Source organism: Oncorhynchus masou, chromosome 25, assembly GCF_036934945.1.
Source record: "Oncorhynchus masou masou isolate Uvic2021 chromosome 25, UVic_Omas_1.1, whole genome shotgun sequence".
NCBI classification, from domain to species: domain Eukaryota; kingdom Metazoa; phylum Chordata; class Actinopteri; order Salmoniformes; family Salmonidae; genus Oncorhynchus; species Oncorhynchus masou.
Window position 1 is genome coordinate 13,474,857 of NC_088236.1, and position 144,179 is coordinate 13,619,035.

The following is a 144,179-nucleotide window of genomic DNA, read 5'->3' on the forward strand; positions in this document are numbered from 1 at the left end:
CTATCTGTTGTTCTATGTAGTGAATCTGTTATGCAATGCATTTGTATGGGCTAGTAGCAGTAATGCACAAAATAATGTGTTCTCAAATACATTTTACAGATTTTTTTTATACTTCAAGAGGTCTTCAAATTCTAAATCAAATACAATATACTGTATGTGTAAAAGTATGTGTACTCCCTTTCAAATGAGTGGATACGGCTATTTCAGCCACACCCGTTGCTGACAGCTGTCTTAAATCGAGCACACAGCCATGCAATCTCCATGCACAAACATTGGCAGTAGAATGGGTTTACTGAAGAGCTCAGTGACTTTTAATGTGTCACAGGCATCGGATGCCACCTTTCCAACAAGTCAGTATGTCAAATTTCTGCAATGCTAGAGCTGCTCCGGTCAACTTAAAGTGGCGCCAGAGGGGATGGCTAGCCTTTTACAGGCTCCTAACCAACTGTCCTTCTATGCATAGTCACTTTACAAATTACCTTGACTATCCTGTACACCCACACATTGACTCGGTACCGGTGCCCCCTGTATACAGCCTCGGTATTGTTATGTATTTTCTCGTGTTACTTTTTTTTTTTACTATCGTTTCTTTAGTAAATATTTTTTTTAATCGATTTCTTGAACTGCATTGTTTGTTAAATGGCGTGTAAGTAAGCATTTCATGGTAAGGTTATCAGCTCATGTGACAAATAACATTTGATTTGATGTGGAAACATCTAGGTTCAACGCGTACCGCACAACGTGTAAAAATCATCTGTCCTCGGTTGCAACACTCACTACCAAACTGAGTTCCAAACTTCCTCTGGAAGCAACGTCAGCACAATAACTGTTTGTTGGGACTCTGGAGCAGTGGAAACGCATTCTCTCGAGTGATGAATCACACTTCACCATCTGGCAGTTCAACAGACGAAAATGGGTTGGGGATGACAGGAAAATGCTACTTGAGCCAATGCATAGTGCCAACTGTAAAGTTTGGTGGATGAGGAATAATGGTTTGGGGCTGTTTTTCATGGTTTCGGGCGCTAGGCCCCTTAGTTCCAGTAAAGGGAAATCGTAATGCTACAGCATACAATGACATTCTAGACGATTCTGTGCTACCAATGTGTGAGCCCTGACCTCAACCCCATCGAACACCTTTGGGATGAATTCACATGCCTAATGCTATTGTGGCTTAACGGAAGCTTGTCCCCGCACAAATGTTCCAACATCAAGTGGAAATGGAGGCTGTTATAGCAACAAAGGTGGGACCAACTCCATATTAATGCCAATGATTTTGGAATGAGATGTTCGATGAGCAGTTGTCCACATTCTTTTAGTCATGTAGTGTAGCTAAATGATCCTTGGTACGCCCTTCTTAAAACAATTCCATATAGTTTAGTAGAAACCCCCATCTTAGAGAGGGCTTAGACTGTTATTGGTTAAGATATCTTGAAGCAATCAAAGCACATTTGACAATCCACTAATGTGTAGCTAATCAACACTAGAAATGAGTTGTGGAGGGGTTACACTGTTGTTTTAAGTAAATGTGAATTTAGCTAAGTATGTATCATTACAAGTTGGTTTGTTGACAGATTATAGGGCTGACATTAGACCTTTGTGGCTTTTAGACATTTACAGAATTAAATCTCTACTGCATGAGAAGGTGTTTGCACAACCAAATCAGTCATTGGCAATTACAGCAATTTCGTCAACATTTTTCTCAATTATACATTGCAAACAAACCATGTGATCCAAGTTGACTTAAAGCTACGGTCTTCAAGAATCTTGGTAAATATTGAGAATTAAAATGACCATAGAACAGACTCTCAGATCCCAGATTATACCTGTAAAATTGCTTTCCCTGATCTAAAAAGCTGTTAAACCAGTTGGATCACTGCTGGTAGTGAAACGTGTTAGAAACAGAGTGGTATCATCAGCATCTAGGCCTGTTTTTTCCACACGAGCAAAAGCCAGGGATTTATCCTGCAAATATGGCCTACCGTGTCCATAGTAATTAAACCTCACACTTCCATCGATCTCCGCTCCCTCCCTCCCTCCCTCCCTCCCTCCCTCCCTCCCTCCCTCCCTCCCTCCCTCCCTCCCTCCCTCCCTCCCTCCCTCCCTCCCTCCCCCTCTGTCCGTCCATCTCTTCCTCCCTCTCTGTCCACCCATCCCTTCCTCCCTCTGTCTGTCCACCTCTTCCTCCATCTCCCTGTCCACCCATCCCTTCCTGTCTCTGTCCATCCATCTCTTCCTCCCTCTCTGTCCACCCATCCCTTCCTCCCTCTGTCCTTCCATCTCTTCCCCCCTCTCTCTGTCCACCCATCCCTCCTTCCCTCTGTCCATCCCTTTCTTCCTCCCTCCCCTGATATTAGACTCTTTAGCTAGATCCTGTCCTCTCATGTCAATTCAATAGATATTCATTTTTGATTACAAACATTACATTTTTTATATGAAAATCATTAACCATTAAACATGCAATAACATACTACACAACTCAATTAAATACAATTGTACCTTTATTTGCACTTCCCTAATGACTCAAGTAATTTCATCTATGTCTGTGTCACATATTTTTATTAATTCTCTATGCTCACAAGCTTCAGTTTGTCACGTTCTGAACTTAGTTCCTTTGTTTTGTCTTTGTTTTAATATGGTCAGGGCGTGAGTTGGGGTGGGCAGTCTATGTTTGTTTTTCTATGTTGGTTTCTGTGTTCAGCCTGGTATGGTTCTCAATCAGAGGCAGGTGTCGTTAGTTGTCTCTGATTGAGAATCATACTTAGGTAGCCTTTTTCCACCTGTGTTTCGTGGGTGTTTATTTTCTGTCTTTGTGTATGTCGCCAGACGGTACTGTTTCCGTTTTCGTTCGTTCACTTTATTGTTTTTTTTGTATTTCAGTGTTCAGTTTGATTCATTAAATATTACATCATGAACACTTACCATGCTGCAAATTGGTCCTCCGATCCTTCTCGCTACTCCTCCTCAGAAGAGAAGGATGAGATCCGTGACACAGTTCCAAAGTTCATGTTCGTATGATGTAATACCATGTGCTGTTGCATGGAGCTACATGTAAGAGAGGTATATTTAGGAATCTGGGGTGGGGGATGATGAAATTGCGATGATAATATATTACTTACTGATTAAAGGCCAAAATTGCTGTCTCATTAAAGTAATTTGTAGATACAAAAATGCCTCAACACAATAATATTATAATATATATAATACATCTCATAACAAGAATGTATTGCTGTGAATCACAAAGTGGATTAACCTGAAGTAATCCCTATGCAGAATGTACTGAATTGTAGTTAGTGTCAAGATCTCCAATTCCCTGGGTCCTTGACTCAGATGTCGAAAAAGCTAAAATCCTCAGGCTTCCCCAGTTCCTCCATTCTCTTCTGACCTCACATCAACATCTTATGCAAAGCTGGTGAAGCGAGAGAGAGAGAGAGAGAGAGAGAGAGAGAGAGAGAGAGAGAGAGAGAGAGAGAGACTTATTAAGAGAGCAGATGAGGTCCTTGACTGATCCCTGGCCCTGCTTCTCTTACTTCTCTTTCATATCCAGCATAGATTTGCTGCCTGCTCATTGACATGTAAGAGCTGCCTGACCAGGGCTCGTTGACATGGGCATGTTCCTGGAATTGAAAGGGGAGATTGCCTCATCAGCCTGAGGTGATGAGAGAAGACGGAGAGGGAAGAAGGGGGAAGGAGAGGAGAAGAATGAGAGTGAGGGGGAGGAGAGGGAAGAAGACTGAAGAAAACAGAAGAAGAGAGAAGAAGTGGGACATGAGAGAATGAGAGAAAAGGAAAGGAGAGGAGAGGAGAGAGAAAGAGAGTAAAGAAGAGAGAAGGCGATAGTAGGACAGGAGTTGAGAGAGAGAAGGAGAGGAGAGAGAAGAGGAGAATGAAGGAGAGGAGAAGAGAGAGAATGAGAGAAAAGGAGAGAAAAGGAGAGGAGAGGAGAGAAAAGGAGAGGAGAGAAGGAGAGGAGTTGAGAGAGGAGGGGGGAGAAAAAGAGGAGAGAAGAGAAAAGAAATGACAGAGATCCTGGTCCTGTCCTGAAACGGCCCTTGCTTTCTGGACTTGAAAACATCTGAGAGGATTTGATAGATTTAAGCAGTGTGTCAAAAGCTGCACGTTGCCTATTGTGTTCACCTGTCCAATCCTCTCAGACACTCTGCACGTGTTTAGTGGGCAGAAGGCTAGTGTTTCTGGACAGGGACCTAAAACATCTTAGGAACTCTGGAAGATGTATCAGATTTATTCATTGGGATCGCCCACTGCAGCTAAGAGGCTCCTGGCTCCATTCGCTGCAAGGTAGATAGAGTCTCAAAAAAAAATGAATAGTTATGCAAGTAAATGTAAGCGATGAGCTCTCTAGTACTTATCTATGTTGTATATCTCTGCTGTATTTCTCTGTTGTACATCTCTGCTGTATATCTCTGCTGTACAGTATATCTCTGCTGTACAGTATTTCTCTGCTGTACAGTATATCTCTGTTGTACAGTTATCTCTGCTGTACAGTATTTCTCTGCTGTACAGTATATCTCTGTTGTACAGTTATCTCTGCTGTACAGTATTTCTCTGTTGTACAGTATATCTCTGCTGTACAGTATTTCTCTGCTGTACAGTATATCTCTGTTGTACAGTATATCTCTGCTGTACAGTATTTCTCTGCTGTACAGTATATCTCTGTTGTACAGTATATCTCTGCTGTACAGTATTTCTCTGCTGTACAGTATATATCTGTTGTACAGTTATCTCTGCTGTACAGTATTTCTCTGTTGTACAGTATATCTCTGCTGTACAGTATTTCTCTGCTGTACAGTATATCTCTGTTGTACAGTATTTCTCTGCTGTACAGTATTTCTCTGCTGTACAGTATATCTCTGTTGTACAGTATATCTCTGCTGTACAGTATATCTCTGTTGTACAGTATATATCTGTTGTACAGTATATCTCTGCTGTACAGTATATCTCTGCTGTACAGTATTTCTCTACTGTACAGTATATCTCTGCTGTACAGTATTTCTCTGCTGTATATCTCTGCTGTATATCTCTGCTGTACAGTATATCTCTGCTGTATATCTCTGCTGTACAGTACATCTCTGCTGTACAGTATATCTCTGCTGTACAGTATATCTCTGCTGTACAGTATATCTCTGCTGTGCAGTATATCCCTGCTGTATATCTCTGTTGTATATCTCTGCTGTATATCTCTGCTGTACAGTATATCTCTGTTGTATATCTCTGTTGTATTTCTCTGCTGTACATCTGTGCTGAATATCTCTGCTGTATATCTGTGCTGAATATCTCTGCTGTATATCTCTGCTGTATTTCTCTGCTGTATATCTGTGCTGTATATCTCTAATGTATATTTCTAATGTATATCTGTGCTGTTTATCTGTGCTGTATTTCTCTGCTATATATATCTGATGTATATCACTGCTGTATATATCTGCTGTATATCTCTGCTGTATATCTCTGCTGTATTTCTCTGCTGTATATCTGTTCTGTATTTCTCTGCTGTATTTCTCTGCTGTCTATCTCTGCTGTACAGTATATCTCTGCTGTATATCTCTAATGTATATCTCTGCTGTATATCTGTGTTGTATTTCTCTGCTCTATATCTCTGCTGTATATCTCTGCTGTATTTACATTTACATTTAAGTCATTTAGCAGACGCTCTTATCCAGAGCAACTTACAAATTGGTGAATTCACCTTCTGACATCCAGTGGAACAGCCACTTACAATAGTGCATCTAAATAATTTATGAGAAGGATTACTTATCCTATCCTATTTCTCTGCTGTATATCTCTGCTGTATATCTGTGTTGTATTTCTCTGCTGTATTTCTCTGCTCTATATCTCTGCTGTATTTCTCTGCTGTATTTCTCTGCTCTATATCTGTGCTGTATATCTGTGCTGTATTTCTCTGCTCTATATCTCTGCTGTATATCTGTGCTGTATTTAAACAACCCAGTGTGTGGGGTTGTGACATAAACTCACCACATTCCCAAGATGGCATAGCAGTCAGACGTCCTTTGTCCTTGTCGTGTCCCGTATATATATATATATATATATATATATATATATATATTTACACCTTACTTCGCATATCTTTTATATATTTTATTTTCCAAAAACTCAACTTCAAAACACTCTCCTGCAACCCGCCTCACCAATTTAAAAAAAGTATTATTTACCTCAAATCTGAAATCCACAATAGAAGCTAGCCAGAAGCTAACCAGAAGCTAGCCAGAAGCTAACCAGAAGCTAGTCAGAAGCTAGCCAGAAGCTAGCCAGTTTACTGGCTAATGTTAGTATTCAGCTAACCACGGTATCTGGTCATCAGCTATCCTTTAGCTCAAAAATCTATCGCTGTCTCTATTATGTTATGACAGACCAGCTAGATCTACTGTCTCTATGTCTCGATTTCTAAATCTGACAAAACGGATGGCACTGTGATAGACTGCATCCAATGTATTGAGTAGGGTATTGGAGGATATTAACTCAAATTAACTTTGGACAAACAGAAAAACTGTCTTCTCGATGAACTAAAACCTAACTGCTTGGGGTAGTGTGACAATACTTCAGAGGTAAGAAACATTGCATTATATTATGACAGACCAGCTAGATCTACTGTCTCTGATATATTATGACAGACCAGCTAGATCTACTGTCTCTGATATATTATGACAGACCAGCTAGATCTACTATCTCCAGTTTTGTACAACGCGTCTCAGACCAGAACATACCAGACCTATTTTTCTCTCCATATCCTCGGATTTCAATCGCAAGCTCTGGAAATTTACACCTGGATCTCGCAGCTAGCTAGCTGCTATCCGTGTGATTATTGGCTTACGAGAAAACATCAATTATTCCAATTATTCCAAACATACCCTTGTAAAACTGACCATCCTACCAATCCTCGACTTCGACGATGTCATTTACAAAATATCCTCCAATACCCTACTCAATACATCGGATGCAGTCTATCACAGTGCAATCCGTTTTGTCACCAAAGCCCCATATACTACCCACCACTGCGACCTGTACGCTCTCGTTGGCTGGCCCTCGCTTCATACTCGTCGCCAAACCCACTGGCTCCAGGTCATCTACAAGACCCTGCTAGGTAAAGTCCCCCTTATCTCAGCTTGCTGGTCACCACAGCAGCACCCGCCTGTAGCACGCGCTCCATCAGGTATATCTCTCTGGTCACCCCCAAAACCAATTCTTCCTTTGGAGGCCTCTCCTTCCAGTTCTCTGCTGCCAATGACTGGAACGAACTACAAAACCTCTGAAACTGGAAACACTTATCTCCCTCACTAGATTTAAGCACCAGCTGTCAGAGCAGCTCACAGATTACTGCACCTGTACATAGCCCATCTGTAATTTAGCCCAAACAACTACCTCTTTCCTTACTGTATTTATTTATTTATTTTGCTCCTTTGCACCCCATTATTTATATCTCTACTTTGCACATTCTTGCCACCATGTCCTTTTTTTGCCTTTACTTCCCTTATCTCACCTGACTTGCTCACATTGTTCATAGACTTATTTTTCTACGGTATTATTGACTGTATGTTTGTTTTACTCCATGTGTAACTCTGTGTTGTTGTATGTGTCGAACTGCTTTGCTTTATCTTATCCAGGTTGCAATTGTAAATGAGAACTTGTTCTCAACTTTCCTACCTGGTTAAATAAAGGTGATTTTTTAAATTTTATCTGCTGTATATCTCTCGTCCTCACCACAGTATATGATACACGCGTGTGTGGTACTTGTATTGATGTTGCAATACAATGAAAAAATACATATCTCATTATGATTTTAACATGTATTGTAATCCCCTTTGTGGGATATATAGTTTGCATATTACTTTCAATGTTTGCCTCTGAGAATTTGAAAGGATATCAATAAATAAAAGTTGTTTTGAAATCGCTGTGTGGTCTACAGGGCTCAAATTAACTTTGGACAAACAGAAAAACTGTCTTCTCGATGAACTAAAACCTAACTGCTTGGGGTAGTGTGACAATACTTCAGAGGTAAGAAACATTGCATTAACATTAAAGCATTGTGCATTTATTCAGCATCTGTAGGGAGTCGTGATAACTGAGATCTTGTATAATTATGTCTAGAGACAGGACAATGTGACAGAAACATCCAGATAGAAAACGATAAAAGGGAATAATCTGATAATCCTACTAAAATGTAAACTATGACGAGATTAACACAGGCATACACACGTTATCTTAGATTAGTGAGCACTTGTAGCGCTTGTCTTCGTCCTCCTCAGATGAGTAGTAAGAAATGTCAGACCAATGTGCAGCGTGGTAGGTGTCCATATTGTATCTAATACGAATACTGAACACCTGAACAAAAACAATAAAACGACAAAAACTAACAGTCCTGAACGATGAAGAAAAACACAGAACAGAAAATATTCATCCACAACTCAAAGGTAAAACCAGGCTACCTAAATACGATTGATAGCTGCCTCTGATTGAGATTCATACCAGGCCGTGCTCCCCGTAGCCAGGCCAGTGTGACTGGCGGGCGGCTCCGGCAGCTCCTGACTGGTGAGCGGCTCCGGCAGCTCCTGACTGGTGAGCGGCTCTGGCAGCTCAGGACAGATGGAAGACTCTGGCAGCTCAGGACAGACGGGAGACTCTGGCAGCTCAGGACAGACGGGAGACTCTGGCAGCTCAGGACAGACGGGAGACTCTGGCAGCTCAGGACAGACGGGAGACTCTGGCAGCTCAGGACAGACGGGAGACTCTGGCAGCTCAGGACAGACGGGAGACTCTGGCAGCTCAGGACAGACGGGAGACTCTGGCAGCTCAGGACAGACGGGAGACTCTGGCAGCTCAGGACAGACGGGAGACTCTGTAGGGAGGAGACGAGAGACAGCCTGGTGCGGGGGGCTGCCACCGGAGGCCTGGTGTGTGGAGGAGGCATCGGATAGATCGGACCGTGGAGGCGCACTGGAGGTCTCGAGCACTGAGCCTGCCCAACCCTACCTGGCTGGATGCTCCCCGTAGCCAGGCCAGTGCGACGAGGTGGAATCGACCAGATGCGCTGAGCCGGCTTCACGGCACATGGCTCGATGCCCACTCTAGCCCGGCCGATACGAGGCGCTGCTATGTAACGTACCGGGCTATTCCTACGCACCGGGGACACCGTGCGCCTCATGGCATAACACGTGCCAGCCCGGTCCACCTCTCTCCACGGTAAGCACGGGGAGTTGGCTCAGGTCTCCTACCTGACTTAGCCACACTCCCTGTGTGCCCCCTCCCAAGAACTTTTAGGGGCTGCCTTTCGTCCCAGCCGCGCGGCCTCCTATTATCGCCGCCTCTCGGCTTTCGCTGCCTCCAGCTCTGCCTTGGGGCGGCAATATTCTCCCGGCTGTACCCAGGGTCCCTTGCCATCCAAGATCTCCTCCCAAGTCCAGGCTGCTTGGTCCGGTTGTTTTGGGTGATTCTGTAACGCTTGTCTTCGTCCTCCTCAGACGAGGAGTAAGAAATGTCAGACCAATGTGCAGCGTGGTAGGTGTCCATATTGTATTTAATATGAATACCGAACACTTGAACAAAAACAATAAAACGACAAAAACGAACAGTCCTGAACGGTGAAGCAAAACATAGAACAGAAAATAATCATCCACAACTCAAAGGTGAAACCAGGCTAACCTACATATGGTTCTCAATCAGGGACAACGATTGACAGCTGCCTCTGATTGAGAACCATACCAGGCCAAACACAGAAATCCCAAATTATAGAAAAAAGTACATAGACCGCCCACCCCAACTCACGCCCTGACCATACTAAAACAAAGACAAAACAAAGGAACTAAGGTCAGCACGTGACAGCACTGTGGACTTCCTGAAACCCTCTGTATTTATTTTCCTTCTGTTGCCATCATTTTAGGATTTTACATGATGTATTGTTGCTTTTCACCTTCTGTTTTTAGTGATTATATATGCCATTGAAAATACTATTTGAATAAAGCCAGGTTACCAAACACACTACTAAAGGTCATGTTGGGTGAAACGTAAACATCTATCTGCCAATAGACGTGCTCCAGGACTGTGAACCCTAATTCACAGTAGTAATAGTAATAATTAACAACTCATAATAATTCCATTATTGTCTTCTGTAAGAAATACCTACATATCATAATATAATTACAATCATAACTTGTTTTAAACCATTTGTGAGAGCTAATGGTGAAGGGAAACATTACGTTTGCTCGTGCCATGGAGACTGAGGGGAGGATTGAAGAGATAACAGTGAATGAAGTGAAACAAATTACCTCATTCCAATTGGAGACGACATTTAATTGTCTTTATCTACCGAGGAGGTGGTATTAGACTTCAAACAATTGAGAGAGAGAGAGAGAGAGAGAGAGAGAGAGAGAGAGAGAGAGAGGATATTGTTGTTGTAACCAACAGATGATGCAGGCCAATAACAAGATGCCATTAGGATGATGGTTTGGGGTTGTCATTAAGGTGGTAGAATGGACTGTTCTTAATTTTGGCACATCTAACAGACCTGGTTTCAAACACTATTTGAAATAATTTAAAATATGTTATCGGTGCTTGAGAGTTTGCCTGGCCCAACAGAAACAATAAAATTCACACAACTGCAAACCCTGCCCATCTGTCACTTCAGGTAGGCTAAATCAAAAGCCTAAAGTATTTGAAATATGTAAAATACTAAATGATTGTCTTTAACCAACATGATGCTAGCTAAAGTACAGTACAGTACAGTAAGTGAGAGAGAGAGAGTACCAGAAGAGAATTGTTTTAAGAGAAAGTACAAATTAAACTCCATATGTGAGAGAGAGAGAGAGAGAGAGAGAGAGAGAGAGAGAGAGAGAGAGAGAGAGAGTGAGAGAGAAAAATATGTAGGACTGATTCTCTTTGTACCTTCACTTTCTCCTTGTCCTGTCCTACTTTGACCTAAAGTTACAGAAAAAGTGTTGTACTGTAGGCTTTGTTATATAAGGTTCTTATACTGTAGTGGAGTTGATTGTTCAATGTAATCTTGTTGACTCTGGTTGTGCTCAATCTGCTACACTGACACTAAGATCAAATAGGTTTTATATTCCATATTCCATCTCACCCAGGGTCACAAATAGTCTTAATAAACAATGTATAGAACCAATTCATGCTTATGCCCAATAAATGCTGATTTTTTTTACAACTTTACACACACACACAAACAGTTGCTCCCAGACCTCCCAGAGGTCTTGCCTGATTTTACCATGATGTCAAGCAAAGAGTCACTGAGATTTAAGGACGTCCTTGAAACACACACACACACACACACACACACACACACACACACACACACACACACACACACACACACACACACACACACACACACAAACACACACACACACACACACACACACACACACACACACACACACACACACACACACACACACACACACACACACACACAGAGAGAGAGAGATCCCAGGACAGGAACACAATTAGACCCAACCAAATCATGAGAGAAACAAAAAGATAATTACTTGACACATTGGAAAGAATTAACAAAAAAACAGAGCAAACTAGAATGCTATTTGGCCCGAAAAACAGAGATTACACAGTGGCAGAATACCTGACCACTGTGACTGACCCAAACTTAAGGAAAGCTTTGACTATGTACAGACTCAGTGAGCATTGCCTTGCTATTGAGAAAGGCCACCGTAGGCAGACATGGCTCTCAAGAGAAGACAGGCTATTGCACACTGCCCACAAAATGAGGTGGAAACTGAGCTGCACTTCCTAACCTCCTGCCCAATGTATGACCATATTAGAGACACATATTTCCCTCAGATTACACAGATCAAATAAAACAACAATTTTGATAAACTCCCATATCTACTGGGTGAAATTCCACAGTGTGCCATCACAGCAGCAAGATTTGTGACCTGTTGCCACGAGAAAAGGGCAACCAGTGAAGAACAAACACCATTGTAAATGCAACCCATATTTATGCTTATTTATTTTCCCTTGTGTACTTTAACCATTTGTACATTGTTACAGGACTGTATATATGCATAATAATGTCTTTATTATTTTTAAACTTCTGTATGTGTAATATTTACTGTTAATTTTTATTGTTCATTTAACTTATGTATATTATCTACCTCACTTGCATTGGCAATGTTAACACATGCTTCCCATGTCAATAAAGCCCCTTGAATTGAGAGAGAGAGAGAGAGAGAGAGAAGGCAGAGAGAGGACAGAGAAAGAGAGAGACAGATACAAGACACAGAGAGAGAGGTAGAGAACAGAGAGAGAGAGAGACAGACAGATAGAGGACAGAGAGAGAGAGAGTGAGAGAGAGAGAGAGAGAGAGAGAGAGAGAGGACAGAGAGAGAGAGAGAGAGAGAGAGACAGACAGACAGACAGACAGACAGACAGACAGACAGACAGACAGACAGAGAGAGAGAAAGATAGAGGACATAGAGAGAAAGAAGAGAGAAGACAGAGAGAGAGAAGACAGATAGACCAGATCCACAAAGAATTGAAAACAAATCCAATTTTGAAAAACTCCCATATCTACTGGGTGAAATTCCACACATCAGAGGACACTGGAAAGCAAGAGCTAAGACAGCAACAAGAGAGGAGAGCCAATAGTGAAGAGAGATGACAGCTTATTTATCAAATTGAGAAAATCTTAGAAATTACTTGAAGATTTGAGAAACTGAGAGTACAGACATGTCGAACAAACATTCGTCCATAGAGATGTCTTTTTGTTTTGCTTATGTGTAACAAAGATGAGAATCAACAATAAAGACCCCTTGAAATTGAATTGAATTGAATTGAGAGGAGAGAGAGCGAGAGAGCGAGAGAGAAAGAGAGTGCGCGAGAGGAGAGAAATGATCAAATAGCGAGAGAGAAAATAAATATTCTTGTCCTTTAAAACCAAGTGACAGTCTCAAGGAATGTAGCCTTGTGAGCCGATAAGGTATGACTTCAGCACCGGTGAGGATGACATGACATGTTTGCATATCTCCTCCTTCAAAACGTTGTGGCCGTCAGGCGTCATCTAATTTCTTGTCTACCTCCCAAATTGCACCCTATTCCCTACCTAGTGCACTACCTTTGACCAGACCGCTATGAGCCCCTGATCAAAAGTACTGTACTGCATAGGAAAAGGGAGCCATTTGTGACCCTTTTCCTGCCCATCGTCAGCCGCACTCAAGTACATACAGCGGACAACTGCTTCTTAATTTATGAGTCTTAAATGTCAATCCAATCCACACTGTCAAATATGAATCAGTCATAGAGCCCATTGCCCTTTATGGTTGTGAGGTCTGGGGTCCGCTCTCACCAACCAAGACTTCAAGCAAAAATGGGACAAACACCCATGCACGCAGAATTCTGTTTTAGAGGGGAAATCTAATGAAAGCAGCAAATGGAAAGGGGGGGAGGGGGGGTCAGTGTACGCACAGCTTAATGTGAATGAGTCCACGTTTCCTTTATTCCAATGACTTGGAGGTTCTGGACAGAGTGCAAAAACAATTCCATCACTGCTTTTGTCTTCTACAGACCAGTGAGGGAAAATTAGCTGTCAGGCGGATCTTAATGACAACAGGGGTTCGTCTGCTGGGGCACTGGTAATATATGACAAGCTGTGCACCCTGAATGTATGTGTAACGGCTGTTGGAAGAAGAGGACCAAGGTGCAGCGTGGTACGTGTTCATACTTTTATTAATGGAACTAAACACTGATTAACAAAAATAGCAAAGAGAACGAATGAAACCGAAACAGTTCTGTCTGGTGCAGACACAAAACAGAAAACAACGACCCACAAATCACAGGTGGGAAAAGGCCTAAGAATACCTAAGTATGGTTCTCAATCAGAAACAACGATAGACAGCTGCCTCTGATTGAGAACCACACCCGGCCAAACACACAGAATTAGAAAACATAAAACACAAAACATAGAATGCCCACCCCAACTCACGCCCTGACCAAACCAAAATAGAGATATAAAAAGGATCTCTAAGGTCAGGGCATGACAGTATGTACTTTTGACCCAGGCACTGGTAAAATGTAGCGCGCTACATAGGGAATAGGGCGCCATTTGTGATGCACTCATAGTCTCATTTTAATGAAGACACAACGGTGAATGTCCTACAAGTGTGTTTTTAAGTTGACAGAAAAGATTTGATGTCTCACATTGATATTGTGATCCTAACAGCTGCTGTTGAAAGGGAAGGATTGGAAGGAGGACATCTTGATGGGTTTGCATGGCTTCAATGTAGAGTGTTTCCTTATGGAGCCTGGTATGTAATCAATTCAGGGTACCTTGTAAAAGATTGATATCAACAGAATGAACAGCCAAAATTAAGATGATTCCAGTGATTTTGATGGAGGTGGGGAATAACACTCTCCAAATACAACTAATCTCCGCTGCATACTAGCTAGCACCACTGCACAAGACACTAATTATTACAATTTGGAAGAAATAAGGCTCGTACTGCTCATGTCGTTTATTTAATGATATCTCTCCAGTGGCAATACCCTCAAACTTTCTCTCCTACCAAAGGAAGTATTTTATCTGATCCAGCTCTTATGCTTGATCCTTCTGGTTGCTGATGAGATCATAGTATAGAACCAGAGCTATCTGCTTTGAAACTCCAACAGCTTGACTCCACTCATTCCATTACGTTCATGAATTAAATATTTTCAGATTCTGTCCCTAACGTTCATTCATATAGTGATGATGCTCACCTGCAGTAATGTACAGTCTCTTATTCTACGAAGGAGTCTATAGACTCCAACCTCTCCCACAAAATACCTGTGTCTATAGACTCCAACCTCTCCCACAAAATACCTGTGTCTATAGACTCCAACCTCTCCCACAAAATACCTGTGTCTATAGACTCCAACCTCTCCCACAAAATACCTGTGTCTATAGACTCCAACCTCTCCCACAAAATACCTGTGTCTATAGACTCCAACCTCTCCCACAAAATACCTGTGTCTATAGACTCCAACCTCTCCCACAAAATACCTGTGTCTATAGACTCCAACCTCTCCCACAAAATACCTGTGTAGACTCCAACCTCTCCCACAAAATACCTGTATAGACTCCAACCTCTCCCACAAAATACCTGTGTCTATAGACTCCAACCTCTCCCACAAAATACCTGTCTATAGACTCCAACCTCTCCCACAAAATACCTGTGTCTATAGACTCCAACCTCTCCCACAAAATACCTGTGTCTATAGACTCCAACCTCTCCCACAAAATACCTGTGTCTATAGACTCCAACCTCTCCCACAAAATACCTGTGTCCCTCTCAGTCCTGCAGTACCATTGTTTGAGTCTCAGATGGCACACTACAGGCCCTGGTCAAAAAAAAGTAGGGAACTGTATAGGAAATAGGGTGCAACTTGGAATGGATATTTATGAAAGATCCACTACAGTGGTAATGTGGGTATCTTGGAGTAGAGACTGTAGACAACAACACAACTGCCCCACTGACCCTCAAAACGGGGGCCCCTCCGGGGTGTGCTTAGTCCCCTCCTGCACTCCACTCCTGTTCACCCACAACTGTGTGTTTGCTGACGACACTACGGTGGTAGCCTGATCACCGACGATGATGGAACAGCCTATAGTGAGGAGGTCAGAGGCCTGTCAATGGGGTGCCAGGACAACAACCTCTCCCTCAACGTGATCAAGACAAAGGAGCCGAGCACATTCCCATCCACATCAATGGGGCTGTAGTGAAGTGGGTCTAGAGCTTCAGGTTCCTCTGTGTCCACATCACTGAGGATCTATCACAGTCCACACATACCAACACAGTCGTGAAGAGGGCAAGACAACGCCTCTTTCCCCTCAGGAAGCTGAACAGACTTGGCATGGGCCCTCAGATCCTCAAAAAGTTTGACAGCTGCACCATTGAGAGCATCTTACCTAATGCATCACCACTTGGTTTGGCAACTGATTTGCATCTGACGTCAAGGCACTACAGAGGGTTGTGTGTACGGCCCAGTACATCACTGAGGCCGAACTACCATCCATCCAGGACCTTTATATTAGGCGGTGTCAGATAAAGGCCCTAAAAATTGTCAAAGACTCCAGCCACCCAAGTCATAGACTGTTCTCTCTGCTACTGCAAGGCAAGCGGTACCGATGCATCAAGTCTAAAACCAGCAGGACCCAGAACAGGTTCTACCCCAGAGTCATAAAACTGTTAAATAGTTAACCAAATAGCTATCCTTTTTGCACTAACTTTTTGGACTCATCACATATGCTGCTGCCACTGTTTATTATCTATCCTGTTGCATAGTCACTTTAAACCAAGTTATATGTACATATCTACAGGCCTCCCAAGTGGCACAGTGATCTGCTAGCTGTGCCACTAGAGATTCTGTGTTCGAGGCTCAGGCTCTGTCGCAGCCAGCCGCGACCGGGAGTCCCATGATGAAGCGCACAATTGGCCCAGCGTCGTCTGGGTTTGGGGAGGGTATGGCCAGCAGGGGTGTCCTTGTCACATCGTGCACTAGCGACTCCTGTGGCGGGCTGGGCGCAGTGAACGCTGACACGGTGGCCAGGTGTGCGGTGTTTCCTCTGACACATTGGTGCAGCTGGCTTCTGGGTTAAGTGGGCATTGTGTCAAGAAGCAGTGCAGCTTGGTTTCTATCTCTCTGCATTGTTGGGAAGGGCCCATAAGTAAACATTTCACTGTTAGTCCACACCTGTTGTTTACCAAGCATGTGACAAATAGAATTAGATTAGATTTGATAATAAGGTGAGTGGAAGTGGTGTGATCAGTAAAAGTATATCCCCACCCACACACAGATGTATTGACATAATAGGAAAGAGTAACCTAGGCCACAGGTATGTTTACGCAGTCTATTTATTTACAAACTACTGCACATATAAACACTAATTATTTCCATTATTTCCACTAATTATTTCCATTATTTAAAATGGAAATGATCTACATGTGAAGGGAGTCTGCCATGTAGGGTAGAAGTAGGTTTTCATAGTAGCTACCCCCAGAACCCGTCTGGGATTTTAATTTACGATGGGAAAAACAGCTATTGTAAAACAAACAATGCATATTTTATTGAATTGAGACACAGGTGTAAGTGGAAACAGAGGTTAAAGTCTCTCCTTGCTTTTGTACAACATATGACCTTTGACCTTCCTGGTTATGAAGGTTGTGTATGTTACAATGTCAACTGCCGACCCATCCGGCCTCTACTGTAAAGAGATTCAGGGAAGGAATTAAATTAGTGTCATTCAATAGCAAAGGTGACTGTAAACAAGGGTTAAACCCAATCTACCCAATTCAATTTGATTCAACAATCAATCCATAATATAATGATCTGGCTGATATAGGCTGATATAGTATTCCTGAATTGCTTCAGTTGGTTTAGTGGCTGTTGCTTAAAATACACCATGAATTGTATTGTGGATTGCTGTTTCACCTGTGAAATCACCTGTGAAATGTTACAGGGCTCTCTATACTTCAGAAATATGAATTAAGGTTAAGGGTGAGGATAACATGCAGACTGTCATCTCTAATTTGAGGGTATTTTCATCTGTATTTGGTGAACCGCTTTGAAATTACACCACTGTTTGTACATAGTCCCCTCATTTTGGGGGAGGGGGACAAATTCCCTTATGTGTATTAAAGTTGTAAAAAGTGCTTACATCAAGCTTGTGACTACATATTTGTTGGATGCATTTGCTGTTTGTTTATGTTGTGTTTCAGATTATTTTGTGCCCAACAGAAATTAATGGTACATCATTTATTGTGTCATTTTGGAGTCACTTTTATAGTAAATAAGAATAGAATATGCTTCTTAACACCTCTGCATTAATTTCGATGCACCATGAATACAGATAATCCTGGATGAATTGGGAATAGTGATTGGTGAGAACATTACAGATGCACAAATATCATACCCCTAAGACATGCTAACTTCTTACTATTTCAATAACAGGGGAGGTTAGCATTTTTGGGGGAGGTATGATATTTGTGCATCTAACTTTTTTCACTCATCAATATTCATAATTCATTCAGGATTATCTGTAATCCTGGTAGTATCCACATTCATGTAGAAGGGTTTAGAAACACATTATATTCTTATATACAATAAAAGTGACTCCAAAATGACACAATATATAATTTACTATTAATTTCAATTGGTCACAAAATGATCTGAAACACAAACAAAACAAGCAACAAATGCATCCAACAAATGTGTAGTCACAAGCTTGCTGTGGTCATAACATGCTAGGACTTTGGGACCAAATCCTTAACTTTTTACTACTTTAATACACATACAGTATAAGTGAATTTGTCCCAATACTTTTGCTCCCCTAAAATAGGGGACATGTACAAAAACTGCTGTAATTTCTAAATGGTTCACCAGATATGAATGAAAACACCCTCAATTTAAAGCTGACAGTCTCCAATCCAAACTTTTCAAATCCAAACTTTTGGAGCATAGAGCCAAAATAATAAAAAATGCTTCACTGTCCCAATAATTATGGAGGGAACTGTAAGTTAATTACTATGTCAGAAGTGTAAACTAAAATCACTTTTTTTCAGAGTGCTAGCCCACAGGCTTCAGGAGAGGATTGCTCAATTGCATTCATATTTCATCATGTCCTTTGCATCTTCTACTGCATTTGGTTTCCATGAACAAATGGATTGCAGAAAGGGTACTAAAAAACGGCATGTATGTTACTATGACATCTGAAGCTTCAATTGCACTGGATCCCCTTTGTTGCCCCAAGAGTAGCCTAGGCTGCTACATGGTGAGAGCATTTTCACCACTGAAGCTGCGCTGGTGCTGTGCATGGGCTGAAATGACATCCTTACCATGTTGCAACTACACATTGACCTACCGCTAGGAGGCGCATGGTACTTAGAAATAACGGCGCGGGCGGTACTGATCTAATTCCCTTGGGTACATCTAGCCTGCAGAGTGCACAGCGAAGGGAATTTGTTTTCTCGGTCCAATCAGTCTCCGCAGCATGCATGCATCAATGGAGCTTAATATTCAATCACTTTTTAACTACGGTCTTTATTACATCAAATAGGTGTAATGGGCGCATCCACTCAAACGTTTCGCATGATCCCCTCAAGCTTTTTGTGCATTCCTGTGTACCCTACTACCGTCGTGTAATTGTAACCCAATGACGGTGCGCAAATTGATAAAACAATAAGCTCCGGTCTCCATTTTACCTTGATGGTTAATTTGGCGAATGCTAAACGGTGATGAAGATTTGGGAGATTTCTATCAGACTAGAATTGTGGACTACATTTTAATGTAATAACAAAAGCTTGTATATTTAAAGGAAGGAAATTAAAACCATGTTCAGGCAAATGCTGCTTCTCAAATATCCCTTTTCCGCTTATAATTATTTTCGGTCAGAACTGCGTTGCCCCTTCCCAACCATTATGCCTTGTCCCATAAGTAGGCTAGCCGTTCACCTGCAAGGTGTATTTTGTTGTGTATTTTCGTATGCATGTGCGTACTTGAGCTTGTTTGATCCAAAACAGATTCCCCGCACGTCAAACCACCCGTATCTTCTAAAACATTCATTAGCGCGCAGTCCCTGATCCATACCCATAAAACATTAATCTTTGAATCCCCCCCCCCCCCCACCCCCCCACCCTCTCTCTCTCACCGCACCGCCCTCTCTTTTATGCGACCCCATGCAAACCCATGTTGTACTGCGCTGGGCAGTGCAGCCAATATCCAAACACATATAGATGTACTTCCGAATACAGTCAGTTAGAAATCAGACAGGATGTGTACATCAGTAGCCTGTCCATGGATTCCTTTCTGATTTGTTCAGTCTCTTTTAGACTTTACCAATTTTGGAACTTAGTGCTCTTTGTGTGTTTTTCTGTTGATTGTTCGCGCGTCCTTTTGGGGTGTTGTTCTACGCTCTGCGCTCCCGTAGCCTACGTTGTGTGCTGGTTGAGTTTGGATACTATACACTTCTTGTCTCGCTCCCACTGGCCCAGATGACTGTGCGCCGTTCCAGCCGGAGACGTTGTTCTCCAGTCGGCTTCAGCAGGAAAACCTCTGGCTAAAGTTTGAATGTAACGGTGACTGGGAGGTCCGTGACAACACCGTGCCCTGGATTTGCAAGTATCTATCGATTGCAACTAAAGAGCGGATATACAGTCTCCGCAAACAGGCTTCATCTGTTGGATTTATTCAACTACTGGATTTATTCAAAAATCATGAAGACCAGTCTTGTTGAGGGTAAGTACACAGGCAACATCCCATAAAGTTGATTATAGGTTGCATTGACTAGAATGATACAGGTACGTGATTGTAAATTAGGATACCAATAAAATCGAAATCGAGCACCGTCATTGCCCTCCGCATGCTAATACCTTGAGAAGGTAACTTGGCGGAGAGCGCGCGGAACCCCTAGAAATCAACGGAAGGTTGTTTGGATGATTTGGACTAAGAGAAAACATTTCTCAATGGATTTCGATTTGGTGAACATAATGCAACTTGAATAAGTGCTTTGTGAAAGAAAAGTTATCATTATATTTGCGGTACTCTTACCTTCATAAAACTATATATTTATAAAATAGAATAATATATGTTAATCTAGCTCTGACAGTATTGGATCAATAACGTTGAATATGAACATTGAGGAGGGTAAGGAGGGTGAGGAGGGTCTATATCTCATGTTGGCTAGTCATCATTAATTGATTACCGTAAAACACATCCGCACACCATGAATGACTTTGATGTTATCAATAATGATTATATAGATATGACATTCTACCACTAGACTATGGCCAAGGGACAGTTGCGTCAGTATATTTACACACAGTTTGGAATAACAACATGCCCGAGCGGATTTAGCAACCTCGCGCCTCGCCCGTATCTTCTATTTTTGCGGTTTGTGCCATGGCCATTAGGAGATGCTCTTTGATGAAGTCTGCAGATGGTCTGCTTTAATGCTCATGCCGGTCGGATTATATCGCTCTTTTCCAACTGCTTTACCCATAATTAATGGTTTAGTGGTGGCCTGGGCTATGTCTGTAACCAGTGCGACAACAGGGGGCACTAGGGTTTAGAGGGAAGGTGATTCTTAATGAATGTGGGTCGGGAGAGATCCAGATTTGTGTTGGAGATCATGTAGCAGTAAAATGAATCATGTAATGACTGGATGGTGTGTGTGTCGAAGGTGGGGGCATATCATAACTTCACGCACACGGGCACTCACACACACACACACACACACACACACACACACACACACACACACACACACACACACACACACACACACACACACACACACACACACACACACACACACACACACACACACACACACAGACATTCAAGCCCACTCTGCTTACGCAATATGTCGTGTACACTCCTATGGCCTCATGTTGTTCATTACTAAAAACAGAGGATTATAGGAGGAAGGCAGCAGATTACAGTAGAGGACAACAGTGTATTCCACAACTACAAATCAGACAGGCATTTGTTTGTTTATTCCGTTTGATATACCCACAGCTAATGCTAATTCATTTGTATCCCATCTCATTGGCATGGAACTTGGAATGCTTCCCAGTGTTCTATGAGCTAAGGTTCATTCATCATGCACTTTCTGTTGTGGTCTAGCAGTAAGTGTAAAGTAATGCCAGACAGTGTCTGCTGATATTTCGGTGGGATTGTGCTGTTGTAATTTGTATACCTCCAAGGCCATTAGGCCTTCTTTGAATAGATTCATTAATAAGGCTGTCATGTTGTGTGTTTATTGAACTGTCACAGCTAAAGCAGGTTTAATGTATGCAATTTCTCATTCAGACAGCATATGATCAAATATCAGCCACCTGTCCTGGAATAACACCATTATGTGTATATACAGTGCATTTCAATTCTGATCTCTGACATCGCTCTTTCTGATTTTTCTTAATTTTGTACTTTTTCTGGATTATCTGTGTATTTTTTTAGTCGTCCTTTCTAGGTATTATTGCAATGTTGGAGATAACAAAACAAGAATTTCACTGCACCTTGATAACATTTGAAAATCTGTGTACGCGACTAAGAAACATTGATTTGAATTCATTTGAGCTGTTGCTCTGGGGATTCTTTCTTTAATTCCTGTCAAGAAAAGCCAATAGAAGACAAACAAATGGATAAAACCATTATATGGAGCTGAATGCTTTAGTTTCATGAGCTTTGAAACCAAACAATGAGGGCTTTTTTCAATTAGTTATTTTTTTGGCAACACTGGGTTTTGGCAACACTGGGTTTTGGCAACACTGTGCAAGGAAAATATACATTTTGCTGACTTTTTGCACAGAGAGAGAGACATAGAGACAGAGATAGAGACATAGAGACAGCGAGAGAGAGATAGAGAGAGAACAAGAGGGAGAGGGAAAGAAAGAGACAGAGAATGAGAGAGAGAACAAGAGCGAGAGAGAGAACAAGAGAGAGTAGAGAGAGAGAACAAGAGAGAGAGAGCACAAGAGAGAGAGAAAGAGAGAGAGAGCACAAGAGAGAGAGAGAAAGAGACAGAGAGCGAGAGAACAAGAGAGAGCAGAGAGAGAGAACAAGAGGGAGACGGAAACAAAGAGACAGAGAATGAGAGAGAGAGAGAACAAGAGCAAGAGAGAGAACAAGAGAGAGTAGAGAGAGAGAACAAGAGAGAGAGAGAGCACAAGAGAGAGAGAAAGAGACAGAGAGAGAGAGACAGAGAGAGAGAGAAAGAGAGAGAGAAAGAGACAGAGATAGCGAGAGAGAGAACAAACAGGTTGCCTCCACCATTTCCCCACCATGCAATGCAGTCCCATGTGGATCAATATAGTGCTGAGAAAAGGTGTTGCATGCGTGTGCTCCTACCCAGGATGCTCTAATTGAGGTTCTTCAGATAAGGCAGCAAGGCTAAACTGGATTGGCCGTGACTGGCATACGGCCAATGAAACAGAGGCAGAACTCTTCCCGTGAGGTTTGAGATAAACCTCCCAGGGGTCAATTGCAGTCAACAGGATTGTCTTCAACACAGCATATGTTTTGGCATTAAGCTGATACGCAAACCGAGACCCAATTACAGTTGGAGGAAGGAAACACAACACTTTAGCCCGGAAAAGTGACTCTATGCTATATGAAAAATACCAGACTGGCTGCAGCTGGAAAAGATTGGTTGAGTTACTTCTCACACTATTTCACCAGAGTTTCTTTTAAACGTAATCACATTCTATCACGTTGCATCAAATTACGTTTTTTAAATTTAATTTGCTAGACGTTATCAATGCTCATAGCTTGTCTCAATTTAAACCAGGTTTCAAGAATTGGTTGATTTCAAATTGAATTCATGTTTTAATGAATTGAAGGTTGATCTGTCTTTGCCCAGTGGGAAGTGAGTCTTCTTCAATAGCTATAGGAATATAAGGATGTAGGATCTTAATTTGAGCCGGTTTGCTACAGCAGGAAAATAATCCTGCAGCAACAGGTAATGTGAATTAATTATGTGGATTATAATGAATGGATGTTTTGTAGGGGTTGATGCATTTGTCATTAGGGCAAATCAAGTCTATCATTTTAAAGTGGAAATTACAAACTTTAGAAGCCTTTTTTAACCTGGTATTTTCATCTCTTCAGCTTGCCCTTGTGTTTGTGCACCTTGGCTGTAAAGCAAGGTAACAACAAGTATTCAACTTTTATTTTTTCAAGTACGGTATACAACAGGTTTTATAGCTCTTAAATTGATACCATCAGAGTGAATCCTTCTCCAAAGTCTCTGATGGCTATAATACAGTGGAGGTTGCTGAGGGGAGGAAGGCTCATAATAATGTCTGTAACGGAGCCAACAGAATGGCGTCAAACACATGGAAACCATGTGTGGAAACCATGTGTTTGATGTATTTGATAACATTCCACTGAGCTCATCCTCCCCAATGCAGGTGCCACCAATCTCCTGTGCAATAATAGACAAAAACACACAGAGACAACGAATGCTTAAAGGCAGTGGGTGGCAATTTCCCAACGATTGTACATTGATGTAGCTCGTTCTTCATTGGGGTGTGTCTTAAAGTCAAGTGTCTTGAAATGTGACCTAAATCCTGGGTAACAGAATCACATTCGACACCAGAGACCTCCTTCTTCCCATGTGCCTAAATGGCCAGCAAGACGATGCCCTCCCATAGGGAATACCCTTGGTCCTAGACGTGTGCAGGAGGTCGTAGTTAGTGCCTAGTTTTCGATTGCATTGGCAGAAAGTCTTCATAGATTGGTAATCTGAAGGATACTGGTTGCATCCCAAATGGTACTCTATTCCCTATATACTGCACTATAGGCCCCGGTCAAAAGTAGTGCACTATATAGAGAATAGGGTTCCATTTGCAACACAGTCAATGTTCAGTGAATCCTAATGAGCCCCAGTTCTTCAGGGGAACCCTTTTAATTGGCTCAGCAGGCTAGCCCTCATGAATCGCAGTGTTGTTTACACACACAGAGAGAGAGAGAGAGAGAGAGAGAGAGAGAGAGAGAGAGAGAGAGAGAGAGAGAGAAGAGAGAGAGAGAGAGAGAGAGAGAGAAAGAGAGAGAGAGAGAGAGAGAGAGAGAGAGAAAGAGAGAGAGAGAGAGACAGAGAAAGAGAGAGAGAGAGACAGAGAGAGAGAGAGACAGAGAGAGAGAGAGACAGAGAGAGAGAGAGAGAGAAAGAGAAAGAGAGAGAGAGAGGCCCCAGAACCATCCTGAAGGTTAGCCCATGTCTTCCAAACCCGTCATTACTAATCAGTAGACAGAGACTAAGAGGATAAACAAAGAAAATTGTATTTGTTTATGTGGAAGAAAAACCAAAGGTTGAACTGGGTAAATAGAATCTGAAACTCATGCAGATTATAGGGTTCTAATCCCCTCTTTGGGATATAGGGTTCTACCCCTCTTTGGTTTATAGGGTTCTAATCCCCTATTTGGGTTATAGGGTTCTAATCCCCTCTTTGGGTTATAGGGTTCTAATCCCCTCTTTGGGTTATAGGGTTCCCATCCCCTCTTTGGGTTATAGTGTTCCAATCCCCTCTTTGGGTTATAGGGTTCCAATCCCCTCTTTGGGTTATAGGGTTCTAATCCCCTCTCTGGGTTATAGGGTTCTAATCCCCTCTCTGGTTTATAGGTTTCTAATCCCCTCTCTGTGTTATAGGGTTCTAATCCCCTCTCTGGGTTATAGGGTTCTAATCCCCTCTCTGGGTTATAGGGTTCTAATCCCCTCTCTAGGTTATAGTGTTCTAATCCCCTTTCTGGGTTATTGCCTGACTGTTGGAATTTAGAATTTGTAAGGGATAACTAGAATTCGAATTCGAACGACAGATTTGTACCTTGTCAGGTTGTGGATTTGAATTTGCAACAGATGCTCAGTTTAGATATGATACACCATACAGCCAACAAACAGACTAACCACACGAACGCCCCTGGGGCAATCCACTATGTCACTATCTCCAGCAGGGGTGCAACTTTGGTTTTTCAAGTGGAGGGGGGGTCATCTTTTAATTTAATTTTTAATCCAGTCGGATAAACCCTCCAAACAGCCTACCCGACCGCTAGGAGCCGTCCGCATGGTCCTAAAGCACACCCTTTGCCTAATTTTGTATCACATTCCAACGATAACACTGGGGGGGAAGAAAATGCAATTTTAGAATGTGGCATGTCCCCCTGTCCCCAGTGAAAGTTGCGCCCCTGGTCGCCAGTATCCATCACATCTTTTGAATCTGATGCTCCTCTATATTGTTCTATCAGATATAACCACTTAACTCTTTAGCATGTGTTTATCCATAGGTGGATGGCTCTGTGAGCTAGCTAATTGATCGGCCTGACCATCTCGTTTTCCTCACACGCACAGCCACTCTCAGGGGCTTCAGCAGAGCACAGGCCTATCTGACATCTGACACACATAGTTAATACCATGTTATCGCTACTGGCATGAGCTCGTTACAGTGGAGTACCATGTCAACTAAATCAACGCTATCTGCCACATTGGGTTAATATTGTGTTCTCTACTGGCATGAGCTAGTTACAGTGGAGTACCATGTCAACTAAATCAACGCTATCTGCCACATTGGGTTAATAATGTGTTCTCTACTGGCATGAGCTAGTTACAGTGGAGTACCTTGTCAACTTAATCAACGCTATCTGCCACATTGGGTTAATATTGTGTTCTCTACTGGCATGAGCTAGTTACAGTGGAGTACCATGTCAACTAAATCAACGCTATCTGCCACATTGGGTTAATATTGTGTTCTCTACGGGCATGAGCTAGTTACAGTGGAGTACCATGTCAACTAAATCAACGCTATCTGCCACATTGGGTTAATATTGTGTTCTCTACTGGCATGAGCTAGTTACAGTGGAGTACCTTGTCAACTTAATCAACGCTATCTGCCACATTGGGTTAATATTGTGTTCTCTACTGGCATGAGCTAGTTACAGTGGAGTACCTTGTCAACTTAATCAACGCTATCTGCCACATTGGGTTAATATTGTGTTCTCTACTGGCATGAGCTAGTTACAGTGGAGTACCATGTCAACTAAATCAACGCTATCTGCCACATTGGGTTAATATTGTGTTCTCTACGGGCATGAGCTAGTTACAGTGGAGTACCATGTCAACTAAATCAACGCTATCTGCCACATTGGGTTAATATTGTGTTCTCTACGGGCATGAGCTAGTTACAGTGGAGTACCATGTCAACTAAATCAACGCTATCTGCCACATTGGGTTAATATTGTGTTCGCTACTGGCATGAGATAGTTACAGTGGAGTACCATGTCAACTAAATCAACGCTATCTGCCACATTGGGTTAATATTGTGTTCTCTACTGGCATGAGCTAGTTACAGTGGAGTACCATGTCAACTAAATCAACGCTATCTGCCACATTGGATTAATATTGTGTTCTCTACTGGCATGAGCTAGTTACAGTGGAGTACCATGTCAACTAAATCAACGCTATCTGCCACATTGGGTTAATATTGTGTTCTCTACTGGCATGAGCTAGTTACAGTGGAGTACCATGTCAACTAAATCAACGCAATCTGCCACATTGGGTTAATATTGTGTTCTCTACTGACATGAGCTAGTTACAGTGGAGTACCATGTCAACTAAATCAACGCTACCTGCCACATTGGGTTATTATTGTGTTCTCTACTGGCATGAGCTAGTTACAGTGGAGTACCATGTCAACTAAATCAACGCTATCTGCCACATTGGGTTAATATTGTGTTCTCTACTGGCATGAGCTAGTTACAGTGGAGTACCATGTCAACTAAATCAACGCTATCTGCCACATTGGGTTAATATTGTGTTCTCTACTGGCATGAGCTAGTTACAGTGGAGTACCATGTCAACTAAATCAACGCTATCTGCCACATTGGGTTCATATTGTGTTCTCTACTGACATGAGGCACGCACAATGTAAAGTCAAGGATAACCAGCCCTATCTGGACCGACCAGTGCATCTCTGTCTAACACAGAGAGGTAATGCTGAGTCATGTGTACTGGCACAAGGCACACACAGTATAGTACCATGTCAACCCTATCTGACAGGTTCCATGTCAAGTCAATTCACCCTGTATATACGGTACTGTTTTACAGCTGCTGTATCCTGTGTATGTGACATATAAGTGTTGAAACCTTATACTTGAAGTCAAACAGGCCCATTTGGAATGACTGTTCCATGTCCCGTTGTATACCATGTAACTTGTGTGGTTTAATCTATCTGGGTCCAACCTAACACAGCTAGGTGATGCTATCTAGTAGCGTACCATGTCCAGGAAGTTAACCCTATCTGACACAGCTAGTTAATGCTATCTAGTACCGTACCATGTCCAGGAAGTTAACCCTATCTGACACAGCTAGTTAATGCTATCTAGTACCGTACCATGTCTATGAAGTTAACCCTATCTGACATAGCTAGTTAATGCTGTCTAGCACCGTACCATGTCCAGGAAGTTAACCCTATCTGACACAGCTAGTTAATGCTATCTAGTACCGTACCATGTCTATGAAATTAACCCTGTCTGACACAGCTAGTTAATGCTATCTAGTACCGTACCATGTCTATGAAGTTAACCCTATCTGACACAGCTAGTTAATGCTATCTAGTACCGTACCATGTCTATGAAGTTAACCCTATCTGACACAGCTAGTTAATGCTATCTAGTACCGTACCATGTCCAGGAAGTTAACCCTACCTGACACAGCTAGTTAATGCTATCTAGTACCGTACCATGTCTATGAAGTTAACCCTATCTGACACAGCTAGTTAATGCTATCTAGTACCGTACCATGTCTATGAAGTTAACCCTATCTGACACAGCTAGTTAATGCTATCTAGTACCGTACCATGTCTATGAAGTTAACCCTATCTGACACAGCTAGTTAATGCTATCTAGTACCGTACCATGTCCAGGAAGTTAACCCTACCTGACACAGCTAGTTAATGCTATCTAGTACCGTACCATGTCTATGAAGTTAACCCTATCTGACACAGCTAGTTAATGCTATCTAGTACCGTACCATGTCTATGAAGTTAACCCTATCTGACACAGCTAGTTAATGCTATCTAGTACCGTACCATGTCCAGGAAGTTAACCCTACCTGACACAGCTAGTTAATGCTATCTAGTACCGTACCATGTCCAGGAAGTTAACCCTATCTGACACAGCTAGTTAATGCTATCTAGTACCGTACCATGTCTATGAAGTTAACCCTATCTGACACAGCTAGTTAATGCTATCTAGTACCGTACCATGTCCAGGAAGTTAACCCTATCTGACACAGCTACTTAATGCTATCTAGCACCGTACCATGTCTATGAAGTTAACCCTATCTGACACAGCTAGTTAATGCTATCTAGTACCGTACCATGTCTATGAAGTTAACCCTATCTGACACAGCTAGTTAATGCTATCTAGTACCGTACCATGTCTATGAAGTTAACCCTATCTGACACAGCTAGTTAATGCTATCTAGTACCGTACCATGTCCAGGAAGTTAACCCTATCTGACACAGCTAGTTAATGCTATCTAGTACCGTACCATGTCCAGGAAGATAACCCTATCTGACACAGCTAGTTAATGCTATCTAGTACCGTACCATGTCTATGAAGTTAACCCTATCTGACACAGCTAGTTAATGCTATCTAGTACCGTACCATGTCTATGAAGTTAACCCTATCTGACACAGCTAGTTAATGCTATCTAGTACCGTACCATGTCCAGGAAGTTAACCCTACCTGACACAGCTAGTTAATGCTATCTAGTACCGTACCATGTCTATGAAGTTAACCCTATCTGACACAGCTAGTTAATGCTATCTAGTACCGTACCATGTCTATGAAGTTAACCCTATCTGACACAGCTAGTTAATGCTATCTAGTACCGTACCATGTCTATGAAGTTAACCCTATCTGACACAGCTAGTTAATGCTATCTAGTACCGTACCATGTCTATGAAGTTAACCCTATCTGACACAGCTAGTTAATGCTATCTAGTACCGTACCATGTCCAGGAAGTTAACCCTACCTGACACAGCTAGTTAATGCTATCTAGTACCGTACCATGTCCAGGAAGTTAACCCTATCTGACACAGCTAGTTAATGCTATCTAGTACCGTACCATGTCTATGAAGTTAACCCTATCTGACACAGCTAGTTAATGCTATCTAGTACCGTACCATGTCCAGGAAGTTAACCCTATCTGACACAGCTACTTAATGCTATCTAGCACCGTACCATGTCTATGAAATTAACCCTGTCTGACACAGCTAGTTAATGCTGTCTAGCACCGTACCATGTCCAGGAAGTTAACCCTATCTGACACAGCTAGTTAATGCTATCTAGTACCGTACCATGTCTATGAAGTTAACCCTATCTGACACAGCTAGTTAATGCTATCTAGTACCGTACCATGTCCAGGAAGTTAACCCTACCTGACACAGCTAGTTAATGCTATCTAGTACCGTACCATGTCTATGAAGTTAACCCTATCTGACACAGCTAGTTAATGCTATCTAGTACCGTACCATGTCTATGAAGTTAACCCTATCTGACACAGCTAGTTAATGCTATCTAGTACCGTACCATGTCTATGAAGTTAACCCTATCTGACACAGCTAGTTAATGCTATCTAGTACCGTACCATGTCCAGGAAGTTAACCCTACCTGACACAGCTAGTTAATGCTATCTAGGACCGTACCATGTCTATGAAGTTAACCCTATCTGACACAGCTAGTTAATGCTATCTAGTACCGTACCATGTCTATGAAGTTAACCCTATCTGACACAGCTAGTTAATGCTATCTAGTACCGTACCATGTCCAGGAAGTTAACCCTACCTGACACAGCTAGTTAATGCTATCTAGTACCGTACCATGTCCAGGAAGTTAACCCTATCTGACACAGCTAGTTAATGCTATCTAGTACCGTACCATGTCTATGAAGTTAACCCTATCTGACACAGCTAGTTAATGCTATCTAGTACCGTACCATGTCCAGGAAGTTAACCCTATCTGACACAGCTAGTTAATGCTATCTAGTACCGTACCATGTCCAGGAAGATAACCCTATCTGACACAGCTAGTTAATGCTATCTAGTACCGTACCATGTCTATGAAGTTAACCCTATCTGACACAGCTAGTTAATGCTATCTAGTACCGTACCATGTCTATGAAGTTAACCCTATCTGACACAGCTAGTTAATGCTATCTAGTACCGTACCATGTCCAGGAAGTTAACCCTACCTGACACAGCTAGTTAATGCTATCTAGTACCGTACCATGTCTATGAAGTTAACCCTATCTGACACAGCTAGTTAATGCTATCTAGTACCGTACCATGTCTATGAAGTTAACCCTATCTGACACAGCTAGTTAATGCTATCTAGTACCGTACCATGTCTATGAAGTTAACCCTATCTGACACAGCTAGTTAATGCTATCTAGTACCGTACCATGTCCAGGAAGTTAACCCTACCTGACACAGCTAGTTAATGCTATCTAGTACCGTACCATGTCTATGAAGTTAACCCTATCTGACACAGCTAGTTAATGCTATCTAGTACCGTACCATGTCTATGAAGTTAACCCTATCTGACACAGCTAGTTAATGCTATCTAGTACCGTACCATGTCCAGGAAGTTAACCCTACCTGACACAGCTAGTTAATGCTATCTAGTACCGTACCATGTCCAGGAAGTTAACCCTATCTGACACAGCTAGTTAATGCTATCTAGTACCGTACCATGTCTATGAAGTTAACCCTATCTGACACAGCTAGTTAATGCTATCTAGTACCGTACCATGTCCAGGAAGTTAACCCTATCTGACACAGCTACTTAATGCTATCTAGCACCGTACCATGTCTATGAAATTAACCCTGTCTGACACAGCTAGTTAATGCTGTCTAGCACCGTACCATGTCCAGGAAGTTAACCCTATCTGACACAGCTAGTTAATGCTATCTAGTACCGTACCATGTCTATGAAGTTAACCCTATCTGACACAGCTAGTTAATGCTATCTAGTACCGTACCATGTCCAGGAAGTTAACCCTACCTGACACAGCTAGTTAATGCTATCTAGTACCGTACCATGTCTATGAAGTTAACCCTATCTGACACAGCTAGTTAATGCTATCTAGTACCGTACCATGTCTATGAAGTTAACCCTATCTGACACAGCTAGTTAATGCTATCTAGTACCGTACCATGTCTATGAAGTTAACCCTATCTGACACAGCTAGTTAATGCTATCTAGTACCGTACCATGTCCAGGAAGTTAACCCTACCTGACACAGCTAGTTAATGCTATCTAGGACCGTACCATGTCTATGAAGTTAACCCTATCTGACACAGCTAGTTAATGCTATCTAGTACCGTACCATGTCTATGAAGTTAACCCTATCTGACACAGCTAGTTAATGCTATCTAGTACCGTACCATGTCCAGGAAGTTAACCCTACCTGACACAGCTAGTTAATGCTATCTAGTACCGTACCATGTCTATGAAGTTAACCCTATCTGACACAGCTAGTTAATGCTATCTAGTACCGTACCATGTCTATGAAGTTAACCCTATCTGACACAGCTAGTTAATGCTATCTAGTACCGTACCATGTCTATGAAGTTAACCCTATCTGACACAGCTAGTTAATGCTATCTAGTACCGTACCATGTCCAGGAAGTTAACCCTACCTGACACAGCTAGTTAATGCTATCTAGTACCGTACCATGTCTATGAAGTTAACCCTATCTGACACAGCTAGTTAATGCTATCTAGTACCGTACCATGTCTATGAAGTTAACCCTATCTGACACAGCTAGTTAATGCTATCTAGTACCGTACCATGTCCAGGAAGTTAACCCTACCTGACACAGCTAGTTAATGCTATCTAGTACCGTACCATGTCCAGGAAGTTAACCCTATCTGACACAGCTAGTTAATGCTATCTAGTACCGTACCATGTCTATGAAGTTAACCCTATCTGACACAGCTAGTTAATGCTATCTAGTACCGTACCATGTCCAGGAAGTTAACCCTATCTGACACAGCTACTTAATGCTATCTAGCACCGTACCATGTCTATGAAATTAACCCTGTCTGACACAGCTAGTTAATGCTGTCTAGCACCGTACCATGTCCAGGAAGTTAACCCTATCTGACACAGCTAGTTAATGCTATCTAGTACCGTACCATGTCTATGAAGTTAACCCTATCTGACACAGCTAGTTAATGCTATCTAGTACCGTACCATGTCCAGGAAGTTAACCCTACCTGACACAGCTAGTTAATGCTATCTAGTACCGTACCATGTCTATGAAGTTAACCCTATCTGACACAGCTAGTTAATGCTATCTAGTACCGTACCATGTCTATGAAGTTAACCCTATCTGACACAGCTAGTTAATGCTATCTAGTACCGTACCATGTCTATGAAGTTAACCCTATCTGACACAGCTAGTTAATGCTATCTAGTACCGTACCATGTCCAGGAAGTTAACCCTACCTGACACAGCTAGTTAATGCTATCTAGGACCGTACCATGTCTATGAAGTTAACCCTATCTGACACAGCTAGTTAATGCTATCTAGTACCGTACCATGTCTATGAAGTTAACCCTATCTGACACAGCTAGTTAATGCTATCTAGTACCGTACCATGTCCAGGAAGTTAACCCTACCTGACACAGCTAGTTAATGCTATCTAGTACCGTACCATGTCTATGAAGTTAACCCTATCTGACACAGCTAGTTAATGCTATCTAGTACCGTACCATGTCTATGAAGTTAACCCTATCTGACACAGCTAGTTAATGCTATCTAGTACCGTACCATGTCCAGGAAGTTAACCCTACCTGACACAGCTAGTTAATGCTATCTAGTACCGTACCATGTCCAGGAAGTTAACCCTATCTGACACAGCTAGTTAATGCTATCTAGTACCGTACCATGTCTATGAAGTTAACCCTATCTGACACAGCTAGTTAATGCTATCTAGTACCGTACCATGTCCAGGAAGTTAACCCTATCTGACACAGCTACTTAATGCTATCTAGCACCGTACCATGTCTATGAAGTTAACCCTATCTGACACAGCTAGTTAATGCTATCTAGTACCGTACTATGTCTATGAAGTTAACCCTATCTGACACAGCTAGTTAATGCTATCTAGTACCGTACCATGTCTATGAAGTTAACCCTATCTGACACAGCTAGTTAATGCTATCTAGTACCGTACCATGTCCAGGAAGTTAACCCTATCTGACACAGCTAGTTAATGCTATCTAGTACCGTACCATGTCCAGGAAGATAACCCTATCTGACACAGCTAGTTAATGCTATCTAGTACCGTACCATGTCTATGAAGTTAACCCTATCTGACACAGCTAGTTAATGCTATCTAGTACCGTACCATGTCCAGGAAGTTAACCCTATCTGACACAGCTAGTTAATGCTATCTAGTACTGTACCATGTCTATGAAATTAACCCTGTCTGACACAGCTAGTTAATGCTATCTAGTACTGTACCATGTCTATGAAGTTAACCCTATCTGACACAGCTAGTTAATGCTATCTAGTACCGTACCATGTCTATGAAGTTAACCCTATCTGACACAGCTAGTTAATGCTATCTAGTACCGTACCATGTCCAGGAAGTTAACCCTATCTGACACAGCTAGTTAATGCTATCTAGTACCGTACCATGTCCAGGAAGTTAACCCTATCTGACACAGCTAGTTAATGCTATCTAGTACCGTACCATGTCTATGAAGTTAACCCTATCTGACACAGCTAGTTAATGCTATCTAGTACCGTACCATGTCCAGGAAGTTAACCCTATCTGACACAGCTAGTTAATGCTATCTAGTACCGTACCATGTCTTTGAAGTTAACCCTATCTGACACATCTAGTTAATGCTATCTAGTACCGTACCATGTCTATGAAGTTAACCCTATCTGACACAGCTAGTTAATGCTATCTAGTACCGTACCATGTCCAGGAAGTTAACCCTATCTGACACAGCTAGTTAATGCTATCTAGTACCGTACCATGTCCAGGAAGTTAACCCTATCTGACACAGCTAGTTAATGCTATCTAGTACCGTACCATGTCTATGAAGTTAACCCTATCTGACACAGCTAGTTAATGCTATCTAGTACCGTACCATGTCCAGGAAGTTAACCCTATCTGACACAGCTAGTTAATGCTATCTAGTACCGTACCATGTCTTTGAAGTTAACCCTATCTGACACATCTAGTTAATGCTATCTAGTACCGTACCATGTCTATGAAGTTAACCCTATCTGACACAGCTAGTTAATGCTATCTAGTACCGTACCATGTCCAGGAAGTTAACCCTATCTGACACAGCTAGTTAATGCTATCTAGTACCGTACCATGTCCAGGAAGTTAACCCTATCTGACACAGCTAGTTAATGCTATCTAGTACCGTACCATGTCTTTGAAGTTAACCCTATCTGACACATCTAGTTAATGCTATCTAGTACCGTACCATGTCTATGAAGTTAACCCTATCTGACACAGCTAGTTAATGCTATCTAGTACCGTACCATGTCCAGGAAGTTAACCCTATCTGACACAGCTAGTTAATGCTATCTAGTACCGTACCATGTCCAGGAAGATAACCCTATCTGACACAGCTAGTTAATGCTATCTAGTACCGTACCATGTCTATGAAGTTAACCCTATCTGACACAGCTAGTTAATGCTATCTAGTACCGTACCATGTCCAGGAAGTTAACCCTATCTGACACAGCTAGTTAATGCTATCTAGTACTGTACCATGTCTATGAAATTAACCCTGTCTGACACAGCTAGTTAATGCTATCTAGTACCGTACCATGTCTATGAAGTTAACCCTATCTGACACAGCTAGTTAATGCTATCTAGTACCGTACCATGTCTATGAAGTTAACCCTATCTGACACAGCTAGTTAATGCTATCTAGTACCGTACCATGTCCAGGAAGTTAACCCTACCTGACACAGCTAGTTAATGCTATCTAGTACCGTACCATGTCCAGGAAGTTAACCCTATCTGACACAGCTAGTTAATGCTATCTAGTACCGTACCATGTCTATGAAGTTAACCCTATCTGACACAGCTAGTTAATGCTATCTAGTACCGTACCATGTCCAGGAAGTTAACCCTATCTGACACAGCTACTTAATGCTATCTAGCACCGTACCATGTCTATGAAGTTAACCCTATCTGACACAGCTAGTTAATGCTATCTAGTACCGTACTATGTCTATGAAGTTAACCCTATCTGACACAGCTAGTTAATGCTATCTAGTACCGTACCATGTCTATGAAGTTAACCCTATCTGACACAGCTAGTTAATGCTATCTAGTACCGTACCATGTCCAGGAAGTTAACCCTATCTGACACAGCTAGTTAATGCTATCTAGTACCGTACCATGTCCAGGAAGATAACCCTATCTGACACAGCTAGTTAATGCTATCTAGTACCGTACCATGTCTATGAAGTTAACCCTATCTGACACAGCTAGTTAATGCTATCTAGTACCGTACCATGTCCAGGAAGTTAACCCTATCTGACACAGCTAGTTAATGCTATCTAGTACTGTACCATGTCTATGAAATTAACCCTGTCTGACACAGCTAGTTAATGCTATCTAGTACCGTACCATGTCTATGAAGTTAACCCTATCTGACACAGCTAGTTAATGCTATCTAGTACCGTACCATGTCTATGAAGTTAACCCTATCTGACACAGCTAGTTAATGCTATCTAGTACCGTACCATGTCCAGGAAGTTAACCCTATCTGACACAGCTAGTTAATGCTATCTAGTACCGTACCATGTCCAGGAAGTTAACCCTATCTGACACAGCTAGTTAATGCTATCTAGTACCGTACCATGTCTATGAAGTTAACCCTATCTGACACAGCTAGTTAATGCTATCTAGTACCGTACCATGTCCAGGAAGTTAACCCTATCTGACACAGCTAGTTAATGCTATCTAGTACCGTACCATGTCTTTGAAGTTAACCCTATCTGACACATCTAGTTAATGCTATCTAGTACCGTACCATGTCTATGAAGTTAACCCTATCTGACACAGCTAGTTAATGCTATCTAGTACCGTACCATGTCCAGGAAGTTAACCCTATCTGACACAGCTAGTTAATGCTATCTAGTACCGTACCATGTCTTTGAAGTTAACCCTATCTGACACATCTAGTTAATGCTATCTAGTACCGTACCATGTCTATGAAGTTAACCCTATCTGACACAGCTAGTTAATGCTATCTAGTACCGTACCATGTCCAGGAAGTTAACCCTATCTGACACAGCTAGTTAATGCTATCTAGTACCGTACCATGTCCAGGAAGTTAACCCTATCTGACACAGCTAGTTAATGCTATCTAGTACCGTACCATGTCTTTGAAGTTAACCCTATCTGACACATCTAGTTAATGCTATCTAGTACCGTACCATGTCTATGAAGTTAACCCTATCTGACACAGCTAGTTAATGCTATCTAGTACCGTACCATGTCCAGGAAGTTAACCCTATCTGACACAGCTAGTTAATGCTATCTAGTACCGTACCATGTCCAGGAAGTTAACCCTACCTGACACAGCTAGTTAATGCTATCTAGTACCGTACCATGTCCAGGAAGTTAACCCTATCTGACACAGCTAGTTAATGCTATCTAGTACCGTACCATGTCTATGAAGTTAACCCTATCTGACACAGCTAGTTAATGCTATCTAGTACCGTACCATGTCCAGGAAGTTAACCCTATCTGACACAGCTACTTAATGCTATCTAGCACCGTACCATGTCTATGAAGTTAACCCTATCTGACACAGCTAGTTAATGCTATCTAGTACCGTACTATGTCTATGAAGTTAACCCTATTTGACACAGCTAGTTAATGCTATCTAGTACCGTACCATGTCTATGAAGTTAACCCTATCTGACACAGCTAGTTAATGCTATCTAGTACCGTACCATGTCCAGGAAGTTAACCCTATCTGACACAGCTAGTTAATGCTATCTAGTACCGTACCATGTCCAGGAAGATAACCCTATCTGACACAGCTAGTTAATGCTATCTAGTACCGTACCATGTCTATGAAGTTAACCCTATCTGACACAGCTAGTTAATGCTATCTAGTACCGTACCATGTCCAGGAAGTTAACCCTACCATGTCCAGGAAGTTAACCCTATCTGACACAGCTAGTTAATGCTATCTAGTACTGTACCATGTCTATGAAATTAACCCTGTCTGACACAGCTAGTTAATGCTATCTAGTACCGTACCATGTCTATGAAGTTAACCCTATCTGACACAGCTAGTTAATGCTATCTAGTACCGTACCATGTCTATGAAGTTAACCCTATCTGACACAGCTAGTTAATGCTATCTAGTACCGTACCATGTCCAGGAAGTTAACCCTATCTGACACAGCTAGTTAATGCTATCTAGTACCGTACCATGTCCAGGAAGTTAACCCTATCTGACACAGCTAGTTAATGCTATCTAGTACCGTACCATGTCTATGAAGTTAACCCTATCTGACACAGCTAGTTAATGCTATCTAGTACCGTACCATGTCCAGGAAGTTAACCCTATCTGACACAGCTAGTTAATGCTATCTAGTACCGTACCATGTCTTTGAAGTTAACCCTATCTGACACATCTAGTTAATGCTATCTAGTACCGTACCATGTCTATGAAGTTAACCCTATCTGACACAGCTAGTTAATGCTATCTAGTACCGTACCATGTCCAGGAAGTTAACCCTATCTGACACAGCTAGTTAATGCTATCTAGTACCGTACCATGTCCAGGAAGTTAACCCTATCTGACACAGCTAGTTAATGCTATCTAGTACCGTACCATGTCTATGAAGTTAACCCTATCTGACACAGCTAGTTAATGCTATCTAGTACCGTACCATGTCCAGGAAGTTAACCCTATCTGACACAGCTAGTTAATGCTATCTAGTACCGTACCATGTCTTTGAAGTTAACCCTATCTGACACATCTAGTTAATGCTATCTAGTACCGTACCATGTCTATGAAGTTAACCCTATCTGACACAGCTAGTTAATGCTATCTAGTACCGTACCATGTCCAGGAAGTTAACCCTATCTGACACAGCTAGTTAATGCTATCTAGTACCGTACCATGTCCAGGAAGTTAACCCTATCTGACACAGCTAGTTAATGCTATCTAGTACCGTACCATGTCTTTGAAGTTAACCCTATCTGACACATCTAGTTAATGCTATCTAGTACCGTACCATGTCTATGAAGTTAACCCTATCTGACACAGCTAGTTAATGCTATCTAGTACCGTACCATGTCCAGGAAGTTAACCCTATCTGACACAGCTAGTTAATGCTATCTAGTACCGTACCATGTCCAGGAAGATAACCCTATCTGACACAGCTAGTTAATGCTATCTAGTACCGTACCATGTCTATGAAGTTAACCCTATCTGACACAGCTAGTTAATGCTATCTAGTACCGTACCATGTCCAGGAAGTTAACCCTATCTGACACAGCTAGTTAATGCTATCTAGTACTGTACCATGTCTATGAAATTAACCCTGTCTGACACAGCTAGTTAATGCTATCTAGTACCGTACCATGTCTATGAAGTTAACCCTATCTGACACAGCTAGTTAATGCTATCTAGTACCGTACCATGTCTATGAAGTTAACCCTATCTGACACAGCTAGTTAATGCTATCTAGTACCGTACCATGTCCAGGAAGTTAACCCTACCTGACACAGCTAGTTAATGCTATCTAGTACCGTACCATGTCCAGGAAGTTAACCCTATCTGACACAGCTAGTTAATGCTATCTAGTACCGTACCATGTCTATGAAGTTAACCCTATCTGACACAGCTAGTTAATGCTATCTAGTACCGTACCATGTCCAGGAAGTTAACCCTATCTGACACAGCTACTTAATGCTATCTAGCACCGTACCATGTCTATGAAGTTAACCCTATCTGACACAGCTAGTTAATGCTATCTAGTACCGTACTATGTCTATGAAGTTAACCCTATCTGACACAGCTAGTTAATGCTATCTAGTACCGTACCATGTCTATGAAGTTAACCCTATCTGACACAGCTAGTTAATGCTATCTAGTACCGTACCATGTCCAGGAAGTTAACCCTATCTGACACAGCTAGTTAATGCTATCTAGTACCGTACCATGTCCAGGAAGATAACCCTATCTGACACAGCTAGTTAATGCTATCTAGTACCGTACCATGTCTATGAAGTTAACCCTATCTGACACAGCTAGTTAATGCTATCTAGTACCGTACCATGTCCAGGAAGTTAACCCTATCTGACACAGCTAGTTAATGCTATCTAGTACTGTACCATGTCTATGAAGTTAACCCTATCTGACACAGCTAGTTAATGCTATCTAGTACCGTACCATGTCTATGAAGTTAACCCTATCTGACACAGCTAGTTAATGCTATCTAGTACCGTACCATGTCTATGAAGTTAACCCTATCTGACACAGCTAGTTAATGCTATCTAGTACCGTACCATGTCCAGGAAGTTAACCCTATCTGACACAGCTAGTTAATGCTATCTAGTACCGTACCATGTCTATGAAGTTAACCCTATCTGACACAGCTAGTTAATGCTATCTAGTACCGTACCATGTCTATGAAGTTAACCCTATCTGACACAGCTAGTTAATGCTATCTAGTACCGTACCATGTCCAGGAAGTTAACCCTATCTGACACAGCTAGTTAATGCTATCTAGTACCGTACCATGTCTTTGAAGTTAACCCTATCTGACACAGCTAGTTAATGCTATCTAGTACCGTACCATGTCTATGAAGTTAACCCTATCTGACACAGCTAGTTAATGCTATCTAGTACCGTACCATGTCCAGGAAGTTAACCCTATCTGACACAGCTAGTTAATGCTATCTAGTACCGTACCATGTCCAGGAAGTTAACCCTATCTGACACAGCTAGTTAATGCTATCTAGTACCGTACCATGTCTATGAAGTTAACCCTATCTGACACAGCTAGTTAATGCTATCTAGTACCGTACCATGTCCAGGAAGTTAACCCTATCTGACACAGCTAGTTAATGCTATCTAGTACCGTACCATGTCTTTGAAGTTAACCCTATCTGACACATCTAGTTAATGCTATCTAGTACCGTACCATGTCTATGAAGTTAACCCTATCTGACACAGCTAGTTAATGCTATCTAGTACCGTACCATGTCCAGGAAGTTAACCTATCTGATCTGACACAGCTAGTTAATGCTATCTGACACAGCTAGTTAATGCTATCTAGTACTGTACCATGTCCAGGAAGTTAACCCTATCTGACACAGCTAGTTAATGCTATCTAGTACCGTACCATGTCTTTGAAGTTAACCCTATCTGACACAGCTAGTTAATGCTATCTAGTACCGTACCATGTCTATGAAGTTAACCCTATCTGACACAGCTAGTTAATGCTATCTAGTACCGTACCATGTCCAGGAAGTTAACCCTATCTGACACAGCTAGTTAATGCTATCTAGTACCGTACCATGTCCAGGAAGTTAACCCTATCTGACACAGCTAGTTAATGCTATCTAGTACCGTACCATGTCTATGAAGTTAACCCTATCTGACACAGCTAGTTAATGCTATCTAGTACCGTACCATGTCCAGGAAGTTAACCCTATCTGACACAGCTAGTTAATGCTATCTAGTACTGTACCATGTCTATGAAATTAACCCTATCTGACACAGCTAGTTAATGCTATCTAGTACCGTACCATGTCTAGGAAGTTAACCCTATCTGACACAGCTAGTTAATGCTATCTAGTACCGTACCATGTCTATGAAGTTAACCCTATCTGACACAGCTAGTTAATGCTATCTAGTACCGTACCATGTCCAGGAAGTTAACCCTATCTGACACAGCTAGTTAATGCTATCTAGCACCGTACCACCATGTCCATCTGAAGTTAACCCTATCTGACACAGCTAGTTAATGCTATCTAGTACCGTACCATGTCTATGAAGTTAACCCTATCTGACACAGCTAGTTAATGCTATCTAGTACCGTACCATGTCCAGGAAGTTAACCCTATCTGACACAGCTAGTTAATGCTATCTAGTACCGTACCATGTCTTTGAAGTTAACCCTATCTGACACATCTAGTTAATGCTATCTAGTACCGTACCATGTCTATGAAGTTAACCCTATCTGACACAGCTAGTTAATGCTATCTAGCACCGTACCATGTCTATGAAGTTAATCCTATCTGACACTGAGGGTTAATGCTGTGTAGTACTGTGCCATGTCTATGAAGTTAACCCTATCTGACACTGAGGGTTAATGCTGTGTAGTACTGTGCCATGTCTATGAAGTTAACCCTATCTGACACAGAGTTAGTTAACCAAGCCTATTGGGATCAGTTCATTTGATACAGAGGGTTCATGTTATGGCACGAGCACATCCAACACAATGACAAGTCAACCTTATGGTGACTGAATGCTGCATGTCCTGGTGTATGTACTTCTCATGAAAGGGTGCATTTCAGAGTGCCGGTGCGATCGGTTCGGTTTGTGACGCTGATTATGCCACAATGGAGGGGCTGACTGATGGCCTAGTAAATTGTTAATTAGGCAGAGAAGAAGCAGTTCTTAAATGAGATGGTTGAACAGAGCCTTTATCAGGCTGATAACTCAGTCAGCACGTAGCCTCGCGCCGATCCTTCTTTAGTCAGTCTGTGTATACTCTCCTGCTTTAGTGTAGGCATACTGGCCTGGTACTTTAGATCACAATGGTGAAGGTTAAGACAGAGGTTAGGTAGAACCGATCCTAGATTATTTGTAAAGAGGAGAAAGCAACTATGGTGTAATCAGAACCCACAAACTACAGCAGAGTGCTCAAATCCAGGCTGTTACACTGCTAGGTTTAATCTTTGCCAGTGGTGTACGTCCTAGTGAGTGAACTCTAGTTCAATAAATATAATTATAATCAATCAACTACCAGGGACGGAATAAAAGCAGGGGGTTTGAACGCCCCTGTTCTACAGTGATGTTTGATCCAGACAGAGCCCCCAGACATAGTATATGGTGCCCTTCATATCTGATCAATCATGTTTATTGATCAGTCATAACTGAGATATGTTCCTGATACCGATGATGGTTTATATGTGTCAATCTCAGTTTGTTATGATGGAATAATATGTTAATGACTGAGTATTAGTGGTCAGCTGGAAAGAATGTCCATTTCTAATATCAGAGTTGACCTGCTTCGACTGGCTTTGCAGCTCAGGCAGCTCTGAGTCTTTGGATGTTGGATGTGTTTTATTAGCTGAGATGTTTCCAGCAACAAGAAGGCTGTGAAGTGATGATTAGCCTAGATCTGATAGGGAATGGATTAAGGGAAAGAACTCAAACAGTTTTTTTTTCTCTCCAGAAAGATAGATATTCATAGATATATTTCTGGCAGTGTTCATCTCATTAGTATTGAGCGAAAACGTTGGTCTCTCTCTGAATTCCTCTGATCTACCTCCTCTATTTTGCATGAGTTGCTACTGGAAAATAAAGAGACCGATGGTGAATCTTTTCTTTTACAACCCTGTGATCTTTGTTCGAAGAACTCTGCATTTTTTTAGTGGTTCTATTCTATTCACTCTTAGAACCTTCCTGTTCTGTGTTCTATTCATCTTCATTAAAAATTTAATTCAAAAGATCACTTTAAAGGGGCTTCTTGACTTGCATGTATCACTGCATATATAGTATATATTTTTTTCTTGCGAAGAACAAATACATTTCTGTATGCTGATTTCTTCCATCACACCTTCAAAATGGTAGCTTTCAAGTCTCTAGACCTAAACTCTGACAGATGAGTGTAAAGAGAGATACAGAGAGACACTGTAAATACATTGATAGAACAATGGATAGATGCTCAGCTTGGATGAATAGAATCCCATTGCAGTGCAGTGGAGGAGATTGGTGATGTGTTTTCTGCTCCCTGAGCGTTGTTGGTAGTGCACAGTTGAAATATGTATGGTAAGCCCTTCAAAGGAAATAGCATTTCAGGCCGTCACTCTGCTGCTCTGGGGAAATGTATCTGTTGTAGGACTGAAAGCACATTCTGCGGGAGGGAGCAACAGCAAAACATAGATGCCAGTATCTTTCAAACAAGAATTCACATTTCCACCAACTGATAAATAACTTTCTTTAGCTGGCCTGAATGTCTTCAATAAAACTCTTTCCAAGGGAGTCGAGGAATAGTTTAGATGGAGAGTGGTGAAGATGGAGTTTACTAAATGCACAAACTAAATGTAATGCTAGAAGATCTGTGACACTTCTTCTCAACAATGCCAATACGGATAAAGTGGTAAATGAAATGCACCTTGTATAGTTAAAATAGCCTATATATCCAATACGTTTCTGCAAGAGAGCAGCCTGCAAGAGAAGGAATCCTGGTGCAGTTGATAGGAACTTTTCCCTCACATTAACAATTCTACTGACCTCAGTAGGGATGACTCAATACTGATTGTGTATTGATCAAATCATAGTATTGAAGTATAATGAATGAAGTCAGATTATGTCATCAGTAATACAGTACATTCAGCCCAGTCATCACATAGGAAATCATATGTTTGTGCAATATTGATACCCATAGAATGACATATTTATAGGATCTCAGTGTTGGATATTCGAAAAATATGCACTATATAAGGAAGCAAACACCAGCCCCCCTTTAAAAGAACAATCCATAACTAATTTTTCATCCAAACGACAGCCCTTCCACTTGGTTTATTATAAAGCCACATGAATGAGATCAGTCCATGAGAACAACATTGTTTTAACCAGTTGTAATAAACTCGAGAGGCACATATTATTTCCCTCAAGAATATAATAGGTATTGTTAATCGAATTGACCATTGAAGAGGTGAACATTTTGCAGATTGCACCTTTAAATGTTTCATCAGTGTTGAGAGATGTCCAAGTGAATCAGTTTCTACTGTGTGTCTTCTGAGAAGCCTAAAGTAGGTTACTCTCATTAGAATGTAAATCTGACAAGTGCAGCCAGACTCCCTTCGCCCCTTTGGTGTGTATGCTGAATAACACTCTCTTTCTTCTCTCTCTCCCTCATGCTACCTTTCTCTCTTTCTCTCCTTCACTGTCTCTCTCACTCAACCTTTCTCTCTATCGTTCTCTGTCTCTCTACCTCTCTAGGTCTTTTGGATACACTCCCTCTCCCTCCCCCTCCCTCCCTCCCTCCCTCCCTCCCTCCCTCCTCCCTCCCTCCCTCCCTCCCTCCCTCCCTCCCTCCCTCCCCTCCCTCCCTCCCTCCCTCCCTCCCTCCCTCCCTTAGGTGTAAAGGCTGATTATCTAGTGTAGATATCAGGACATGCCAAATTAAATGTGACCGCAGCCACTCTGCCAGACCGTCCATTATAATGATATCAGTAATCTGGTGTGCTCAGGGGGAGGGGCAGGGACTAAGGGGGGGATCATAGAGGATTGAACATGGATCCTTTTCAGTGGGAGGCCTGCCTTGATGGCCTGGCTTCGCTGGCAGGAGAGCATGCAACCAGAGCTATGGCTTTTCCCTCATCAGATAAGATGGTGTGTGTGTGTGTGTGTGTGTGTGTGTGTGTGTGTGTGTGTGTGTGTGTGTGTGTGTGTGTGTGTGTGTGTGCGTGTGCGCGTGCGTGTGTGTGTGCTGTTTTCACATTGACCTCACCTCACCCATTGATCCCATCCATGGCCTGGCAAGAGTCAGATCACATTCAACATCACTTCCAACAGGGCAGGGCAAAGCAGCTGGTTGTATTAACATCATAACAGCTTTGCCCTCTGCATGGGAACCAATGGCCAGGACTTCTTGACCTGAAGCCTGGGTCATGATGAACCCTGGTCCAGTTCAACAGCTTTGTCGGAACACAATTATGAACATCATCTTGTGTGTCCGTTTTAAGCCATTTCCATGTGTGTGTGTCCGTGTGCATGTGTGTGTGTGTGTGTGTGTGTGTGTGTGTGTGTGTGTGTGTGTGTGTGTGTGTGTGTGTGTGTGTGTGTGTGTGTGTGTGTGTGTGTGTGTGTGTGTGTGGGCTTCATGACATGCTGTGTGGGATTATTTAGTTTATTCTGATTTTGCGGTCTGTGTGTGATGGTGACGCTGGAAGAATCGATCTAATGAGAGCAGAGATTCAGAGGAGATGTCTGGGTGGCTCAGTTATCCATACTGCTAATCATAATCGGAACTTGTTTTTTCCTGTTCACTTGTCTGTTCATGTTTCCAGTTAATCCAATCATTGCAGCAATTAACTTGACTGAGAAAGACAAGCGCTCCCAGTAAACAATGCTCCAACTGTCAGGGGAAAAAAATAGTTGGAAATGAATTCTTATGATACGTCATGCATGCTGTTGGATGGTAGGGTCCCCTAAACATTCTGGATTCCCAGAAACAATGAAATCATTGCAGATATGACTTCAGATTTGGCTTATTCAAAGAAAATGACCAGTCCTTTAACATCTGACTACCTTTTTTCATAATTCAAGTAATCAACTTAATTCTACTATATATAATTCACCCAGACTATTATTACTTGAGATCCGATGTTAATGCTGTTGACTTAACATGGTAATTATTCAGCTAGCCTTACACTACTGCTGATCTTTCTTCTCTGTTCTGAGAGATGCTTGGTCTTGTGGAACATTCCGGCGATTTCCAATGAATCTTTCAGCGGTTGTGCCGTAGATAATTGACATGTTATGTTTTCTCTCTCTCCATATTGAGTTCCGTGCCTGACTGTGAAGCGATTCCCACCATGCGGCACACCGTTCTACAACACAGAGCAATGTGAGCCAGGATAGACAGCATGCATGGACCTCCTCTTGTCCCTCCCTCTCACAGTGTTTTTCTCCCTTTGTTTACTCCCACAGGCATGTATGCCTGCACACTGACTCACACATGGGTTAGGCGGTAGAGTAGAGAGAGCATATTGTCAGAAGGAGATTCACAGTAAATATCATAGGCATCACATTGGCATCTCCCACTGCTCCTGTGTCAGGAAAAACACCATGATAGAAAGAGGTGTTTTCGTGACTCCTCAGGAGAAACACAATGAAAGCGACACCCTCCTCTGTGTGATAAAGGTGCTATGACTCACTGTTTGGTTTATTATTAGGTTTAGACTTTTACACTTATAGTAATTTAGCAGATGGTCTAATCCAGAGCGATTTACAGGAGCAATTAGGGCTATGATCCTTGCTCAAGGGCACATCGACAGATGTTTTGCCTAGCTTAGGGATTCGAACAGGCGGAAGGGCGGAAGCAGAGATTGAGAAGTGCTGCTTTAATTTCCCATAAGTCAACGCTTGTTGCTTTTCCCTGAAACAGTTTCAGAGGCCCAACCCCGTTATAATATCAGTGGTGCTGGCCTGTATTGAGTGGAATATCACTCTACATTAAAAACCATCAGTACCCATTAGCTCCATCATCCAGTGTGAATAGAGTTCACCACTGACTGGGCCGGCCATCATCCAGCAAATGGATAAATTATAGACTAGAAACTACATTACTTATGATGGCTAGAGCAGTGAAGGTTCTGCTATCAACACCATCATGCTCTGAAATAGTTTTTTTGCTGAAGCAAGAGGCAAAGGTACTGGGCACTTATTCACAAAGTGTCTCAGTGTAAGAGTGCTGATCTAGGATCAGGTCCCCACTGTTATATTCATTATGATCTGAAAAGGAAAACAGATACTAGGTCAGCGTAATCATTTGATATGGCATGTCTGAGTTGCTGCCTCGCTGCCTGTTACAGGATAGGATATTAATTTGTTAAAATTGGATAGATTCATCTGGCATATATTATCACCGCCATCTCCATACAAAACACAATCCCATTGCATCTCTTTAGACAAACATTGAGGGCCATAGCTATACATATTAGAAACATGTTACCATATTGACTCATCGGTCACTTAGCGGCAAACCGTCTGCCGTTAACGGCTAATTAAAGCTATTAAAGAGAGCGTGAGCTAATGCGTTTTCTACGCTAGATCATGGAAACACAGGGTCTCCTTTTAGTCCCAGGTCAAGATGAGAGTAATTAACGGAGTATTAACGTCTCAGCGAGATGTGATGCCACATTGGTTGGTTCAACAGCTCTCTCTCAGAGTGGAGGAGATGGATGACGGACTGGGCTTCTGAGCGCTGATAGAGAAACAGGATGCGTACCAAATGGCACCCTATTCCTTATAAAGATAGGGCTCTGGTCAAAAGTAGTACACACTGTAGGGAATAGGGTGCCATTTTGGGCAACATCGAGGAGAGGAGGATAAAGCTTCTTGAGTGGTTCCAACACTTTAATTTTAAGCCCTACTTGAGGATTCTTGAAAAATCAGGCATGCATGTCTCTCTCTCTCTCCCTGTCTCTCTGTTGCTCAACTCTGTAATGACACAAAGTTGAGGCGTCCATAAAGCATTTAGCTAATGACTAAGAGAGAGATAGAGAGAGAGTGCTTATTCGAGGAACATGGTTCACACGAAGCAGAGATTTGGCCGTTTTCAATTTGTTCACTTTAAACTGGTAGTGGAACATCCGCATGGGAGGATGTGTATTTAGAACATCTGTTGAACCATCCATGAACTCCAGATGTCTGATTGTTTTCTGAGACGTCTTATCTGGGTTTTTAGAGATTAAGACAGAAAGAACAATGAGGTGACAAGACAAAACAACATTCTGAAAAATAAATACAAGATGTGGAAGAGAGAGAGCAGACATGTACATTTCCTAAGTGAAACAATGTACTGAGCAAATGTCAAATTGGCTTTTTACCAAATTACCGTACGACAGACCACGTATTCACCCTGCACACCCTCTTTGACAAACAAACAAACAAACTAAAACAAAGGCAATGTCTTCTCATACTTTGTGGATTTCAAAAAAGCTTTTGACTCAATTTGGCAAGAGGGTCTGCTATACAAATGAATGGAAGCAGTGTTAGGGGAAAAACATACAACATAATAAAATCTGTGTACACAAATAAAAAGTGTGCATTTAAAATAGGCAAAACACACACATATTTATTTAGATGGCATGGCTACCGACAGGGGCGGCAGGGTAGCCTAGAGGTTAGAGCTGGACTAGTAACCGGAAGGTTGTGAGTTCAAACCCCCGAGCTGACAAGGTACAAATCTGTCGTTCTGCCCCTGAACAGGCAGTTAACCCACTGTTCCCAGGCCGTCATTGAAAATAAGAATTTGTTCTTAACTGACTTGCCTGGTTAAATAAAGGTAAAATTAAAAAAAGGCAGCCCCCTGCACCTCTTTGATTCAAAGGGGTTGGATTAAATGTGGAAGACACATTTCAGTTGAATGCATTCAGTTGTACAACTGACTAGTTATCCCCCTTTCCCTTTCCCACAGGGCCAGGAGGTGAGACAGGGATGCAGCTTGAGCCCCACCCTCTTCAACATATATATCAATGAATTGGCAAGGGCACTAGAACAGTCTGCAGCATCTCGCCTCACCCTAATAGAATCTGAAGTCAAATGTCTACTATTTGCTGATGATCTGGTGCTTCTGTCTGCAACCAAAGAGGGCCTACAGCAGCACCTAGATCTTATGCACAGATTCTGTCAGACCTGGGGCCTGACAGTAAATCTCAGTGAGACAAAAATAATGGTGATCTAAAAAGGTCCAGTTGCCAGATCCACAAATACAAATTATATCTAGATACCGTTGCCCTAGAGCACACAAAAAAACTATAGTTCATGCTTCGGCCTAAACATCAGCGCAACCAATAACATCAGCACCACAAAGCTGGCAAGAAGGGCCTTATATGCCATAAAAAGTAAAATAAAATATGACATCCCAATTAGGATCTGACTAAGAATACATAAATCAGTCATAGAACCCATTGCCCTTTAGGTTTGTGAGGTCTGGGGTCTGCTCACCAACCAATAATTCACAAAATGGGACAAACACCAAATTGAGACTCTGCACGCAGAATTCTGCAAAAACATCCTCTGTATGTAATGTAACACCAAATAATGTATGCAGAGCAGAATTAGGCCGATACCCGCTAATTATCAGAATCCAGAAAAGAGCTGTTCAATTCTACGAATAGCTAAAAGGAAGTGAATCCAAAACCTTCCATAATTGGGGTGGTAGCCTAGTTGTTAGAGAGTTGGACTAGAGCTGACAAGGTACAAATCTGACCTTCTGCCCCTGAACAGGCAGTTAACCCACTGTTCCTAGGTCGTCATTGAAAATAAGAATTTGTTCTTAACTGACTTGCCTAGTTAAATAAAGAAAATCACAAAGCCATCACCTACAGAGAGATTTTTTTAGAGAAGATTCCCCTAAGCAAGTTGGTCCTGGGGCTCTGCTCACAAATAGACCCCAAGGAGCCCCAGGACAGCAACACAATTAGACACAAGCAAATCAAGAGAAAATATAATTACTTGAAATGCTGAAAAGAAAACAGACAAACTGAAATGCTATTTGGCCATAAACAGAGAGTACACAGTGGCAGAATACCTGACAACTATGGCGGACCCAAAATTAAAGGAAGCTTAATTAAATATATATAGACTCAGTGAGCATGGCCTTGCTATTGAGAGAGCCCGCCATAGGCAGATCTGACTCTCAAGAAAAAACAGGCTGTGCACACTGCCCACAAAATGAAGTGGAAACTGAGATGCACGTCCTAACCTCATGCCAAATGTATGACCATATTAGGGACAAATGTGACCCGTTTCAGGAAACAAGGCGCAAGTTGCAAGTCACAACTTCACAGGAGAGACATTTAAATGTTTTGTTTTTTGTTTTTGGCAGAAATGCCTTCTGGAACATGTGAACGTTCATGTACCTTAACAACAATGTGTATGCCATCTGTAAATATGAATACAATTGTTAAATTATGAGCCTTGGTTAAGCCACAAAAAAAGTTGGCAACCATCCCACTAGCCATGATTGGCTGAGATAATGAGTGGGCTGGACATGCCGAGAGAGGAGAGAGGATTGGTCTACAATATACAATTGAAGATATTTAACCCTAGCAAAAATTCCCTGTCTTAGGTCAGTGAGGATCACCACTTTATTTTAAGAATGTGAAATGTCAGAAAACTAGTAGAGAGAATGATTTATTTCAGCGTTTATTTCTTTCATCACAGTCCCAGTGGGTCAGAACGTTTGGGGGAGCCTTCCACTAGCTTCCCACAATAAGTTGGGTGAATTTTGGCCCATTCCTCCTGACAGAGCTGTTGTAACTAAGTCAGGTTTGTAGGCCTCCTTGCTCGCACACACAATTTCAGTTCTGCCCACAAACTTTCTATGGGATTGAGGTCAGAGCATTGTTATGGCCACACCAATACCTTGACTTTGTTGTCCTTAAGCCATTTTGCCACAACTTTGGAAGAATGCTTGGGGTCATTGTCCATTTGGAAGACCCATTTGCCACCCAACTTCCTGACTGATGTCTTGAGATGTTGCTTCAATATATCCACATAATTTTCTTTCCTACCTCATGATGCCATCTATTTTGTGAACTGGAGCAGTCCCTCCTGCAGCAATGCACTCCCACAACATGATGCTGCCACCCCCATGCTTCGCGGTTGGGATGGTGTTCTTCGGCTTGCAAGCGTCCCCCTTTTTCTTCCAAACATAACGATGGCCAAATAGTTCAATTTTGATTTCAAAGACCAGAGGACGTTTCTCCAAAAAGTACCATCTTTGTCCCCATGTGCAGTTGCAAACCGTAGTCTGTATTTTTTATGGCGTTTTTGGAGCAGTGGCTTCTTCCTTGCTGGGCGGATATTCAGGTTATGTCGATATAGGAGTCGTTTTACTGTGGCTATAGATACTTTTGTAACTATTTCCTCCAGCATCTTCACAAGGTCCTTTGTTGTCGTTCTGGGATGGATTTGCACTTCTCGCACCAAAGTACGTTCATCTCTAGGAGACAGAACGCGTCTCCTTCCTGAGCGGTATGATGGCTGCGTGGTCCCATGGTGTTTATACTTGCGTGCTATTGTTTGTACAGATGAACATGGTACCCTCAGGCATTTGGAAATTGCTCTCAAGGATGAACCAGACTTGTGGAGGTCTACAATTTTTTTCTGAGATCTTAGCTGATTTCTTTTGATTTTCCCATGATGTCATGCAAAGAGTCACTGAGTTTGAAGGTAGGCCTTGAAATACATCCACAGGTACACCTCCAATTGACTTAAATTACATTAATTAGAAGAAGCTTCGAAACCCATGAGATCATTTTATGGGATTTTCCAAGCTGTTTAAATGCACAGTCAACTTAGTGTATGTACACTTCTGACTCACTGGAATTGTTATACAGTGAATTATAAGTGAAATAATCTGTCTGTAAACAATTGTTGGAAAAATGATTTGTATCCGTAAGGCATGATGATGCATGATGATGTATGTGGGTTAGATACTCTAGCTAGCTACATTTTCAGACATTACATGTTTCTAATGTTGACAGAAAGTGGTTAATTTCAAGATAAAGTGTACTGTTAGCTAGCTAACGCTACCTGGCTGGCTCCCTAGCTAATGTTATTTGTATGAAGTTATTATTCGTATCCCAGAACTATTTGCTTTGCTAGTTAGAGCCTAAATTTAGCTAGCTAACATTGAACTTTCTTGGTTAGTTCTCAGCAGATTCATGCAGAGTAGTAACGACATGATTTGGCACTATGTTAATTTTGTTTACCTAGCTAACGTTAGCTTGCTGGCTTGTTAGCTAACGTTATGTGACGTGCGTGATCTTACACTGACAGTTGTGTTAACCTGACAGTTGTTGCTGCTTTGCGTGATGTATTGTTGTCTCTACCTTCTTGCCATTTGATCTGTTGTCTGTGCCCAACAATGTTTGTACCCTGTTTTGAGCTGCTACCATGTTGTGCTGCTGCAATGTTGTGTTGCTACCATTTTGTTGTGATGTTGTGTTTCTACCATGCTATGTTGTCTTATCCTGAGGGGGCAGTGTTGCAATCTACTGCAGAGATAGCCTGCAGAGTTCTGTTATACTATCCAGGTCCTTGCCCAAACAATTTGAGCTTCTACTTTTAAAAATCCACCTTTCCAGAAACAAGTCTCTCACCGTTGCCACTTGTTATATATTCCCCTTCAGCCCCCAGCTGTGCCCTGGACCCCATATCTATCTTCAAACTGGGACATGCTTAACACCCTGGCCGTCCTACAATCTAAGCTAGATGCCCTCAATCTCACACAAATTATCAAGGAACCTATCGGGTACAACCCTTAATCCATAACAATGGGCACCCTCTTAGATATCATCTTGACCAATTTGCCCTCTAAATACACCTCTGCTGTCTTCAACCAGGATCTCAGTGATCACTGCCTCATTGTCTGCGTACGTAATGGGTCCGCAGTCAAACGACCAACCCTCATTACTGTCAAACGACCACCCTTCATAACTGTCCAATGCTCCCTAAAACACTTCAGCGAGCAGGCCTTTCTAATCGACCTAGGCCAGATAACCTGGAAGGATATTGACCTCATCCCGTCAGTAGAGGTGCCAGGTTGCTCTTCAAAAGTGCTTTCCTCTCCATCTTAAATAAGCATGCCCCATTCAAAAAAGCTATAACTAAAAACAGATATAGCCCTTGGTTCCCCCCAGACTTGACTGCCCTTTACCAGAACAAAAACATTCTGTGGCATTCTGTATTAGCATCGAATAGCCCCTGCGATATGCAACTTTTCAGAGAAGTCAGGAACCAATGTACTAAGCTAAGGCTAGCTTTTTCAAACAGAAATTTGCTTCCTGTAGCACTAATTCCAAAAAGATTTGGGACACTGTAAAGTACATGGAGAATAAGAGCACCTACTCCCAGCTGACCACTGCACTGAGGGTAGGAAACACTGTCAACACCGATAAATCAATGATAATCGACAATTTCAAGAAGCATTTTTCCACGGATGGCCATGCTTACCACCTGGCTACCCCTACCTCGGCCAGCATCTCAGCACCACCTGCAGAAACTTACCCAACCCCCCTTGCTTCTCCTTCACCCAAATCCAAACAGCTGATGTTCTGAAAGAGCTGCAAAATCTGGATCCCTACAAATCAGCTGGGCTAGACAATCTGGACCATCTCTTTCTAAAATGATCAGCCGAAACTCCTATTACTAGCCTATTCAACCTCTTTCATATCGTCTGAGATCCCCAAAGATTGGAAAGCTGCTGTGGTCATCCTCCTCTTCAAAGGGGGAGACACTTTAGACACAAACTGTTATAGACCTTTATCCATCCTGTCCTGCCTTTATAAAAATCTTCGACAGCCAAGTTAATAAACAGATCACCAACCATTTTAAATCCCACCGTACCTTCTCCACTATGCAATCTGGTTTCCGAGCTGGTAATGGGTGCAGCTCAGCCACGCTCAAGGTCCTAAACGATATCATAACCGCCATCAAAAAAAGACAGTACTGTGCAGCCGTCTGGGTTAAATTCTCAGGCCAATTATTTTCTCTGTATATATCAATGATGTCACTCTTGCTGCTGGTGATTCTCTGATCCACCTCTACACAGACGACACCATTCAGTATGCATCTGGCCCTTCTTTGGACACTGTGCTAACAAACCTCCAAATGAGTTTGAATGCCATACAACACTCCCTCCGTGGCCTCCAACTGCTTTTAAATGCCAGTAAAACTAAGTCTATGTTCTTCAACTGATTGCTGCCCGCACCCTCCCGCCCAACTAGCATCACTACTCTGGACGATTCTGACCTAGAATATGTGGACAACTATAAATACCTAGGTGTCTGATTAGACTGTAAACTCTCCTTCCAGACTCACATTAAGCATCTCCAATACAAAATACAATTTAGAATCAGCTTCCTATTTCGCAACAAAGCCTTCTTCACTCATGCCGCCAAACATACCCTCGTAACACTTACTATCCTACCGATCCTTGACTTCGGTGATGTAATTTACAAAATAGCCCCCAACACTCTACTCAGCAAACTGGATGTAGTCTTTCACACTGTCATCTGTTTTATAACCAAAGCCCCATATACTACCCACCACTGCGACCTGTAAGCTCTCGTTGGCTAGCCTTCACTACATATCCGTTGCCAACCCCACTGGTCTAGGTCATCTATAAGTCTTTGCTAGGTAAAGCCCCACCTTATCTCGGCTCACTGGTCACACCCACCCATAGCACGCACTCTAGCAGGTATATTGCACTGGTCACCCCCAAAGCCAACACTTACTTTGGCCGCCTTTCTTTCCAGTTCTCTGATGCCAATGACGAATGAACTGCAAAAATCTCTGAAGCTGGAGTTTTATATCTCCCTCTCTAACTTTAAGCACCAGCTGTCATAGTAGCTTACCGATCACTCTACCTGTACACAGACAATCTGTAAATAGCACACCCAACTACCTCATCCTAATATTATAACTTACCCTCTTGCTCTTTTGCATCCTGGTATCTCTACTTGCACATCATCATCTGCACATCTATCACTCCAGTATTAATACTAAATTGCAATTATGTTCACCTCTATGGCCTATTTATTGTCAACCTCCCTACTCTTCTACATTTGCACACACTGTACATAGATTTTCTATTTTTATTTTATTTTGTGTTATTGACTGTACGTTTGTTTATGTGTAACTCTGTGTTGTTGTTTTTGTCACACTGCTTTGCTTTATCTTGGCCAGGTCACAGTTGTAAATTAAAACTTGTTCTCCACTGGCCTACCTGGTTAAATAAAGGTGAAATAAAAAAATAAAGAAATACATTTTTAAACCCAGCCCCCATCCCCCTAGGAGGCATTTTGTCTTTTGCCTTTTGGTAGGCCGTCATTGTAAATAAGAATTTGATCTTAACTGACTTGCCTAATTAAATAAAAGTTAAATAAAAACAATAAAAATAATAACAATTGTTACCTAGCTAGCTAGCTACTTCTATTAAGCTAAAGTGTACTGTTAGCGAGCTAGCTAACGTTAGCTGGCTGGCTCCCTAGCAAACCTTACGTTTATGAGCATTATTATTCCTTTCCCAGAGCTGTTTGCTTTGCTAGTTAGAGCCTCATTTTAGCTAGCTAACATTGAACTTGGTTGGTAAGCTCCCAGCAGATTCATGCAGGGTCGTAACGACATGATTTGGAACTATGTTCATTGTTGTTTAAATAGCAAATGTTAGCTGGCTGGCTCATTAGCTAACATTACGTGACGTGTGTGATCTTACACGTTGTTTACCTAGCTTGGTTCATTGTTTACCAAGCTAGCTAGCTACATGTCTTAAGCTAAAGTGTACATCACCCGCTGAATATCAGTAAACTTCAACAAAAAAGAGTAATACAATTGTTGCCAGCATAGCTGGTTAGGCTGTTTTCATGTTATAGATAAATAAATAATCGGCCAGAGAGTTAAATGTGCGCTCTGAATGCTCCGAGAGCAAAACGAGATGGGTGGGGCTAAAGCTTAAGAGGGTGTGAATGATGCTGAATGGGTGTCGACAAAGAAGAGCTCTTCACTAGATACCAAAACAGCCAAAGGCCATTTTCTCAAAAGTGAGTTTACAAGTTTATCAACTTTCAAAGCAGAATTACTTTTCCATTGTTCCTCAAAAATACAGTGTATGATACACCAGTTTGTAGCTCTACTTTTATCAAATGTATAAAATACAAAAAAAAATTCTGGTGTTTCTGGTGAGTCACATATCCAGGTGGTGAGTCACATATTTCCCTCAGATTACACAGACCCAAAAATAATTCCAAAACAAATCAAATTTGGATAAACTCCCATATCTATCGGGTGAAATACCAGTGTGCAATCACAGCAGCAAGATTTGTGACCTGTTGCCACGAGAAAATCACTCGGCAACCGGTGAAAAACATACACCAGTGTAAATACAACCTATTTTTATGTTAATTTATTTTCCCTTTTGTACTTTAACTATTTCCACATCATTAAAACACTATGTATATATACATAATATGACGTTTCAAACGTCTTTATTCTTTTGGAAGTTTTGTAAGTGTAATGTTTACTGTACATTTTGTATTGTTAATTTCTATTTCACTTGCTTTGGCAATGTAAACATAGGTTTCCCATGCCAATATAGCCCTTAAATTGAAATGTAATTCAGAGAGAGAGTGCGAGAGAGAGACAGAGAGGGAGAGAGAGAGAGCAAGAGAGAGACAGCGAGGGAGAGAGAGAGAGAGAGAGAGACAGAGAGGGAGAGAGAGAGAGCAAGAGAGAGACAGAGAGGGAGAGAGAGAGAGAGAGAGAGAGAGGGGGAGAGAGCGAGAGCAAGAGAGAGACAGAGAGAGTGAGAGAGAGGGAGAGCCTTGGGGAGCTGTGTTGCCTCGCTGAGTCTGCAGTACCTTTCCTCCTCTCTACTCAACGTATTGAATACAGGAGGAGAGCAAAAGGGCCAGGGATTCTACTGCCAATTTGACTGCATCTTCAAAGAGATATTAACAAAGCGCCGGATCCCTTTTATCTTCTGTTAATTTCAATAATGCCAGCCCAATAATGCCAATAATGCCAGCCCAATAATGCCAATAATGCCAGCCCAATAATGACAATAATGCCAATAATGCCAGCCCAATAATGCCAATAATGCCCAATAACAATAATGCCAATAATGCCAATAATGCCAATAATGCCAGCCCAATAATGCCAATAATGCCAGCCCAATAATGCCAATAATGCCAGCCCAATAATGCCAGCCCAATAATGCCAATAATGCCAGCCCAATAATGCCAATAATGCGAGCCCAATAATGCCAATAATGCCAGCCAAATAATGCCAATAATGCCAGCCCAAATAAAAATTCTGTGAGAATAAAACGGCCCAAAAAAATCAAACACATAAAGAATGAAAAAAGAGAACGAGGGGAAAAAAAAGGAAAAATGTAAATGAAAATGAACTGTATCCTCTATTTCAGACAGACAGAGAGAGACAGACAGACGCTCTCACAACCAACTGTCACTATGTGTGAACAGTAGCTGTGTGACTATGTTGTCATAGTTGTAGCATACAGTTTGTGATACAGGTGTAAAACACAGGTGTAACTATAGGGAAAGAACATGAATATAGGCAGCATGGTTTGATTTGCATGTAATTCCAAGATGGGCCTCTTAGTACGTCATTGTACCACTATCGTGATAATAACACACATATTCCCTGTAAGCAGCAACAGTCAGGCTGAGAAAGGTGGCCTGTCTGTCTGTCTCAGTTCAGTTCAGTGGTTTGAGCTGACATGGGAGGGCTGTTAGGGTAGAAACTCAGTGGCATGAATCTAAGAGGGGAGGAGCGTGAAAAGCAAAAGTCTAAATGTGTGAAAACACAAACAGCGGTACATTGTTTTCGTGCCTCCCTCCCACAGCATCAGGGAGATGGGAATATCATCTATTTTGGTGGATCCAACTTCCGCCCCTTACACAGTAACACACACCTCATCCTCTTCACCTAACAGACAAACGCCTCTCTCTCTCATTCCCTGCCCAGTAGCAGAACCCCATGTATATTTCATCACTGTAGCCGTTCTTTGAAAGTTTTCCAGCCAACTGTTTTTGTTTTCTTTCTTTCAATATTGAGTACATTTCAACCATGTCCCTAGCTACAATAGGCGAGGCACAATACTCCCATATGGGACTCAGCCAAACACAGTCAGTCAGAGTAAGTTTTCCAGGTTTTCAAAGTGAACTTCAACCATTCAATCCTCCCTGCCTCCCTCTCTTTCCCACCAAACTTTTCTGTCACCTCATATTCCATGTTTAAGATGCAGCAAACAGTGAAGTCAACAACAACAAAAAATAATCCTGAAGGTGCATTATGATGTGAAGTGGTCCTATGTACTATGCGGGAGAAAATAAAGGGAAAGAGAGAGAGAGAGAGAGAGAGAGAGAGAGGAGGAGGTAGAGAGAGAGAGAGAGAGAGAGACTGAAGACAGAGAGAAGATAGATACGCTTCTGAAAAGGAATGGGGGATGAGAGAGAGAGAGAGAGAGAGAGAGAGAGAGAGAGAGAGAGAGAGAGAGAGAGAGAGAGAGATAGAGGAGTGTGTGAATACTGATACACTCCACAGCATTCTCCACCTGCTTTCATCTCTCCTCTTCAAACCCAGTCTTTACGTCTTTAACCAAAGAAGTTATTTTTCAACAGATCTATACCTCCTACATGCCCTTTTACATACACTACATACTTCTTGGTACACTCTCTCAGTTTTTAAGAAGCCTCCCATCCAGAGCTATATATGAACAGTACATTTTTACATATATCTGTGGCTCTGCTCCAATCTGTTCTCTTCATTCATGTCATATACCTGCCCGCCATCGCCTGTCATCTTGATAGACGTTACAGCATGCCATGAGGATATTAGCCTATGATTTACTAAGGGTGATAGCTAACACGACTTATTGGCTCGGCTAATTGCCTTCGGGGTAATTAGAATGGCATGATGAATGAAAAGTTGCACTCAAATTGGCTTTCGCTACTGTGAGGTGAAATCAAAACAAAACTGATGACGCCAAGGAGCGTGTTAGTGCCCTGCTTAGTAGTTCTGCTTTAAAGTTTTGACTACGTAAAACTCTCACATTTTTGAGATGCATTTGGGCCTCTGCTCCACTAGGAGCTAAAAGGAATGAGTCAAGTGAGTCAAACACCAATAAACATACTGAAGAGAATTGCCATGAGACTTTCAGGAGCACCACTGTTCTGAAATAACTCTCGGACATGTTGGGTTCAACGGTTACAATCACAAAACACTGCTGCTGTGAATTACTGCCTTTCTGATGTTGCCCGAGTCACTTCCGTTGGTTTGGATCCCTACTGCTGTACTTTGGTGCCCTCCATTTTGTAATCCCTCAAAAGTATGTTGCCATGGTATGGCTTCTGATAATACAGAGGGTGCAGTAAAGTTAGAAGTCAGCGAAAGGAGAATTAGGTTCTCAGTGAACCTCACAACCGAAAATGATTCATTGTTTCAAAATATGTTTGGATATTGTGTCTATTGCTTGAGAAATCAATACAGCTGCAAAGGAAATGCTGAAGAATACACAAATAGATAAGGTTCACATTTTACCATAGTATTATCACTCACTATCTCTCTTCGGGCAGCTTAAGAATTGAATGGCCAAGGTGCTTGTAGTGTATATGAGGACCATTTCAACCTATCCCCAAACATGAGCGACAGCTCATTTCTCCAGTTACCTTCTTAGCTGCCTACTCAAGGGGCTGCCAGTCACCACTCCAGCGGCACGGCTCCAGGTTGTTATCTGAGCTGCTGACCAGACTGACCGTTGAGGGCTGGCGGAGTGATGTCACCTTATCTTTTCAAGCAGCTCAGATACCTTTCTTCTGAAGAGAAAAGCAGATATCTTATCTTCTCAGGTGTGGGGGTCTGGGTCTTCTACGGGACTGAACTGAAGTACGTGGCTGACTCCCGTTGGGAAAGTGGAACTGACACAAAAATAAGCCTACGCCTTCATCTTCAAAGTGTTGATTTGTTACACCTTTAAGCATAAGTTGACTTTAAGTCCTCTGTCCTCCTGATAAGATCTGGGTCTTACAGAGAGAGGAGAGAGACTGTCTGAGATTCATCACGTCATTCTGCATGGTGGTGTTCAATTCCTGACATTTACACAGGCTTAAAGGCAAATACTCCAGTGTGAATAAGGTAATTTTGTTAAAGGTCCAATGCAGTTGTTTTGATTTCAATATCAAATAATTTCTGGGTAATAGTTAAGTACCTTAATGTGATTGTTTTCAATTAAAATGGTCTAATGGAAAGAAAAATAGCTTCTTAGCAAAGAGCATTTTCTCAAACAAGAATGTAGCTACAGTAGAACTGTCTAGGAGTGGTCTGAGTGGGGAGGGAACAATTGAAAACTACTTGTTATTGGCAGAGAAGTTTAGAACTCTCTTTCTTGTTGGCCTAGTAACTCATTTACTGCCTGGTGACAGGCCAAAACTCCATCCCACCAAAACAGGCTGAAATTTCAGGCAGTCTTTTCAAACAGCTCTTACACTAAAAGGGCATTATCATAATTTTTACAATTTCACAGTATTATTCCAACCTCATAGTGTATAAAGATATATAAAACACATGTTTTTGACTGCGGTGGGCGTTTAAGAGTACCTATTTCTATTCAGTTTCTCTCTATATTACTCTATTGCTAGTCTCCCTGTATCCCTGTGCATGCTTAATTAATACCTTGCTCTCTCCCTTCTCTCTCTATCTCTCTGTCTCGCTCTCTCCCTTCTCTCTCTCTCTTTCTCTCCCTTCTCTCTCTCTTTCTCTCCCTTCTCTCTCTCCCTTCTCTCTCTCTCTCTCTCTCCCTTCAATCTCTCTCGCTCTACTTTTTTTTTCTCTCTCCCTTTTTCTCTCGCTCTCTCTCCCTTTTCTCTCTATCTCCGTTCTCTTTCTCCTTCTCTCCCGATATGGTCCACCTGGTCATCTCATATTGGAAACAAGCCTTCAAAGGACTAAATCCCTTGTCAGGCACACTCGCATACATACTCAACAGTCACCAAACAAAACAAAGAAATCTGTTTTAAACACAAGCAGACACGATGATATAAAATATTCAAAAGGGACAAGAGGATTTCATTGCTTTTGTTTATTTATCCCAGCCTGTTCCCACATTCTGATATTCAATTCAAAAAATAAAAACTTTAATCCCTAAAGTCCCTTTTTTCCTCCCAATAATGCGATAGCTAGCTTTGCTCCCCCCCCCCCCCCCCACTAAGCCCTGTTTGCTCAATGGTAGAGCAGCATCAGCCTGCCGCATAAGGTCGATAGTAACCTTGTGTAATGGGGCACTTTAACTGTAAAGGGCAGTTGCTCATCCTATTTGTTTCCATATGATTTGATCCCTGTCTGTCGGTCTCTGTCTGTCGTTTGGTCTGTTTGTCTATCTCTCTGTCGTTCAGTCTCTCTGTCGTTCAGTCTGTCTGTTGTTCAGTCTGTCTATCTGTCTGTCTGTCTGTCTGTCTGTCTGTCTGTCTGTCTGTCTGTCTGTCTGTCTGTCTGGCGCTCTGTCGTTCATTCTGTCTGTCTGTCTGTCTGTCTGTCTGTCTGTCTGTCTGTCTGTCTGTCTGTCTATCTCTCTGTCGTTCAGTCTGTCTGTTGTTCAGTCTGTCTGTTGTTCAGTCTGTCTATCTGTCTGTCTGTCTGTCTGTCTGTCTGTCTGTCTGTCTGGCGCTCTGTCGTTCATTCTGTCTGTCTGCCTGGCTGTCTGTCTATCTCTATCGGGGCGGCAGGCAGTGGTTAGAGTGTTGGGCCAGTAACTGAAAGGTTGCTAGATCGAATCCCCGAACTGACAATGTAAAAATATGTCGTTCTGCCCTTGAACAAGGCACTTAAACCACTGTTCTTCGGCTGTTATTGTAAATAATAATTTGTTAGTAACTCACTTGCCTAGTTAAATAAAGATAAAATAAAAAATCTCTCTGTTGTTCAGTCTCTCTCTGTTGTTTGGTCGTTCTGTCTGCTTGTCTGTGTGTTACGTAGTTGTTGTGATACGTAGTCATCTGATGGATGTAGTCTAATGTTGTCTGGGGATGTAATCCATGAAAATGAATAGGTTCTCTTTTCACAAATATATGTTTATCCCCTCCTTCTTTTTATCCTAATTTATCCTACATTCTGTAGGGGTGTCGTAGTTAGGACAACCAATTTGTTATGCTAAGGGAAGCAGAAATGTTAAGATAATGGGTTGGTGTATCAGGATTGTCAGTCAGAGTTGTTTACCATGTCTTATTAAATCATGATGGAGGCAAGATAGCTAGAATAAGTCTTTAAGTTATCTAGGAGGTCTTAAAGTTATCTAGAATAATTCTTAAAGGTATCTAGGAGGTCTTAAAGTTAGCTAGGAGAAGTCTTAAAGTTATCTAGAATAAGACTTAAAGTTATCTAGGAGGTCTTAAAGTTATCTAGAATAAGTCTTAAAGTTATCTAGGAGGTCTTAAAGTTAGCTAGGAGGTCTTAAAGTTAGCTAGGAGGTCTTAAAGTTAGCTAGAAGAAGTCAAAGTTAGCTATAGAATAAGTATTATAGTTAACTAGGATAAGTCTTGAAGTTATCTAGGAGGTCTTAAAGTTAGCTAGGAGATCTTAAAATTAGCTAGGTGAAGTCTTTAGCTAGGTGAAGTCTTACTGTTAGCTAGAAGAAGTCTTAAAGTTAGTTAGGAGAAGTCTTAAAGTTTAGGTGTGTGACTCTGAGCTAGGTGCCAATAGGACCGCTGGGTTCTGATTCATATCCATTAATCACTACTCTTTCTCCACATTGTACTGTTGGATTCCATACTACGATTTATAGATGTATAACAGATCAGAACTAGGTGTATGGAAAGTTACTGAGTGAGAAAGGGAGTACAGAAAGTTTACAGAACATTCTGTCAGAACATGCTATTGTTAAATCTCATGTATCCTATTGAGAGAGGCAAAGGGCAACATCTGGTTTCAGTCACTGATAAGGTAGGACTCTCTTTGTTTAGAACCTAACAGTGCTTTAGAATTAAATTATGACAATTTGTTATACCTCAAATAAGAAACTTTAAAAACCTGGAAAATGATTTAGCGCCAGCAGGTTTTCCTGACCAGAAACTCTTGTGAATGAGAGAATAATAATTCCGTATACAAGAAATAAGAATCTTGCAAAGATTTACATTTTTACCTGATTACATGACCTGACCGGGTAAAAATTCTGGGCCCTTGTTGTTTCCGATAAGAAATACCGTCTCGAAACATGTTCTACCCCATTAGACCTGCGGAAACAAGGGAAGTATTTGGCAAGGAAGGGAAGTAAGCCTCTCATCAAACCACATAAATCCAATCAACTGAATGAAGCAACAAACAACTAAGGCTTCTGTTGCAAAAACTGTAGCTATTCTCAGCCCCTGCCAAGACTTGGCCTCTGAGAGATAAACGTTGACTTTGAGCCAAGGTCTGACAGCCAGGTCTCCAAAGTGGTGGTGATATCCTGCTATAAGGCATGTGCGCTGCACTGCTTGGGGACTGCGGTGGAACATGGTAGACTTGCACAGTAGTCCAACTTCAGGCTCAGATCCCAAATATCAGACTTGTCATTCATTCACTGTCGGCTGAGTACCAACTTCAAGTCTCCAATTATGCCAAATAGTCCCCAATTCGTCAAGTCCCCAACTCTGCTAAATATCACCATTCTCGTGAATATTTTCTATTTACCCTCTTGTATCTATGATTGGTCAGATGAGGTGGATGCTACGCTACAGGACTGTTTGGAAGCACAAACTGGAATATGTTCCCGGGATTCATCCAATGGCACTAAGGAGTATACCACCTCAGTCACCGGCTTTATCAATAAGTGCATCAGGGACGTCGTCCCCACAGTGAATGTGTGTACATATCCTAACCAGAAGCCATGGATTACAGGCAACATCTGCATCAAGCTAAAGGCTAGAACTGCCACTTTCAAGGTGCGGGACACTAATCTGGATGGTAATAAGAAATTCCGTTGTGCCCTTAGACGAACGATCAAACAAGCAAAACGTCAATACAGGACTAGGATTGAATCCTACCACACCGGCTGTGACGCTCGTCTGATGACCTTGTATTTGTATTTATTATGGATCCCCATTAGCTGCTGCCAAAGCAGGAGCTACGCTTCCTGGGGTCCAGCAAGATTAAGGCAGTTTATGCAATTTTAAAAACATTACAATCCATTCAAAGATTTCACAACACACTGTGTGCCCTCAGGCCCCTATTCCACCACTACCACATATCTACAGTTCTAAATCCATGCGTATGTATAGTGTGTATGTGATCATGTGTGTGTGAGTGTGAGTGTGTGTTTGTGCCAATGTTTGTTTTGCTTCACAGTCCCTGCTGTTCCATAAGGTGTGTTTTATCTATTTTTTAAATCTAATTTTACTGCTTGTGTCAGTTACTTGATGAGGAATAGAGTTCCATGTAGTCATGGCTCTATGTAGTGCCTGCTCTACTGTGTGCCTCCCATAGTCTGTTCTGGATTTGGGGACTGTGACGAGACCTCTTGTGGCATGTCTTGTGGGGTATGCATGGGTGTCCGAACTGTGTGCCAGTAGTTTAGAGAGACAGCTCGGTGCATTCAACATGTCAATACCTTTCAAAAATAAAAGTAGTGATAAAGTCAATCTCTCCTCCACTTTCAGCCAGGACAGATTGATATGCATATTATTAATATTAGCTCTCTGTGTACATCCAAGGGCCAGCCCTGCTGCCCTGTTCTGAGCCAGTTGCAATTTTCCTAAGTCCTTTTTTGTGACACCTAACCACAGGACTGAACAGTGGTGAAGGTGCGACAAAACTCGGACCTGTAGGACCTGCCATGTTGATAGTGTTGTTAAGAAGGCAGAGCATCAGTTTAATATAGACAGACTTCTCTCCATCTTAGCTACTACTGCATCAAAATGTTTTGACCATGACAGTTTACAATCTAGTGTTACTCCAAGCAGTTTAGTCATCTCAACTTGCTCAAGTTCCACATTATTTATTACAATATTTAGTTGAGGTTTAGTTAGTGTTTTGTTCCAAATACAATACTTTTAGTTTTAGAAATATTTAGGGCTAACTTATTCCTTGCCACCCACTCTGAAACTAACTGCAGCTCTTTGTTGAGTGTTGCAGTCATTTCAGTCGCTGTAGTAATGATGTAATGTAGTAGCTGACGTGTATAGTGTTGAGTCATCCGCATACATAGACACTGGCTTTACTGAAAGTCTGTGGCATGTAGTTAGTAAAAAATTTAAATAGAAAGGGGCCTAAACAGCTACCCTGGGGAATTCCTGATTCTAAATGGATTATATTTGAGAGGCTTACATTAAAAAACACACTCTGTGTTCTGTTAGACAAGTAACTCTTTATCCATATTATAGCAGGGGGTGTAAAGCCATAACCCATACATTTTTCCAGCAGCAGACTATGATCGATAATGTCAAAAGCTGCACTGAAGTCTAACAAGACCCCACAATCATTGTATCCTCAATTTCTCTCAGCCAATCATCAGTCATTTGTCTGAGTGCTGTGCTTGTTGAGTGTCATTCCCTATAAGCATGCTGAAATTATGTTGTCAATTTGTTTACTGTGAAATAGCATTGAATCTGGTCAAACACCACTTTTCCAGAAGCATTTGAGCCAGTAAAGGGGGCTTTACTATTCTTGAGTAGTGGAATGACTTTAGCTTCCCTCCAGACCTGAGGGCACACACTCTCCAGTAGGCTTAAAGTGAAGATGTGGCAAATAGGAGTGGCAAGATCTTCTGCTATTATCCTCAGTAATTTTCCATCCAGATTGTCAGATCCCAATGGCTTGTCATTGTTGATTGACAACAATAATTTTTTCACCTCTTCCACACTGACTTTACTGAATTCAAAAGTACAATTCTTGTCTTTCATGATTTGGTCCAATATACTTGGATGTGTAGTGTCAGCATTTGTTGCTGGCATGTCATCCCTAAGTTTTCTTATCTTGCCGATGAAAAAGTAATTAATTTAGTTTGTAATATCATTGGGCTTTGTGATGAATGAGCCATCTGATTCAATGAATGAAGGATCCGAGTTGGCTTTTTTTCCCAAAATATAATTTATGGCACCCCAAAGCTTTTTACTATCATTCTTTATATAGTTTATCTTTGTTTCATAGTGTAGTTTATTTTTATTTTTATTTAGTCACATGATTTCTTAATTTGCAGTACATTTGCCAATCAGTTGGGCTGCCAGACTTAACTACCTTTTGCCTCATCCCTCTCAACCACACATTTTTTCAATTCCTCATCAATCCAAGGGGATTTAACCTCTTGAATCTCCCCATCCCGGATCCGGGATTGTGACTAAAGCCTCAGGCTCATTAGCATAACGCAACGTTAACGATTTCTGAAAATCGCAAATAAAATTAAAATAATGCGCCTGCTCTCAAGCTTAGCCTTTTCTTAACAACACTGTCATCTCAGATTTTCAAAATATGCTTTTGAACCATAGCAATGGACTAATTTGTGTAAGAGTATGCTAAGCTAGCTTAGCATTTTGAGTAGCATTTAGCACGCAACATTTTCACAAAAACCAGATAACCAAATAAATAAAATAATTTACCTTTGAAGAGCTTCGGATGTTTTCAATGAGGAGACTCTCAGTTACATACCAAAAGCTCAGTTTTTCCTGAAAGCGTCTGTGTGTAGGAGAAATCGCTCCGTTTTGTACATCGCATTTGGCTACCGAAACGAACCGAAAATTCAGTCACCTACAACGTCAAACTTTTTCCGAATTAACTCCATAATATCGACCGAAACATGGCAAACGTTGTTTGGAATCAATCCTCAAGGTGTTTTTTCACATATCTCTTCATTGATATATCGTTCGTGGAAGCCTGTATTCTTCTCTAAATTCAGTAGGAAAAATACTTGCAGCTGACTTTTGCGCACCAATTTCGGCGCAGGACACCGGGCGGACACCTGGTAAATGTGGTCTCTTATGGTCAATCTTCCAATGATATGCCTACAAATACGTCACAATGCTGCAGACACCTTGGGGAAACGACAGAAAGGGCAGACTTACTCCTCCCGCATTCACAGCCATATAAGGAGACAATGGAAAATAGAGCCTCAAAAATCCTGCTCATTTCCTGGGTGCCGTCTCATCTTGGTTTTGCCTGAAGCTCATGTTCTAGGGCACGCACAGAAAATATCTTTGCAGTTCTGGACACGTCAGAGTGTTTTCTTTCGAAAGCTATCAATTATATGCATAGTCGAGCATCTTTTTGTGACAAAATATCTTGTTTAACTTCTTACACTTATGGTGGCGCTATTTCATTTTTGGAAGAAAAACGTTCCCGTTTTAAACAAGATATTTTGTCACAAAAAGATGCTCGACTATGCATATAATTGCTACTGTTCGAAAGAAAACACTCTGACGTGTCCAGAAATACAAATAGCTCTGTGCGTGCCCTAGAACGTGAGCTTCAGGCAAAACCAAGATGACTTGGCATCCAGGAAATGACAAGGATTTTTGAGGCTCTGTCTTTCATGATCTCCTTATATGGCTGTGAACGCAAGAGGAATGAGTCTGCCCTTTCTGTCGTTTCCCCAAGGTGTCTGCAGCATTGTGACGTATTTGTAGGCAGATCGTTGGAAGATTGACCATAAGAGACCACATTTACAACGTGTCCGCCCGGTGTCCTGCGCCGAAATTGGTGCGCAAAAGTCACCTGCCAGTATTTTTCCATGGAGCAGAGAGAGAGAAGCAAGCTTCCAAGAACTGCATGTCAATGAAGAGATATGTGAAAAAACACCTTGAGGATTGATTCCAAACAACGTTTGCCATGTTTCGGTCGATATTATGTAGTTAATCCGGAAAAGTTTCACGTTGTAGGTGACTGCATTTTCGGTTCGTTTCGGTAGCCAGGCGCAATGTAGAAAACGGAACGATTTCTCCTACACACAGACGCTTTCAGGAAACACTGCGCATTTGGTATGTGGCTGGGAGTCTCCTCATTGAAAACATCAGAAGCTCTTCAAAGGTAAATGATTTTATTTATTTGGTTATCTGGCTTTTGTGAAAATGTTGCGTGCTACATGCTACACAAAATGCTATGCTAGCTTTGCATACTCTTACACAAATTAGTCAATTTCTATGGTTCAAAAGCATATTTTGAAAATCTGAGATGACAGTGTTGTTAAGAAAAGGCTAAGCTTGAGAGCAAACGCATTATTTTAATTTTATTTGCGATTTTCAGAAATCGTTAACGTTGCGTTATGCTAATGAGCCTGAGGCTTAGTCACAATCCCGGATCCGGGATGGGGAGTTTCAAGAGGTTAAAACGGGAACGTTTTTCATCCAAAAATGAAATTGCGCCCCTAGAATTTCAACAGGTTAACAGTTTTGTTTATAGTCATTTTCATAACGGGTGCGTGCTTATTAGTAACTGGAGTAAGTAGTTTCATAAATGCGTCAAGTGAGGTGACTGGTTACTCCTCATTACACACCACAGAACAGCAAATATTCTTTACATCATCAACATAGGAATCACTACATGTAACAGGGCTTGCAAACCATTATGGACTAAAATCCCAGCCGCATGCTGCCCAATGACACGAGCCTACCAGACGTGCTAAATTCCTTTTATGCAAGCTTAGAGGAAAGCAACACTGAAACATGCATGAGTGCACCAGCTGTTCCTGACGACTGTGGGATCACACTCTTTGTAGCCGATGTGAGCAAGACCTTTAAACAGGTCAACATTCATAAGGCCGCGGGGCCAGACGGATTACCAGGAGTGTACTCAGAGCATGCGCGGACCAACTGACAAGTGTCTTCACTGTCTTTTCAACCACCCTTTGACCGAGTCTGTAATACCTACAGTTGAAGTCGGAAGTTTACATACACTTAGGTTGGAGTCATTAAAACTCATTTTTCAACCACGGCACAAATGTCTTGTTAACAAACTATAGTTTTGGCAAGTCGGTTAGGACATGTACTTTGGGCATGACACAAGTCAAATCTCCAACAATTGTTTACAGACAGATTATTTAATTTATCACAATTCCAGTGCGTCAGACGTTTACATACACTATGTTGACTGTGCCTTTAAACAGCTTGGAAAATTCCAGAAAATGATGTCATGGCTTTAGAAGCATCTGATAGGCTAATTGACGTTATTTGAGTCTATTGGAGGTGTATCTCTGGATGTATTTCAATGCCTCTTTGCTTGACATCATGGGAAAATCAAAATAAATCAGCCAAGACCTCATAAATAAAATTGTAGACCTCCACGAGTTTGGTTCATCCTTGGGAGCAATTTCTAAATGCCTGAAAGAACACCATCTTGCAAGCCGAAGAACACCATCCAAACCATGAAGCACGGGTGGCAGCATCATGTTGTGGGGGTGCTTTGCTGCAGGAGGGGCGGATGCCACTAGATGGCATTATGAGGTAGGAAAATTAGGTGGATATATTGAAGCAACATCTCAAGACATCAGTCAGGAAGGTAATGCTTGGTTGCAAATGGGTCTTCCAAATGGACAATGACCACAAGCATACTTCCAAAGTTGTGGCAAAATGGCTTAAGGACAACAACGTCAAGGTATTGGAGTGGCCATAACAAAGCCCTGGCCTCAATCCCATAGAAAATTTGTGGGCAAAACTGAAAAAGCGAGCAAGGAGGCCTACAAACCTCACTCAGTTACACCAGCTCTGTCAGGAGGAATTCACCCAACTTATTGTGGGAAGCTTGTGGAAGGCTCCCCGAAGCGTTTTACCCCAAGTTAAACAATTTAAAGGCAATGCGTATGTAAACTTCTGACCCACTGGGAATGTGATGAAAAAAATAAAAGCTGAAATAATCATTCTCTCAACTACTATTCTGACATTTTAAATTCTTAAAATAAATTTAATTTAAATTTTATATTTCACAGATGGATGGGGCGTGTGGGCAAAATGGTCCCCTATTTTCCAAAGGTGGATGGGACGTGAGGGCGAGGTGGTCCCCTATATTTCACAGATGGATGGGACGTGATGGCGAGGTGGTCCCCTATATTTCACAGATGGATGGGGTGTGAGGGCGAGATGGTCTCTATATTCCACAGATGGATGGGACGTGATGGCGAGATGGTCCCTTATATTCTACAGATGGATGGGGCATGAGGGTGAGGTGGTCCCCTATATTTCACAGATAGATGGGATGTGATGGTGAGGTGGTCCCCTATATTCCACAGATGATGGGACGTAATGGCGAGGTGGTCCCCTATATTCCACAGATGGATGGGACGTGATGGCGAGGTGGTCCCCTATATTCCACAGATGGATGGGACGTGATGGCGAGGTGGTCCCCTATATTCCACAGATGGATGGGACGTGATGGAGAGGTGGTCCTCTATATTCTACAGATGGATGGGACGTGATGGCGAGGTGGTCCCCTATATTCTACAGATGGATGGGACGTGATGGAGAGGTGGTCCTCTATATTCCACAGATGATGGGACGTGATGGAGAGGTGGTCCCCTATATTCCTCAAATGAATGGGACGTGAGGGCGAGGTGATCCCCTATATTCCTCAAATGACTGGGACGTGAGGGCGAGGTGATCCCCTATATTCCTCAAATGAATGGGACGTGAGGGCGAGGTGTTACCCTATTTTCCTCAAATGAATGGAACGTGAGGGCGAGGTGTTACCCTATATTCCAAAGACGGATAGTATGTGAGGTAGAGATTCCCCATAGAGGGATGGGATGTAAGAGTGAGATTCCCTAAACTCCTACATCACATCAAAGTGACAGGTGATGCCAGAGCAAGGAATTGAAGGTTGCAGAAGATTTGAATGAATACCAGTGCCATCCGCCTCTTGTGTTGCTACTGTATATGTTCACAACACATAAAGCACTGTATCATGTGTGTGATGTAAAGCTCATCCTCTGGCATTGGTTTGTGTTCCGGTTTCAGTTGCCTTGTGACAAAGAACCATATAGCACTATTTTAATGTGTTGTTGAACTATGGAGGATTTTTCAAAGTGTTCCTTCTTGATAGAATAGATCACTTTTTTTGGATGCTTTTAATTGTATTTGTCATAGGATTCATCTACTTCTTGACTTAATGCAAGCTGCTGGGCAATAAATTACCATACACTTTTCTAAGCAACACCTCTCTTGACAGGTTGTTGTATCATTCTACTGTTGTTAAATACTGCAGCCGAGCTCCCTCTGTCTTCCTAGTGTACCTTATGATGCCAGAACAATTGTGTTTGAGTGTGTGTGCACACATGTCTCTCTCTCTCTCTCTCTCTCTCTCTCTCTCTCTCTCTCTCTCTCTCTCTCTCCTGTGTGTGTGTGTGTGTGTGTGTGTGTGTGTGTGTGTGTGTGTGTGTGTGTGTGTGTGTGTGTGTGTGTGTGTGTGTGTGTTAGTGCTGTTGATTGCCCCCATTTACTGCAGAAACGTATTCGTAGAGATATGTCAAGCAGAATCAAATCATGAATCAATGAATACTGTTTCTAATGGATTCATCGCAGACCATATAATGAGCTTTTTTTTTTTCTCTGCCCCTCCTCCTTTAGACACAAGCACGCATGCACGCACACACTCCTTCCTTCTGACAGAAAGGCATGTTTCAGACGAGCTACAGAGACCAAGGCACAGAGAATGTGATCACATAGTCACAGTGGCTCTCAGACATCTTATACTACTGCCATGGAGGACTTATTAACTATACTACAAACATGGAATGGAGTCTCATATGAAATCGCAATCAATGTTAACCTATATAGGAGTTTGGAGAGTGGGGATTTAGGTCTGTACAGGACAAAATGATTAATAGGGCTTTTGATCAGAGCTGTGTTAGGGTATTTCATTATAAAGTAGTAACAGCAAGCCCACCCAATCAGAAGAAGGACATCCAAGACTCCCTGTGGAGCAGAGACCATGTTAAGAGTTGGTCTGGTGGGACGGGGATGACCACTAGGGGGCAAGCTTGAGCTTTTCTCACAACTTTACTACATGACACATTGAGACGCTTGGATCTCTTCCACCGTCTCATAATATTTGCCTGCTGTCTATGTAGTGTGTGTCTATGGTGGTGAGTGGGTGAGGGAGGGAGGGAGGGTGTGTGTGTCTATGGTGGTGAGTGGGTGAGGGAGGGAGGGAGGGTCTATGGTGGTGAGTGGGTGAGGGAGGGAGGGAGGGTCTATGGTGGTGAGTGGGTGAGGGAGGGAGGGAGGGAGGGTCTATGGTGGTGAGTGGGTGAGGGAGGGTGTGTGTGTCTATGGTGGTGAGTGGGTGAGGGAGGGAGGGAGGGTGTGTGTGTCTATGGTGGTGAGTGGGTGAGGGAGGGAGGGAGGGTCTATGGTGGTGAGTGGGTGAGGGAGGGAGGGTCTATGGTGGTGAGTGGGTGAGGGAGGGAGGGAGGGTGTGTGTGTCTAGGGTGGTGAGTGGGTGAGGGAGGGAGGGAGGGAGGCAGAGAGGGAGGGAGGGAGGGTGTGTGTGTCTAGGGTGGTGAGTGGGTGTGGGAGGGAGGGAGGGAGGGTGTGTGTGTCTAGGTTGGTGAGTGGGTGAGGGAGGGAGGGAGGCAGAGAGGGAGGGAGGGAGGGTGTGTGTGTCTAGGTTGGTGAGTGGGTGAGGGAGGGAGGGAGGGTGTGTGTGTCTAGGGTGGTGAGTGGGTGAGGGAGGGAGGGAGGGTGTGTGTGTCTAGGGTGGTGAGTGGGTGAGGGAGGGAGGGAGGGTATGTGTGTCTAGGGTGGTGAGTGAGTGAGGGAGGGAGGGAGGGAGGCAGAGAGGGAGGGAGGGAGGGAGGGTGTGTGTGTCTAGGGTGGTGAGTGGGTGTGGGAGGGAGGGAGGGAGGGTGTGTCTAGGGTGGTGAGTGGGTGAGGGAGGGAGGGAGGCCGAGAAGGAGGGAGGGAGGGAGGGTGTGTGTGTCTAGGGTGGTGAGTGGGTGTGGGAGGGAGGGAGGGTGTGTCTAGGGTGGTGAGTGGGTGAGGGAGGGAGGGAGGGAGGGTGTGTCTAGGGTGGTGAGTGGGTGAGGGAGGGAGGGAGGGTGTGTCTAGGGTGGTGAGTGGGTGAGGGAGGGAGGGAGGGTGTGTCTAGGGTGGTGAGTGGGTGAGGGAGGGAGGGAGGGTGTGTGTGTCTAGGGTGGTGAGTGGGTGTGGGAGGGAGGGAGGGTGTGTCTAGGGTGGTGAGTGGGTGAGGGAGGGAGGGAGGGAGGGTGTGTCTAGGGTGGTGAGTGGGTGAGGGAGGGAGGGAGGGAGGGTGTGTCTAGGGTGGTGAGTGGGTGAGGGAGGGAGGGAGGGAGGGTGTGTCTAGGGTGGTGAGTGGGTGAGGGAGGGAGGGAGGGAGGGAGGGTGTGTCTAGGGTGGTGAGTGGATGAGGGAGGGAGGGAGGGTGTGTTTGGGGTAGTGGGTGAGGGGGTGTGTGAGTATGCTTACATGCATGCATATGTGTGTGCGTGAATGCATGCGTGGCTGTGTGAGTCAGTTGGCCCACATTAATCTTAATCTATTAAAAATATCAGCGGGCTACTTAGTATTCTGATTGAGGTGAGTCGTGTGTGCATGATTCTGGTGTCTCTCCTCATGGCTACATTTTCTATCGAAGCTAATTCCTCTGCTCTCCTCCCCATTGCACAGTGGCTCATTTTCTGTGCCTGCCGCAATATGCATCAGTCATGGGTCTACAGTGTCAGCCCAGCCCCCCTGATCAAATCCTCTCACTCTGACGGCTCTTTTCATCCTGCATTTAGCTAGTTGCCTTGTACCTGTGCCACTGCCTCTGCAATCTGTTCTGGAGTGGTGCTCCCTCTCTCTGCGTCTATCTGTCTTCCTCTCTCTCTCTCTGTCTAAGTCTTTGTCAGTCTCTCTCTCTTCTCTCTCGGTCTCTCTGTCTTTCCTTCTGTCTGTTGTTTCCACTGAGGCAGGTAGAGCAGATGGCAAGCCATGTTTTCCCATGAGGGCATGGTCCTCACTAGAGGGAACAGCACAAACTGTACTCAACTGTGCTGTATTGTTGGTGTTCTGTGATGTGATGTACTAGCTGTCCTTGTATAACTGGTGCATACTGTAGCTATGGTTGTGTCCCATTTGGCACCCTATTCCCTATGGGCACTAATCAAAATGAGTGCATGATGTAGGCAAGAAGGGGCCATTTGGGACACTATATGAAGTATATGAAATATTCAGCCTATTCAGCCTTTCCCTGTTGTGCCTCATGAGGAGAAGATACAAGTCTTCTATCACTTAAAGCAGTGCGGAAAGACCCCAGGGAGAAGGAGTGTGGATTAAGCATGGCTGATTCCTCTCAGGAGGCCAAGAAGGCTCAGCCTCCATCAAATATTAACATCATGGAGGAACTCATTTAACTTAAAATAGTTTAATTTAATTTCTCTCGGTGATTGTTATCACAGGCGCAGCCACCAAGGGCAAGAGAGGAGAGCAGCGGTAGATGGGGAATATGGGTAAGTCATGTCACACAGTCACCGTCACATAAATGACAACTGCAAGGATTGTGCTACGAACAGTATGTTGTTATGTTGTTGAATAGTTTTTCATAAAAGCAGTTACCAGGCTATGTATTTAACAGATGTTGGACATGCTTTCCTTCTAACCCCATGCGGTTACCAAGAGTAACAAAAGACATGGGATTAGCCTGTGGAGCTAATGACAAGCTTTTAGCCCTCCTAGCCCTGGCGGCTAATTGAGCTCTTATTCAGACCCAGAGGGTAATGCATCATTAATCATAATGTGCTTGTCAAGCTCCTTTATGTATCGAGGCTACACAGGTCCTCAAACTGATTAAAAAGTATAGGCTAAGGCATTTCTGAAGTGACAAAGCAGTAGCATATTTTTAAAGTATAGACTTTGGCATTTGCTAAGTGACAAAGACCTACTTTAGCATATTTTCATCTCTGTTGTTTTGATATATGAAGACATAAACTCCAAACATTTAGCTGGCCTGAAATTGTGTTTAACAGTTGTTGGTTTCATTGGCAACTGTGAGATATTAATGCTAGCAGCAGGCTAGTAAGATAAAAGAAGTTTGAATGAGTAGGTATAAATTATCTAAACATTTATGTTGATTGTCGTGCTGGCTATCTGTTTTGAAGCTATTTTGTGACTATAAAAAATACATACTTTAAGTGTTTGCTTTTCGTTATTTGGCTGTACACTTATACACTGTAATTGATGATATACCATCTTTGCTTCTTTGTTGTACAACAGGCAGTTTGCATTGACAAACATCCAACGGATAATGAATGTAGAAAGGGGATGGGAAACATTATGTTCTATTGTTAGCCAAAGATACTGTACAGAGCTCTTTTCAGTCCTATGGGATACTGAATGGGATACTGTAGGGATGTGTATCTTATCCAGCTGAATAGCGTATATCCCCAACAACTCCCTCCATATAGCTAATGGAACTATGGAAACCAACCACGATGCTGTACTGCAAGGTCGCTCTTTTCATACATAGACATAGAAAGGCATTGTGATTGTTCTCTAACGCTAATCAAGTGACTGTTGTATATCGCCCTGCTATTGTCCATGATTCTGTTAAAAAGCCATTTCCTGCAAAGAAAACTGTGCATAATTAAGAATACCCATATTGGTCATTAAGAAAGGCTTGCTAATGAGGATTTGATGAGGGGGTACACATGATCTATTTCAGCGAGTCCCAAATAAGTATTGTTTGCATTAGGGAACCTGTGAAAACTCTAAAACTGGAGCATTCACATCATCGGGACAGGGGCTTGTAGCACTGGCAGTGGGAACTGGTGTCTGTGTGTATGTGTGCGTGCACGCTCATGGGTTAGTTGTCAACTCAAGTGAATTCAGCGTGAAATCAACAACAAATGTCAAATGTTTAAGATAAAAGTAGGATGAAGAAAATACTAAATGCCCTTAAATTGATTACATAAGTTTTCCATGTTGATTCAAAATCATCACAATGATTTTGGGGGTTGAAATGACGGAGAATTGTTTTTGATTCAACCCGTTTTGCCCAGTGGGAACCGCTGTGTTTGAAGCTCAGCAGAATGATGGAAATCCCTGCTGTCAGGTGATGTCTGCCCAAGTGATGAGGCGGGAATGCAGACAGCCTCTGTATGCAGAATCCTCAGCTGCAGAGCACAGCTTTGTTTATGAGTGGAGATCAAGTGGGCTTTGTTGCTCTGTGTGTCTCTTGCCTCTGCTGGCTGGCTGCTATTTCATATTTCATGCACACAGGTACACAGGCACACAGGTACACAGGCACACAGGTACACAGGTACACAGGCACACAGGTACACAGGCACACAGGTACACAGGCACACAGGTACACAGGTACACAGGCACACAGGTACACAGGCACACAGGTACACAGGTACACAGGCACACAGGTACAGAGGTACACAGGCATGCAAGCATCAGCGTACACAGATACTCAGTCAAACAATGTCAGATGATGATGATTGCCAGAAAGAGCAGGGTGAGGTGCAATTAACTTGAAAGTATTGAATTCAGAGGTCAGATGACAGTTGTAATGACTTTGGAATTGGATTCATATGACCCCCTGCCCATTGAAACATTGCTTAGGGAAAGTACTCGCTCACATACATGTTTACTGTACTAATATTGGAACCTCCATTATCAGCACTATAAATTCTCTGACGTTTTGTCCTAACAACTTACAGTACAGTGCTTTCGACACGTGTCACTTCTAGAACTCATACATGCAATCTCATGCCCATTGTGATGTGTTGAGAGTTGAGTTCTCACCAACAGGTCCATTGGTTGGACCAGGAGTGGGTCCACGTATGCCCATTAGCGCCAACTGCTGAAAATTGCATTAATTTCACAGCCAACCAAGATCTAACAGGCCGGCAGCTAGGCACTGCTCCTGGGAGCAAAGAACAGCTGAAGGATGCAGTTTAAAAATACACAATTGTTTTTCTCCAGGGGTAGAGTGACTCATTACCCAGGCTCCATAGCAGCAGCAAGTGCTGTATATCATCTGGGGCGTCCTACAGTACCCTGGCACATGGTTACAGTAGTGTATACGGTTTGTTTGGAACAGGGACAAACACCTGGGCCAGTATTCAGAAAGCATTTCATAGTTGGAGTTGAATAATTAATGAGATAGTATGCACAGAAGGTCCTGATCCTAGATCAGACCTGAGGGGGGCCATGGTGAAAGAAAAGAAAAGCTTTGGAGAAGTCTCAGAAGGATGCCAGCTGAGTCGCTGACATGTTTATCCTTCCAGCTCATCTCGCCATGGCTTGTTCAGACTCCATTTGCGACAAGCCAAGGTGTGTCGTGTCGGATTTGGGGAGATACCTAGCTAGAAGACGAGGTCTCATCGCTCGGATTGGAGACGCCACAGTGTGACACAGACACTCCTTCCCTTCTCGCTGCCATTGGATCCTGTCCTTATCAGATAGCCACCCTCCTCGACAAGCTTCTCCCAACTGCCTTTCCTTTCCGCACCCCTCACTGTCCCTTCTCTCCCTCCCTCCTTCCCTCCTCTATCTCGCTGAATGCAGCCCAGGGGGCACGGGCGGATAGAGGGGGGCGATGTGGCGTCACCCTGGGTCTGGGCTCATCCTTCACACTGGCGATAAAGAGAGGTGGCGGGATGATGGCTTCCCATCGTTGACGTGCGAATGGCCAGGACTCCACCTTTGGAATGAATAGGTGACTGATCCATGCAGGGCTCAAATGTAAAGAACACATTTATCTGCCTTATCAGGAGACAGAAGATTAGGAGACAGAGGAGACAGCAGATCAGGAGGCAGAGGAGGCAGCAGAATAGGAGACAGAGGGGACAGCAGATCAGGAGGCAGAGGAGGCAGCAGATCAGGAGACAGAAGGGACAGCAGATCAGGAGGCAGAGGAGACATCAGATTAGGAAACAGAGGAGACAGCAGATTAGGAAACAGAGGGGACAGCAGGTCAGGAGACAGAGGAGACAGCAGATTAGGAGACAGAGGAGACAGCAGATCAGGAAGCAGAGGAGACAGCAGATCAGGAGACAGAGGAGACATCAGATTAGGAAACAGAGGAGACAGCAGATTAGGAAACAGAGGAGACATCAGATCAGGAGACAGCAGATCAGGAGACAGAGGGGACAGCAGGTCAGGAGACAGAGGAGACAGCAGATTAGGAGACAGAGGAGACAGCAGATTAGGAGGCAGAGGAGACAGCAGATTAGGAAACAGATGAGACAGCAGATTAGGAAACAGAGGAGACCGCAGATCAGGAGACAGAGGGGACAGCAGATCAGGAGACAGAGGAGACAGCAGATTAGGAGACAGAGGAGACAGCAGATTAGGAGACAGAGGGGACAGCAGATCAGGAGGCAGAGGAGACAGTAGATCAGGAGACAGAGGAGACATCAGATTAGGAGGCAGAGGAGACAGCAGATTAGGAAACAGATGAGACAGCAGATTAGGAAACAGAGGAGACAGCAGATCAGGAGACAGAGGGGACAGCAGATCAGGAGACAGAGGAGACAGCAGATTAGGAGACAGAGGAGACAGCAGATTAGGAGACAGAGGGGACAGCAGATTAGGAGACAGAGGAGACAGCAGATCAGGAAGCAGAGGAGACAGCAGATTAGGAGACAGAGGGGACAGCAGATCAGGAGACAGAGGAGACAGCAGATCAGGAAGCAGAGGAGACAGCAGATCAGGAGACAGAGGGGACAGCAGATCAGGAGGCAGAGGAGACAGCAGATTAGGAGGCAGAGGAGACAGCAGATCAGGAGACAGAGGAGACAGCAGATTAGGAAACAGAGGAGACAGCCGATTAGGAAACAGAGGAGACATCAGATCAGGAGACAGAGGAGACAGCAGATCAGAAGACAGAGGAGACAGCAGATCAGGAGGCAGAGGAGACAGCAGATCAGGAGACAGAGGAGACAGCAGATCAGGAGGCAGAGGAGACAGCAGATCAGGAGACAGAGGAGACAGCAGATCGGGAGGCAGAGGAGACAGCAGATCAGGAGACAGAGGAGACAGCAGATTAGGAAACAGAGGAGACAGCAGATCAGGAGACAGAGGAGACAGCAGATCAGGAGGCAGAGGAGACAGCAGATCAGGAGACAGAGGAGACAGCAGATCAGGAGGCAGAGGAGACAGCAGATCAGGAGACAGAGGAGACAGCAGATTAGGAAACAGAGGAGACAGCAGATCAGAAGACAGAGGAGACAGCAGATCAGGAGGCAGAGGGGACAGCAGATCAGGAGGCAGAGGAGACAGCAGATCAGGAGACAGAGGAGACAGCAGATTAGGAAACAGAGGAGACAGCAGATCAGGAGACAGAGGAGACAGCAGATCAGTAGGCAGAGGAGACAGCAGATCAGGAGACAGAGGAGACAGCAGATTAGGAAACAGAGGAGACAGCAGATTGGGAAAAAGAGGAGACAGCAGATCAGGAGACAGAGGGGACAGCAGGTCAGGAGACAGAGGAGACAGCAGATCAGGAGACAGAGGAGACAGCAGATTAGGAAACAGAGGAGACAGCAGATTGGGAAAAAGAGGAGACAGCAGATCAGGAGACAGAGGGGACAGCAGATTAGGAGGCAGAGGAGACAGCAGATCAGGAGGCAGAGGAGACAGCAGATCAGGAGACAGAGGAGACAGCAGATCAGGAGTCAGAAGAGACAGCAGATTAGGAGACAGAGGAGAGAGCAGATCAGGAGGCAGATGAGACAGCAGATTAGGAAACAGAGGAGACAGCAGATTAGGAAACAGAGGGGACAGCAGATTAGGAAACAGAGGGGACAGCAGATTAGGAAGCAGAGGAGACAGCAGATCAGGAGGCAGAGGAGACAGCATATCAGGAGACAGAGGAGACAGCAGATCAGGAGGCAGAGGAGACAGCATATTAGGAGACAGAGGAGACAGCAGATCAGGAGACAGATGAGACAGCAGATCAGGAGACAGAGGAGACAGCAGATCAGGAGGCAGAGGAGACAGCAGATTAGGAAACAGAGGGGACAGCATATTAGGAGGCAGAGGAGACAGCAGATCAGGAGACAGAGGAGACAGCAGATCAGGAGGCAGAGGAGACAGCAGATTAGGAAACAGAGGGGACAGCATATTAGGAGGCAGAGGAGACAGCAGATCAGGAGGCAGAGGAGACAGCAGATCAGGAGGCAGAGGAGACAGCAGATTAGGAAACAGAGGGCACAGCAGATTAGGAGACAGAAGGGACATCAGATTAGGAGGCAGAGGAGACAGCAGATCAGGTCTCTTTCTCTTTCCCTCCTTATCATTCAGTCTCCTCTGCAGAAAATCTATTTTCCTGCAGCAGGGCTTTGTCTGTACGGGGCGTGGCGATACAGAGACAGCTGGTAAATAATGCACGTCTTTCTCTCTTCATCCTTCTAAAGGAGACCGACCGCTCAGCTCTGTTCGCTACAACAGAACCTCTGAAGTGGGCTCATTAAACCAGCCCAGCTCTCTCTCTCTCTCTCTGTGTTTTGGGGGAGCGTTCCCAAAAAATCCCTTGCTCAAAATTTACGCCGCATGGGGGCCAAAGGCGGTCATTATTACAGCCCTCACAAAAAAATTGAGAATCAGAATCTGTGGTGCGGATTGCCGCCCATTCCGTCCCCTCTCTTCCCTCCTAAGTGCCCCCCTGTTTCCCTACTGTGAAGCACAGAGGAGATGTTAGGATTGCATCATTCGCTGAAGAGTCCCCAGCACTAGTCCCGGTACAAATGGGGTCTTGTTCCCAGCACTGTTTGCCAGCTAGGCCAGCTAGGCCAACTTGATGCTATGCCAGATAGGCCAGCTTGATGCTATGCAGTGTGTCGACAGCAGCAAACATCAAAAAGAGGAGCAGATGGCGAATGTGACGTACAGTACGTCCACATTAAGGAATCCTGCTCTGGAAGGAATTCAAAGCAGAACAGAGCAGGACTGATCGAATTCAAGTCTGGGACTTACAACCTCTGTCTTCCCGCCTGTCATTCTGTCATATTTCAGCACGAAGAGGGAGATTTCTCCTCTTTTCTTCTCCTTTTCTCACTACATCCCCAGGTGGTCCCTTTCTCATCACTTCCTCAAAATAGTTTTAGCCTGGTAAAGATGAGCCCAGAATTTGAGGATAAAGAATCTCCATTTTTGTTTTGTTTTGGTTGTTTCAGATTATTAGGTGCCCAATAGAAATGAATGGTAAATAATGTATTGTGTCATTTTGGAGTCACTTTTATTGTATATAAGAATATAATATGTTTCTAAACACTTCTACCACGAATGTGGATACTACCAGGATTACAGATAATCCTGAATATATACGCACGAATATCACAACTCCCCAAAAATGACAACCTCCCCTGTTATACTGTAATGGTTAGAAGTTAGCATGTCTTGGGGGTATGATATTTTTACAATTAATTCAGGATTATCCGTAATCATGGTAGCATCCACATTAATGTTGTAACGTAGACGCAGTGAGTCAGGAAGCAGGTGCGATTAGTGAGTTTAATGATAACGAACACAGATGAAGCAAAACAGGAGAAGCGTTGACATAGAAACACAAACAATGCTACCAAATGATTGACAAAACAGAGTGCTAGATAAATGCGTAATGATGGTTGCCAGGTGTGCTTAATGATGGTTGCCAGGTGTGCTTAATGATGGTTGCCAGGTGTGCTTAATGATGGTTGCCAGGTGTGCTTAATGATGGTTGCCAGGTGTGCTTAATGATGGTTGCCAGGTGTGCGTAATGATGGTTGCCAGGTATGCGTAATGATGGTTGCCAGGTGTACGTAATGATGGTTGCCAGGTATGCGTAAAGATGGGTTTCCAGGTGTGTGTAATGATGGTTGCCAGGTATACGTAATGATGGTTGCCAGGTATGTGTAATGATGGTTGCCAGGTGTGCATAATGATGGTTGCTAAGGGTGTGCGTAATGATGGTTGCCAGATGTGCGTAATGATGGTTGCCAGATGTGCGTAATGATGGTTACCAGGTGTGCGTAATGATGGTTGCCAGGTATGCGTAATGATGGTTTGCCAGGTGTGCGTAATGATGGTTGCCAGGTGTGCGTAAAGATGGGTTTCCAGGTGTGCGTAATGATGGTTGCCAGGTGTGCGTAATGATGGTTGCCAGGTGTGCGTAATGATGGTTGCCAGGTGTGCGTAATGATGGTTGCCAGGTGTGCGTAATGATGGTTGCCAGGTGTGCGTAAATATGGGTTGCCAGGACCGGTGGTTAGTAGACCGGTGACGTCGAGCGCCATAGCGGGAGAACGGAGGAGACATAACAAATGTAGATGTCTTTAGAAACATATTTTATTCTTATTTACTATAAATGTGACTCGAAAAAGACACAATATATTATTTACCATTAATTTCTATTCCATAGTAATTCATTATTTACCTTTCATTTCCATTCTATAGTAATAATCTGAAACTCAAACAAATCAAACAGCAAATGCATCCAACAAATGCATCCAACAAGCTTCATGTAGTCATTGTGTGCTATGAACATTGTACCAAATACTCATCTTTTTAGTACTTTAATCCAAATAAGTGAATTTGTAGTACAATACTTTTGCTTCCCTGAAATGGGAGACTATGTACAAAAAAAAGTGCTGAAATTTCTAAACGGTTCACCCGATACCCTCAATTTAAAGCTGACAGTTTGCACTTTAACCTCATTGCTTGATTCCAAATACAAACTGTTGGAGTTTAGAGCCAAAGAAGAGAAAATGCTTCACTGGCCAAATTATTCCAGAGGGCACTGTAAATGGTGATATGTTGAGATATGTGGAGGCAGAATAGATATGAGAATGTGTGCCCCCGTGATGTCAGCTATCCACCCACACACACACAGTTCAGTATGGAGCAAACACAAATGGGATTTACAGGCACTAAGCAGTAAATGTTCTGTTTGACATTGCTATTTTGAAAAGAGAAACCGTTGGAAAATACCACAGTAACGGAGAGAACAGTTCTCTTATTACTGGGCCTACAGTTTATGGCCTGACATTTAATTTAGTTTAATTTTCACAATCATCTTGGGTGGAAACATCTTTGAGTTTGGAAATATTTTTCAGAAAACACCACAGTACAGCAGAGAGGAGAACAGTTCTGATATTATTGGACAGAATCACAGAACAGAACTAAGGCCTACTGTATGGTTGGTCCTAATGCGTTAGCTTGCAGAGATGAAAGTAGAGAGAGGGTCTGTCTTTTCCAGGTCAACGTGCCTCAAGGGTGCTGCCTGAGGATCGGAAATAGATGGTCTTGAATAAATAGAGATCTGTGATGGGAGCTTACTGTATCCGTTGGGGCTACGCCTTGTGGGATCACTCCTTCTGTATTCATTTCTACTAACATGTTTTTACTTGGTCATTATGGGGTTTTGTGTGTAGATGATGAGAAAAAATACTAATTTGAATCCATTTTAGAATAAGGCTGTAATGTAACAAAATGTTGAAAAAGGTAAAAGGTCTGAATACTTCCCAAATGCCCTGTATATCCATACTACGATTATTAAGGGATGTTTGCTCTCCACTAATGTTGACCTCATCTCATGAAGCATTTACTGTGTAGATGTTATTCTTCGGAATATTTAAAATACCAAAAAAGTATATGAAAATCACAGATTGCGCCTTTAAAGCTGCATAGTTAGCCATCCACATTGTTGATGAGACATGATGGGACTCCAGTTGTGCTGTGCAACCATATTACATATCCATTGTGTTAGGCAATAGATAGCTAAAGGATATCAATTGAGATGCCACATGAGTAAACACATTTGTTATGTTTGGGCTCCCGAATGGCACAGCGGTCTAAGGCACTGTATCTCAGTGCTAGGGGCATCACTACAGACCCTGGTTCAATTCCAGGCTGTATCACAACCGACTGTGGTTGGCGGTGGACAACTGGCACAGCGTCATCTGGGTTAGAGTTTGTCCGAGGTAGGCCATCATTGTAAATAAGAATTTGTTCTTAAAACTCTTGTCTACTTAACTAAAAAATGTAAATACAAATGTGACTTGAGCCTTGTTGGTTCTAATGCTGTAGAAGAGATGAGGATCTCTACTGTAGGCTGAGGTGGCTGGATAGTGACTTGTAATACCATCGCTATAGCAGTACTTGAAGTACCATAACTATTGCAGAGTCGGTATGTCAACAACAACATTCTCATACAAAAATATGTACACACACACACCTCAAGAGCTTGTAACCTTGTAAATCAATCCCTCTACCTACACTATGCAATCCATCTGTCCCATTCATCCAGTTGTGTGCCTGTCCATTACACTCCTAACAAAGCAGAGTGGCACATAAAGTGTTGGATAAGAAATTGAATTGACCCATAAAATACCAGAGCACAGAGACAGGACAAAGGAATCTAAGATGTCACTTCAGTTCAGTTCTTTTTTCAAAAACAAGGCAGACCATCTGTCAGCTGCATGCCATTGTGTGGTAAAGCAAGTATGTAAAGCAAGCCTCTTAGCAATCGGCATGGTAGCATTGTGTTGTATTCTACTGTATGTACGATGCAAGGCCAAGTGCTACTGCTACCTTGAGGGTGAAATATCACACATGTACTTACACACTCACACACACAGACACGCACAAATTGTATGTCAATCAAGCTTCAATCAGCTCCATGTAGATGCTGGATCTAATAAAGCTTAAGGTTAGTTTGTCTTTTTTACAGCATTGCAGGCTTTTAAGTCCAATGAATCTGTCGCTGACTGGCTGGGGAATAGCAAAACTCTTTCAATTTAACAAACATTTGTATCATTCATTCTCTGGCTTGCATGTGGAGGTTGGGATGGCAGATGCTGGTGGAAGCTGCAGATTTCTAAACCATACGGAACTCGGTGCGTGTGTTCATTTTATTTGGGCTTTCGAGTTATTCATGTGGCTTCTAAGTTGAACCCCAGTATGACACTACAGCCATCACAGAAGGATTAGCCGTTTGTTAGGCTCTGCTGACGTACTTCATCTGGGTTCATCAGTTGAATCGTACCTTTCAGGCCTGTCCCAATCTGGCTAAGCCTGAGATGATTGTGGATGAGACGTTTGTCGCATCCCTGCTTAGTCAGCTAAAGTAGCGCAGCCCTCCACCAAAGTGCAGAGCTGGCAGAACCAGAGCAGACAGCGAGTGGTTACATGACACATTAAATAGATAAGAGAGGCGTCGATAGTGGTGTGTCTCTCAAACCATTCACAGTTCAGATTTCAGCCTGTCACGTTGAAAACCAGGATACAGAACAGTAATTGCCTGAAACTCTTTGTGCAACTGTAACTTTTAAAATGGCTGGTACTGCACACTTTTAATGCTTCCATCCTGTAAGAGAAAATAAGGGGTTGAAAGATCACGTTGAGCTCCAGAGAAAGAGTTGAAGCAGCGTGCAACCAGGCAATTCTATCACCGTCTACCGCTCACAATGCTCTGTAAATTGAACACTTAAGAAGTGGATGAGATTTAGTGTGTAGGTCGAGAGTTAGTGCCTTGTTTGATTTATTGTCCTCCAATTTGTAACCCGACCGCAAACAGAGTTAATCTCAACTTCCCTCTCTGTTGTTGACAAGCAGACAAGAAGTGGCATTCTTAAACGACTAGGTGCCAAATGGCAAACCCTAGAATTTTGCGCTAATGATCCTATCAAAGTGTTCTGGACGAAGTCCATAATGTTAAAGGTCTGACTGTAATGCCTTTTTAAGCATGAACAACTGTTCTATTGGGCTTCTGGGGCTTAAACGGTTTCTAAATAGGCTAACTAACTGCATAACTATGCCCAAGACAATGAAGAAAATAACAAGTCTAAAATGGTGCCAAAGACATAATTAACCTGTCATGTTGATGTAGAGATTGCAGACAGAGTAGATAATGTGGGCTGCTGGCTTGTTTATTCTGGGCAGAAAACATTTGTTAACAGTCTCTAAATGTTAAGCAGTAAACAAATACCAGTCTGAAACAGTTTGGTGCCAAAACCTTAGAATGGTACAGTAATGAACCTTTCAGACAGATGCAGAGATTGCAGCAGAGTAGATAGTATTAGAGGTCTCAGTGTGGTTCTTTTCAGTATGAAGTGACACTAAATTGGGCCTCTTGGTTGTTTGAGTCTGGGACAGAAAGCATTTCTAAATAGTCTATGATTATTTCTCTATCTTGATGAAACACTTCACATAAGGTGGTGTAAGCGTTGCTATCAGCATAACAAACAACTTAATTTGAGGTGTTGGGTTGGTTTGTTCTGGGACAGAAAATATTTTCAAATAACCTCTAACTGACTGCGTAACTGTGCCAAACACTAGAACACTAGAATTTTACCATAATGTACCCATCAGAATAGAACAGAGTAGATCATGTTAGAGATCTCACTGTGATTCATATCAGCTTGATTAACTACTTTCATTGGGACTGCTTGGTTGTCTAGTCTGGGGCAGAAAAGACTTCTACATAGGATCTAGCTGGCTGCACTGCATAACTGTGACAGACAACAAAGCAGCAGCATAAACATTCCATATTCCAAGTATTTAACTATTCTAAGTATTCTAAGTCATCCACACAAACTGTGTACACCGTGTGTGACAATTGTCAGTGAATCAGTGAACCTTATCATGGTTCTCTCTCACACGAGACACTTTGAAGCAAGAGGTGTTAGCATTGCTATCCTATCACTGCCCTAATTGAACACCGTACCGGTGGTACGGCACTCTGATAATACAGCGGTAAATCATTAGTCCACATTCTCGTTTATTTCAGGGTAATGTATTCTCTCAACCCTGCAGGTCTGGCAGCCTTACAGATTTCAAATTGAGGCTTGATTGCTAATAAAAGTCTGCAATGCGAGACAGTGATTTCATTTTTGGCTGGGGAGGAGGGGCATGTTTTTTTAAGGGTTAACATGTGATGGCTTCATCTAAATTATGATTAACGGTGGTCCCCAGATAGAAGAGGACTAACACCTGTGCCTAGTAGCCTCTTATGAGCTGCTGGTGACACGTTCCACATCTGGCCAGCACTCTAAATGCATTAGCTGATGTGTCATAATCGCACATGTAATTGCCAAAATAAACGAAACACCAACCTAAAGCGTCTTAATAGGGCGTTGGGCCACCACGAGCCAGAACAGCTTGAATGCACCTTGGCATAGATTCTACAAGTGTCTGGAACTATTGGAGGGATGCGACACCATTCTTCCATGAGACATTCCATAATTTGGTGTTTTGTTGATGGTGGTTGAAAACGCTGTCTCAGATGCTGCTCCAGAATCTCCCAAAAGTGTTAAATCAGGATGAGATCGGGTCACTGAGACGGCCATGGCACATTGTCGTCCAATGGGATGTTAATTGCTTAATTAACTCAGGAACCACACCTGTGTGGAAGCACCTGCTTTCAATGTACTTTGTGTTCCTTTATTTACTCAAGTGTTTCCATTATTTTGGCAGTTACCGATATGTAGCTTCGGTGCTTCTGCCTGCGTGATATAGACCAGGCAGAACGAAGCTTTTACAGAGATGGACCAACACCTTTGCCCAGTATCCCCTAAATAGTTACCTGGTGATACATTTCAAACACTTACTTAATACAGTATCTTAATACACACTTAATACTTAATACAGTATCTTAATACACACTTAATACTTAATACAGTATCTTAATACAGTATCTTAATACAGTATCTTAATACACACTTAAAACTTAATATAGTATCTTCTGTACTGCTACCTGGTATATTTAGTTTAATACAGAAAATATATTTATTATTAATACAGTATCTCTTACAGAGAAATACACACTTAATACTTAATACAGTATCTTAATACAGTATCTTAATACAGTATCTTAATACACACTTAATACTTAATACAGTATCTTAATACAGTATCTTAATACACACTTAATACTTAATACAGTATCTTAATACAGTATCTTAATACAGTATCTTAATACACACTTAAAACTTAATACAGTATCTTCTGTACTGCTACCTGGTATATTTAAGTTGTGTACGCTGAAGAAAATAATATTTATTATGTCAATACCAGATTTATGCTCTTACAGAGAAAGAAAAGCAATGCTTAGTATCTCCCTAAAACTCACATCTGGAAGATGGCAAATCACATGTCAAAGTGATCATAGTTTCTGAGGATTTGTGCAACTTAATACTCTTGATCATATTTAGGGTTGGTAATGTCTACACATCAAATCAAATGTTTTCTGCATGGCATATTACATTTACTGAAGAAATAGGCTCATGCAGAATGAGGCTTGCTGTTAAAGTAGAGAGATGTGCTAAGGGCTACAAACTCTATAGTCCAACCACATGATATAGGCCGACTCTTCTATGCTGGCTCCTTTGGGGTTTGGAGAGTGCATTGGGAACCCCCATCCCGGATCCGGGATCGTGACTAAAGCCACAGGCTCATGAGGCCTGCATTACTTTCTGAAAATCTGAAAATTGCTTGCCTGATACATTCTAACAACACTGTCATCTCAATTTTCAAAATAGTGGCAATGCTGGTGGGATTGAGGGGGCAGAGAGAGAACTGTATGGAAGAGACTTCAAATCACATGTCAAAGTGATCATAGTTTCAGTGAGGGTTGGTTGAATGCCAGGTCTACAAATCAAATCACATGTCAAAGTGATCATAGTTTACAGTGAGGGTTGGTTGAATGCCAGGTCTACACATCAAATCAAATCAAAGTTTATTTGTCGAAACATGGCAAACGTTGTTTGGAATACAACAAGGTGTTTTTTAACAGATAACAGTGAAATGCTTACTGTACAGGCTCTAACCAATGGTGCGCAAAACACCTGGTAAATGTGGTCTGTGTAGGTCAATCTTAAAGAAATAAAACAACAGTAAAAAGACATTTGAAAAAGAGTAGCTGTCACAGCCAATAGGAGACAATGGAAAAGGGTGACTCCTGCTCATTTCTGGATTCGGGTGGTTTTGCCTGAAGCTCACGTTCTAGGGCACGCCGGAAAATATCGAGCTGCCACCGATCCATTGTTCTGTGTATCAATTTATGCATAGTCGAGCATTGGTTTCACAAAATATCTTGTTTGGAACATTTGTTATGGTGCCCCAGAGCATCAACAGGTTAAGTTAGTTCAGCCCACTTCTGTTTGTGTGGGCTTGTTCATCTGTGTGTGTTAGAGTGGTTTGTGTTTTGCATTTTTAGGTTTTTTCGCTGTCCTTTATTTTTTCACATGTGTTGTTCGCCTGATTTTTGTTCTTGTGATTTTCTGGACATTAAATCTTGTTTTTCCCATATCCTTTGCTCTCTGCGCCTGACTCCACACCTATTCACTCATTTACCGTTACAGTAGCAAGGCAATATACAGACACCTGTTAGTCAGGCTTACTGAGGTAGTATGTACATGTGGGTATGGTTAAAGTGACTATGCATATATGATGAACAGAGTAGCAGAAGCGTAAAAAGAGGGGTTGGCGTGTAGTGAGACACAATGCAGATAGCCCGGTTAGCCAATGTGCGGGAGCACTGGTTGGTTGGGCCAATTTAGGTAGTATGTACATGAATGTATAGTTAAAGTGACTATGCATATCAGATAAACAGAGAGTAGCAGCAGAGTAAAAGAGGGGTTGGAGGGGCAAACAATGCAAATAGTCCGGGTAACCATTTGGTTCAGGAGTCTTATGGCTTGGGGGTAAAAACTGTTGAGAAGCCTTTTTGTCCAAGACTTGGCACTCCAGTACCGCTTGCCATGTGGTAGTAGAGAGAACAGTCTATGACTGGGGTGGCTCGGGTCTTTGACAATTTTTAGTGCCTTCCTCTGACACCGCCTGGTGTAGAGGTCCTGGATGGCAGGCAGCTTAACCCCAGTGATGTACTGGGTCCGATGTTGCAGCTCTCGATGTTGCAGCTGTAGAACCTTTTGAGGATCTCAGGACCCATGCCAAAACTTTTTCGTTTCCTGAGGGGAAATAGGCTTTGTCGTGCCCTCTTCACAACTGTCTTGGTGTGTTTGGACCATTCTAGTTTGTTGTTGATGTGGACACAACGGGGTGTGAAGTTTTTAGTTCTTATATGTTTTTCCAACTTCAGCCCTGACATTTTGTCCCTCGATAGTTAAATTATGTCATGTTTTACGACTATTTTACGACTGACGAGCAATCCAAGTAGTTGACAATCTTGCAGTTATTTCATGTTTTCTCTTCTCACCTCTCACATATCATTTCCCTTGTTTTAACATCCTTGTGAGGACTTCTGGTCCCGACAAGGATAGTAAAAACAAACACACACACACACACACACACAGTTGCTCCCTTCTTTCTCTCTTTTGTCTCTCTCTCCTGCCGACCTCCGGTATCCTCAGTTATTCATGAGCCATCTGTCTGGATGAGATGAGTGTTGTGGCAGATGTGTGGCAGACAGGACCTGATCTGTCCCTCTGCCGCTCTGCTAATTGTGTCCTTGTCTGCATACTAGACTATGGGCTCTCCCAGAAACACACATGAGTGCAAACACATTATGAAAAAGTATAAACACAAAAACGACAGACTACATGACATCAGCCGCCTGTTGGTCCAAAATAGTATAACTGGTGTATTTAACACCAATCAAGCCATCCGTTCAAAAATGAATTTAGTATATGTCAATCTAGCAAACCAGGCAACTAAAAGCAATTTTCTAAACAATTGTAACGGTTTTCGTCTGGTGAAGGAGAGTCGGACCAAAATGCAGCGTGGTATCTTTGATACATGTTTAATGACGAAGAACGAACGAACAATACAAAACAACAAACGGAACGTGAAAACCTATACAGCCTATCTGGTGACAACAAACACAGAGACAGGAACAATCACCCACGAAATACTCAAAGAATATGGCTGCCTAAATATGGTTCCCAATCAGAGACAACGATAAACACCTGCCTCTGATTGAGAACCACCCCAGACAGCCATAGACTTTGCTAGATAACCCCACTAAGCCACACACCCAACACCCCACAAAACCCCAAGACAAAACACACCACAATAAACCCATGTCACACACTGGCCTGACGAAATAAATAAAGACAAACACAATATAATACGACCAGGGCGTGACAGAACCCCCCCCTAAGGTGCGGACTCCCGGACCGGGTCCGGGTGGGCGTCTGTCCATGGTGGCGGCTCCGGTGCGGGACATGGACCCCACTCTATTAATGTCTTAATCCCTCCTCCTCGCGTCCTTGGATAGTCCACCCTCGCCGCCGACCATGGCCGAGTAGTCCTCACCCAGAACCCCACTGGACTGAGGGGCAGCTCGGGACTGAGGGGCAGCTCAGGACTGAGGCAGCTCGGGACTGAGGGGAAGCTCGGGACTGAGGGGAAGGACTGAGGGGAAGCACGGGACTGAGGGGAAGCTCGGGAACTGAGGGGAAGCTCGGGACTCAGCACTGAGAGGAAGCTCAACACTGAGAGGGGACTGAGGGAAAGCTGAGAGGAAGCCCAGCACTGAGAGGAAGCTCAGCACTGAGAGGAAGCTCAGCACTGAGAGGAAGCCCAGCACTGAGAGGAAGCTCAGCACTGAGAGGAAGCTCAGGCAGGTAGTTGGATCCGGCAGATCCTGGCTGGCTGGCGGTTCTGGCAGATTCTGGCTGACTTGCGGACCCTGGCTGGCGGATCCTGGCAGACTGACGGATCTGGCTGCTCCATGCTGACTGGCGGCTCTGGCTGCTCCATGTAGACTGACAGCTCTGGCGGCTCCTTGCAGACTGGTGGCTCTGCCGGCTCCTTGCAGACTGGCAGCTCCTTGCAGACTGGCAGTTCCTTGCAGACTGGCAGCTCCTTGCAGACTGGCAGCTCCTTGCAGACTGACAGCTCCTTGCAGACTGACAGCTCTGGCTGCTCCATGCAGACTGGCAGCTCTGGCTGCTCCATGCAGACTGACAGCTCTGGCTGCTCCATGCAGACTGAAAGCTCTGGCTGCTCCATGCTGACTGGCAGCTCTGGCTGCTCCATGCAGACTGGCAGCTCTGGCTGCTCCATGCAGGCTGGCAGCTCTGGCTGCGCTGTACAGGCAGAAGACTCTGGCAGCGCAGGAGAGGAGGAAGGCTCGGGCAGCGCTGAACAGGCGGGAGACTCCGGCAGCGCAGGAGAGGAGGAAGGCTCCGGCAGCGCAGGAGAGGAGGAAGGCTCCGGCAGCGCTGGAGAGGCGAGACGCACTGTAGGCCTGATGCGTGGTGCTGGCACTGGTGGTACTGGGCCGAGGACACGCACAGGAAGCTTGGTGCGGGGAGCTGCCACCGGAGGGCTGGTGCGTGGAGGTGGTACTGGGTAGACCGGACCGCGCAGGCGCACTGGAGCTCTTGAGCACCAAGCCTGCCCAACCTTAACCGGTTGAATACTCCCGGTCGATCTGCCAGTGCGGCGAGGTGGAATAGCACGCACTGGGCTATGTAGGCGAACCGGGGACACCGTACGCAAGGCTGGTGCCATGTAAGCCGGCCCAAGGAGACGCACTGTGGACCAGATGCATAGAGCCGGCTTCATGGCATTTGGCTCGACGCTCAATCTAGCCCGGCCGATACGCGGAGCTGGAATGTACCGCACCGGGCTATGCACCCGCACTGGAAACACTGTGCACACCACAGCATAACACGGTGCCTGCCCGGTCTCTCTAGCCCCCCAGTAACCACATGAAGTTGGCGTAGGTCTCGTACCTAGCGTCGACATATTCCCTGTGAGCCCCCCCCAATACATTTTTGGGGCTGACTCTCAGGCTTCCATCCGCGTCACCGTGCTGCCTCCTCATACCAGCGCCTCTCAGCTTTCACCGCCTCCAGAATTTTCTCCATCTTCATAGCTATCATACTCTGCTTCCACTAGGCATTCCACTGATGTCAAAACGCGGCTCTTCATGATATCTTTCAATATAGCTGTTTTAGGAAGGACTACCTACACATACTGAGCAGACCATGTTAGGGCTGGGCGATGTGATGATATATATCGTGTGACGATAGAAAAATGTATTTTGTTTCAAATGATGCTCTTTCGTTTATTTTCGTTGTGTCACAAATCACTCTTTCAGGCAATATTTTTTAGCAATTGGACGACACTTTACGTTCTTGTGGAAGGAAATTTACAACACAAACAAACATGGAGGCAAGGAGATACGGAGCTCGTACCTAAAATAGGGGCTACTTCGGTCGCATGGACGTGGTTTGGGTATGAAAAGTCTGACAAAGACCAGAAAAACGTCCTCTGCAAAATATGCTGTAGGTCGGTCCCGACAACAGGCTCAAACTCCACTAACCTCTTTTACCACCTACACAAGAATCATGTGAAACAGTACGGAGAGAGTCTACGGGTGAGATCCAGAAAAGTACAGTCAAGTGCTCAAAACGAACCCTCGACTCAGAGGTTGCAAGAGGCTTTTGTCCGTGGCACATCATATGGCAAAGAATCATGAAGATGGAAGGAGAAAACAGCTGCCATTACAACTTACATCTGCAAAGACATGGCCCCAATTTTCATGGTCGAGAAACAGGGGTTTCGTGAGTTGGTGCTAATACTCGACCCAAGGTACAAAATGAAAATTGCTATATTACACATATTAATGCCCAAATAACATATATATTTTATATTTTAGGCCTATATTTATTTTGTTTTCTATTTACCTTTTCAGATTTATACATCAATATTTAATATTTTGCTACATGCTTAATTGAACAGTTGCGCAAAGGTTCCAAATGAAAGGAGAAATAATCAAACATGACTAAGTACCTTTTATTTGTTGACTATACTTCAAAATGTAATAAGAAATAGGCCTTTACATGTGGTCATTTTATTGAAACTATTTTTCATTGAATTTACAGAAAATATGCTATATTGTGATATGTATCTTCATCAGGATATGAAATGAGCTATATCGGGAAATGAGATTTTGGCCATATCGCCCAGCCCTAGCTCATGTTATAGACAGATGCTTGCTGCATGGCAGACCAATCCCAACTCATCTCTCGGCATGTCCAGCCCATCCAATATCTCAGCCAATTATGCCTAGCGGGAAGGTTCCCTACTTATTCTGTGGCTAAACCAACGTGGCTCGTAATTTAACAATTGTATTTGTATTTACAGAAGGCATACAGCTATGTTATTAATGCACATAAAAGTTTACGTTCCGGAATGCATTGCTGCCAGAAAATGCATTTTGATAAAACACACCTGTTAACATTCAAATGCCAATTCCGTAAAGTAGTGGCATACTCTATTTTCCTGAAATGAGTCACATATGTTAATGCCAGGGAAACATTTAGAAACTGTAGTTCTGTCTCTGTGTATGTTCATGCCAGGGAAACATTTAGAAACTGTAGTTCTGTCTCTGTCTCTGTGTATGTTCATGCCAGGGAAACATTTAGAAACTGTAGTTCTGTCTCTGTGTATGTGTATGTTCATGCCAGGGAAACATTTAGAAACTGTAGTTCTGTCTCTGTGTATGTTCATGCCAGGGAAACATTTAGAAACTGTAGTTCTGTCTCTGTATATGTTCATGCCAGGGAAACATTTAGAAACTGTAGTTCTGTCTCTGTGTATGTTCATGCCAGGGAAACATGTAGGAACTGTAGTTCTGTCTCTGTGTATGTTCATGCCAGGGAAACATTTAGAAACTGTAGTTCTGTCTCTGTGTATGTTCATTCCAAGGAAACATTTAGAAACTGTAGTTCTGTCTGTGTATATTCATGCCAGGGAAACATTTAGGAACTGTAGTTCTGTCTCTGTGTATGTTCATGCCAGGAAACATTTAGGAACTGTAGTTCTGTCTCTGTGTATGTTCATGCCAGGAAACATTTAGAAACTGTAGTTCTGTCTCTGTGTATGTTCATGCCAGGGAAACATTTAGAAACTGTAGTTCTGTCTCTGTGTATGTTCATGCCAGGAAACATTTAGAAACTGTAGTTCTGTCTCTGTGTATGTTCATGCCAGGGAAACATTTAGAAACTGTAGTTCTGTCTCTGTGTATGTTCATGCCAGGGAAACATTTAGAAACTGTAGTTCTGTCTCTGTGTATGTTCATTCCAAGGAAACATTTAGAAACTGTAGTTCTGTCTGTGTATATTCATGCCAGGGAAACATTTAGGAACTGTAGTTCTGTCTCTGTGTATGTTCATGCCAGGAAACATTTAGGAACTGTAGTTCTGTCTCTGTGTATGTTCATGCCAGGAAACATTTAGAAACTGTAGTTCTGTCTTTGTGTATGTTCATGCCAGGGAAACATTTAGAAACTGTAGTTCTGTCTCTGTGTATGTTCATGCCAGGAAACATGTAGGAACTGTAGTTCTGTCTCTGTGTATGTTCATGCCAGGAAACATTTAGAAACTGTAGTTCTGTCTCTGTGTATATTCATGCCAGGGAAACATTTAGAAACTGTAGTTCTGTCTCTGTGTATGTTCATGCCAGGAAACATTTAGGAACTGTAGTTCTGTCTCTGTGTATGTTCATGCCAGGAAACATTTAGAAACTGTAGTTCTGTCTCTGTGTATGTTAATGTGGGAAGACATTAGGAACTATAGTTCCATTCGTGTTAAAGGGGGAAGCATTTAGGAGCGGTACCAACTCTTCAAATCCGTTTTCCCATTATGCCGTATACTGAGTGAATTCCCCTTGAAAGAGTAAATGCCACCAGTCAAAGATGATGGTCCTAGTATGACAGCCGGCAATGGTTGTAATGCACCATACACAATCACTTGGGTTTAGAGCCACTTTGTGAGAGCGCTTTGAGAACATTGCCTTTAGCTTATTGATTTATACATGATATTAGGCTGCATTTGTATGCATGAATGCATTTACAACAATCAAACAGCCTAAAGTACACAGATCTCGACTATATTTGGAACATGTTAAATTCCACACAGCAACAAGAATCCCTAACGCTGTGTGAGTGGAAAGAGGCCATTGCATCCCCTGAGATGAATTGTGTGATACATCTCCTAGAGAGACTTCTCTTCCCTTCTCCTCTCAGCTAAGGGATAACACTGTCATGTTACCCATCTGGGCCCGATCTATTTCTCTTCAAAGTAAAGCCTGCGTGATGAATTGCAGACCCTGTGGAACCCCTGTCCCTACATGCCCTTTTGTGCTCTCAGGGCACTTGGCCGGGTCGCTGGGTCAGATTGGGATGCCTCCATCATGCTGAGACAAAGCACCGGATGGGCCTGGAGTAGTGAAGTAGCAAACACACACACACACACACAGCCAGGGACGTATGCAAATGATCCGGGAGGGTGTCAGGCTGGTCATGCACTGCTGCGTTAAGTAAACACCTCTCTCTGGCTGCTCCCACTTCTGTCCTCCTCGACCCTCCTCACACCTTGCTATTATCGCAAGTGTTTTCTGTTCTCCCACATTGTTCTTTTTGTTTTGGCAAATAACACAATTAGACGAGTGAGGAGCAACCTTGATGTCTGCAATTCATCACTAGGTTGTTAACTGTCTGGACATATGTCTCCCTGTCTGCCTCTATGTATGTCTCCCTGTCTGCCTCTCTGTCCGTGTCTCTTTCTTTCCCTCTGTCTGACTCCCTGTCTGCCTCTATGTATGTCTCCCTGTCTGCCTCTCTGTCCGTGTCTCTTTCTTTCCCTCTGTCTGTCTCTCTGTCTGTCTCTCTGTCTGCCTCTCTGTCTGTCTCCCTATATGTCTCTCTGTCTGCCTCTTTGTCTGTCTCTCTGTCTGTCTGTGTCTCTGTATGCCTCCCTGTCTGTCCCTCTGTCTGCCTCTCTGTCTGCCTCTTTGTCTGTCTCTCTGTCTGCCTCTCTGTCTGTCTCTCTGTTTATCTCTCTGTCAGTCTCCCTCTGTCTGTCTGCCCCTCTGTATGTCTGCCTTTCTGTCTGCCTCTCTGTCTACCTCTTTGGCTGTTTTCTCCTTGTCTGGCTCTCTGTCTGGCTCTCTGTCTGTTTTCCCTTTCTGCCTCTTTGTCTGTCTCTCTGTCTACCTCTCTGTCTACCTCCCTGTCTGTCTGTCTGTCTGTCTGTCTCTGTCTGTCTCTCTGTATGCCTCTTTGTCTGTCTCTCTGTTGGCCTATTTGTCTGTCTCTCTCTCTGTGTCTCTGTCTGTGTCTCTGTCTGCCTCCCTGTCTGTCTCCCTGTCTGCCTCCCTGTCTGCCTCCCTGTCTCTCTCTCTTTCTGTCTCCCTGTCTGGCTCCCTGTCTGTCTCTCTGTCTGCGTCATTGTCTGTCCCTCTGTCTGTTTCCCTGTCTGACTCCCTGTCTGTCTCTCTGTCTGTGTCATTGTCTCTCTCTCTCTCTCTGTTTGTGTGTCTGTCTGTGTTTCTGTCTGCCTCTCTGTCTGCCTCTCTGTCTGTCTTCCTGTCTGTCTCCCTGCCTGTCTCTCTGTCCTTCTCCCTGTATGTCTGCCTCTCTGTCTGCCTTCCTTTTTGCCTCCCTGTCTATCTCTTTGTCTGCATCTTTGTCTGTCTCTCTGTCTGTCTGTCTCTCTTTCTGCCTATCTTTCTGCCTCTGTCTATCTCCCTCCCTGTCTCCCTGTCTGTCTCTCTGTCTGTCTCTCTGTCTGTCTGTCTGCCAGTATTTGTCTCAAATGGCACCCTGTTCTATATATAGTTCACTATTTCTCACCAGGATCCATATGGCTCTGGTCAAAAGTAATTCACGACACAGGAAATAGGCTGCCATATAGCACTCAGCCTTTGTGAGGAAAAGTGCTTCTCAAACATGCAGGAGAGCCTGAGTCAATGTGCGTTAGGTTTTAAAGAGCTTGGAAGGAAGTCTGGCCTCCACAAGACAAAGAGGTTGTTGTCTCATCTTAGACAGAGTTAAGATTGTTGTTAGACCATAATGGACTTTTCAAGAGGGACAGGGAGGCCAGTTTACTGGAACACCAGAGATTTGGATTTGTGACTGTTGGTGTGTCAGGACTGTAATTGGACTGTAATTTGACACAAAAGATAGGGGAGATAGCATGTTGAAACCAAAGTTTGCCAAATAAGATAAAGATACACAGCTTTTTTGTTATTTGTTAGCACCAGTACAATGTTATACAGTACCAGTCAAACGTTTGGACACACCTACTCATTCAAGGGTTTTACTTTATTTGTACTATTTTCTTCAATGACATCAAAACTATGAAGTGACACATATGGAATCAAGTAGTAACCAAACAAGTGTTCAACAAATCAGAATTTGAGATTATTCAAAGTAGCCATCCTTTGCCTTGATGACAGCTTTGCACACTCTTGGCATTCTCTCAACCAGCTTCATGAGGAATGCTTTTCCAACAGTTTTGAAGGAGCACTTGTTGGCTGCTTTTCCTTCGCTCTGCAGTCCAACTCATCAATTGGGTCCCAAACCATTTCAATTGGGTTGAGGTTGGGTGATTGTGGAGGCCAAGACATCTGATGCAGCACCATCACTCCGCTTCTTGGTCAAATAGCCCTTACACAGTCTGGAGGTGTGTTTTGGGTCATAGTACTGTTGAAAAACGCACCCCCACATCATCACACCACCTCCTCCATGCTTCACGGTGGGAACCACACACCTCTGCGGCTCACAAAGACACGACAATGTATTTTGTTACTACATGATTCCATGTGTGCTATTTCATAGTTTTGATGTCTTCCCTATTATTCTACAGTGTAGAAAACAGTAAACATAAAGAAAAACCCTTGCATGAGTGGGTGTGTCCACATTTTTGACTGGTACTGTATATGCATTCATTATGTCAGTTTAGCCACATACATATTTTACATTAGTATATCAGCACTGTAAAGTTGATTGGAATTGAGCAGAAATGTTGAAAGATAGAGTTTGATATACCCAACAGCTCAATAGCGAGGGCAAACTATTAGCAATGATGCTGTGATAAATAAGAGAAACTCCCAAAGGTAAAAGGTGAGGGAACAATCAGAGGTCGGTAGATAAGTCAGGACGTACAGTTTGGTAGACTTAGCGGGTCAACACTGCGTGTGAGTGCAAACTTTTACAGCGATTGCAATGTTTGGAGACATGGTGTAATTCCCAAAAGAAGAAGGTGAGAGAACTTCTGTGAACTATCAAATCACACAGAGGTCATTCTGAAAGACCAGAGGGAAAACTACCACTTTAATCACAGAAGAGTAAGCACATTAAAAAACAAATTCCAAGGAGGTCAATGTGATGAGTGCAAAATGGCTTTGGATTGTTCCTTTGTTTTGACAGGAACTAATGGCGAGGCAATTGATATAGTACTATATATAGAAAAATAATTGGTGAAGAAAAAAACTGAGGACATCTGACTTGCTTAGTGTCAGAAGATGCTAATGAAGATAAAATTACGCAGGGAGCTCAGAAAACCGGATATCCAAAATAAAGCGAATTGGTGGACGTAGCCTGTTATAATGTACATTAAAAAATAAGACAGTGAGTGGACATACAGTGAGGAGATACGAAGAGTGCTCTATCTGCAGCAGTAAAAAATAAATAAATATATATATATATATATATATATATATATATATAAATTGCTATTGTTAGGAAAGTAGGAGCTGTGGCTGGGAGGGAAGAGAAAAAAAGTGATGCGATGCAGAACGAAAGAGTAGTGGAAGAAAACTCTTGACAGCTTTCCAGTGGCAGAGTATATCTGACTGAAGGTTGAGCAGGGAGGTTGGAGGGAAAGTGCAACAGAGGGCTGCTGTCAGGCCACACCACAGCCTTTGTTTAACAAGGGCCAGGGATGAGCTGCTACTGCTGCATGAACAGCAGGAAGGCAGGATGGAGGGATGGGAGAGGGAGGGAGAGGGTGTGGTAGAAAAAGTGAGAGGGAGCGAGGAGTTGAAAGGGAGAGGCAGAGAGAGGGACAGGGAATGGAGGGAGGCAGGGGAGGAAGAAGAGGAGGAAAGAGATAGAGGACTGGAGGGGTAAAGCTCATGCATTTTCCAGTACTTCACTACCTGTCACAGCAGAGAGCCTGGGCTTCCCGTGATGGTTGTGGCAGCTGGGAATGGAAATCCTCACTTATGATAGGGGCTAGGGTCGGATTCACTGAGATTTGGCCAATATTTGGCACTGCCACCTGCCACCTGACATGGCATATTGGATTCGGACTCTCCTGCTGTCACACTTTGACACCTTGATCTGCCTTTGATGAATTCGTGAAATCTCTGTACTTGTATCTGTACTGTGTCTGCATGTTTCTTTTTTTTCACCTTTATTTAACCAGGTAGGCCAGTTGAGAACAAGTTCTCATTTACAACTGCAACCTGGCCAAGACAAAGCAAAGCAGTGCGAAACAAACAACAACATGGAGTTACACATAAACAAACGTACAGACAATAACACAATAGAAAATGAAATCTATATACAGTGTGTGCAAAAGAGGTAAGATTCGGGAGGTAAGGCAATAAATAGACCATGGTGGTGAAGTAATTGCAATTTAGCAAATAAACACTGGAGTGATAGATGTGCAGAAGATGAATGTGCAAGTAGAGATACTGGGGTGCAAAGGAGCGAAAAATAATAATAAATAACAATATGGGGGTGAGGTAGTTGGATGCGCTATTTACAGATGGGTTATGTACAGGTGCAGTGAGCTGCTCTGACAGCTGATGCTTAAAGTTACATTGTTAGGTTAGAGCTAGAACATTGTTCCATTGTTAGGTTATATATAGAACAGTGTTCTATTGTTAGGTTGTATATAGAACAGTGTTCTATTGTTAGGTTATATATAGAACATTGTTCTATTGTTAGGTTATATATAGAAATTGCTCTATTGTTAGGTTAGACATAGAACATTTTTCCATTGTTAGATTAGGGCAAGAACATTTTTCTATTGTTTTTCTATTGTTAGGTTCTATTGTTCTATTCTTAGGTTAGAGCTAGAACATTGTTCCATGTTAGGTTAGAGCTAGAACATTGCTCTATTGTTACGTTAGAGCTAGAACATTGTTCCATTGTTAGGTTATATGTAGAACATTGTTCTATTGTTAGGTTATATATAGAACATTGTTCTATTGTTAGGTTAGAGATAGAACATTGTTCTATTGTGAGGTTAGAGATAGAACATTTTTCTATTGTTAGGTTAGAGCTAGAACATTGTTCCATTGTTAGGTTAGACCAAGAATATTGTTACATTGTAGGTTATAGATAGAACATTGTTCTATTGTTTGATTAGAGATAGAACATTGTTATATTGTTAGGTTAGAGCTAGAACATTGTTCCATTGTTAGATTAGAGCAAGAACATTTTTCTATTGTTTTTCTATTGTTAGGTTGTATATAGAAAATTGTTCTATTGTTAGGTTAGAGCTAGAACATTGTTCTTTTGTTAGGTTAGAGCTAGAACATTGTTATATTCGTCGGTTAGAGATAGAACATTGTTCTATTCTTCGGTTAGAGCTAGAACATTGTTCTATTGTTACGTTAGAGTGAGAACATTGTTCCATTGTTAGGTTATATGCAGAACATTGTTCTATTGTTAGGTTATATATAGAACATTGTTCCATTGTTAGGTTAGAGCTCGAACATTGTTCTATTGTTATGTTCGATCTAGAACATTGTTCCCCATTGTAGGTTATCTATAGAACATTGTTCTATTGTTAGGTTTGAGCTAGAACATTGTTCCATTGTTAGCTTAGAGTGAGAACATTGTTCTAGTGTTCGGTTAGAGCTCGAACATTTTTCCTTTGTGGGTTATATATAGAACATTGTTCCATTGTAGGTAATATATAGAACATTGTTATATTATTAGGTTAGATTTAGAACATTGTTCTGTTGTTAGGTTAGAGCTTGAACATTGTTCCATTGTTAGGTTATATATAGAACATTGTTCTATTGTAGGTTATATAGAGAACATTGATCTATTGTTAGGTTATATATAAAACATTGTTCCATTGTAGGTTATATATAGAACATTGCTCTATTGTTAGGTTATATAGAACATTGTTCTATTGTTGGTTATATATAGAACATTGCTCTATTGTTAGGTTATATGTAGAACATTGTTCTATTGTTAGGTTAGAGATAGAACATTGTTCCATTGTTAGGTTATATATGGAACAGTGTTCTATTGTTAGATTATATATAGAACATTGTTCTATTGTTAGGTTATATATAGAACATTGTTCTATTGTTAGGTTATATATGGAACAGTGTTCTATTGTTAGATTATATATAGAACATTGTTCTATTGTTAGGTTATATATAGAACATTGTTCTATTATTTTATATATAGCACATTGTTCTATTGTTATGTTATATATGGAACAGTGTTCTATTGTTAGATTATATATAGAACATTGTTCTATTGTTAGGTTATATATGGAACAGTGTTCTATTGTTAGATTATATATAGAACATTGTTCTATTGTTAGGTTATATATAGAACATTGTTCTATTGTTAGGTTATATATTGAACATTGCTCTATTGTTAGGTTATATATAGAACATTGTTCTATTGTTAGGTTATATATAGAACATTGTTCTGTTGTTAGGTGAGAGCTTGAACATTGCTCTATTGTTAGGTTATATATAGAACATTGTACCATTGTAGGTTATATATAGAACATTGCTCTATTGTCAGGTTATATATAGAACATTGTTCCATTGAAGGTTATATATAGAACATTGCTCTATTGTCAGGTTATATGTAGAACATTGTTCTATTGTTAGGTTATATATAGAACATTGCTCTATTGTTAGGTTATATATATAGAAAATTGTTATATTGTCAGGTTGGAGATAGAACATTGTTCTATTGTTAGGTTAGAGCTAGAACATTGTTCTATTGTTACGTTAGGGCGAGAACATTGTTCCATTGTAGGTTATATATAGAACATTGTTCCATTGTTAGGTTAGAGCTGGAACATTGTTCCATTGTAGGTTATATATAGAACATTGTTCTATTGTTAGGTTAGAGCTAGAACATTGTTCCATTGTTAGGTTAGAGCTAGAACATTGTTCCATTGTACGTTATATATAGAACATTGTTCTATTTTTAGGTTCGAGCTAGAACATTGTTCCATGATAGGTTATATTGAGAACATTGTTCTGCTGTTAGGTTAGAGCTTGAGCATTGTTCCATTGTTAGGTTATATATAGAAAATTGTTCTATTGTTAGGTTAGAGATAGAACATTGTTCCATTGTTAGGTCAGACCTCGAACATTGTTCCATTGTAGGTTAAATATAGAACGTTGTTCTATTGTTAGGTTATAGATAGAATATTGTTCTATTGTTAGGTTAGAGCTAGAACATTGTTCTATTGTTAGGTGAGAGCGAGAACATTGTTCTATTGTTCGGTTAGAGCTCGAACATTGTTCCATTGTGGGATATATATAGAACATTGTTCTATTGTTAGGTTAGAGCTAGAACATTGTTCCATTGTAGGTTATATATAGAACATTGTTATATTATTAGGTTAGATTTAGAACATTGTTCCATTGTTAGGTTAGAGCTAGAATATTGTTCTATTGTTAGGTTAGAGCTAGAACATTGTTCCATTGTAGGTTATGTATAGAACATTCTTCTATTGTTAGGTTAGATTTAGAACATTGTTCCATTGTTAGGTTAGAGCTAGAACATTGTTATATTGTTAGAACACTGTTCTATTGTTAGGTTAGAGATAGAACATTGTTCTATTGTTAGGTTACAGCTAGAACATTGTTCCTTTGTAGGTTATATTTATATAACATTTTTCTATTGTTAGGTTAGATATAGAACATTGTTCTATTGATAGGTTAGATATAGAACATTGTTCTATTGTTTGGTTTGAGCTCAAACATTGTTCTATTGTTAGGTTAGAGCTAGAACATTGTTCTATTCTTAGGTTAGAGCTAGAACATTGTTCTATTGTTAGGTTAGAGCTAGAACATTGTTCTATTGTTAGGTTAGAGCTAGAACATTGTTCTATTGTTAGGTTATATATAGAACATTGTTATATTGTTAGGTTAGAGCTAGAACATTGTTCTATTGTTAGGTTAGCGATAGAACATTGTTCTATTTTTAGGTTAGAGCTAGAACATTGTTCTATTTTTAGGTTAGAGCTAGAACATTGTTCTATTGTTAGGTTAGAGCTAGAATATTGTTCTATTGTTAGGTTAGAGCTAGAACATTGTTCTATTGTTAGGTTAGAGCTAGAATATTGTTCTATTGTTAGGTTAGAGCTAGAACATTGTTCTATTTTTATGTTAGAGCTAGAACATTGTTCTATTGTTAGGTTAGAGATAGGACATTGTTCTATTTTTAGGTTTGAGAACAGTGCAAGTTGTTCTACATTGGACGGACAAAGAGACGCATTCAAGACCGCTTAGCGGACACAAGTACGCCATACTGGTAGGTAATGAAGACTACCCCATGGCAAGGCACTACAAGTCCCTACACCATGGCAACCCTGCCTCCCTACAAGCTATGGGTATTGATCATATTCCGGCCTCTATTAGAAAAGGGGACCGTCTTAAACAGTTAAACCAAAGTGAATGTTTTGGGATTTACAAACAGCAGGCCACTAAATACCCTGGTTTAAATGAAGATATGGATTTACAAACTACAGGCCACTAAATACCCTGGTTTAAATAAAGATATGGATTTACAAACTACAGGCCACTAAATACCCTGGTTTAAATGAAGATATGGATTTACAAACTACAGGCCACTAAATACCCTGATTCCCTCTTTCAATTGGGGCTAATTGGAAAACCTGTTCAAAATGAGGACATTGTTTTCATTTTTTTTGTACTCCCTGACGAAGGCCATGCAGCCGAAATGCGTCGGTTTAAAAAAAAAAACGTTGTTGAACATGCCATACTAATAAAGGCATTTTAATTAGTTATATGAAGAGGCCTTGGTCCTCCTTTCTTTTTGATGACCAATTTACCCCTTTTACCAAAGAGCACCTTCTATCTACTAAAATGTACTATTGTGTACCTTAGACCTTCCCTTCCTCCTCTTTCTACTAGAGATAGAACACTGTTCTATTGTTAGGTTAGAGACATATTCTTGGGGGGAGGGGGGTGAATAGTAATGCACGCTCAAATTGACCGTTTTTTTGTCTTTTTTCTTGTTTGTATCACATTAAAAAACATTTTGCATCTTCAACATGGTAGGCATGTTGTGTAAATCAAAAGATACAAACCCCCCAAAAATCTATTTTAATTCCAGGTTTTAAGGCAACAAAATAGGAAAAATGCCAAGTGGGGTGAATACTTTCACAAGCCACTGTATATTGCAACAGACAAGCACAGTAAAACACAGATAACATAATTTAAGTGATCTCCAATATTTAAACCTAGGTCAGCTCTCCACCCTGGCAACCAGCACCAATCCCCACTACACGTATCTTTACACGACAAGATACATGTCAAAAGGTCAGAAATCTCTAGGATGCCATTAGTTACATCCAACCTATTAGTGCTGGCTAATTCAGCATAAAATCGACCCACCCATATTTAATGAATCAGCTTCTCGGGACCCCTCTCCTCGATTGCCCGGGGCTTCATGCTTGCGTCGATAGCAGAGAGGAAATGGGTCCCCAGGGCCAAATAACCACCGACTGCTCTCTCTTTATAGACACACTGCATCACTAGTAAAAAGAGAGCTATTTCCCTTCAGAGCTATTTCCCTGTTATACTGGATTTGAAGGTGGATGTTGCTTAAACTGTATATATGCCATTTGTAAATGTGAAGGAAAGCACTGCATTGGTGATTCGAGGAAAGCGATATGTGCTGATGTAAAAATGTGAATATCTTAGGGCAATGTCTGATTGCAGAAGATTACCATTGCTACCAGAGAGCAATATTGCTGATTTGCTTTACAGGAAATAACAATCAAAAACCAATCAAGAAATAGGCAGAGGTGTTAAAATGACATTTAGAAACCTTCTAGGAGCAACGTTTACATGGACATGAAGATGAAGTATTTTTTACGTAGTTTCCAAAACTGACCCTCTTTCTCTCTTTCTCCCCCTCCACCTTTTTCCCCCTCTCTCTCGCTCTTTCCCTCCCTCCCTCCAGGGGGGCGACTCCTGTTCCTGGTTGTGTGGCTAAACCTGGTGTCTCGAGGAGTGGATGGCTGCCCGGCCAAATGTGTGTGTTACAGCGAACCACGGCCCACCGTGGCCTGCCAGCAGCAAGGACTGTTCTCCATCCCTACCGAGATCCCTGTGCGGAGCCAGCGTATATTTCTCCAGAGCAACAAGCTGACCGTGGTCCGCTCCACCAGCTTCAGCTCCGTGCACAACCTTACCGTCCTCTGGATGTACTCCAACAATATCAGCCACATTGAGGCCGGGGCCTTCTACGGTCTGGAGCGGCTGGAGGAGCTGGACATTGGGGACAACAGTAACCTGAGGATCATCAGCCCGACAGCCTTCAGGGGTCTGTCCAAGCTTCACACCCTCCACCTGCACAGGTGCGGCCTGTCGGAGTTACCTGTCGGAGCGTTCCAGGGACTGTTCTCCCTGCAGTACCTCTACCTGCAGGACAATAACCTGCTGGCCCTGCACAACGACACCTTCCTGGACCTGGCCAACCTCACCTATCTGTTCCTGCACAACAACAAGATCAAGACCGTGTCGGACCACATGCTGCGCGGCCTCATCAACCTTGACCGCCTGCTGCTGCACCAGAACCGGGTCATCTACGTCCAGCCGAGGGCATTCAGCGACCTGGGGAAGCTGACCACGCTGTTCCTGTTCTACAACAACCTTACCGTGCTGACCGGGGAGACCATGGACCCGCTGGTGTCCCTGCAATACTTGCGTCTCAATGGGAACCAGTGGGTGTGTGACTGTCGGGCCAGTACCCTATGGGACTGGTTCAAACGCTTCAAGGGCTCCAGCTCAGAGCTCGAATGTAACGTCCCCCTGGAATTGTTCGGGAAGGACCTGAAACGGCTAAAGAGTAACGACCTGGAAGGGTGTGTGGAGACACCCCAGATCCAGACCCAGCTCTTCAGCTCCAAGCCGCGTTCCGGAAAATTCCCCTCCACTGAAAATCCCCTGGGAGATGGAATTCCAAGATGTTGTCTTCCAGACAACGATAAGTCCTCTATCATCTCTGGGAAAACGATCGCTGACCCCTCATCTTACAACAGCCGTCAAATTACCAACAACCCCCTCAAGGAGAAGGAGAACATATCCAAGACCAAATTCAGAGAGCATGAGCGAACGAAAAACGAGACCATCCGAAATAAGCAGAGTCTCAACGACGGGCCTCTGGGGACCCTGTCCAACAACCTTGACCAGTCATTGGTTCAAATTGAAGACCTGGAACCCTCTACAGCCCCAACCAGAAAGAAAAAGAAGTGCACTAAAAAGCCCAAATCTGACGCCCAGTGTCTCAAAGGCCATGGATCTACAATGCAGGTGGCGCTGAGTTCTCTCTTCATGTCCATAGTCTGGATCTGGTTCTCGTTGGCCATGTCTTAGGACCTTAGGGCCTGGCTGGGATTAGATCACATGCTAAATATACATTGCTGGGACTCACAGATTGTTATTAATGCTCATGACAATAATACAGAATCCTTCTGCAGTGACCTCTGACCTCCAATAATAGCCTAGAGACTGATAACCAGGAGGTCAGGTTTGGACAGATTACCAGGGTAACAAGGACTATGTCCTTGAAGTTAAACTACAAAAGAAGTTAAAATACAATTTAACAAAATGGATGCCTTTACAGAACACATCATATCTAATGTATATAATAAATCGGTGCCCAAATTGTTTGTTCTGTATGTACTTTATTGTACCGTGTCTAAGCTACACCACTTTGGAGACTCTCCTTATTCCTATTTCTCTCTCAAAAAGCTTTTACTGCAACAACAGTGACTGTTGAGACAGACCACTGAAAAAAAATAGGAAAAAACATCAATTCCGAGGGCCGGCTGAACGCACACAAAAACGTTTATTAAAAAATAGATTTTCATGCCCCCCCCCATTATTTATTAAAAAAGTGATGCATTTGTTGGGTACTGTTATGTTTTTTATGTTTATACGTATTTCAGTAAAGACAAATGTTTATTGTTCTCCAGTTTGAGTTCTGTTTTCATCACAGTATGGATACAGGTAGCATTGGCTAATAGAAAGCTGGCTAAATGTTTTACAGAGATTGCAATGGAATCATAGATATGCATTTTATTTTACTTGTGTGCAAGTATGAATATATTATGAATAAAAGGTCTCCTTTCATATAACTGGTTGGTTATTGATGTGTTCTTTTTAGGCATTAAGGTATAGTCTTCAGTATAGCTCTTCAGTATAACCAGTAACACAATCACACAGAATTCAACAGCCTCAAACAGAATCACTCATAACTGCTCAATCGTATTTTGCTTCTTCAGACTATTGTTCATGAACACGATGTAATGTAATACATGTCCAAAAGTATAGTAGGCCTTTGGCAGTGTCTGAATTTCTTCGCACATAGACATATTAAACCTTAACGTACATTGATGATCTATGATCTAAAGGACACAAGGACATATTGCATAACATAAATAATAGCAGAGGCAGGTTTCCTCTTGCACTGCTAACACAGGGATTACATCATCAACACTCATAAAAATGTAGAACAACATTATGATATGCTATTTTAATGAGGTATGTGAAAAATATATGCCCCATAATGCTATAAAAAGATCTCTCAGATGTTGTAAAAAAAAATGGCCCTGAGATCTACAGTGAACAGCAGCTAGTGTCACCTCACTCACATAACATATCACCTAAGCGTACAGTAAGTAGACCCTAACTTTTCCCCAAGTTCCTTCTAAACAGATGGCAGGCCAGGCAGGGATGGACTGGGACAACAAATCGGCCCATTTCTAACGTACTGGCCCATTTATTTCCTTCGAGGCCCTTACTCCAGCTAATTTGTTTCCAGGAGGCCCCAATTATTAGCCAAATATCAACTATTCTATGCAATTTATTCTTACAATAAACCGTATTGACAGGCCCACTGGGCTAAAGGTGGAACAGCCCATCTGGCATTTGCCTGAATTGCCCTGTGGGCTGTTCATATCTGGGCCTGGCCTACAGCGGCAGGGCAGGCTCATATTTTGTGGTGCTTTGTCAAACCTGGCCTGATTTCGGTATCTCAGCCCCGGTAGTACTCTGCATTTAGTTCTTTCTCCTCTCGGTCCTCCACGGGATACTGGCACCCGCTGCCCGGGTGAGTGAAGCACTTGCTCTGCTGTGTGTGTGTGTGTCACCAGCGTGAGCTCACTTGGCGGCAGGTAGCGTAGTGGTTAGCGTGATGGGCCAGTAACCAATAGGATGTCGTGGATGCCGATCGCCATGTCGATTGTGGCAGCCCCCCGCACCTCTCTAATTCAGGGTTAAATGCGGAAGACATATTTCAGTTGAATGCATTCAGTTGTACAACTGACTAGCTATCCCCATATCCCGCTCATTAAACAGATTTCATTAATCTACTAAAGCAGGACTGGACTGCATCAATCTTCCTAGAGACCACATATCCTATCTGTCTTTCACTATATTTTGTCTTTTTCATTTCTGTACTTTGTAGGGGGGTCTAAGGGCACCAGCTCTTATGCCACCAATGCTGACATGACTAAAAAGAGTACCCATACACCTTTTGTCTACAGGATTGCCCTGAATGCTTTCCATATTGACCCCTAAAAAGTTTCTATATTCTCTGCTTTTTACTTTTGTAGGGGGAGTTGATCTGGTCTAATGTCACCAACGCTGATGTCTGTAAAGAGAAAGCCTGCCCTTACACATCTTTCATCAAAGTGCTTTTGGTGTTACCTCTAAAAGTGACTTGAAATGATTCACACAGACTTATTCGTACACCTCCTCTCCAAATATTATTTTAGTATGACCTCGGAAAGCTATTTGAAAAAGATCTATACGGACCAATAGGTCCAAAAATACCATTTGGAATAGCCATACCACTGTTTCTTTGTTCATATGGTTTGCGTGCGGTAAGATCTTGCTTCATCAGTAACTTCAAACGCAGTATGACACTTGCATAAGATGCCTCAGGGCAAATGACAGGAACACAAAATAAGGTTTTGTATATTGCGATCCATGATCTCTATATTGCTCATGATTTCACGAAAAGATTCAACACATATGACAACCTGGCTGTATATTCAAAGAAAAAATACACACGTGGCAATTTTCATTGAAGGAGAGGAGAGGAAGAAGAGAGGAGGGGAAGAGGAGAGTAGGAAGAGAGGAGAGGAAAGGAAGATGAGAGCAAGAGGAGAGGAAGAGGAGCGAAAGAGGATAGGAAAACGAGAGGAAGAGGAGAAGAGAGTAAGAGGGGAGGAAGAGGAGAGGACCCAAGGGAGCCATGGAGATATCAATCTGGAGAGGGAATCAACAGGAGAAATAGGCATGCTCTTCTTCACCTCCCCTCTAATAGACTAACTCTCTTTTCCACTCATTGTTAAATTATATCTGAAGTCTTTGGCTGGCGCAATAGGAATAGGAATGGATTGGATAGTCATGGAAACTTAAATCCCTTCCATCTGGCAGTCCAGGCAGGCTAAATAAATGCTCACATTATTTTAAATAGTTCAAACAGTATTTGAACCCAGTTTTTGAGGCACTGTTGCTGGTGGAGGTGGAAAATAACTCAGGGCTAGGGACGTTATCTGGTGTTGGAAGGAGGAAAATAGCTAAATGTAGCATTTAACTCGTTTTCAGTGCCCACCATGCAGCTGATGTGCAGCCATACTGCAATGGCTCTTGGTAGTTATGGTATAGCTTGGTAGTCATAGTAGCTCTTCTAGATTTGTTCAGATGACAGATGTAAACAGTTTAATTAAATTTGATGAGCAAAGGAAAAAAATACTGTTCAATGTTTATTTGTTTTTTTGTTCGCTACTAACCACAAAGAAATATCTTAGTTTCCACTTAAATTTGTATTTATTGTAACTTCCACTAACATACTTGGGAGGAGAGCCATCCTTTTACTTTAAGTTACTTTAAAGTTTCATTTTCTGGATGGGCAATTAACGTTCTCACGGATCATTTTCAATATTGCAATAACTGCCCAGATCAATGCCATTTGGAATTACATTTTTATTCACATTTTTTGGGGGAGTGCTTGCAGTTATTTGTTGTTTATGTTTTCTAATTTGCTTATATTTAGCATATTTTAATTCATTTCAGCTTGCTTCAAAGACAAAGTAACAAGGACCTTTACAACAACAAACGGTTAATATCAGCAGTCCAGCAAAATTCTTCAATATTCAATAAAAGTGATCTGCCTACAATTCTCCATGCATATTCTCTTTGACTCTCCACATCTCCTTCGCAGAACCCCTTTGATCATGAGTAATAAGACATTTTTCTAAGCTCCACTGAATGTGATTGAAATATTAGAGTTCATGGCCCGGGGCGTAGGCTTATATGAGAAAGTTTATGCTGCTCACCGCTAAAGGACCTCAGACACATAAGACACACACGCACGCACACACGCACGCACGCACGCACACACACACGCACGCACGCACACACACACACACACAGACACACACACACACGCACGCACACATGCACGCACGCACGCACACACGCACGCACGCACACACGCGCACACACACACACAGACACACACACACACACACACACAAAAGGCCCTGATAGGTTCAGTGGTGGCATAAAGCAGTCCCAAAGAAAATAACAGCCTCCACAAAAACAAAATTGCTCACAAACTTCCTAAAATATTCTTTCAACTTTTCTTTCTGTAATCCAGAGAGATGGGGCACAGTACACGATGGCTTCACAGTTGGTACATAATTATTACACCGAAGTCGCTGAGCTGGTATTTTCCAGAGTCAGAAAGCCCAGGGCTCTGTCCATCAACATGGCTGCCTAGGGTGATACTCGGTGAACAGATGGTTCATCAATGTCACCCTTCTCCTCTCTGATGTCCGCACGGCACAGTGGAATAAGCAGCCTCATTTAAATCATTTGTGAGCATTTGACACGTTTGTGAATATTTGCTGGGATCAGTGTGTAACTTTAACCTTCACCAGTTCTCAGACTGCTGAGAGAAAGACAGGAAGGTGATATTAATTGGTTAAAGGGGCATGGGGTGAGGAATGGTATCATGGGGTAAATTCCTAACAGAATGTTTTAGACGTTGTGACATCAGAGACCGCTATCATCATCTCCTTCACAATGTGGTTAACAGGTGAGAAGGTAACAACGTTGCTCAAAAACAACACCAACAATAACAGCAAACCCAACAACAACAGCACTAACAACAGCAAACCAAACAACACCAACAACAATATAAACAGCACCACCACCAATAACAACACCAAGAACAACAACCCAACATTAGCAACACCAACAACGCCAACAACACCAGCAACAAAAACAACAACAACACCAACAATAACAGCAACACCACCATAAACGCGGCTTCTGTTGCTGTAGGATTGTCCATGCGGCATCCAGGTACAGTGGACACATTTGGTAAGTCCTTACTCTAAACCAGGGGTTTTCAAACCTTTCCTCAGGGACCCCCAGCCATTCCATGTATATGAACTGGTCCAGAGCTAGAACAACTCATTCAACTTGTCAACTAATTATAAAGCCCATGATTTAGGGAATCAGATCAGCTAGTTCAGGGCTACAACAAAACTGTGAAACGTCGTGGGGTCTCAGAAGAGAAATTTGAAAACCACTGCTTTAATCTAACCCTACGTACGGTGCCTTCGGAAATTATTCAGATAACTTGGCTTTTTCCAAATGTTGTTACGTTACAGCCTCATTCTAAAATTGATTAAATATTTTTTGTCCCTCATCAATCTACAAACATTACCTAATAATGACAAAACAAAAAAAGGTTTTTAGAAACGTTTGCTAATTTATACTGAATTCTAAACTGAAATTTCACATTCACATAAGAATTCAGACCCTTTACGCAGTACTTTGTTGGAGTACCTTTGGCAGCGATTACATACTCGAGTCTTTTTGGGTATGACGCTACAAGCTTGGCACAACTGTATTTGGAGAGTTTCTCCCATCCTTCTTTTCAGATCCTTTCAAGCTCTGTAAGGTTGGAGGTGGAGCGTCGCTGCACAGCTATTTTCAGGTCGGACTTTCAGCTTCCTCCAAAGATGTTCTATTGGGTTCAGGTCTGGAGACTGGCTAGGCCCCTCCAGGATCTTGAGATGCTTCTTATGGAGCCTCTCCTTAGTTGCCCTGGCTGTGTGTTTTGGATCGTTGTCATGCTGGAAGACCCAACCACGACCCATCTTCAATGCTCGTACTGAGGGAAGGAGGTTGTTGGCCAAGATCTTTCGATACATGGTCATATCCATCCTCCCCTTAATATGGTGCAGTCGTCCTGTCCCCTTTGCAGAAAAGCATCCCCAAAGAATAATATTTCCACCTCCATGCTTCACGGTTGGGATGGGGTTGTACTCATCCTTCTTCTTCCTCCAAACACGGCGAGTGGAGTTTAGACCAAAAAGCTCTATTTTTGTCTCATCAGACCACATGACCTTCTCCCATTCCTCCTCTGCATCATCCACATGGTCATTGGCAAACTTCAGACGGGCCTGGACATGCGCTGGCTTGAGCAGGGGGACCTTGCGTGCGCTGCAGGATTTTAATCCATGGCGGCGTAGTGTGTTACTAATGGTTTTCTTTGAGACTGTGGTCCCAGCTCTCTTCAGGTCATTGACCAGGTCCTACCGTGTAGTTCTGGGCTGATCCCTCACCTTCCTCATGATCATTGATGCCCCACGAGGTGAGATCTTGCATGGAGCCCCAGACCGAGGGTGATTAACCGTCATCTTGAACTTCTTCCATTTTCTAATAATTGCACCAGTAGGTGTTGCCTTCTCACCAAGCTGCTTGCCTATTGTCCTGCCCATCCCAGCCTTGTGCAGGTCTACAATTTATCCCTGATGTCCTTACAGCAGGGTAGCCTAGTGGTTAGAGCGTTGGACTAGTAACCGGAAGGTTGCAAGTTCAAACCCCCGAGCTGACAAGGTACAAATCTGTCATTCTGCCCCTGAACAGGCAGTTAACCCAGTGTTCCTAGGCCGCCATTGAAAATAAGAATTTGTTCTTAACTGACTTGCCTAGTTAAATGAAGGTAAAACAAAAATTAATTACACTGCTCTCTGTTCTTGGCCATTGTGGAGAGGTTGGAGTCTGTTTGATTGAGTGTGTCTTTTATACAGGTAACGAGTTCAAACAGGTGCAGTTAATACAGGTAATGAGTGGAGAACAGGAGGGCTTCTTAAAGAAAAAACTAACAGGAATTCTTACTGGTTGGTAGGTGATCAAATACTGAGGTCATGCAATAAAATGCAAATTAATTAAAATCATACAATGTGATTTTCTGGATTTTTGTTTTAGATTCCGTCTCTCACAGTTGAAGTGTACCTATGATAAGAATTACAGACCTCTACATGCTTTGTAAGTAGAAAAACCTGCAAAATCGGCAGTGTATCAAATACTTGTTCCCCCCACTGTACGTAAATAAGGTTTTTTTGTTTTTCAATTTTAAAAGATTTGCTAGCATTTATAAACCTGTTTTTGCTTTGTTATTACGAGGTATTGTGTGTAGATTGATGCGAATTTTGTTAAATTTAATCAATTTTAGAATAAGGCTTTAACGTAACAAAACGTGGAAAAGCTCAAGTAGTCTGAATACTTTCCAAAGGTACTGTATATTGGTGCCCTGTATGAGGAATCTTGAATGGAACTTTGAAGAGGATCAAATGTCCAACACATCTTTCAAAACAGTCTTTATGTTGCCATGCTATGACATCCTTTACATGCGTACAATATCTACAGTAAATTATGACAATTAAACATTTTTCGTCTCATTGCACAGGGGAGGTGTAGTATCCAACAGGGGTAATCCCATAAACCATTTATCAAGGGCTGAGCTGATCATCTTTTCTCAATCAGTTAGGATTTTGGAATGTAGAGTGGCAATTTGTTCTCTAGCTAAATTCTCTAGATTAATAGACTATTTCAGAGCCATTCCTACTAGTCTGGGACACAGCGTACCACTGACACGCTGTAGTACAAGGCTGAAGAGCTTTTGCAGTAGATTATGCTGATATCCAATAGGATTTGACAGTTTTCACCTCATGAAACGACCACAGTAGTACTGGTACATCTAATGATCCATCTAAGCGTTATTAAAAATAATAAATCATACACACATGCGTGTACATGGATGGTCACACACACACACACACACGCACACACACACACACACACACACACACACACACACACACACACACACACACACACACACACACACACACACACACACACACACACACACACACACACACTACTCTCCCATGACTGTGTACGTGCCAGAGAGCAGAGGGATCAGTACAGCTGGGCAGCTCTCATTCTCACAGCTGTAAATCCTGACGAGGCAGGAAGCGCACAGTCAGTAATAAGACATGCAGCACATGGTCAATAATTAGGCATCACATAGTCAGTAATCAGGCAGGCAGCACACAGTCAGTAATCAGGCAGGCATCACACAGTCAGTAATCAGGCAGGCAGCACACAGTCAGTAATAAGACATGCAGCACATGGTCAATAATTAGGCATCACATAGTCAGTAATCAGGAAGGCAGCACACAGTCAGTAATAAGACATGCAGCACATGGTCAATAATTAGGCATCACATAGTCAGTAATCAGGCAGGCAGCACACAGTCAGTAATCAGGCAGGCAGCACATAGTCAGTGATCAGGCAGGCAGCACACCGTCATTAATCAGGCAGGCAGCACACAGTCAGTAATAAGACATGCAGCACATGGTCAATAATTAGGCATCACATAGTCAGTAATCAGGCAGGCAGCACACAGTCAGTAATAAGACATGCAGCACATGGTCAATAATTAGGCATCACATAGTCAGTAATCAGGCAGGCAGCACACAGTCAGTAATAAGACATGCAGCACATGGTCAATAATTAGGCATCACATAGTCAGTAATCAGGCAGGCAGCACACAGTCAGTAATAAGACATGCAGCACATGGTCAATAATTAGGCATCACATAGTCAGTAATCAGGCAGGCAGCACACAGTCAGTAATAAGACATGCAGCACATGGTCAATAATTAGGCATCACATAGTCAGTAATCAGGCAGGCAGCACACAGTCAGTAATAAGACATGCAGCACATGGTCAATAATTAGGCATCACATAGTCAGTAATCAGGCAGGCAGCACACAGTCAGTAATCAGGCAGGCAGCACATAGTCAGTGATCAGGCAGGCAGCACACCGTCATTAATCAGGCAGGCAGCACACAGTCAGTAATCAGGAAGGCAGCACACAGTCAGTAATCAGGCTGGCATCACACAATCAGTAATCAGGCAGGCAGAACACAGTCAGTAATGTCAAATCTGTTCTGAACCAGATGCCTCAGAGAACATCTGAGGGCAGGACTGAAACCATAACACTGTGGTTTTAAAAATATTTTCACCAACAAAAATGCTTATATTTTGATATACTTTATTTGACTGGGAGAACTCACACTAATGAACTTTTCAGAAAATAATGAGATGTAACCATGACAGACTTGGCTCAAAAGATAATTTCTACCACGGACCATATTCATGGTTTTGCCCCTCCGCCACTCAGTTGCTACAAGCCACTGTTATGAACGTTCTTAAAAAATCTCCGCCATATTAGTGCCCTACAGGTGTGAAAGTGACTGGTGCCCAGTCATTCTGCATGTTGGGCTAATTACTGATTTTGTCAAATTTGTACTCTAGTGGCCTGGAAAATTATGACATTGGTAAAGTAGACAAATAATTAGTAGGTAACAACTTGCCATCCTTATGGTGTTGTCAAATTTATGTCAGAGAGATGGCTATAGTTGCCATTGGCTAGCAAAGTTCGTCAAAAATAGCTAGCAATGCTAATGTTAACTAGCTAAATTTCGGTGCTGTCCTTTCACGATTAGCTAGATAGCTAAAATTATGCTATATCTAAAGTCAATCTGGCGACATAACAATGATGACAAAAGGTTCTCCAATTAATTATTTGCCTCCTTTTGAAATATAATTTTGTTTCCAAGCCACAGTAATGCACTTTAGACAGATGTTTAGTCAGTGCCCATTGAGAATGCATTGAGAAGAATGCTCAGTTGGGCATCAGGCTTAAAATGAACTTCCAAAACAATATTGTGACGGAATGTGTGACCCATGAATAATTTGGTTTAACATTCAAACTAACATAACTGTTTCCAACATAAAGGAGAAAAACTTTTCAAAATGTCTTCCTTTCCTCCTTCTCAATTAGCCCCCAATCCTTCTTAATTAGCCCCCCAGCGCCCAGGAGAAATGGAGGGAAAGTCCATCTCTAACACAGTAATGTGTTACATTAATGTATTATACTGTGGAGGCATCTTTGTGGGAATAACATGCTCTACCCCCAACCAGGAGGGATGGCAGGCCTAGGCTCTTGAGGTACTTCTGGGGCGCTAGAAGGGTTATGTGCAATTCTGTACACGTCCCTGCCTCCAATTTTCACTCTCTAATGGAGCTGAGCATGTTCCGGAGCTAAGGATTTCTAAAATAGAGTTCTTCCTGACAGCCAGGGTCTTACTATGCTAATGTTAAACCCATAGGATTAGAAATTGGAATACTATAACGGACATGAACCTTCTTATGATGGTCCAAAGGTCAGCCATGTTGGTCAGGGAGTTGGTCAACTATGGTTTGCCAGTGCTGTGATAAGTTATAGTGTAAAACAATGAATGTGAAGAATTTATCTGCACCATGTCTGTGTTAACTAGCTAGCCAGACAGTTTTAGAGGAATTATTCTATTAATTGTTATAATTCACTGCCAATATGCCAACATTCCATTCAAACAATGCAGTCAATACACTGGCGGAAATCAGTTGATGATAGGACTTAGACAACTTGTAAAGTTGTACGTATAGATATTGTATCATATAATAGCGTCACAGCTATATATGGAAACAGACATTTATAGTCTGTTTACATATATTTTAGAGGCTATTTATACAGAAAATGTGTATAAAACCCAGAATAACTGTATTTTTATTATATGACAATATTTTAGGTTGACTACAGAACACAATTTCTGATACATCACATGCCTTACTTTTCCCCCCTGCATATGTAAAAGCAGGACATTCATGACCTATGCCTCTACTTCAATTCATTCCAATTACACTGGTTTTGGATTTTTTTCTGACCAAGATGACTTTCATTTCGATCCCTTTATGGAACTTTGATGGTTTATGACATAGCCCCTCTAGTAATTTAATAACATCTCTATGGTTAGTCTCTAAAAGTCTAAGCCTTTGGGGGACACACATTTTTGACACAAAACTACCTCCATACAGTGCCTTGCAAAAATATTCAGCCCCCTTGGCATTTTTCCTATTTTGTTGCATTACAACGTGTAATTTAAATGGATTTTTATTTGGATTTCATGTAATGGACATACAGAAAATAGTCCAAATTGGTGAAGTGAAATGAAAAAAATGTATTAAACGGAAAAGTGGTCTATGCATATGTATTCACCCCCTTTGCTCTGAAGCCCCTAAATAAGATCTGGTGCGAACAATTACCTTCAGAAGTCACATAATTAATTAAATAAAGTCTACCTGTGTGCAATCTAGTGTCACATGATCTGTCACATGATCTCAGTATATATACACCTGTTCTGAAAGGCCCCAGAGTCTGCAACACCACTAAGCAAGGGGCACCACCAAGCAAGCGGCACATTAAGATCAAGGTGTAATGTCCGTCGTTCGAATGAGACCAAGGTGCAGCGTGGTAGGCGTACATTTTCTTTATTAAAATGGAGCTCTCCAAACAGGACAGCGGCGTTCCACATTCCACCACAGATGCTGAAGGCCGGCTTAGGGGGCTTAGGCGGATGCGGTGGATTGAGACGCAGCACATGCTAAAAAAACAGATACAGGGCCTTTAGAAAGTATTTAGACCCCTTGACTTTTTCCACATTTTGTTACTTTACAGCCTTATTCTAAAATTGATTAATTTGTTTTTTTCCATCATCGATCTACACACGATACCACACAATGACAAACATCTAACAAACACATAATTATCACATTTACATACTGTAGGTATTCAGACCCTTTACTCTGTACTTTGGCAGCAATTACAGCATCAAGTCTTCTTGTGTTTGAAGCTACAAGCTTGGCACACCTGTATTTGGGGAATATCCCAATCTTCTCTGCAGATCCTCTTAAGCTCTGTCAGGTTGGATGGGGAGTGTTGCTGCACAGCTATTTGCAGGTCTCTCCAGAAATGTTAGCTCGTGATCAAGTCCGGGCCCTGGCTGGGCCACTCAAGGACGTTCAGAGACTTGTCACAAGGCAACTCCGTTGTTGTCTTGAATGTGTTCCTAGGGTCTGAGGTCCTGAGCATTCTGGAGCAGGTTTTCATTCAGGATCTCTCTGTACTTTGTTCAGTTAATCTTTGCCTCCATCCTTACCAGTCTCCCAGTGCCTGCCACTGAAAAACATCCGCACAGCATGATGCTGCCACCACCATGCTTCACCGTAGGGATGGTGCCAGGTTTTCTCCTGACGTGACGCTTGGCATTTAGGCCAAAGAGTTCCATCTTGGTTTCATCAGACCAGAGAATCTTGTTTTTCATGGTCTGAGAGTCTTTAGGTGCCTTTTGGCAAACTACAAGTGGGCTGTCACGTGCCTTATACTGAGGAGTGGATTCCAAAATGTGGAAAAAGTCAAGGGGTCTGAATACTTTACAAAGGCACTGTATATCTAGCTTAAATTGCCAGATTTTGCTGGAGATTTTTTGTTATGTTATTTAGATTGACGCATGTTGCGTCAATAGACTTATTTTTACCACACTGTGGGATTTACAGAATTCTCTACTATTGAAATACTATATGTGCACTTAGCTACCTTTAAGTACCACTCAAGATGGCGTCGGCTCCATTCTGTACCTTGCTAAATGACTACAATGTGTAAAATGTCAACAACATAAAAATGGACGATGCAGCGGGAAGAGGGGAGCCGAGTCCCTTTGCAGAGTTCATTTTTCCAAGGTAATGTACAGAACAATCTCATTTTTTTTGATAGAGACATGACCCAGTCGTTCTTGAAATTAGTTCAATATTTTTGGACAAAACACAGTTCTTTATGTTCCGTTGCCATGCTCAGTGGCAACATTCTTATCCCTTGCTTGTTGCTAGCTAGCCAACTACCTATGGCTACACAGTCATGGCCTCTGCTGCCAGAACAGCAGAGTGTATTCAGTTACATTTGTTTAAGCTGTTTATCCTGCTTATACAACAGTTGCCCAAGAAAACAATACTATAAGCACACGAGTAGAAACAATATTATTTTGTAGATATTTTCATTTATATATAGGAATTCATACTTTCTCATCATATTTATGGATGCTACCCAGTCAATTGTTCTTTATGTTCTGTTGCCATGGTCTCTGGCAACATTCTTATCCCTTACTTGCTAGCTAACCACACAGCTAGGGATAAACACAGTCACGACCTCTGCAGCCAGAATAACGGCATAGTAGCTGTTTTCTATTGATAGTCGTTTGAGTACATCCATAACAATGAGCTGATAATGCCCGATTTTGCCTGGCGTAGATCGAAAAGTTTATCTTCTCATCAGGACACCAGTTTGTTACTAGTAAAACTGTGAATATGACAAGCGAACAAAACAATATCAGTTGCCTAAAACAGCTGGTCAAACCAGAAATGTGGGAGTATTTGGCAGTATGACTAGGGACCAGAGAAAATCATGTTCATCACTCATGACCTCTTTTCCAACTGTCCCAATATATTTTCCAACTGTCCTGTTATCTGGTTTTAATGTCCAGTCTAGAATGTGATTCTAACCAATCAGAAACAAGTATTCAACAATGCTGTGGTATAAACAAACAAAATAATACAGACCCCATCAAAATAAAGTATTTATAGAACCTTCTGACTCACAATAACACAATAACAAAGCATCTTTCAATCAGAGAGCAACAGGCTATTATTCTCTATTCTATCAGAGGAATATACCGTAGCAAGCCTACCATTGCTGTGCCAATGGCCTGCAGGTGCCTGGGCACGGGACAATCCATCCCACTGTTCACTCCAGTAACTATGACTGATTCTCCTCAATCCGCACACCCCATTGTGTGCACATTCTTGGCTCAGGTTCCCCAATCTCATCCCTGCTGGGTGTTTAGAGAGTGAGGACAGAGGGGGTAGGCAGACAGATAAAGTGAAAAGAGACTGAGAAAGCGAGACAGGGGCATTTAGAAAGAAAGGAGAGAAGAGGTGAAGGGCAAACCTCTTATCCAAGCACTAAAAATGACAAAATAAGACAATGGCTAATGATTCCCTTATCGGCTGTGTCATGATTAATGATTAGAACTGTAACAGAGACTTTCTCATTAGTTTTGTCTTGATTAGAACTATCCTCCAATAGACACTTAATGCTATTGCAACTTTTATAACCACAACATCAACATTTGGTTTACACTTCCATTAAGTAAAATGTCATTCATTGGGTCTTAAATTAATTTATATGGTTTACAGCTAGATTACACACAGTACGATAACCTGACATTGTGTGTTTGGAGATATACAGTTGAAGTCGGAAGTTTACATATACTTAGGTTGGAGTCATTAAAACTTGTTTTTCAACCATTCCACAAATTTCTTGTTAATAACAAACTATAGTTTTGGCAAGTCAGTTAGTGCATCTACTTTGTGCGTGACACAAGTAAGTTTCCAACAATTGTTTACAGACAGATTATTTCACTTATAATTGACTGTATCGCAATTCCAGTGGGTCAGAAGTTTACGTACACTAAGTTGACTGTGCCTATAAACAGCTTGGAAAATTCCAGAAAATTATGTCATGGCTTTATAAGCTTCTGATAGGCTAATTGACATCATTGGAGTGAATTGGAGGTGTACCTGTCAATGTATTTCAAGGCCTACCTTCAAAATCAGTGCCTCTTTGCTTGACATCATGAGAAAATCAAAATAACACAGCCAAGACCTCAGAATAAAAATTGTAGACCTCCACAAGTCTGGTTCATCCTTGGGAGCAATTTCCAAACGCCTGAAGGTACCGCGTTCATCTGTAAAATAATAGTACGCCCGTATAAACACCATGGGACCACGCCTCTGTCATACCGCTCAGGAAGGAGATGCGTTCTGTCTCCTAGAGATGAACGTACTTTGGTGCAAAAAGTGCAAATCAACCCCAGAACAACAGCAAAGGACCTTGTGGAGATGCTGGATGAAACAGGTACAAAAGTATCTATACCCACAGTAAAGCACGTCCTATATCGACATAACCTGAAAGGCTGCTCAGCAAGGAAGAAGCCACTGTTACAAAAACGCCATAAAAAAGCCAGACTACGGGTTGTAACTGCACATGGGGGCAAAGTTCGTACTTTTTGGAGAAATGTCCTCTGTTCTGATGAAACAAATATAGAACTGTTTGGCCATAATGACCATCGTTATGTTTGGAGGAAATATGGGGAGGTCTGCAAGTCGAAGAACACCATCCCAAACGTGACGCACCTGGGTGGCAGCATCATGTTGTGGGGGTGCTTTTCCACAGGTGGGACTGGTGCACTTCACAAAGTAGATGGCATCATGAGGAGGAAAATGATGTGGATGTATTGAAGCAACATCTCAAGACGTCAGTCAGGAAGTTAAAGCTTGGTCGCAAATGGGTCTTCCAAATGGACAATGACCCCAAGCATACTTCCAAAGTTGTAGCAAAATGTCTTAAGGACAACAAAGTCAAGGTATTGGAGTGGCCATCTCAACGCCCTGACCTAAATCCCATAGAACATTTGTGGGCAGAACTGAAAAACTGTGTGCGAGCAAGGAGGCCTACAAACCTGACTCAGTTACACCAGCTCTGTCAGGAGGAATGGGCCAAAATTCACCAAACTTATTGTGTGAAGCTTGTGGAAGGCAACACAAAACTTTTGACCCAAGTTAAACAATTTAAATGCAATGCTACCAAATACTAATTGAGTGTATGTAAACTTCTGACCCACTGGGAATGTGATGAAAGAAATAAAAGCTGAAATAAATCATTCTCTCTACTATTATTCTGACATTTCACATTCTTAAAATAAAGTGGTGATCCTAACTGACCTAAAACAGGGAATTTTTACTAGGTTTAAATCTCAATTGTGAAAAACTGAGATTAAATGTATTTGCTAAGGTGTAAATAAACTTCCGACTTCAACTGTAGCTCGTGACTCATACATCCTGCATGATATTAGGTTGACTTAAGCATCCACGTCCTGTGAGTGGTTTTTTTAAATATATTTTTTAACTTTTATTTATCGAGTCAATTAAGAACAAATTCTTATGTTCAATGACATCCTAGGAACTGTGAGTTAACTGCATGTTCCTGAGCAGAACAACAGATTTGTACCTTGTCAGCTCAGGAGTTTGAACTCAGAACCTTCCGGTTACTAGTCCAACGCTCTAACCACTAGGCTACCCTGCCATTACGGCCATGATGGAGCAACGGAAGTGCATAGTCGGATCTCGGATGGATAGTCAGTTTGACCATCCATCAACAAGTGCTTTGCAAACCCATGATGCCTCCCAAATGGAACCCTATTCCATATACTACCGCTGACCAGAGGCTTTTGGGCCCTTATCAAAAGGCCTTGTAGTAATGGTGGCAGGTTGTCTAGAGGTTAGACAGTTGGGCCATTACCAGAAAGGTCACTGGTTCGAATACCCAAGCATTCCGTACAAGCATTTCCTTATACCCGCAATAACATCTGCTAAATGTGTGTATGTGACCAATACATTTGATTCGATACCCGAGCTGACAAGGTGAAAAATCTGCTGATGTGCCTTTGAGCAAGCCACTTAACCGTAATTCGCTCCAGTGGCACCATATTACAATGCACCTGTCCGGCGCATGTTTTTTTTGTACGCCATATAGTGAATAGGGTGCCATTTGGGAGGCAGACCCATCCTTTTCCACACCATCACCATCCATCTATAAACCTCTCCTATACTGATTGCAGGCAGTACAGCCACCAGTTACACTGTACTGATGGATTCTGTGTGTATTAGGTATTTGCTGTGAAATTGTTAGATATTACTTGTTAAATATTGCTGCACTGTCGGAACTAGAAGCACAAGCATTTTGCTACACTCACAATAACATCTTCTGAACACGTGTATGTGACCTACCAAATTCGTTTTGATTTTATGAACATTGTCTGGCCAGTCATCTCCTCTCTGTTATGAGACAGTCAACAGCAGAGTAAGTTCTGGATAGACAGCAACATTAATAATAATGAATTATTCCATCCATCCACTTAGACTGGGACTTCTAATGCAATGCTTAGTCAATGCAATGATATCCTGGTCCATCATTTAATACTTGTGTGGGAACGCATGGATATCTGATTAAAAAGCTTAATCTGAGAGTGTTATTTCGGACAGTATGTACACTGTTTTGATTCCAGCTGAAATCTAACAGTTCAACAGTTTCAGTCAGTCTACAATATGTGACTCATTTTGGGAAACTAAGCGTGTTTTGCGTATCACTACTTCACAGGAGAGACATTGGAATGTACTTTTATTTTTTATCAAAATTCCTTCTGGAACATGTGAATTTTCATGTGCCTTAATAACAAACTTGTAAGCCATCTATAAATACAAATACAATTGTTAAATTATGAGCCTCGTTGGTTTAGCCACATAAAAAGTGAGTAACCTTCCCTCTAGCCATTATTGGCTAAGATAATGAGTGGGCTGGACATGCTGAGAGATGCTGAGAGATGTGTTCAGATTGGTCTGCCATGAAGCACGCTTCTGTCTATAATGTGAGCTGGTCAGTATGTGCAGGTAATCCTTTCTAATGCATTTTTTTTAAATATCACATTTTAAAACTGCATAAGTGTTGCTCTCCACTTTCTGGAGGACCAAGTTTGAATATCTGTGGAATTAGAGTATGCTAGCTAAGGAGATGAGTTGCAGATGGAGTTGAAAAGGGAACACACAGAAGGCTGTTGTATAAGACACATATCTCCCCGGATTACATCTTCAAACTAAGGGCAACCAGTCTAGCTAGCTACGTTTTCAGATATTACACGTTTCTAATTTTGTCAGAAAGTCATTTTCATTTCAAGTTAAATTGTACCGTTAGCTAGCTAACGTTAGCTGGCTGGTTAACTAGCTAGCTAACATTACGTGTATGATCTGTGTAGTATATATTATTCGTATCTCAGTGCCATTTGCTTTGCTAGTTATAGCCTAATGTTAACTAGCTAACATTGAACCTGGTTGGTTAGCTACCTGCAGATTCTTGCAAGGTAGTAACGTTATGAGTTGGGATTATGGTTCATTTTTTAGCTAGCTACATGTCTAAACAAAAGACTCCACTAATCAAGTAACTATTTCAATAGAATATTGATGTCACTGGGACAACAGTAGATAGACGTAGCTGGTAAATTCACTCTGGCTATCTACTCCAATTTCAAAGTACTCCTTTCCGAGTGTTTCAGAGTGCAGAATAACTGATTAATTTACAAATGCTCAACACCCGTTGAATAAGTCAGTAAAAAAGTTTAATTAAATTGTTGCCAGCAGCACAGTTGCAGTCACCAACACTCTGTATAACGTGAAAACAGCCTAACCAGCTCTGCTACTGCAAGTAAAATGGTCAGAGTGAGCTGTTCTCTCATTTGTGTCTGGAAGTAGCTAGCCAATGTCAGCTTGGGTGCTTGACTGCTGTTGTTTGTTTGAAATATTTGGTTTGTTTAGTACATAGCCTCATGTGAATCCTTAAAAAGATGGGTGGGGCTAAAGCTTAAAAGGGAGTGAATGATGCTGAATGGGTGTAGACAAAGAATAGCTCTCCAGTAGGTACCAAAATATTCAAATGCTATTTTCAAAAAATTTAGGTTACAAGTTTATTAACTTTCAAAGCAGAATTACTTCCCATTTTTCCTCAACTGTGGTGTATAGAATTTTCTAACTCTTAATATCTACTTTTCTCCAATATAAAAAACCTAATTTCAAATTTTGCTACATGAGACCAAATCAAGCCCATCGGTCACATAGTATGTCTCATACGTTTACGTGGAGTGGAACAGGGAAACCCAAGAGTAGACTCAGACGAGGAGACTGAACAAATCAATATATTTATTGAAACACAGGTGGAAGATGGAGTGCAGGCCAGGGGAAACTCAGGCGGGTTGCAGGAAACCAGGTGCGGAGGAGTGAGAGGGGTTGGGACAGGGTAAGCAGGTCCAGAGGGGAATCCAAGGGAGCAGTAGAGTGGGGAATCCAGGACAGAGTAGCAGGATGAGGAGACGTGGGACTGGAGACAGGGACCAGAGATCAGAGCGGGCAGAACTGTAGCAGAGAGGAAACCCTTGTCTTGCAAGGAAAAGAGGCACAACAGGATAACAGGATCTAAATAGTAACAAACGGCTAGAAACGTAGACTGACGAAGCAAAGATTACAATCTGGCAGTGTGGAAGTGGCAGGACTGAGTATTTGTAGAGCTCTTGATTATGGAACAGGTTGCAGCTGGTGGGTATCTGCTCTGACTCCAGCACAGCTGTCTCCACCCACAAACTCACATACACAGAGAGAGAGAGAGAGGGAGAGAGCACTGGGGGAGTGGGCTGCAGGTCAAGGAGACAGGACGAGCAGTAGAGGGCGTGGCAGGAGCAGATGTAACACATACAGGGCACCAAATATATAGTGTACAATCGTTAAATATGCACACAGGAAATGCAACTATATTTTACATATCTAAACTTGTTTTTTTTACTGCTATAAACAGCTGAACTGTTGGATAAGCCCAAGGTTGGGTGTCATAGTAAGCAGTTTTCTGATGTTGAGTTAATTAGCAGTTCCCTGATATTGGAAAAAAAGGTTATTTGCTGTTGTCAGAGCAATTGACACCCATCTGTTCAGTTGAAACCTTATACACATATTATAGAATACTGGCTAATCAGGACAAAATGTATCTCACTGGTACCGAGGTAAAATGGGGGTCAAATCCTGCCTTTTGCTCAGAAGGTCTGGGTGTCCATAGTCCAGGTTGAAGGACCATCTTTGAGTACAAGGAAGCATCTTGTGATGGCAGAACAACTAAAGTGCACACATTACAAAGGATAGATCGGTATGTTTTAATATTTAAATTCATGTTGGATGTTAGCTAATAGTTTGTTGAACTAAATCATAACAAGCACTAGGCCAACCACTTGAACCTGACTAGTATTACAATGAAAGCCTTGCTAACACCCACATGCTGTATGACCCGCCTCTGGTTCTGAGTGGAAACATCACTAATTACTCTCAACATCCTATTGGCACATTCCATTCCAAGTGTATCTAATATATGCAAATGAGAGGGGTGGTTTGAATCCAACCACACATTTTGTTGTAGCAGGAAAAATCCAAAGATATGCTGATGGATTTACATGACTAATTATTTATCATTTTAATTAGAGAAAATAACAAGCAAGCAGATGTCCCAAACAGTAACTGTAGCTTTGAGCTATTAATCACTTTTTAACAGCTCAATCTGACACTTTTACTTCCCACTTTTATCTGACTAAATTAGCCGGCAAAAGGACAGAGGAGCGGTAAAATCGAGATTTCACACACACGACAATGGTTTAATCAAGAAATGGAGCCTAACAAACACATCCTTGCTATTCATTCCAGATAAGAAATTGTATGCAGTCTGGCTGTTACACTAAAAACTACTTCTCTCAAAGAACTTACTTTCACGAATGACACTTCGGTGAAAACAACTCAGTAAGATGAAGACAATGGTTGAAAGTTGACTGAAAGATAATCTTCTTGTATGCATTCTTAACTACCAGCTGGAGAATTAAGAAAGTGGTGCACAGGTCCTACATCAAAAAATGTATGTCAGTGTTCAACGCTCAGCGAGTGACCAGGGCACAGTACGTACAGTGACTTGCAAAAGTATTCATCCCCCTTGGTGTTTTTCCTATTTGTTGCATTACAGTCTGTAATTTAATGCATTTGTATTTGTATTTCATATAATGAGCATACACAAAATAGTTCAAATTGGTGAAGTGAAAAAACTGAAAAGTAGTGAGTTCATATGTATTCAGCCCTTTGCTATGAAGCCCCGAAATAAGATCTGGTGCAACCGATTACCTTCAGAAGTCATAATTAGTTAAATGAAGTCCACCTGTATGCAATCTAAGTGTCACATGATTTGTCACATGATCTCAGTATACATATACACCTGTTCAAATCAAATCAAATTTTATTGGTCACATACACAAGGTTAGCAGATGTTAATGCGAGTGTAGCAAAATGCTTGTGCTTCTAGTTCCGACCGTGCAGTAATATCTAACAAGTAATCTTACAATTTCACAACAACTACCTTATACACAAAAGTGTAAAGGAATGAATAAGAATATGCACATATAAATATATGGATGAGCGATGTCCAAACGGCATAGGAAATACGCAGTAGATGGTATAGAGAACAGTATATACACATGAGATGAGTAATGTAGTGTATGTTAACATTATATAAAGTGGCATTGTTTTGAAGTGACTAGAGATACATGTATTACATCCAATTTTTTATTATTAAAGTGGCTAGAGATTTGAGTCAGTATGTTGGCAGCAGCCACTCAATGTTGGTGGTGGCTGTTTAACAGTCTGATGGTCTTGAGATAGAAGCTGTTTTTCAGTCTCTCGATCCCAGCTTTGATGCACCTGTACTGACCTCGCCTTCTGGATGATTGTGGGGTGAACAGGCAGTGGCTCGGGTGGTTGTTGTCCTTGATGATATTTTTGGCCTTCTTGTGACATCGGGTGGTGTAGGTGTCCTGGAGGGCAGGTAGTTTGCATTGTACAGACCTCACTACCCTCTGGAGAGCCTTACGGTTGTGGGCGGAGCAGTTGCCATACCAGGCGGTGATACAGCCCAACAGGACGCTCTCGATTTCCACGAAAATCTGTGGAAAGACGTGAAGATTTCTGTTCACTGCCTCTCCCCATATAAAATAACAGAACTTGAGAAAATCTGCAAGGAAGAATGGGAGAAAGTCTGATACAGACATACCCAAGACAATTCAAAGCTGTAATCGTAGCCAATGGTGCTTCCACAAAGTATTGACTATGGGGTGTGAACACGTATGAGAAATTAGATATTTCTGTATTTCCTTTTCAATAAATGTGCAAAAATTATAAGAACATGTTTTCACTTTGTCATTATGAGGTATTGTCTTAGATGGTTGTGAAAAAATACATAATTCATGTTGAATTCAGGCTGAAACACAACTCAATTTGGAATAAGTCAAGGGATACGAATACTTTCTTAAAGCACTGTATGCCTCATTACAATTCTGTCTTGGAGAGCTACGGACAGTTCCTTGGACTTCATAGTATAGTTTCTGCTGTGGGACCTTATATATATAGACAGGTGTGCTTCTTAAGAAATAATGTCCAAACAATTGATTTGGCTGCAGGATGATCAAAGGAAATTGGATGCACCTGACGTCAATTTGGAGTGTCATAGTTAAAGGGTGTGATTACCTATGTGAATTAGATATTTCTGTATTTCATTTTCAATACATTTGCAAACATTTCTAAAAATATGTTTCCACTTTATCATTACGGGGTATTGTGTACCCTTCAACCACCTCAACCATTTCCAGTAAGCTTGCCAGGAGAGGCATCAATAAAATGCATTATTTTTCTGGGCTGGTCTGTGAGCGCCACGAACAGTGACTGCCGACCGGGATATTTGATTTGAGCTGCAGTAACACAGGTAGTCAGGGGGTTATGAGCCGAGGATGAGAGCACCGCTGCAATTCCCAGAAAGGTCACCTCTCTAATGAGGGGTATTAGCCCACTCACCACCCACCCACCACGGAGGAGATACAAACTGGCCCACTCACCAGACAGAGATACAAACTGGCCCACTCACCAGACACAGAGCTACTAACTGGCCCACTCACCAGACAGAGATACAAACTGGCCCACTCACCAGACAGAGATACAAACTGGCCCACTCACCAGACACAGAGCTACTAACTGGCCTGTGGCAAATAATGACGTTTGGGAGGAAGGAGGCAGGGGGTTTGAGGTAGGGGGTTTTAAGATGAAGGTAGGGGGGGTTCAAAGATGGAGGGAGGGAGGGAGTGAGGGTGTTTGAGGATGGAGGGAGGGAGGCATGGTGAGGATGGTGATGAGGTCCACTCACCAGCAGCAGAGGAGATGCAAAAGGTTTGTGGCAAACACTGGGAGTGGGCGAGGGTGTGGGAGTGAGGACCAGCAGGTGCCAACAGGAAGTAAAACTTTTAGAGGTTTTTCTTCCTTGTGAATGGAACACAATCCTGACCTCAAAAGGCAACATATAGTGTTTTCATAAAGTCACACCTCTTGACCTTTCCACATTTTGATGTTACGAAGTGGATGAAAATGAATTAAATTGTCATTTTTGATCAACTATCTACACAAAAAACTATTATGTCAAAGTGAAAGAAGAATTCTAACATTTACAAAAAAGTAATATGAAAAATAAAACACTAATACATCTTGATTAGATAAGTATTCAACCCCCCAGAGACATTACATGTTATAAACACCTTTGGAAGCTATTACAGCTGTGAGTCTCTTTGAGGAAGTCTTTGAGAGCTTTGCACACCTGGATTGTGCAGTATTTGCCCATTATTCTTTTTAAAATTCTTCAAGCTTTGTCAAGTTGGTTGTTGACATTGCTAGAAAGTCATTTTCAAGTCTTGTTGTAGATCCCTAGCCGATTTAAGACCAAAATGTATACTACGATTCTCAGAAACATTCAATGTCATCTTGGTAAGCAACTCCTGTGTAGATTTGGACTTGTGTTTTAGGTTATTGTCCAGTTGAAAGGTGACTTTTTCTCCCAGTGTCTGTTGGAAAAGAGACTGAACCTGGAAAGGAGACTGAACCTGGTTTTCCCCTAGGATTCTGCCTGTGCTTAGCTATATGCTGTTTCTTTTGATCATGAAGATTTTTCTAGTCCTTGCCGATGACAAGCATACCCATAACATGATGCAGCCCCCACCATGCTTGAAAATATGAAGAATGCTACTCAGTGATGTGTTGTTGGATTTGCCCCGAATGTAATTAATAACTTTACCATTCTCAAAGGGATATTCATTGTCTGCTTCTTTTTTAAGTGTCCGTCTTTGAGATGCATTGGAAAACCTCCCTGCTCTTTGTAGTTGAATATAGTATAGTTTGAAATTCACTGCTCGACTGAGAGACCTTACAAATAATTGTATGTGTGGGGCACAGAGATCAAGTAGTCATTAAAGGATTATATTAAATACCATTATTGCACACAGTGAGTCCCTGCAACTTATTAAGAGACTTGTTAAGCACATGTTTACTGCTGAACTTATTTAGGCTTGATATAACAAAGGGGTTGAATACTTATTGACTCAAGACATTGTACTTTTCAATTTTTTATTCATTTGTAAAAATGTTGAAAATCACAATTCCACTTTCACATTATGAGGTATTGTGTGTAGGCCAGTGACAAATAAATCTACATTTGATCAATAAAAAAAAAGGCTGAAACACAACAAAATGTGGAACAAGTCAAGGGGTAGTTTCTGAAATAGAACTAAATGAGACAATTACAGTACCAGTCAAAACTGGTACCTACTCATTCCAGGGTTTTTCTTTATCTTTACTACTTTCTACATTGTAGAACAATAGCCACAGGAAAGGAAGACCCACAGTCTTCCCAGAGTTCAAGTAACAGACACATCTCAACATTAGCTGTTCAGAGGAGACTGTGTGAATCAGGCCATCATGGTAAAATTGCTGCAAAGAAACCACTACTAAAGGACACCAATAAGAAGAAGAGTGTCATGCCCTGACCTTAGTTATCTTTGTTTTCTTTATTGTTTTGTTAGGTCAGCATGTGACAAGGTTGATTTGTGTAGTTTTTGTATTGTCTGAGGGTTTTTTGTGTTTTTTTTTTATGGGGTTTTTCTAGTCTTGGTGTTTTTATGTCTATGGTTGCCTAGATTGGTTCTCAATCAGAGGCAGCTGTTTATCGTTGTCTCTGATTGGGAACCATATTTAGGTAGCCATATTCCTTGGATAGTTCGTGGGTTGTTATTCTATGTTTAGTTGCCTGTTTGTGCTAGTCATATAGCTTCACGGTGCATTTTGTTGTTTTGTATAGTTTTGTTCAGTGGTCTCTCTATAATTATAATCTATAAAGAGTTATGTACGCTTATCACGCTGCGCCATGGTCTCGTCATTATGACGACCGTGACAAAGAGACTTGCTTGGGCCAAGAAACATGAGCATTGGACATTAGACTGGTGGAAAACTGTCCTTTGGTCTGATGAAACCACATTTGAGATTTTTGGTTCCATCCACTGTGTCTTTGTGAGACGCAGAGTAGATGAACGGATGATCTCACATGTGTGGTTCCCACTGTGAAGCATGGAGGAGGTTGTGTGATGGTGTGGTGGTGCTTTGCCGGTGACACTGTCAATGATTTATTTGGAATTCAAGGCACACGTAACCAGCATGGCTAACACAGCATTCTGCAGCAATACACCATCCTATCTGGTTTTCACTTATTTGCACTATCATTTGTTTTTCAACAGGACAATGACCCAGCACACCTACAGGCTGTGTAAGGGCTATTTAAACAAGAAGGAGAATGATGGAGTGCTGCATCAGATGACCTGGCCTCCACAATCACCCAACCTCAACCCAATTGAGATGCTTTGGGATGAGTTGGACCACAGAGTGAAGGAAAAGCAGCCAACAAGTGCTCAGCATGTGGGAACTCCTTCAAGACTGTTGGAAAATGATTCCAGGTGAAGCTGTGTGGGAGAATGCCAAGAGTGCCAAGAGTGTGCAAAGCTGTCATCAAGGCAAAGGGTGGCTACTTCGAGAAATCTCAACTATAAAATATATTTTGTTTTGATTAACCTTTTTTTTCATTAATACATGATTCCAAATGTTATTTCATCGTTTTGATGTCTTTAATATTATTCTAAAATGTAAAACATAAAAAATAACCTTGAATGAGTAGGTGTCCAAACCTTTGACTGGTATTGTATAAATATTTTTTTCAATTTTTATGTATTTATTTTATATAGATTTATTTTATATTTTTGATTAAACAATATTTGGTCATTGGTCAGAATAATCAAATCTGCAAAAACTACATCCCACAACAGTAAGTGATTACACAAAAATTATTATTATTATTATATTATTATCATTACTAATGTTACTTTGACCTCAGAGTGGAACTATCATTAAAAAAGGTTATTTTTTGACTGCACTGCCCCTTTAATGCTGCAGAAGCCACTGAACGCATTTTGAATGGTTCACATCTGGCTTGGATGAGATGAGAGAGGCATTAATGAATATGAACTCCTAATATGCATCATACATCATGTGAATCCCCCTACACATTTGCCTTGCTGGTATCAAGCACAAACATTGCACCTGTCAGCTCATTACTGAGGTTTCATTTCAGTTAGGGAAGGAGCAAAGCCTTTTGATGGACAGGACGTGCTGCAGGCAGCTTGCTGCCTTATAGCCAGGGTAAATACTTGCCCTTCTGCCTTTGTTCCATGGATTCATTACTGGTCTGCCCAAACACACAGGAGAAGCTGTCAGGAGTTACCAGTTCCATTACCCACTAAATCCTCTAACAGGGGCTCGCACTTGTTGAACTGATATTGATTTCTGAGGGGAGAGAGGGAGGGACGATGATGGAAGGATGAGGAGGAGGAGGGTTGAGGGTTATATAAGTACTAAAGGACTTGAAAGGGTTGTTTTCAAACTGAATAAATCAGTTCAGTCTCTATCTAACTTTACTTACCACTAAACTTTACTTACCACTTTTGTGGACTATGAATTAAGCGTTGGCAAAACTTTATTTTAAGGGTCCATATTAAAACATTTTTAAAACATTTAAGGCAATTACTGTCACACGCTGACCTTAGTATTCTTTATTTTCCTTGTTATTTTGTTTAGGTCAGGGTGTGACATGGGTGATGTATGTGTTTTGGTCTTGTCTAGGGGTTTTGTATGTTTATGGGGCTGGGCCTTTTCTAGGTATATTGTATGTCTATGGTTGCCGAGATTGGTCCTCAATTAGAGGCAGCTGTCTATCGTTGTCTCTGATTGGGAACAATATTTAGGCAGCCATATTCTGTGGGTACTTTGTGGGTGATTGTTTCCGTGTCTGTGTTTGTTTCACCACACAGTACTGTTTTGGTTATTTCACGTTTCGTTTATTGTTTTGTACAGTTTTGGTTTATTCATTAAAAACAACTATGGACACTTACCACGCTGCATTTTGGTCCGATCCCTGCTACACCTCCTCTTCGATCAGCCGTGACAATTACAAACTGTTTGCTCACCATTTATGAATCATTACTACCACATTTGTAAATGTTAGTAAGTTTGTTATTCACACATGTACACTACAATTCAAAAGATTGGGGTCACTTAGAAAGGTCCTTGTTATTGAAAGAAAATCACTTTTTTTGCCCATTAAAATAACATTAAATTGATCAGAAATACAGTGTAGACATTGTTAATGTTGTAAATGACTATTGTAGCTGGAAACGGCAGATTTATATGAAATGTCTACATAGACGTACAGAGGCCCATTATCAGCAACCATCACTGCTGTGTTCCAATGGCACATTGTGTTATCGAATCCAAGTTTATCATGTTAGAAGGCTAATTGATCATTAGAAAACCCTTTTGCAATTATGTTAGCACAGCTACAAAATGTTGTCCTAATTAATGAAGCAATAAAACTGGCCTTCTTTAGACTAGTTGAGTATCTGGAGTATCAGCATTTGTGGGTTCGATTACAGGCTCAAAATGGTCAGAAACAAAACTTTCTTCTGATGCTTAGACTGCTTTATTTACTTTAGAGCTAATTTAGCACATACAGTACCTGCAGGAACTATTTTTCCAAGTCTGCTGAGTTGGATCTTTGTCTATATCTGTATTTCTCTATGTCTCAATGTATCTTGATGTTTCATCATTATTTATTCATATTGTGGTGGAAACAGCTTCTTGCATAAAACTGAATGGCCAACTGTGAGTGATGAGTACATTTTAGGGTCTGAGATTCCTGCATAGGAACATCTGACAGCTCTACTTTGCTTTTTAACCTTCAAGAACTGTTTGTGTTGATCACAATAACACACCAGAAAGCAAGGTTAGGTAAAATAGACAGGATAGGAAGCAATGGGATAGTTCATAAATGTTATAGGTCAATAAGTTGATGGAATTAGGGTTTGTGTTCCAAAACTGCGCCACATTTCCCTTTCACAAGAATCTAATTTGACCTTTTATTAGACGGTGAATAATACTAGTAATAACATGGTGGGTGTTTATATTTGTCCTGTTTCACACGTGTATTAACACGCACGTGTGAAATGGAAATGTGTTATTTTTCATATCCCATCGCCCTCTGAGACACCCTTGGAGAGTGGGGTCATGCAGGGTCGGCCATTGTCAACGGCGACCCTTGGGCAATTAGGGCTACGTAACTTGCTCTAGGGCACATTGATCCATTGTTCACCTTGTCGGTTCGGGGATTCAAAACTTCCTGTTACTTTTCTGTTACTGGTGAAAAACTCATATTGCTTGGTACCATAAACTCTAGCTAATGTTATCACTTGTAAACAACTACAATGGTGTATGGCAAGGTGCTAGCTGTTCTAACAATTGTGACTCTTGTAAAAGAGGGTAGAGTTCCACTCAGATCTTAAATTTTCCTTTTATATTCACAGTAGCCTTTAATATTCCTGTTATCTTCTTTTTTCTCTCTATCTGAGAGGTACCCAGTTACTGTGTGTGTTTGTTCATCTTTAAGGCATGTCTTCTTAGGGGGAAGCACTTTCCCTTCCCATCACAGTACTATTACTCTTCTCAGGGACTCTTTGTGTTGGCCTGATTGATGATGCTGTGATGTCAATCCTCTCAGGAAACTGAAAAATGTCTGCAATAATTGAGGTAAATAATGGTTTCGTCTCCTCTTAAACATCGTCAAAGGTAAAGTCCCCTGTGTAGGGGACCTGCATGGTTCTGGTACAGGTTCTGACCGACATTTTCTTTTATAAATCGATCTGTGGAAACAAAATGGCTTGTATTGAGCGGTAGCCCTGATTCTCATGGACAAAGGAGAATGTCTCTTCTGACTGAATGAAGCAGGACATGAAATCTGACGCCACTTGAAGCTGGGATATCCCTCCTACCATTTAATTCGCTCTTCCTACTGTCCATCAACTTCTGGCTAAACCCTATTTCAGAGCCCCTAACAATGTATATGCCCATAATACCTACTGTGTAAAGCACCAGGAGAGAGTGGCCATGTCTCTGTAGCACATTCAGAGATCGATTTATAGCCCATAATCTAAAATAATTCATAGATTTGAATAGATTTGAAATAAAATACACTTTCTGTTTGTCATACACAGACCAGATGAATATGAGATGAAAGGGTAGCTCTGTGAGACATTCACAGCGTTGGGGGCAGACGTTTTAATCAAGAAAGGCCTTTAGAAAATATACACATTTTCTTTAACAGTAAATACTGTATACAAACATGTATTTTACAGTTATAAGGAAGGTGAAATGTTATACTATATTATACTATATTTAGAAAAATAATTGACATTTCAAGCCTTATTCACACTGTTTTGTTGAATAGGAAGTTCATCAAGTAAAATAATTAATATTTTCATAGTTTTTTCATATTTGTACAGTGTTCTTGAGCTTGTGTCCACAAAAGTGACTACACCAGCAATTTTTAACTATTTTTTTACCGGAAAGGTGAGATGTTAACCTTTATTGTAGTATGGAGCGTTACAAGTTGTTGTTTATGTCCTTCACATGATAAATAATACGTTTTGGGGATTACATAGATTACATTTTCGATTACATTTAAGAGGATTTATTGATTGTTTTTCCTGGCTTTTGTGTGTACAGGCAGACACATGTGATTGTGATGTGAAATTCAGCAGAATCTGTCCCAGGGCTGTAGGTGCACCAATGTAAGGGAAAGATATTTAAATGTACTTCAGTGATGTATTTATTTTATTTTATTTAACCTTTATTTAACTAGGCAAGTCAGTTAAGAACAAATTCTTATTTACAATGACGGCCGACCCCGGATAACCCTCTCCTAACCAGGACGACCCTGGGCCAATTGTGCGCTGCTCACGGCCAGTTGTGATACAGCCCAGGATCGAACCAGGGTCTGTAGTGATGCCGCTAGCACTGCGATGCAGTGCCTTTGACCGCTGCCCCACTCAGGAGTAGTACACGGGGTTGTACTATTAATGTATGTAATGTATGCTTGTATTGATATACGATTGCTTTACATTATTATTGAATGGGGATTACAGTGGCATAACTATCAACGCAAATGTGCCATTCAAATATGTATGGCCCTGTTCCAATAAAAAACTCTTGCTGAATGCACCAGCTCTCTTTTCGGTCTTGTTCCAGTAAGCAGCTAAAACATCACTCATCTCAGACGTCCCCCAGAGTGGATGAAACCCATCCAGCGCTGACTACATCCTCATGGGGGAAGGATAGTGGTTAGGAAATTATCAATGCCGTACAACAGATCGCCCATATGCCACTGATCATTAACTCGCTTTCCCCTAAGCTCATAAATGTATCATGACATTCCAATGGCTCAATCACCAACCACACATTTCCACTGGTAATGATAACCTCTTCCCTTGTGTCTAGCAGCTTTTGTGTGTGTGTGTGTGTCTGTGTGTCTGTGTGTGCGTCTGTGCGAGTGTGCTCATATGTATTGTATAAGTGAATGCTTTATAAATGCTGCTGGGAAGGGTCCCAGGAGCCATGTAAATAGATCAGAGATGCATGAAATCATATTGTATTCATCACGTACACAGCTAAATGCTTGTGTGCTAGCTCCCTCAACATTGCAGTTCCATAACCAATATCCATAATAGTCTGATATCTATACAATAGGTCAGGGTTCTCCAACCTTGTTCCTGGAGAGCTACCGTCCTGTAGGTTTTCCCTCTAACCCTGTTCCTGGAGAGCTACCGTCCTGTAGGTTTTCCCTCTAACCCTGTTCCTGGAGAGCTACCGTCCTGTAGGTTTTCCCTCTAACCCTGTTCCTGGAGAGCTACCGTTCTGTAGGTTTTCCCTCTAACCCTGTTAGAATAAGAATATTAACTTGGGTGATCCCATTAACGGGATCGATATGACAACAGCCAGTGAAAGTGCAGGGCGCCAAATTCAAAACATCAAATCTCATACTTAAAAGTCCTCAAACATACATGTATTTTATACCATTTTAAAGGTTATCCTGTTGTTAATCCCGCCACAGTGTCCGATTTCAAATATGCTTTACAGCAAATGCACCACAAACAATTATGTTAGGTCACCACCAAACGACAATAAACATAGCCATTTTTTCCAGCCAAAGATAGCAGTCACAAAAAGCAAAAAAAGCAAATAGAGATAATATTAATCACCTACCTTTGATGATCTTCATCCAATGACACTCATAGGTCTTCAAGTTATACAATACATGTATGTTTTGTTTGATAAAGTTCATATTTATCAAAATATGAGTTTACATTTGCGCGTTACATTCACTAGTTACAAAAACATCCAGTGATTTTGCATATCCACATCATTCAACAGAAATACTCATCATAAATGTAGATAATAATACAAGTTATACACATGGAATTATAGATATACCTCTCCTTAACCCGTTACATCTATGGGGGCGCTATTTCATTATTGGATAAAAAAAACGTGCCCGTTTTAAGCGCAATATTTTGTCACAAAAAGATGCTCGACTATGCATATAATTGACAGCTTTGGAAAGACGACACTATGACGTTTCCAAAAACTGCAAAGATATTGTCTGTGAGTGCCCGAGAACTGATGCTACAGGCGAAACCAAGATGAAACTTCAACCAGGAAATGAGCAGGATTTTTGAGGCTCTGTTTTTCATTGTCTCCTTATATGGCTGTGAATGCGCAAGGAATGAGCCTGCCCGATCTATTGTTTCCCCAAGGTGTCTGCAGCATTGTGACGTATTTGTAGGCATATCATTGGAAGATTGACCATAACAGACCACATTTGCCAGGTGTCCGCCCGGTGTCCTCCGTCGAAATTGGTGCGTCATCTTCAACTGCACGTCTTTTTCCAAGCGATTCACTGGAGAAAGTAGACTACCACGAAAGATATATCAATGAAGAGATATGTGAAAACACATTGAGGATTGATTCTAAACAGCGTTTGCCGTGTTTCAGTCGATATTATTTAGTTAATTTGGAAAACAGTTCGCCGTTTTGATGACTGAATTTTCTGATTTTTTTGGTACCCAAACGTGATGTACAAAACGGAGCGATTTCTCCTACACAAAGAATCTTTCAGGAAAAACTGAACATTTGCTATGTAACTGAGAGTCTCCTCATTGAAAACATCCGAAGTTCTTCAAAGGTAAATTATTTTATTTTAATCCTTTTCTGTTTTTTGTGCAAATGTTGCCTGCTAAATGCTACGCTAGCTATCAATACTCTTACACAAATGCTTGTTTTGCTATGGTTCAAAAGCATATTTTGAAATTCTGAGATGAAAGTGTTGTTAAGAAAAGGCTAAGCTTGAGAGCTAGCACATTCATTTCATTTGCGATTTTCATAAATAGTTAACGTTACGTTATGCTAATGAGCTTGAGGCTATAACTGGATACAGTTTTTTTTCATAGCCAAACGTGAACAAAACGGACCGATTTGTCCTACACAAATAATATTTTTTTGAAAAACTGAACATTTGCTATCTAACTGAGAGTCTCCTCATTGAAAACATCTGAAGTTCTTCAAAGGTAAATTATTTTATTTGAATGATTTTCTTGTTTTTGTGAAAATGTTACTGGCTGAATTCTAGGCTTATAGCTATGCTAGCTATCAATACTCTTACACAAATGCTTGTTTAGCTATGGTTGAAAAGCATATTTAGAAAATCTGAGATGACAGTGTTGTTAACAAAAGTCTAAGCTTGAGAGCAAATATATTTATTTCATTGCATTTGCGATTTTCATGAATAGTTAACGTTGCGTTATGCTAATGAGCTTGAGGCTATAAATAGGATCCCGGATCCGGGATTGCTCGACGCAAGAAGTTAACATATAGCTTCAATAAAGTTCCAATTCCTTTTGTGTCTTGATGAGCAATGGAACGCAAGTGGATACCACGAGGAATGCGCGTGAATAGAAAATGGCTGACTGCCAGTCACCTGATAGATTCTGCTCTCATTCAGTCCCACAACACAGTAGAAGTCTCATTCAAATTTCTATAGACAGTTGACATTTAGTGGAAGCCCTAGGAAGTAACATCATTAATATCGCAAGGGGATTTCATTGGGAACTGTGGTGAATACATACCAAGCTCAGATTTCTCACTTCTTGTTTTCATTTCTCCTCAGGGTTTTGCCTGCCATATGAGTTCTGTTATACTCACAGACATCATTCAAACAGTTTTAGAAACTTTAGAGTGCTTCCTATCCAATACTAATAATAATATGCATATATTAGCAACTGAGACTGAGGAGCAGGCCATTTACTTTGGGCAACTTATTCATCCAAGCTACTCAATACTGCCCCCCAGCCATAAGACGTTTTTTAAGAGTTATAAAGTTATAAAAACTGTTTGTTTTGAAACTGTTTAAATTAAAATATGGCTTCTAATACTTGAAAAGCTAAATAAAAGTCCAAGTATACAAATATGACGATATTCTTGAAGAAAAATGGAATATGCATGCGAATGTCTCCTTCACGATTTGCCCAAATATACCTGGGGACTTCACACTAAAATTATTGTTGTTTTTCAAGTTATCCATCTGAATCATTGCACATACACTGCTGCCATCTTCTGGACACTATCGGAATTAAAATCAGAGTGATGGCTACAACTATGACATTTCTCTTCAATTTCAAAGATGCTGATAGAAGAAAAGTGTTTTTTTCTTTGTATTTTCTTCTACCAGATCTATTGTGTTATATTCTCCTTCATCCAATTCACATTTCCACAAACTTCAAAGTGTTTCCTTTCAAATGGTACCAAGAATATGCATATCCTTGCTTCAGGGCCTGAGCTACAGGCAGTTAGATTTGGGTATGTCATTTAGGGAAAAATTGAAAAAAAAGTGTCTATCCCTAAGAACTTTTTAATTAAACTCAGCATTGGCCTGAAAATAGTAGTTAAAAAAAATTGACTAAAAATGAGACTAAAAACTGCATAAAGGAAAATAGACGGAGATGGAGATTTTTTATTTTATTTATTTTTATTTCACCTTTATTTAACCAGGTAGGCTAGTTGAGAACAAGTTCTCATTTGCAACTGCGACCTGGCCAAGATAAAGCTTAGCAGTGTGAACAGACAACACAGAGTTACACATGGAGTAAACAATTAACAAGTCAATAACACAGTACAAAAAAAGGTGAGTATATATACATTGTGTGCAAAAGGCATGAGGAGGTAGGCGAATAATTACAATTTTTCAGATTAGCACTGGAGTTATAAATGATCAGATGGTCATGTACAGGTAGAGATACTGGTGTGCAAAAGAGCAGAAAAGTACATAAATAAAAACAGTGTGGGGATGAGGTAAGTGAAAATGGGTGGGCTATTTACCAATAGACTATGTACAGCTGCAGCGATCGGTTAGCTGCTCAGATAGCACATGTTTGAATTTGGTGAGGGAGATAAAAGTCTCCAACTTCAGGGATTTTTGCAATTCGTTCCAGTCACAGGCAGCAGAGTACTGGAACGAAAGGCGGCCAAATGAGGTGTTGGCTTTAGGGATGATCAGTGAGATATACCTGCTGGAGCGCGTGCTACGGATGGGTGTTGCCTTCGTGACCAGTGAACTGAGATAAGGCGGAGCTTTACCTAGCATGGACTTGTAGATGACCTGGAGCCAGTGGGTCTGGCGACGAATATGTAGCGAGGGCCAGCCGACTAGAGCATACAAGTCGCAGTGGTGGGTGGTATAAGGTGCTTTAGTGACAAAACGGATGGCACTGTGATAAACTGCATCCAGTTTGCTGAGTAGAGTGTTGGAGGCAATTTTGTAGATGACATCGCCGAAGTCGAGGATCGGTAGGATAGTCAGTTTTACTAGGGTAAGTTTGGCGGCGTGAGTGAAGGAGGCTTTGTTGCGGAATAGAAAGCCGACTCTAGATTTTATTTTAGATTGGAGATGTTTGATATGAGTCTGGAAGGAGAGTTTACAGTCTAGCCAGACACCTAGGTACTTATAGGTGTCCACATATTCAAGGTCGGAACCATCCAGGGTGGTGATGCTCGTCGGGCATGCGGGTGCAGGCAGCGATCGGTTGAAAAGCATGCATTTGGTTTTACTCGTGTTTAAGAGCAGTTGGAGGCCACGGAAGGAGTGTTGTATGGCATTGAAGCTCGTTTGGAGGTTAGATAGCACAGTGTCCAAGGACGGGCCGGAAGTATATAGAATGGTGTCGTCTGCGTAGAGGTGGATCAGGGAATCGCCCGCAGCAAGAGCAACATCATTGATATATACAGAGAAAAGAGTCGGCCCGAGAATTGAACCCTGTGGCACCCCCATAGAGACTGCCAGAGGACCGGACAGCATGCCCTCCGATTTGACACACTGAACTCTGTCTGCAAAGTAATTGGTGAACCAGTCAAGGCAGTCATCCGAAAAACCGAGGCTACTGAGTCTGCCGATAAGAATATGGTGATTGACAGAGTCGAAAGCCTTGGCAAGGTCGATGAAGACGGCTGCACAGTACTGTCTTTTATCGATGGCGGTTATGATATCATTTAGTACCTTGAGTGTGGCTGAGGTGCACCCGTGACCGGCTCGGAAACCAGATTGCACAGCGGAGAAGGTACGGTGGGATTCGAGATGGTCAGTGACCTGTTTGTTGACTTGGCTTTCGAAGACCTTAGATAGGCAGGGCAGGATGGATATAGGTCTGTAACAGTTTGGGTCCAGGGTGTCTCCCCCTTTGAAGAGGGGGATGACTGCGGCAGCTTTCCAATCCTTGGGGATTTCAGACGATATGAAAGAGAGGTTGAACAGGCTGGTAATAGGGGTTGCGACAATGGCGGCGGATAGTTTCAGAAATAGAGGGACCAGATTGCCAAGCCCAGCTGATTTGTACGGGTCCAGGTTTTGCAGCTCTTTCAGAACATCTGCTTTCTGGATTTGGGTAAAGGAGAACCTGGAAGGGCTTGGGCGAGAAGCTGCGGTGGGGGCGGAGCTGTTGGCTGAGGTTGAAGTAGCCAGGCGGAAGGCATGGCCAGCCGTTGAGAAATGCTTGTTGAAGTTTTCGATAATCATGGATTTATCGGTGGTGACCGTGTTACCTAGCCTCAGTGCAGTGGGCAGCTGGGAGGAGGTGCTCTTGTTCTCCATGGACTTCACAGTGTCCCAGAACGTTTTGGAGTTGGAGCTACAGGATGCAAACTTCTGCCTGAAGAAGCTGGCCTTAGCTTTCCTGACTGACTGCGTGTATTGGTTCAAGACTTCCCTGAACAGTTGCATATCGCGGGGACTATTCAATGCTATTGCAGTCCGCCACAGGATGTTTTTGTGCTGGTCGAGGGCAGTCAGGTCTGGAGTGAACCAAGGGCTGTATCTGTTCTTGGTTCTGCATTTTTTGAACGGAGCATGCTTATCTATAATGGTGAGGAAGTTACTTTTAAAGAATGACCAGGCATCCTCAACTGACGGGATGAGGTCAATGTCCTTCCAGGATACCCGGGCCAAGTCGATTAGGAAGGCCTGCTCACAGAAGTGTTTTAGTGAGCGTTTGACAGTGATGAGGGGTGGTCGTTTGACTGCGGCTCCGTAGCGGATACAGGCAATGAGGCAATGAGATCCTGGTTGAAGACAGCGGAGGTGTATCTGGAGGGCCAGTTGGTCAGGATGACGTCTATGAGGGTGCCCTTGTTTACAGAGTTAGTGTTGTACCTGGTGGGTTCCTTGATGATTTGTGTGAGATTGAGGGCATCTAGCTTAGATTGTAGGACTGCCGGGGTGTTAAGCATATCCCAGTTTAGGTCACCTAAAAGAACAAACTCTGAAGCTAGATGGGGGGCAATCAATTCACAAATGGTGTCCAGGGCACAGCTGGGAGCTGAGGGGGGTCGGTAGCAGGCGGCAACAGTGAGAG

General features: G+C 42.1%; 1 protein-coding gene across 1 annotated transcript; it reads left to right on the plus strand.

Annotated features, from left to right (window-relative positions):
• Nucleotides 1–19,762: 19,762 nt before the first annotated feature.
• LOC135513500 (reticulon-4 receptor-like) lies at nucleotides 19,763–108,120 on the plus strand. Its single transcript, XM_064936378.1, has 2 exons — nucleotides 19,763–20,256; nucleotides 105,942–108,120. Exons 1-2 carry the CDS (start codon nucleotides 20,235–20,237, stop codon nucleotides 107,354–107,356), a joined length of 1,437 nt encoding a protein of 478 aa, XP_064792450.1. The 5' UTR covers nucleotides 19,763–20,234; the 3' UTR covers nucleotides 107,357–108,120.
• Nucleotides 108,121–144,179: the final 36,059 nt, after the last annotated feature.

Bases quoted from the DNA above. Each gene is read 5' to 3' on its own strand.
- LOC135513500 (XM_064936378.1), top strand. From the start codon at position 20,235: ATGAAGACCAGTCTTGTTGAGG. The intron at 20,257-105,941 runs GTAAGTACACAG...CCCTCCCTCCAG, and splicing joins GAAGACCAGTCTTGTTGAGG to GGGGGCGACTCCTGTTCCTG.